At 39.8% G+C, this 144,179-nt stretch overlaps 1 protein-coding gene across 3 annotated transcripts; it reads left to right on the forward strand.

Annotated features, from left to right (window-relative positions):
* Positions 1-17,041: 17,041 nt before the first annotated feature.
* Positions 17,042-103,022, forward strand: LOC104362884 (leucyl and cystinyl aminopeptidase). Of its 3 annotated transcripts, none has more exons than XM_032985421.2 (19): positions 17,042-17,393; positions 56,653-56,759; positions 59,578-60,418; positions 64,182-64,320; positions 72,612-72,743; positions 75,032-75,152; positions 75,842-75,996; positions 76,345-76,458; positions 79,199-79,330; positions 83,980-84,111; positions 89,759-89,919; positions 92,561-92,649; positions 94,442-94,622; positions 95,336-95,492; positions 96,859-97,043; positions 97,732-97,893; positions 98,750-98,890; positions 99,680-99,761; positions 100,678-103,022. In XM_032985421.2, the coding sequence occupies exons 3-19, from the start codon at positions 59,601-59,603 to the stop codon at positions 100,807-100,809; spliced, it is 3,033 nt and encodes a 1,010-aa protein (XP_032841312.1). In that variant the 5' UTR covers positions 17,042-17,393; positions 56,653-56,759; positions 59,578-59,600; the 3' UTR covers positions 100,810-103,022. The 3 variants fall into 3 exon arrangements, with proteins under 3 accessions (XP_032841312.1, XP_032841305.1, XP_042643513.1); XM_042787579.1 differs by lacking the exon at positions 17,042-17,393 and adding an exon at positions 54,614-54,656; XM_032985414.2 differs by lacking the exon at positions 56,653-56,759.
* Positions 103,023-144,179: the final 41,157 nt, after the last annotated feature.

Consider the following 144,179-nt stretch of genomic DNA (forward strand, 5'->3'; position numbering starts at 1 on the left):
TAGCCGGCTAACCCATGGCTGCAATAGCAGCTCGCCAATGGGCTAGAACATGCTTGGCTGATGCTGTGCTGTGTGCCGTGGCCCATGTGAAACCTGAATCAGTGTCTACCGAAACGTGGACATATTTATAGTGACCGAAAGGGGAGTATTCTGTGACATCTGTTTGCCAGAAGGCATTTGGCTGCAAACCTCTAGAGTTTACCCCCTCACCCAAAGCGGGAATTCTGGCGCACCCAGGACACATGGCGATTATATTATGAGCTACCTGTAGGGGAATATGGAATTGTTTGACAAGTGATTTAGTGGGCTGGTGAAAAAATTTATGTGATGTCTCAGCTTGAGCCCTGAGGTTTACTTGAGTGGAAGAGACCAATTTATCTGCCTCTGCATTGCCGTGTGTCAGATATCCGGGGCTGTTAGTATGACTTTGAATATGCATGATATAGAAAGGTAATGATCGGGCATTAATCAAGTTCCACAGAGTGAACAATTCCTGAAACAAAATTTTGTTAGCAATATATTTTAGAACTGCACGGTGTAAACGAGGGACCAGAGATGCTATGTATTTGGAATCTGTGACAATGTTAATAGGTTGAGAGTGTAATTTTAGTGCTACTCTGACCGCTTGTAACTCCAATACTTGTACTGAACCTTGACCACATATATGGTGCGTCTTTTGCTGTTGAGTTGCTGGATCCATCCACCAGATGCCTCCCTGACCTGAACGACTGCTGGCATCTATGAAAACTGTGAGGGCTTGTAGTGGTCTAGAAGAGACAATAGGGATAGGTTCAAAAAGCACTTGTGAAGTGAACAGGTCATAAGGAGGGTAGTGGGAACTGAGTTGAGAGGCACTGTAGGTAACAGCTAGCACTAGAGTAGAATCAGTCTGTAAGGCTAGCTGTAATACGTCTTCTTACATAGGAATGTAGATGGTGTGGAAGTAATCACCAGACAGTGTAAGGAGACTCTGGGTGTCTTTACTAATGCATTCTCCTATCAAAGTGAACCGGGTAGTGATTGTTGTTTTACGGGTGTGGGGTAAAAAAACCCACTCAATTATTCGGGGAGTTTTCTGGCCTTCATTAGTTTGAAAAATAATACCATATACCTCCTGGTGAATACTGATAATGGCAAGTTGAACTGGTTGCTCAAGCAGTATGCGAGATGTGAACTTTTGTGCTATGTCATTTCCCAGCTGCTGTAGTAAGCAAGTTACCTCGCGAGAGGGAGTCCTCTCAATGGAGGTACCTTCCTTATGTTGCAGCAGTGCATAGAGAGGCTCTAGCTGAGTGTTGGAGATGCCTATTAATGGTCACACCCATTGGAGTGATCCAACTAATTGTTGAACCTTGTGGAGGGTGGTAAATGTTGCAGGTATTTTTATGGGCAAGAGTTGGATTTGAGACTCAGAGACTGCCATGCCCAAATACTTCCATGGCATAGTTTTTTGGATTTTTTCAGGGGCTATTGTCAGTCCCCACTGGCTTAATGTTTCTGCTAATAAGGGAACAAATACTGAAACATCAATGGAATTATGTGCTATCACAATGTCATCCATGTAGTGATAAATAATATAATTGGGACACTGCAGTCATATCGAGCGTAATGCTTGATTGACATACCGTTGACAAATAGTGGGAGAGTTTTTCATTCCTTGTGGCAGGACAGTCCAGTGGTACCTCTTGTAAGGTTGTCCACGATTTCTCGATGGTACAGAGAATGCAAATTTTTCCCAATCGTCTGGATGCAGTAGGATACTGAAAAAGCAATCCTTTAGATCAATAATTGCCAATTTTCTGGTAACATGGTCGGCATAGGTAATCCAGGTTGTAGAGCACCCATGCTTTCCATAACATTGTTTATAGCACATAAATCATGTAGTAATCGCCATTTTCCTGATTTTTTCTGGATAGTAAAAATAGAGGTGTTCCATGGACTAGTGGACTCTTTTATATGGCCCAGTGCCAATTGTTCTTTTACCAGGTCTTGAATCGCAGACAATTTGTCTTTTGAAAGGGGCCACCGATCCACCCACACTGGTTGGGTAGTCTTCCACACTAATTTAAACATGGGTCACTGATGATCAGTGGCCCTGATCAAAAAGACTGCAATCTTATATCCCACTGACTCAGACAGTCCCGCCCCAACAATATGATCTCACAGTTAACAACATATGGTCTGACTTTTGCGACTAACCCCTCTTCCAGATCCCATATTTCAACAAAGCTTTGACTAATTTGTGTAAGTTGATTTCCCGCTATGCCCTGGATGGCAGTGAATGCTGCTTGAACTGGCCATTGTTTTGTCCATAAACCTTGTGGGATGATTGTAACATCTACTCCTGTGTCAATAAGACAAGTCAAGCTCAGAAGAATGTCCTTAGGCCCAGAGATCTCCACTTTCTTCGTGGGCCGCTGCAGGCCTATTTGCTGAACAAAGGCAATTTGGGGATCTGTGGAACCGAATCGTCCTGGTCCCCTTTTCTTAGGACAGGCATTTCGAACCTGGTCTTGGAATGGAATTAATTGAGCGATCGGAGTTCCAGCCGTGATTGTTAGTGGTGGTGCTATGGTCCTGATCATGATGCATATGGTCCATGTGAAGTCTGCGTCAATAACTCTGGGGAGAACAATCAGTCCTTGCTTTGTAGCGGATGAGCATCCAAGCAATAGAGCGCTCATTCCGTAAACGATAGGTCCTTGTTCTGTTGATGGAATTACTTGTATTTGAGAATTTGTGAGTGTCACATCCGACGTGGTCTTTACATCCAGTCCATCACTCCCAGAAGTGGCTGCGTGGAGTCGGTCGAGAACGGTGTCACCGGCAGTGCTTGTATCATCGTGCCCTGCCAGGAGCTCACATTCCAGTTTCCCGGCAGCAGTTGACTGGTCTTGTGGAATTTAGAATAGCAATCCTTTTGCTTGTGGCCAAATTTGCCACAGCGTCCACATTTACCGGCAAATTCTGATGCCTCAGCACGTGAAGTATTTACAGGTGATGAACAAGTGGTTGCTGCATTCTGTTTTGGGCATTGTCACTTAAAGTGACCTGGCTTCCCACAATTGAAACAAGTGGCTGCTGGCATTCTTCTCGTAACTCCTATTCCTTCCACTGCTCTCGAGCCTCTATTCCCCCTTCCCTGTTGTAAGAAAGGGCGTAGTACAGCTGTCATTGCTGAAGCCTGAACTTGGGCGGCTTGTTGCAAGTGAATCTGAGCGCAACGTTCAATCATTTCCACCAGTGTGGCATTTGGTGACATAGATTGTATGGCTCTTTTGCAGTCACTCGAGCAGTTTTGCATGGCTAGATCTCTAGTGATGGCTGCTTTTGCTTCTTGTGACAAATTTGGGGCAGCTTCGATAGCCTGATGGAGATGAGATACAAAGGAGGCAAATGATTCTTCAGGGCCCTGTGTTATTTTTCCATACTCTGGCTGCGGGGAGAACACCTGTGGCATCATTTGCATGGCCTTTAAAGCAAGATTTTGTGATTGTTGAATAACCTCAGGCCGCATGGATGCTTGTCTTTGTGGATCTATGAATTGTACAATAACCAGGAGTAATGGAGCCGTTACACCCTGCAAAGAGTGTCCATCTCCTAATTAGAAATTTTCCAGCTCAGCTTGTTCTGCTAGGCGTTGCCATTTCTCCTGGAAGATGAGTGCTTGCATTGGAGGGAATATTAGTTCAGCCAAAGTGCGGGTGTCATGTGGCAGCATAAGTGTAGTTTGGTATAAATGTCGGATGGTTGCCATAGCTTGGGAATTATCCACCCCATATTGCATGATCATTCTTTGTATTTCTTTCACAATTCTCCAATCAAGTGGCTGCCATTCTGCATGTTGTTCTTGCCTGATGGGGTGATTTTTATATTCCCTTCTAGGATTCTGTTTGTAATTACAGCTTGCCACTTGTGTGAGCCATCATAGGTTGGGTTTGACGGGGGCAGTGTGGGCTTATTTTTTGGCGCTGCTGTCCTGTCCAGTTTTTCAGGGAACCGCTGTTCCATTAGTCATCTTACTTTTTGCGGATGCTTTCCCCTTTTTATGTCATCCTCATTTTCCTGTAGCCAATTTATATGTAAAGGGTGTCGATCCAATCCCCTCTCTATTACTTCTTTTTTATACTTCTCTAGGAAGACTGGCTTAGGTTCCCATTCTAATGAATTCTGCCACCAATTGAGCCATTTGACATCGTATTCTGGCGTGCGCTTTGGTGGGATCCCTGAGGGGATCAGTCACTTTCCTGACTTATTATCATCATTTAAATCAATTAAGTCAGGCATATTAGTGTCTTCGTCCTCAGAGCTATAAACGGGAACCAATTTTTTAGCCTAGTTTCTTGACAGGTTAGGACGTGCTCGGGGGTCTTGTCCATCGTCACTAAGTGGTAATGGGATATCTTGTGGTTGTAACTTAGGTTGCAGAAGTCTCAGCATATGCAGGAGTTGCTCATTTTGCTTTTTAAGTGCCTGATCGAGGACAGAGTCCTTCCCTAAGTCACTCGTTTCATCTACCTCCATTTTATCGGTGTCAATCATCAGGGGAGCCGTTGGGATAACTGGATCTAGGCTCCAAGGGATGAATCTTGTCCCCCTCTGAGCTGAAAAAGCCGTCCTTTGTGGCCCTCTTAGAGCACTGTCAGGAATGCATGGAGAATGTACCGGCAACATTGTAGCCTCTTGCATAGTTCTTTGGCTCAGGTACAGAGAGTTTTCATCTGGCCTTAGATTTTGAGCCTCTGTTTTACCCATGCCTTTAAGTCCACAGCCATCAGTAATCGGCTCATCATCTATACCTTCCTCATTTCTATCAGAATTTTCTCCAATTTCATCCTCTGTGTCCGAGTCAGGGTTGTTTTTGGTAGTTAACGTGAGTAAAGCATGCCTAGTGTCTTGATCGACAGCCAATTGTTCAAGGGCATTAGTACAAGTTTTCCGTGTTTGTGCTAATCGTCCTGCCTGTTTGTTGCCAGCCGAATAGCTTTCCCAAATGTCCTGGCCTAGTTTGTCTTAGACACTGAGAGCAAAAGCCTGATCAGTATTTTACAAAATGTTCTTGTGCTGATCCCATTGCAAAAGTTCTGCTAATGTTCTTTTATTTACTGGGGTTTTTGCACGTTTGGTGACTTCCTTTAAAGCAGAGAAAACAGCCTACTCCTGAGCTGATGCAGCTACTCCTATGCTTGCCTCCTTTTTATATTCTCCTGGGCCCAGTATTTCACATGCAATTATATCACCCACCGACCTTTTCTTTTCGCAGGACTTACCTGGTTCAGTGGCCTGAGATCAGCGAGATCCCGGACGAGCCCCCAGATGTGGTGAATTCTCGTGCCTGTGTGCAGCCTGGTCTCATGTCGGTGACGGAGCCAATCGCAGACGCCAATATGGTGTGCAGAAAGCACTTGTTTATTAAGTCTCAGTGATACATATTTATCTTATTTTGTGTTCTGTACACGCACTGAGCATGCATACTACATTACAATTATAGGCTACTAATTACGTATGTTAGTTTGTGATTGGTGCTGCAGGCTGATCACTTGCTGTTCACGCGCCTTAGCGGATTGGCTTCTCTTTTGCCCGAGTCTGTTGCCAGCTTCTTCTCTAAATGTTGAACCATCACTTCTTGTTTCCAAATGTTGAACCATCACTCTTTGTTTCCTTGTGTTGAACCATCACTTTGTTTCCTTGTGCCCTTGGTTGCCTTGGTGACTCTTATCATAGATATGGCTGCTGGGCCACATAAACCCCCACACTGGCAAATGGATAATGGTTTATGATTTATGCTACATACGAGCTTGGCTGTTGTTTTAAATTGATACATTTTGTGGTGTGAGTAAAAAGTGTGATGGGCCCTTTGTGTGACTGCGTCCCTGTGTGCCTGCAGGATGTGAGTGAGACGCAGCGCAGCTGCGAAGCGAGTGCGGAGTTCTGATCTGCGGTTCTGTGTTCTCCGCGAGGAGAGTGGCCAGAGATGAACGAAGCAAATGAGACTGATATGCTGAGTTGGATATCCTTAGCTGCTGGCAGGGTGGTAGCTGGAATAATAATTGCTGTGGTCACTTATCGCTGTTTTTGTGTTAATATATCAATTTCACATAAGATTAAAGCAAGAACAAAAATGGGAAATACCCAAGACAAATAAATCCTAAAGAAAAGCCCTTTAGGATGTATATTAGCACATTGGAAAGACATCGCTGGGTCTAGGGACAGAGAAAGTAAAAAGACCCTTACCGAGTACTGCAATCAGTGGTGGCCACTTTATAAACTGGAAAATGAAGCAAGATGGCCACTAAATGGGACCCCAGACTATAACACCCTTCTACAGTTAATGTTGTTCCTAGAAAGAACAAAGGGAAGTAGAATTTTTAATGGATACAGGAGCAACCTATGCGGTCCTTAATCAGGCCTTGATGCCCCTAGGAGAAGACTATGTTATCGTAAAGGTGTTAGCGGTTGCAATCGTGAAAGAACTTATCTACACACAGCAGATAAGCAGGCACTTCTTTATTCCAGTGCTGGGGAACACGGGGGATAACTGCCAAAGACGTGTTCAACGACAGATACAAAACACCACATATTTATACACTTTTTCAGCAGTCATGGTTACAGACTCATGGTTACAGAGTCATGGTTACAGAGTCATTTTAAATCAAGATCCATAACCAGTACCCATTGTTTTGATTCAGAGTCCATAACAATTCCTATAGTGATTAAGGCAAACACCATACTAGTTATCTGTTCCTAAGGGCCTCAGCATACCTTATATTGTCATAGCTGCTATAACTCCATTTTAAATCAAGGTCATAATTTAAACCAAAATCAAAATAATATTCTAGGATTCAAACTATTTTATTAAGGTAATTTCAACATTTCCCTCCTTTGAAAGTATTGATAATCATACTGAATACTTTCACATATTCAAATTGTAGTCTCATTGCATGCCAAATTGTCATATGATGGTGGGGCTCATTGTCTTGCTTCTGCCTGTATGATCATTCGATTAAACTCTGTTTTCCAGGTCAGTTCTCACGTCAGAAGATGGTAAGTTAAACCAAGAGCTATGAACACCAATGTCAAAATGAGTAAAGTTTCTGTTAGTGACTTTATCCATGAACTCAGATTCAATCCCAGTCCACTAATAATTTTGCCTATCCAATTTTCCGACATATCTTCTCTAATTGCATGTGTTTCCTTTTCTATCTTTTCCAACAATTCCAAATCATGCTCCACATCTTCAGTGACATTCGGAATATGTATACAGCAATGATCTACTTTGTCTTCCAGAACTCCACATACGCCATGGTCTTTTTAACAATAATATATCTAGTGCCATTCTATTCTGTATGGCCATCCTTGATGTAGCCTGCAGCTGTGTATTCATTTGTCTAAATCCTCTACTTGTCACATTTGCCAATTGTTCAGTCTGTCCAGTCAATCGGTACAACCATGCTCTATTTCTATAGGAGGCTATGGGATTTAGGAGGGATTCCAGCACCCAACCAATTTTTACTCCCATCCCTGGATCATTCCAAGCATCATCATCATCCAGCTCTGATCTTTTCACCCATGCCAAATGAAAATTTTCCTGATTTCCCCTAAAGGGAGATTTCTTCCAAATTGGGCATAATGTAGGCAGTCCTAAAGTAATCTGTTTAACTTTTCCATCTATTGGTAGATGAGATGCCCAGGTACCGTCACTCATTGCCCAGACTAAATGTCTGGGACTTGGGATCATGTACCTTTGGCAGCTCACTTTCCAAAGTCTGGTCACATTTAAGACATTTTTCAATCCCTAACATAAACAACTGAATTTTAAAGCTGCTGCCAGAGGAGGTATATGCTGGATCGCTTGGCTTGCTCTACTACAATTTTATATCTGCTCACACTTCCACCAAGGGACTACTTCCTCTTTTTCTCTGGTAGTGGTGCTTCTATCCACTACAGTTGGATCTACTGTGAATTCTAATCCCTCCCATGCAAAACACCATGAGACCTTTGCCATATATTGAAACTGTAGGAGTATACTCATAGAACATAGAGAATTCCATTCCTGTTCTTTCTTATCAAAATTTCATCTCTTACCTGTACTTGTCTGTCTGCTCCTACCCACCAGTCATTCACGTTATGGATTTGAGTCTGAGTATCATTAGTCACCTGTGCTTGGCCTGACAACGATTTTTCCTTTGTCCACGTTTCCACCATCTCAGACTGAAAGACTAACAGAAAGACAAGGTTCAGATAATTATTCATGCTTCAAGTCAGTTTCAAGGTCTCTGGATTTCCAATCACTCTCCACTTTGTAGATGGTGCTTTCTTCACTCTGTTGTAGTGGATCCAAGCATCTGATTCAGCAATCTTGACTGCGGTGAATGTGGTTAAAAGAACTTGGCAGGGTCCCTTCCACTTCTCTTGTAAGGGTTCCATTGTCCAGGTCTTTCTGTAGACATAGTCTCCAGGTTGAAAGTTGTGTACTGGATTTTCCAGAGTCAGGGGTCGATTCCACACTACTGCACTCCGGAGTTCAGCTAAATTTTTTCCAAGAGAAAGCAAATAATTATATACATCTTGTTTTCCTGTTATATGCATATTTGGATTAGGTTCAGGTGTCTCATATGGTTTTCCATACCTCAATTCGTAGGGGCTGACTAACATCCCACTTTGGGGCTTTACCCTAATGTGCAACAATGCTAATGGGAGTGCCTGAGGCCACTTCAATTTAGTCTCTTGACATAGTTTACTAATTTGTCTTTTTAAAGTCTGATTCATCTTTTCTACTTTTCCACTGGACTGTGGTCTCCAGGAAGCATACAAATCCCAGGATATCCCTAGGGCTTTGCTTATGTCCTGCACCACAGTGGCTACAAAATGTGGACCATTATCTGATGATATTCCAATAGTCACCCCAAATCTTGGAATTATCTCTTGTAAAAGCCATTTAACTGTTTCTTTAGTTTGGTTTGTGTGGCAGGGAAGGGCTTCTGGCCATCCAGAAAAGGTATCAACCCCAACCAGAACATACTGATATCCTTTACATTTTGGGTAATTCTGTAAAATCAATTTGCTAATAGTCGCCAGGTTCTACTCCTACTTTCAGTTTGCCCATTTGAACCCTTGTTTGTACCACTGGATTATTTTTTAAACATACATTGCATTTTGCAGCAACTGATTTAGCCATCTCTAACATCCTTAATGATACTATGTGCCTCTTCAGGAGTGTCACCAGGGCCTCTACACCCCAATGGCATGCCTGATGTTTACTTGTAGTAATTCCCTCATAATTAATGGGGGCACAACCACTTGGCCTTCAGAGGTTGTCCACCATCCTTCTAAATTTTTTTTTGCATTTAAAAATTGAGCTAATTTCTCATCTTCCTTCAAGTATTCTGGTCGTTCCTTTGGGACAGTTACAGTTCTAGTGGGAATTACTGCCATTTGTAACATTCGCTGTTGAGCTGCTTCCTTGGCAGCTTGATCTGCTAACCTATTCCCTCCTGCTATTTTTGTCTTTCCAGATTGATGTGCTTTACAGTGCATGATTGCTATTTGGGCCAGTTCCTGAACCGCCAATAACAACTGTAAAATTTCCTTCTGATGCTTAATATTTGCCCCCTGGGAGGACAATAGTCCTCGTTCTTTCCATAATGCTCCATGAACATGAACTGTGGTAGGATTTTTTGGGGCTCAGGGTCATGCACTGATCCTACAGGGTTTGGACAATCCAGACTGGGTCTCTGAGCAGAAAACTGCCACGTGGTAATCCTGCCCTTGAGGTCACCTGGAAGGGCAAGAATGAGGAAGTCAAGCTGTTGCTTCCTTCCTGCTTGAATGCCTGGATACACTAACCACAAAGTAGATTTAGTTTGTACACGTGTACTAATGATGCAGACCTATCACAGCACTTCCGGGGGCGTGATAAGTGCCTTTAGACAATAGATTGTAAAGCATAGAGCATGTGACCATCTGGCTCTGTATATCTTGGGGCTATTCAGGTAAATAAATGGAGTACGACTTTCATCGCATCGGTGTGAGGTCTAACTCCGGTCTCGCCCTCCGTACGAGGTCCCTCCTACAATGAACCACTCCAAAAGAATATTTTGAATCTGTCCAGGTGTTCACTTTCTTTCCCTCACTTAATTCCAATGCTCGTGTTAAGGCAATTAATTCTGCTTTCTGTGCTGATATATTGCTGGGCAGTGCATTTGCCTCTACCACAGTACCTTTAGTTGTTACTGCATATCCTGCGTAGCGAGTTCCATTCTGTACAAAGCTACTGCCATCTGTAAACAGTTCTCATTCAGGACCTTCGAGGGGGACATCCTTCAAATCTTCTCGACGAGAGTATGTATGTTCAATAGTTGTTATACAATCATGTTCAGGTTGTTCTTCCTCCTGTGAAGCACTTAGAAAAACTGCAGGATTTACAAGATTAGTTGTTTTCAGAATCACATCATCTTGCTCCATAAGGATTACCTGATATTTCATCATTCTGCTAGGGGACAGCCAATACCCCCCTTTTTGTTCCAACACTGTAGCAGCCATATGCGGAACATAGACCGTGATGGTTCTTCCCAAGGTGAGTTTTCTAGCTTCTTGTATCAATATTACTGTTGCCGGTACTGCCCAGAAGCAGGAAGGCCATCCTTTGCGAACCATGTCCAGTTGTTTAGAAAAGTACCCCACAGGTCTCTTCCAGCTTCCATCCTCTGGGTTAGGACTCCCAGGACAAGGTGCTGCCTTTCATGAACAAACAACTGGAAATCTTTAGTTAAATAAGTTAAACCTAGAGCAGGTGCTGCCATTAAAGCTCAATTAAGCTTTTGAAAGGCCTCCTGTTGTTGTTGACCCCATATGAAAGGGGTGGATTTTGTGGCCTTGTATAATGGCTTGGCCAAGAGACCATGACACCACCTGTCCATTCCCAAGAAAGCTCTTAATTCGTGTACAGACCAAAGTTCCGGAATAGCACAGATTGCTTTCTTTCGATCAGTCCCTAATCTTCTTTGCCCCTTTGAAATCTCAAAGCCTAAATATATCACAGTTTGGCTTGCTATTTGGGCTTTCTTCTTAGACACCTTATACCCACTAAGTCCCCCAAAAATATAAAAGTTCAATGGTTACCTGTATACAGGTTGTCTTTTCTTCTGTAGCTATTAAGATGTCATCCACGTATTGTAAGAGTAGATGTTCTTGTCGCGGAGTCACTGTCTTTTCGTTTGTCCATATCTCTAGTTCTTTGGCCAGTTAGCTACCAAAGATTGTTGGGCTGTTCTTAAATCCTTGGGGTAGTCGTGTCCAGGTTAATTGTACTTTACACCCTGTTTGTGGGTTTTCCCACTCAAAAGCAAACAGCTTATGACTTTCCTGTTCCAGGGGTATGCAAAAGAAAGCATCTTTCAAATCAAGCACTCTAAACCACTGATATTTTTCTTTAAGGGCTGTCAATAAGGTATATGGATCTGCCACTACCGTGTGAATGTCTTTTACAATTTGATTTACAGCTTTCAAGTCCTGTACCAATCTATGCTCACCTGTGGGCTTTCGTACTGGTAAAATAGGGGTATTACATTCTGACTCACATTCTTCTAAAATCTTGTACTTCAAGAATTTGTCAATCAGCCTTTTAATTCCCTGTTTTGTCTTAGCTTTAATTGGGTATTGTTTGATCCTAACTGGTTTCACTCCTTCCTTTAATTCAATTTTCACTGATTGTGCCAGTTTAGATTTTCCAGGGACATCAGTTTCCCACACCATGGGAACTACTGCATAACTCACTTCTGGGGGGATTTCTTGTATCTATGTTTTTTCCTGTATCATCAGAATTTCCCCTGGTTTTGATTCTGGTAATCTTAACAACAATTTTCCATTTTCAAAAACTATCTGGGCATTTAATTTGGATAGCAAATCTCTTCCCATTAAGGGTACTGGACATTCTGGAACGTACAGAAATTCATGTGTTATGATTTTGTTTCCAAATTGTAAATTCAACAGTTGTAAGAATGGCCGGTTTTCCTCCTTCCCTGTGGCTCCCACAATATTTACCGTTTTAGATCCTATCATCCCCTTCTGTTTGTTCAGAACTGAGAACGTTGCTCCAGTGCCCACTAAAAATGTAACCTCCTTCTTTCCCAGCTTAATTGTAACCAGAGGCTCAGCTGGGTTCACCTCCAGTCCCCGTCAATCTGCATACCCTCCTAGAATCATCACACTAGCTGCTGTTTGCTGACTATTTAACTTCCTTGGACAATCCTTTTTCCAGTACCCCTCCTTCTTACAAAAGGCACACTGATTTATTCCGAGAAGGGTTCTGTCAGTCAATCCTCCTCTCCCCCCTTGTATTCCCCCCCTTAAAGGACCTCTTGAGATCTGTAAAAACAATTGCAAAATTGTAGTGTGTGCCCTTCTCTTAAATCAGCACCCTGGGCTGATTGCCCAGTCAGATGCCTAGGTCCGGAGTCAGGTCCACTTTCAGGGAAAGGTAGTAGAATGGGGGGGTATATGGGAACTGCAGGAATTGTTGGGGCAGTAGGAGCAATATCTAATTCAGGACCTGTTTCTCTATGTCCCCTTCCCTTCAGTGCCAAATGTTTAAAGCACATTTTGGTGGAAGTACATGTGAGGCAATGTTCCTGAACCTTTTTATCCTTTACCATAAGAGACATCACTTGATTAATCAGCCGACATTCTTTTTGCCACTCTGGTATTTCTCACAGATAAAAGAACATCTACATATGGAACCTCATCCCATTTTTCTTCCCTTTTACAAAATGACATTAATTTCAAAATAGTATTATGAATTAAGGTCCCATTCAGGGGCCACATTTCTTCATCTTCTAATTTATACATGATTATAAAATTCAGTAAGTTGACTTTTGCTTAATTCATCATGCATCTCTTTCCAGTGAGCTAAAAGGCAACCTAAGGGAGTGTTTGTTGGTATAGAACTCTTACTCCCTCTCCCTTCTTTAAACAGGTTTGAAAATTTAAATGCCATAGCAAACCGACAGTATACCTTTTTTTTTGTTTGTTTGTTTCCTTTTTTTTTTTTTTTTTGTTCCTTTCTTTCACTTCGCTTATCTCTGGCTGCACCCCTCGCGGGATAACAGAACCGCGGATCAAAGCTCCACACTCGCTTTGTGCGTAATTACGTGTCTCATTCACTCATTCATGCATAAAACCTCAATAGTATTTCAACAGTGTTTCATTGTTTCCTGTATTACCAGAGCTACAAAGTTACAAAATTCAGAAGCATAGAAACAAATTACAGAATACGAAAAATACAATTTCCGTTATCAAGACCAGAAAGTACTGATGTGAACACCAAAGTGTTCCTGACCAGATGTATACCAGTGAGGTGCTAGCAACCCCGGTATACGCTGTTCCATGCAAGATCCCACGTCTCACGATTTATGAACAGCCCAGACCCTCTTCTAATAATCCTTGCCTTATTCCTCGCAGTGACTCAATTGAGACAATCAGTCCCTCCGGGAAAGTTCCTGGGAGCGCCCAAGAGAGTCCTATTCTCAAGGAGTCCCGTGGGCCCCGCTCCTTTAATTCCCTTCCACCTCTGACACTGATGCCAACCCCACAAAACTTTCGTATTCGCCTTACGGGCGGCGCCTAGGCTTCCACTGCTCGGGAATTCCCTAGCCCCAACCACGTGGAACTTTCGCTCTGTCTGACAGGCAGGCTTTCCACTGATTCTGAAGAAGTGCCTTACCATTCCAGGGGACGTTGCGAGGAGCTTTATGGGTTGAGAACGATGGTTCTCCCCGAGAATTCCTCGGTGCTGGCTGGAGTTCGATCAGCACCCGATCCCGTCCAGTCTCACTCACAAGGTCCCACCTGGGTCGCCAAAACTGTTAGCGGTCGCAATCGCGAAAGAACTTATCTACACACAGCAGATAAGCAGGCACTTCTTTATTCCAGCACTGGGGAACACGTGGGATAACTCTGCCAAAGATGTGTTCAATGACAGATACAAAACACCACATATTTATACACTTTTTCAGCAGACTCATGGTTAGAGTCATGGTTACAGAGTCATTTTAAATCAAGATCCATAACCAGTACCCATTGTTTTGATTCAGAGTCCATAACAATTCCTATAGTGATTAAGGCAAACACCATACTAGTTATCTGTTCCTAAGGGCCTCAACATACCTTATATTGTCATAGCTGCTATAACTCCATTTTAAATCAAGGTCATATTTTAAACTAAAATCGAAATAATATTGTAGGATTCAAACTATATTATTAAGGTATTTGCAACAAAGGGAGCTACTGGCCAAACTGAGAGAGACTATTTTTGCAAGCTGCTAAAGTATAAATTGGGAAAACAAATGGGTGTTCACAAATTCTTATATTTGCCGGATTCGCCCAAAGCCCTTTTGGGAAGAGACCTCCTAGAACAATTGCAGGCCACAATTAAGTTTAAGAATGGGGAAGTTACTCTGGATGTAAATGATCAACAATATGTACAAATAATGAGTTTACTTTTAACAGATCTTCCAATAAAAGGAGAAATCAGCAAGAAAATTACTGACCAGGTATACCCAGGAGTATGGGCAACGGGAATACCAGGATAAGCTGAAAATGCTGTACCAGTTATAGTGAAATTGAAAGAGGGACTAAAGCAGATAAGGATAAAACAATATCCTCTAAAGTGGGAGGATTGGGAAGGTATTCAGCCCACTATTGAAAACTTTTTTTTGGATCAGGGGTTGCTGAAGGAATGTGAATCTGTCTTTAACCCCCCTATCCTTCCAGTGAAGAAACCAGATGGATCTCACCAGGCTGTACAGGACCTGAGGGCAATTAACAAAATAACCGAGGACCTATATCCTTTAGTGGCTAACCCCTATACCTTGCTTACTACCAGGACCCATGAATTAACCTGTATAACTGTTCTAGATTTAAAGGATGCCTTCTTTTGCCTCCTTCTCCACGAGTCTAGCCAGAAACTATTTGCTTTTGAATGGGGAAATCCCAAAAGCGGCCGTAAAACTCAATTAACCTGGACTGTGCCGCCTCAAGGATTTAAGAATAGTCCCACAATATTTGGCAATCAACTAGCCAAAGGTCTTAAAAGCTGGGACCCACCACCTGACAAAGGCAGGGTTCTTCAATATGTAGATGACCTGCTTGTCTCCATGTAGACCAGAGAAGATTTGCTACCAATCATATTTTACCTCATGGAAAAGACTCAGTTAAGATATTGCTGAATGGAGGCTGCCAAACAAAAATGAAATTTAAGTCATTGCATATGCTTTAAGGATATATTTAGGTCTTTGAACAATTAAGTAAATGTTTTACTGTGCAACTTATTGTAAACAAACAAAAAAAAAAAGGCAAAGAAAAATAAAAAAAAAAGACATTGTGGTAATAACTGACATAAGGCCGGAGAAAGTAACCATTTTAGCATTCTTCACTTTTGTCAATCAATCATACCACTAAGCTATAACTAAAAGCTCTATTTTACATTGAAAAGGATTGGTAACTTTTGGACACAAATTTTTTTAATCATATTGTAGAAATTCTAGCCTTTTAACAACTCCAGCAAAGCTAGAAGTTCAATTCTGTCCAATTGTGTTCTAAGTGATGCTATACAAAATTACACTGAAACCCTTGTTCTTCTAATATTGGGCAGATGCAAATAGGTGCTACTTTGAAATGACCTCAATACATAACTTCATCTGTATGAATAGTTTGCACTGTATGGTCTTAAAGCTTGATTTTAATAATAAAATCCAGATATGGAAATTCATGCACATGCAGTGGAGCATGAGCTTATTTTAGTTCTTCTGCTTCACAGATATATATCATGCTAATTAAGGATTCTGGATTGGCAAAAATGAAAAATGATGAAAGCAAGTGATGAAGCACTCAAAAAATATTATTCCTACCTCCCTGCAATCTCTGCCCGACACTGTGTAGGACCCCATAACTACAGAGTCAGCTACATGGTTATTAATGTTTCTTTAATATATTTAAATATAAGCTAGGCAGTATCAGTTCTTAGAAAACAAATCTCTGAAGACAGTTTATGCCATTAGAATAAATGCTTTGTGGATTTAATCGTTTAATAATACAAGTTATTCTTTTGAGGATGGGCTGTTGTCATATGTTAAGGAGTGTCTAAGAACACGCTGGTTAAGTAAATGGTCATTAAAAGTCATATAGCTCTATGCCCAACATTAAGGCTAGTATTAAACTCCAAGGACTTCATCTGAAATGTAACTATGACCTAGTTTATATTACAGGGTTCTCAATGCAACTGTGTGAAACACACGAAGGTGTGAAAAAATGCACTTCCAGGTTTACGAAACAGTAAGAAGAGGTACAGGACTGGGAATAGGGCCTGTGCTTTTGTGGACCTCTAGCCCTTGTCCACTCCCTCCCCCAAAGAACAGTTGAACATAGATTTCTTCCTTTTTTTTTTTTTTTTTTTTTTTCAAAATAGACACAGTACCTTTAGATTTTGAGTTCTTCAGGATTAATCAATGCCTATTTTCTTCTTTTCCAACAATCAGCAGTTAAAAAATTCCCATATTAAAAAAAAAAAAAAAAAAACTGTGATAGCAGTCACGTGATAGCAGAAGTATGGTGGTGGGGAAGGAGGCGGAAGGTAAGGCAGTAATAAGGCTAAAACTACTAATTAAGGTTAATCTTGACGAATGGAGCATGTCGGTGAGACGCAGGCAAAGCCGGTCTGGCCCGGCCTGACAGCACTGCCACGGCCATCAGACGCCTGCGGAGCCTCCATGCAACGGGCCGAGGCACCCCAGAGCGACACAAAGGACTGCGGGGCAGCGCCCGGGTCCCAATTCAGCCAGGCCATTCCGCCTCTGCAGCTGCAGGGCGGCGGCCGGCATTCGGCTGACACGCCCGAAACAGCTCAGACGAACAGAGCAGGGGACCGACATCTCAACACTCCTTCCCTCATGATTCGGAGAGACGCGCAGGCTACCACAGCCTTCCAAGCGTCTGCTCCGGCCTCCCCAGGCGTGAGGCAGGAGGAGAGGCGGGTCTGTATGAGGAATAGGCGGTGCAGTGTGGCCCAGCCTTGGGGTGGGCGGGAATCAGAGCAGAAGATAGTTGGTGCGGCCTTACTGTGCTGAAAAGGCTGCTGCGCGGGGAGCCGCCGATTAAGCCTGCTGTGCTCCCGACGGCTGGAGGGGCAGTATAGGGTTGGTGGGCAGTGACAGCGGCGTGAGGAGCCACAGCCGTCCGGCTGAGCCCGAGGCAGCGCTCGTCCTGGGAGCATGCGGTGGCAGGAGGAGGAGTGAAGAGTCGTGGCTGCGTCTCCGAGTCGTCTTCTGCCCCGTCATCAGGGCTTCGCTCTCGCAGGCTGAACTCGGATTCCGGGAGGCTAATGGAGCCGTTTCCTAGCGGTGAGTACCGCGGCAGAGCCGTGCTACCAGCGAGCGCACCCCGAGCCGGCGGTGAGCCCGGGACGGAGACGCGCGGTCTGCCCCCGGCAGGCCTGCTTTGCCTCCCTGGCAGAGGCGGGCCCAAGCGCAGCTGGAGCTGCTTGGCCGCAGATGCTTGCCTAGTGGAACAGGGAAGGCTTTTTATTCGTGCCACCCCAATGGTCCACGGCTTGGAAATTACCTCGGATCTTGTTTTCTTTTGGGTTAATTAGGCACAGGTGTCTTTAACTAGGAGTGCGAGAGGAGACTCCCTCTCTTTTTCGGTACTGTTGAACTTTTTATTGCCCGGCCATAGTCTCACGGTGGCAGGTAATGGACTCTTCGAAACTGGGGCAACTTCTACACCAAGGTGTGCTTTCGCTATGTAATGTTCCCAGGAAAGAGCCTTGTATGCGTCTGGAGTGCCAAAGCCATCGCGACAGCTGGGAAGGAGGAACCCTCTGTTTATGTCATTTTCCTGATCGGGCCACTCACCAGTGTCTTCTCCCAGCGAGGGAAAGGAGAAATAAAATACATGAGGACATAGGGTGTTTGAAACATTTCAGGGTGTTCCAGAAGCCAGAAAGCTTTCAGAACTGCCCGTGCATTGCCAGAAATGCTTGAAATATGATGTGGTTGCAGCTTTGAGATAAACATACAGGAGCTTTTGTTGACATCGTGATACAGCTGTGTGTGTGCATCCTGCACTTGTGACTGAGATGAAGACATGTGAAGTCTGTGTTGCTGCTGCTTCTGTATTAGTAACACATTCTACCTATCCAGGACAGATGAGGAAATGAAGCTCAAATCAAACTGAAACTAAAGTATGTTTGGTTAGACTCAAGACCATAGCCAAATATGGAATTAGGACAAGGCACTGGGTAAACAAACAGCCTTCTTGTTGAAAATACAGCACTTTTATTACAGGGGGTATTTGGTTTGTTAAATTACAAACATGCTGGGTAGCCATAACTAAAGCGCAAGGTAGAGTTTGCTGCATTATATTTTAACTCCTCAGTGACCTGCCAAATCAGAGTACAAAACTGCCAAATTCAGAAAAACCCCATGCAGTAAAAAGTGAATTTTCTGTTTCACTTGAGAAATACATTGTCTTTGCCTTGTGCTTCCCTTTTCTCAAATACACTAAAAATTCCCTATCTTTTATATGCTGCTGTTTAGAATCTGAAGGTTATGAGCTCTGGGCATATTTTTTTGGTTTAAGTAGCAAGATGGACGTTTTCTTTCTTTTGTTTGTTTGTTTGTTTTTAAATTACACTTCTGTGGGAAGTTCTTTTTTGTCATGTTAAAATTATGCTTTGTACAAGCAATTGGTGTTTAGTAGAAGATCTTCCAACTACAGTTTATTACAATCACTGGGTTGTAATCTGCATTCCTATATGAATGGTAAAAAGACCTTGTCTTTAATAGTAATGCAGTTTTGTGAAGAATTTTTTTAAAGCCACCCTGTTAAGTCCATTCCCTTTGAGAGAGACAGCCATCATGTTGCTATTACTTTAAAAGTCTGTTTGACATAATACTGTCACTGCATTGTGCAACGAAACATTAAAAAAAATCTCTTTATTCATTCAACTGGAAGAAATGGTGGTGTGGGCCTAAGCGTAGAGCTCAAAGGTAATTTGTGCTACTACTGGGAAACAGTGTTCATGAACAGAGCTTCCTAATTTTGTTCCCCAAAGTGAAAAGCCTGGAAATGATGGTGAGACTGGAAGAAAATTTGGAGCTGAATCTGGTCAATAAATTTCCATCAGAAAGCTGGCTCTGCTGGAAGAGTCACTAAAGAGAATATGCAAGTATTAGAGCAGAGATGTTGCTCATTATTTTGATGATCTTGAGGCATGTTTAGTTCTGAATAGCAGCTGCTAAAATCTGAAGGGGATGCTTACACTACTGGCTTTTTGAATAGTGTTAATTTCCATGGCTGGTGGTCTGGAAGCTTTTGTGGGTATCAAATCTTTAAAATAAACTGTGCTCCATGGTAACTGAAAGGTTTTTGTTTTGCCTTATACAGTAGTAATGAGTTCTGTTTGTGAGTCTGTATGTTGATTTCCTGTGCAAAGTGCTGTGTAAATTCAGAGGAAAAGACTGCTATCACAGGAAGCTTACAATATTGTATTTGTAGCGCTCTCAGTTATTTGGGGCTTTTACCCTTGTAAAACGGGAACAGACCGAATCTTAAGATTTTCCAAAAGCATTTCAGTTGGATTCAGGGCTCTGATGCCTATTTGTCAAAATGGCAGGGAGACAATTTCATGTTTTACTTTATAGATGTAGAGCTGTGTCAGAAAGGATATGTATCTTAAAATAGTCTTTAAGGCAGCAAATTCACTAAAGTGGATATGGAATATCACTGTTTTTCTAATTCAGTATTTGATGGGGCTTTTTTCTTTTCTTTAAATAAAAGCAAAACCACAGCCATTTCAGAAGTCAAAGAAACTCTTATCCTTTCCTTTAAATGCTTGTGGGTATGCTGAACTATTTACTGTTTTAATACTTTCTCTAGTGGAAGTACTCAGATAACCTAAATATTTTTTTTTTTTGTTGACTTCATCCCCCACCACTGTACTGAAAACTTAGGTCTAGTCTTTCTCTAGAGATCTCTGCTATGACTTCCCTCCTGCCCAGGAATTTAGTTGGAGATAATGTGTGAGGTCTGTAGCTCTGGAAAAACAGATCTATTTTTAGGGCCTGGAATAGCTGAGTTAATCATAGAATATCTCAAGTTGGAAGGGACCCATAAGGATCATCAAGTCCAACTCCCTGCACCTTGCAAGACTACCTAAAACTAAACCTTGAACTCTGACAGGCTTGCTGCCATCACCACTTCCCTGGGCACCCTCTCAGTGAAGAACATTTTCTTAATGTCCAATCTGAACTTCCCCTGAAATGTTATAAATGTAATAAATAAGTAAATGTTTTAGAAAAGTTTACTGATAAGATTTTATTTTTTGAGACAAATTCTTCTATCTTACGTGACTGTTCTTAATTTGAGACCTTTCCAGAAATATGAATAATCAAAGTATAATTAAAAGGGCATGGAAGATTTCCTTGTTGCACTTTTTTTTTTTTTTTTTTTTTTTCACTAAGTTCTGTGATCTCAAATTCCTCTAAATTGGGAACTGCAAATTAATGAGGAGAATTTTTAAATTCTGACTAGTCATTTGTTACCTAAGCAGTTTTGCTAAAAAAACCCCCAAAAGTAGTGAAACACTGACCAAAGGAGGTATGTCATGTAATTTGGGGATATCTCTCTTTTGGACAATATTACAAAACAATTTGCAAGCCTTTTGCATTTATTCTTAGATTGTATATGTTTCTGAAAGATCATTTCACCATTTCATGTTAATACATTAAACATGGAACTTTTCAATTTGAGATGGAAGGCAAAGGTAGAAGTGAACTATTACTGTGTTTCTCACTTAAGACAGGTGATGTATATAAACAACTGCAGAAGCGATAATTTGTGATAATCTGCTGATATGCAAATAACATTCACTTTCATTATTTTTATCTTTATTTACACAGCAAATGGAGACTTTGAAATTAATCACATAACTAAACTGATGAACCAAATAAAAAGGCTCTCATGGGAAGAGGTAGAGGGTTTTGTAGGAGGTAGAAATGAACCAAGTTAGCTAATGTCATTTACAAATGAAAAATGTAATCTGAAAATCTATATTTTCAGCTAGTTCCTGTCAATTCTGAAATACTGTCTTTCTTTGTGTTAGTTTGTTTAGTGTATATAAATTCATTGGGGATTGCAGGAACATGTTACGTGTGCATAGCCTGAGTCTGTTGGGTGCAACAGGCATATCCTTAACTGGCAATATTGTGTACTGTTGTGTCATGGAGCAGAAAGGTTTCTGTTTGCTTTAAACTGTATTATTCAGTCATAAACAACAGACTGGGTAATATATTTTGATGAGTGTAGATTAAAAAAATCTAAGAAGTCTGTTTGCAGTGTCTTTCTCTGCCCGCCCCCCCCCCCCCCCGCCCCCAGTTTTGTATATCCCAGCATTTTACTTTAGTCAAATATTACTGACAGAAAAAAAAACGCTGATTGCACCTGTTTCTAAATGTGAGCTTTATGTTGTTCAAGTGCATGTTGCTGGATAGTATTTTTCCCACAAAGCAGTGCTGTAGCATCTGTATTTTGTGTTCCTGTGTCAGCTAAGCTAAACAGGAACCTGCTTTCTCAATGAATTGGATATGTATTTTCTTTTACTGCATTTCTGTGAACTCCCTGTATAGCAACGGATGCTCAGAAATTAATTCAGTAATCCAAACACAGTCTATGTAGCTGAATGATCATCCCTCTGTGGGCTGGATTCATGTATGCACACAGACTAAGACTTACATGCTTTCTTTTGCTGGCACTATACAGTACAAGCTGGGGTCTGGATGTATTAGCAACAAATATAGAACAGAGGTACTCCAGCACCTGTTATAAAGTGAAAAGCAATTTGATGATCAGAATAATGAGGGAAGTAGATGAACATGTGAAGAGAGAAGAGAGAAAAAAATCTGATTGAAACAATTTCATTTGGCAAGACCAAACACTGTGAATTAGAAAGAGGTTGAAAATCTCTTTCCCTGTTAAAACAGTGTCCACAGATCAGAATATAGATGTTCACCATGGACTGTTTGTTAGTATTTTCCCACTAAAGAGATGGTATTCCACTTGGAGAATGAATGAAGCTGCTGAGTATCTACATATCTCATGAGTCAAAAATGTTAAAAGCTTATGTTGATCTCAGTATCCACCAGTAAAAGTATTCTAGGACTGTCTTGTCATCTTTGGGAAGACAATGCAAAGCCCAGTGTTCAACATTTATGAGGCTGTGTGCTCATGTGCTAGCTAAAGCCCCATAATGACTGCCATAGAAAATGTTGAAAATTAATAAAAGCTAGGATAAAACCTCTTCTGTTTGTTTAGTTAATCCAAATATTTTTTCATACCTAATGGGCATTGGTATAATAATTACCTACAAAGAGGATGAATTTACCTTTTTTAAGGCATGTCTCTGATTTCACTAGTGATGAATTCAGCTGCATTCAGAGAATTCAAGTTTTCCTCCTTCAGTCAGTGATTTAAGTGAAAGAAGTTCAGTGAGTTTCCATCTCTGCTGGAAAATATTTTATTTTCATTAAGTACAAAAGAAAAGATTGTGTAGAAGAGCAAAAACATTAAGATTTCTTTATGAGTGAGAGCAATATTATTCCTTCGTCTATCAGAAAAATTTGTATGCATGACAGCTACCACTTAAACTTCTGTCCAACACTACCTTAAAATGCCATCAAATTAACCTTTAAAATACACGGTCATTTTTGTGAGGTGGGTTTTAATTGCCTGTGTTTTAAAGACTACATACGTACCTTCTAATAGCTGTGTTTTCGCTATTTTTAATACTGCTTTAAATAGTGGAAGTAGTAACCTTAAGTTGTAAGAATCATAAAAAGATTGTGTACCTTGTACCCAGGAAGAAGGGGAGAGAACAGATGCAGACTCTTGAAGGAAATGGGGAGGAGGGAGGGGAGGGAACTGCTCTGGAAAACCTATCCAGTTGATCAAAGAGAAAGGAATTTCAGGGTAATACGGTGTGTTGGGTTCTGCTCACTTTGCCTCTTTGAGGCACAGCTGATGTTTTATTCCATCATGAGTGTTGTCTCCCAAAAGATATTCAAAAAAGATCTCAGTGCCCACTTCTGTTGGATTATTCAGGGTGTGTAGTAACGTACTGCACCAGTGATCTGCTTTACTACCGTTACTGAAGAGTGAGAGAGAGAAATCCTGATTCCACTAAAATGTCAGACAGTTTTGATGTTTTATTTGTTCATGAGAGTATAAGGTGGGTTTTGACTTTGGTGTTTGTTTTTTCCCACCAAAGCTTCCACCAAGCTGTTTGGAGGAGTCTGTTTCATCATGCTTTAGCAAGCATATCTGAGTGTAGAGAGCTTTTCTTGGGTTGTAATCACTCTTTGACATTAAAGGAATTGACTCTGAAAACATTGGAGTTCTTACGTAACAATATTCTGTCACAGTGCCGTTGACTTTTATGGAGAACCAGTTGTGTTTAAAACTAAAGAATGTGTCTACTTTACCTACTCTTGAGGGCCTAACACTGCTTTTTATTTAAGCCTTTCTTTTATATAAAGTCTAACAATTTCTTCTGCAGTAACACATCAGTAGAATCACTTGCAACTGTTTTTCATGCATGTAAACCAATCTTTCTGGAAACAGTCAGGCTTGTATTTGAGGGAGTCCAAAAAGTTCAGAATATTTTAGAAACCTCTATTTCTGAGCTGTAAACCATTATAAGAGAAAGACAAAGAGCAGATTTTCAGAAAATAGAACTGTGAATACAGCATGTCTATGCTGTCAGTTTTGTTAGCCAAATTTGTGCTTTTTATTATTGATGGAGATGCTAATAAGGCCTCTGTGTCTCTTTTGGCACAACTAAGTATTCATAAGTGTGAATACTTGTATGTAAAGTACTATTTTACAAACACCTGAAAAGTAATTAAAGGACCCATTACAAAATATGCACTTTAGCAATTAAAAACACCAATGAAAAGAAAATAAGAACTAATAATGTTTGAAAGCATGCACTGTGTTAAACTTTGAACAAATTATAAACAAAACCCAAGGAAACAAGTTAAATCTTCCTTCATATCTATCTTCTGTGATTATAATACTGTGATGCTACTATGACAGCGGTCTGCATTGCAGTGGTAGGAATGCTGTGTTCATCCATCATTATGTACACTGATTAGGCTAGCAAGCTCCATCACAGCAGCTGACTTGTTGGCAACTCTGTTATCCCCCACTCTGTCATGTATACATAAAACAGTGAAAGTCATTCATGTGTAGTATCTAAAAGAACTGTATATAGATTTTAAATCTTGTCTTTGCCAAACTTGGGCACTTTTCACAGAAAGAACAGGCCATATTGCAGTAATTTTTAATCTGTAAAAATTACGATTGTGGGATTAAGATCAGTAAAGGCAAAAAAATCTCATGTGTGGAACAGAATGGAACTGTTATTATGAAGGGTTATATCATTGGCAGGGCTCTGATCTGCGGAAATTCTTCTAAATAAAAGTTGGTGATTAAAAATACGCTTTGTCTAGAGATGAACCAAAGGTTGTATTTTTTTCCTATAATTTTGCTGTTTTCCTTCTTTTTCTGGAAGCAGCATATGTGGTCTGAAATATCTATACATTCTCATAACAGTGATGTGGTCAAGGATATGTACATTGCTGGGCAAAGCAATCCAGAGTACTCAGAAGATCAAAATAGCTGCCTGTATGCACAGCTCATTTTTTTGAGCTCCCTCAGGGTTGGCTGTAGAGTGACCCGAAACAAAAAGGGGCCCAAACAATAGGCCTCAAACCAAAGTTTACTTCTGAGTGAATTCCCCGACCAGCAATCAGCATCTTATCAGCAGACTGAAGCAACCAGTATCTTATCAGCATGAAAATGTAACCCTGGGAACAATCCCTGGGAACTATAAGTAAACAATAGGAAGTAACTATAAATCCCAAATGTAAAGAAAACCAGAAACTCCTCAGACATGCCCGGATCCTGGCCAGATCCGGACATGCCTGAGTGAGGCATATCAATCTACCAGATATCTCCTGTGCATTTTGTTTAGACTTGTTTGTTAAACTGTATAAAAGCTGGACCCTCTCACAGCACAGACCTCACCTACGAGTGGACGCACTGCGTAGGACTTCCCAATTGCCGGGAAAGGCTCTCCGATCCTTCGCTGTGACGGGGCTCCCCAGCTGATGCACGGATCTGGATGATGGTAAAGTATGAGGACAATTGGTGATGTATCTTTCTTAATCACTATAGCTAGCTTTAAATAGTAATGTCTAGGTGCATTACCTTGCTTATTCTTTCTGCTGTTTTAAACTAAAGTAAAATAAGCCTATTTTTTTAGCTTGGTGTCTGTGTCCTTTGTGTTAACCCCATCAATTGGCAAAACATGACCCCACTGGTGTTTCTGCAGAAACCTTTCACAAACCCTGTGGGGAATATTCATCTGCTGTGTAGATCAGTCTGGCACTCTGTTCAGTCTGTAGCTCTACCACCTGCTTTTTTCATGGTGAGAATGAGTGAAAGATGTGACCCCTGGGTACCTTCTGAAAAATGAGCTGCCTCTGCCCCCATGGTAGTGGTTGTAATGAAGCTGATTTCAAAACTGATATGTGATACCTGGATAGAGTTTTGGAGCAACTTAGATCTCAGTATTTCTTGAGCAACCATGCAGGCACATTGCCTTTTCTTTCTCTGTCAAAATCCTTTGTCGTGTTATACAATGAGATTTACAGAAATTTGGGGAGATGTATTGTTCTTCTGTTAAGACCATGTAAAATTTACTGTGTTGAGAGTCATACGCAATAACCTTTAGACATTATTGGTTCTGTGAGTTGAAATACCAATTATGAAGAAGTGAATATGCAGTACTTACTTGTGACGTACAAATGGTTTTGTATACTGTTATCACTGGGGTTGTCAAGTGAGTATAAAGTAACAGTAGTAATGTGGAAGGCGCATTGGGTATTTTTTTTAAGAAACTGATCAAGATAAGAGGTTATGATAGTTTGAATTTATTGCTTAAAAAAAACCAACTAAGCACGCATCAGGTTGTATGCAGTCTCTCAGATTGTATGCCTGATAGGCTGTTAGATGTTTTGCAAAGTCCTCTAAAAATTTTTCCTCAGAACAACTGATACAGGCAGAGAAATTTTTTGTAACTTCAGCTGTGATGAGCCTGGTATTTATCAGCCATGAAACTGATGGACAGATACAGTTGAAGTGCTGAAACAAACCTTACAACTCACAAAGAGTTATCATAAAGCAGGTATTGCAGCACTGGGTGCAAGGGGGATAGCTCCTCCTAGCTTGCACACCATATCATAAAGCAAGCGCTCTTTTATGATAAAAAAAATGCCTATTCATTAGTATAGGCTGGGTTATTACAATTAGTTCTGAGGACAGGCGTAACTATTGTAATTATTTCTGGGAACTCATCATCATAAGTCTCCTCCTTCTGCTGCATGCGTACTACCTTCCGGTGGTCAGTGGTTGTGGGCCAGGGTCTTCTGGAGGAAGGCTTGTAGTCTTCTTCATCATGTACTTTTCACCTTTGTCTCAGAGTGATGAGTGAGCTGAGTCAGTAACAGTTGGTCCCACCCAGATGGCTACTCCTCACAGACAATAAGATTCCCATAATTAATATATGGGTACCCTGTTATCCATGAAGGCCTCTTGCAACAATGTTATCTTTCAAGGCTCCTCAAAACCAAATTTCCAATTATCTATTTATTAAGCTTACAGTGTTTTGCTAAGTGTTTATTTTCTCCTATCACAGTGAAGAAGTCATCAGCCCTGAATATGGGAGTTGAGTACCACAAGAAATTTGAGACAACTTCCTGTGTGTCTCTGTGAGAAATACTTAATTGCCAATGATCAACGGCTCAGACAGGATGTGTTGTGAAGCACTTTTTATTATGTTCTTTCAAGATCTGGCACCCCACCAAGTGGATGTGCGTAACAACCATCGTGCAGTGGTTTATATCGCCTTCTCCCAACTGCAAGTTCCCTCCCCTGATTCCATATTGGTTGAGTAGTACAGGATGTACAGACTTCCCGAACCGCTTAGCGACATGCCTCTTCATGTATGTGTTCCTACATCTCATGTTCATGGAAATGGACCTTGGCTCTCTCCAGGGCGGAGAAGTTAATATTCATGAGGTCATCATGCAAACATACTTAGAGGAAAAGTTAAAAAGTTCAGGTTCGCTAAGCCTTTTGGTATCTCCATCCAACTAAAACTAGTTCCAAGTACTGGGTCATCACAGTTAACAAAAGGACTGCTTATCTTCTGGCCACAGGCTAGGGACTTAAGTGGTTGTGAATTGCTCTGTTATTCTTATCAGGCTTGTGATGCAAAATCAACATTGCTTCCCTTACATCTCCAAGCCTCAGGGCTTTCCATTAGACCCCTGTGGTTAAATATCTTCTATCACTTTAATTGCGAAACATACCATTGATGAGATTGGAAACAGGGAACAAACCCTATGCTCTAAAATTAAACTTCAGAGGCCTCTTTCCCATCCAGTGTTTTGTTCAACCAATGGCTAAGGATGGAACATGGCTTAATAATGTTGGGACTCATAGAAAGTTTTCTCTCAGTAGTGCCCAAAGAGCAATGTGCCATTTAGAACAATCTCCTCTTCTTCCCTTCCTTCTACTTCTCCACCTTTTGACTGTGGAGACCTACCTTGTATCAGATTTAAATTTGAAAATATTTGTAAGATGTGAATGGACATGATATACCAGTGCTGGATATCAAAATCCAGACTAAGCTTGTATTGGTTAGCTTCAAATTCTCCAGCTATCTTCATTGACCTCCAGAGAAATATTTATGAAAAAACTAAGTTATATTTTTTGCCAGTTGAGTAGGTAGAGTGTTCAGTAAATGAACTACACTCTTTTTCCCTTTCCATGATGTTTCATTTTTGTTGATGACATGAAAGTAAAGATTTGAAAAGATGTATCAGTGAGTCTGGCTATCTACTTATAAATTTAATTGCTAAATGTTGAAATGTAATTGATCCATGTGGTTCTTCAGCCCGAGGTCCTGTTGAGGAAAATTCAGTTGTTCTTTCCTTAAAAATCAGGAAGAGACTTTCAGAAAATCTTTTAGAAGCACTAGTAAACTAATAAAGACTAATAAACGGCGATTTACCTGAGATTAAACTCTTAGCTCCTGTTTCTTATGGCAATTTAAGATGAGAGGATCTTAAAATACATAATCATGTATTGTTTTAATTTCCATGAAGCATCCTAATTGGCAGGATTTTGCTCTAGTGTATGTGCAGAATCTCACTATTGCAATATTTGATCTCATATTCGTTAAAAAAAAAACTCCCACAAATAAACAGCAAAAGTAGATCTTTCAGTACAGTTTGAGGGAGAGAAGGTAGAGAGTGACCTTGTGTGGCTTGGAATTTATATTCCCTTGCTTATTTTGGATTGGAAAGTAGCCATTGTCCTCCTTTGCAATTTAGGAAAGCTATTAATTTTCAAGTTAGGATGGTACAAAAGTTGTGGAAAAAGTTTTTTTTTTTCAAACCTGCATCTGTTTTGTGCACCTTTTGTCTGTCCATTGTGACTTAATTATGGAAGCCATGATATGTGTTTAACTAGACAGATTCTTGTAAACCTCTACCAGTTAGATTACACTTAGACTTACAGCCTTGTTTGCCTTCTGAAATCAAACCCTTGCACAGTGCCATTTGTCACTAGGATGTACTTCAAATCATGGACAGACTTAATGTAGTGCCTACCTTTTGATAAGAAGTTGCAGTAAAATTGTGCAGAGAGTCATCATATATGTTTGCGTGTAGGTAATGACACTTCAAAAAGCAACAGAGCCCATCTTGGTTTTTACTCCACACCAAATGGCCATGCTGTTATCTGTATCAGTGAAGGACAGTGATGTTTTAGCTGACATAGAAAAACTTGCACTTTAGTTCATTTATGGGTTTTTTTATATAAGGCTTTTGGGGGGTTGTTCTGTTTGGGGATTGTTCTGTCTGAGTCAGTGTGTGCCATTCTCTGTTTTTTTGGTACTTAAGTAATATTAAGAGGACTAGAAAATGCTACTTTAGGCCCTTTATCAACAGGAAGCACAAGTGACTTTAATGTTTTTGTTTCTTTTTAAAATTATTTCATTCAGCATATGGAAGTGGATATGCATATATGTCTGTGCTTTTTATCTGTTAAAAATGTGCATATATAACCTTGCAGCACCATGGGAATTACGGACATGCCTAACTATTGCATCTGTTCTGTCTCTAAAAAGCCGGCAAGACACATGGATGATACACAGATTTTTGTAGCAATGCTTCATATTTTCTAGTATTTCTTGGCTGTGCTTTATTCTACTGGATTATTCCCTTCTGTCTTCTGAATTCAATAGTTTAAGAGAGAAAGTGGAGACACCTGTCTTGTAGCAGCCTAACTTGTTTTTTTTTCAGAAATATTTTTCTCATGTAAAGGTTCTAAAAATAAAATTTAATGCATTTAAAATAAGTGTAAGCATGAAAGCTTTTATTTCTAAATTCAGATATTTGTGGTTTCTTGTAAGTGTCTCTATATTGCTCCTATACACTGGTTATACTAGTAAATAGAAATTCTGCTTAAACTTTCTTCTTGTGGATTAACCCTGTTAGGCAGCTAAACCCCATGCAGCTGCTTACTCTCACCCAGTGGAATGGATGCAGGAATTGGAAGGGTAAAAGTGAGAAATCTTGTAGATTAAGATAAAGACAGTTTAATAAGTAAAACAAAAGCTGCATGCACACAAGCAAAGCAAAACGAAGAATTTAATGACTACTTCCCATCTGCAGGCAGTTGTTTTGCCAAGAACACGAAGTCAGGGCTTCATTACACAGAATTATTACTTGGGAAGACAAACACTTCTAACTCTAAATGTCCCTCCTTCCTTCTTCTTCCCCCAACTTTCATTGTTGAGCATGACATCATATGGTATGCAATATCCCTTTGGTCAGTTGGGGTCAGCTGTCCCAGCTGTGTCCCCTCCTAACCTCTTGTGTGCACCCCCAGCCTGCTTGCTGGCTGGACAGTGTGAGAAGCAAATAAGCCCTTGACACTGTAAGCACTGCTCAGCAATAGCTAAAAACTGGGTGTATTATCAATACTTTTGTTTACAAATCCAAAACATAGCACTATAGGAGCTACTATGAAGAAAACTAACTGTATCCCATCCAAAACCAGTACAGTGCTGAAGGGTGAAACTTCCTCCAAAACAGAACAATAGGAAACAGTGGACTGTAAAAACAGACAGAATTTTGCAGTGAAAAGCAGTTGCCTTTCTGTGTAAACAAGGACTAATTATTATACAGAGATATATACACTTCATACACCTTAGCAGTGATCAGTGTACTCTCTACTGACATGGGGCTCTGAATTCATATACTCTCTGTAGGTGCATACTAACATAAGTAAAAACTTCTTAAGGGGTAGAATATGTTCTGGATATTGATTAAAACCTCCCTCTGTGGACCTCAAATTCAGATTTGATCTGACTGGAATAGTAAAGTCATCACTTTTAAGTCTGTCTGTTGGTGTTCCCTCTTTTTTTTTTTTTTTTTTTTTTTTTTGTTTAATAATAGTGATATTTATATGATGTTCAGAGTTAATGCTGAAGTGCTTTATATGTATATTGCTGCTGTATATGCTTTCATTATCACTTTATCTGTGTATGATTTTGTATTGTACCATGCTGTCTTATGAAAAAACAGTTACAAGTATATATAAAAGATGCAGCACTAGCTTTTCTGTAAGAGCTGTGTTAGTTTGGTTTAATGCAATTGATGTGTTGTCCTTAGGACTGCACTAGCCTGTTCTTTTGTGAAATTCCTAAAATGGTAAAGGAGGCATATGGTGATAATAATGGAGAGGTTTGCATTAGGTCTACAGCTATGTAATGCCACTAGAGAGAGGCAGGGAGATGGAGGAAACGTGCTTCTCAGCTCTCTCATCACTCCTGGTTACTTCCTTGTGAGAAAAAGGGAGTTTTTGCTATTCCTCACTTCTAGCTATGGTGTCTATGACTTTTTCCTTCTTTTCTTTGGTGCTAAAAGGAATATGAAGCAAATCTGCATTTCCCCCATACTGTTTTAAGAGTTTCTGTTAGGCCACTAGAAAACATAATGAGGAATAAATATAATCCTGAAACAGGACAGGAGTTTAACTGCACAGCTATCAGGGACATCAGGAGAAGTGAACCAAAATCTGTGCACTGCTTTGACAAGGTCTAAAAGTGCACAATTCTTTCCATTCAAATTAAAACACTTCAAATCCTGAATGGTAAAAACAAAACAACAACAGTTGCAATTTTGGAAGATGGAACCTGAAGTTTGTATTTCATTTGTTTTGTTTTGTTTTTTAATTTTAGGGCTCTTTTACAAAATGTCTTGAGAACTACTCGATACTCATGGTCATGTAGAAACTCATACTAAATTGGCTTTTAGGGGACTTCATTAGATATTCATAAATCAAGGGTGACATTTGCAAACTGAGTCTGCTCTTCTGATACTGGATTCCTGTGCATCTGTCTTGTATTGCTGTTTTCAGGAGGTACTCACATATCTGCTTTGTTAATTGAATGCTATCTTTGCACCATAACTGAACTAGTAATTTTTTGTTGTTTCATGAGCTGCTGTATTGTAGGTATTCATTCCTGTGGAGCCAACTAAAATACTTGTAAGAGAGTATGGAATACATGTAAGGCACTGTTGTTGCTGAGTAAGATCCCTAAGCTTTTTTGAAATCATTCAAACTCCCCCTGATGTTCAGTTCTGAATGATTCCTGTGTCTTCTGCTTCTCTGCATAGTGATTGAAAACCACATACAGCTTGAAAATTCAGAATAGTGCACCTAATGTCTCCATAGATGTTTCCATCCAAGGCAATATTTACAACTTTAAGTTGGCATGCACTTTTAATGAACCAATGCAATCTCATACACAGCTCTAATTTTGATCATATTTCTGTTTGGGTTAAAACCATAATTCTCAGAAGATTCTGCTGGTTCGTGATTTTCCTTCCGCAAATGGAAGATGTGGGCATGCCCGTGCATTCAATTGAAGCAGTAAAAGAAGAGCCACAGAGCTGGCAAATCTGTCAAGATAAAGGAACTGTGGGCTTATTTGTTGGATCCTACTTGTCTGGAGAGGGGTGCTTCAGCTACAGCCACTGAACCTTTAGTTGTACCTGTGAAAATGTCATAGAAACTGAGGACTTCAACCACCTTATTGTATGTGAGCACACTAGGAACCTCTAGATGCATCTTTTTGCATGTATAACTGATAGTGCTAGGAACTGAAGTTTGTTGGCAGATTTGATTTTCTAAGATGACATGTAACTTTTGGAGTGGTGGATTCCAAGGTTTTCCTCAGGTGTTTGGTGCTTCATTTGATTTTTGTTATGGAGACTTTAATTCCCTCTGCCATCCCTGTGCTCCAGCTCCAATGTAGTAAGTGAAATCATGGTGAAATGAAGGTAATGTTCCTTCAAGTAAGACTTCTGATTTTGCTGAAATTCCACTGGCTACTTGACTACTTGTTTTTAAGCTGATTGGAGGTTAGAAATGTATGTTTTCTTACTTACTGCCATGTGGGTAGATGCTGATTTTAAATTACATGAATGGCATTGTGTACTCCCCTTCTGTAGTAACAGCAAATATTTTTTCTGTATAGAATTGAATTATTTTCTTGCTCAGAAGGAATTTGAAATGGATGGAATGATTAGGGAGACATAGCATAAAAGAAGGAAACATCTGGTCAGAATCTTAAATCTTAGCATAACTAACAAGCTTGCTGATAAAGGCTTTATTTGCTGAACAATCTTGTTAGAAAGGATAAGATAAGCTTTTTTCTTCCTTCCCTGCCCACCACCTTCACCAACCCCCCCGCCTTCCCCAGAAAGTAATATATTTTTTATGGTCCCGTTGGAGACAGCCCAACATGTAAGAATGCAGGAAGAAATCTGCATTGTAGAAGAAAGAACTAAATTGATATGACAAGAAGTAATGAACATAAACCAAGAAGTACCTGGTTTAGAGCATTACAGCAAGCTGAAAAGATTTTAAAATTAAAAGCCTGCCTTTTCAAAAAACACTGCTTTGTTAAAATCTGTAATTTTTAATGTATGCTATACCTGTTGATACCTATCCACAAGAAGCAATAATGTAATGCTATGTGGAAGTGATGATAAAGACTGAATTTAATTACTGCTCCAGCAACACACAATTTTGCAGCAAGAGTTTTGAAAATATGGAGATTTATTTTTAACTTACACAGTGTTCCACTAGCAAAGTGTAATATCTTTCAAAAATCAGAGTTCATGAGTAAGTTTCCAGCTTCTTTTTTTTTTTTTCCTATAAATGTGTGCACTCAGAGATTTGAGCAAGTCTTGAATTTAAGAAGTTATGCTTGTCTCCTGTAGGATCCATACAGTGTATCACTGCATAGAGTTCTTCTGTAAGCTCCAAGGACAGAAATCGTTTAAAATGAGTAGTTTGCTTTGATGCAGACTCGGAATAAATGTAATTTTTTGTTTGAGGTTCCCCCTCTCACTTCCTTTCTTCTATGGGGAGGAAAACCAGAAACATTACTGCTTGCCTGACCCACCAAAGCATGAGGTTTTGGACAGGATTTTGTATAGATTTCCCAATATATTCAGGTGTTCTGCATATAATCATCAAGAGTCTATGCCAATGCCCTTCTACTCTTTCTGAGTAGCAACAGGGATTATTTACTGACTATGCTGTAAATAAATCGTCTGTGGACAAAATTGAAGAAATCCTATATAACTTCTGTTGGGTGGCATTTTAGAAGAACAACAAAGCAATTTTAAAAATTGTTTGTTATTTAAGTACTTATTTTTCCACTTTAAAGTTTTTTATTGCTTCCTCCAAAGTTTTGAGGAATTTATTTCCAAGCTATGACAAGACAAGGCATACTGTGGCAGGGAGGGATTGCTGGCAGTTGGGGGGGGGTGGGGGGGGAGGGGAATTAGAAGTTAAGTGAATCCTATGTCTTTGCTTGGAAACTGAAGTAAGGCAAAAGCTAGTCAAAAGTTTGTGACCATGCCAGGTTCCAAAGTATGGAACCACAAGTTAATTCCTGTGTTAACTGCTCCTGAAAATATGTGTAAAGTCCTTGTAGTGAATCTGTGGACAACGTGCTCAAAGGAGAAGTAGGAAGAGCCTGCTCACAGTTTTAATCATTTCATCTTCTGCTGGGCAACAGCAGTAGGAAGCCCAAGAGATGCTACTCTGAAAGAACCAGAGGATCAAAGAGGAGGATGGAAAACAAAACTGTCTTGGCATTATCTTGGACACTGGTGTCCATGAAAGGATGGCAGGATGTGGTGAGAGGATGATGTATCTTTCTCTTAGAGGTGAAAGTGGTGAGTTAGGAGAGGGAATAGGCACAATGATATTTACCATGTGTTGTTCCACCAGTTTTAATAGCTCAGAATATAGTATGCCATCAGCAGATAAATTGAGAGTCTGTACAGATTGAACAATTTAGGTGAGATTTATAAGGCTTATACCTAATGTTAAAAATCCCCATGGTAAGCAATTAATTTATAGAATTATGGAATTATAGAATCATTTATGTTGGAAAAGACGAGAAAAGATTCTCAAGTCCAACAATGAACCTAACCCTACTAAGGCCGCCATTAAACCATGTCCGTAAGCGTCGTATCTACCTTTCTTTTAAATACTTCCAGGGATCATGACTCAGCCACATCCCTGGGCAACCTGTTCCAATACTTGACAACCCTGTTGGTGAAGAAGTTTTTCCTAATAGCTGGTGTAAACCACCTCTGGTGCAACTTGAGGCTGTTACCTCTCATCTTCTCACTTGTTACTTGGGAAAAGAGACTAACACCCTATTATGACCCAGAGTGATTAGCCCAGAGAGTCGTAGAGGTTTTATAATCCCCTTGGGTTAAATTGAGGTGAAGTGACACTAAACGACCAGTTAAAATGTTTTATTTGTGGAGGAAACAATTTAAACTTTGAAAGAACACTATGCAATGTCGCCTCTTATTGAAAATCTGTAAGAATGAAAGGAAATCAAATGAAGGGAGAGAAAGAGAGTCAAAGAATGTGGATCACTGCCCTAAATTCCACCATTGTCTCAGATCTGGTAATCTTGGTGGTGGGTGCACATCCAGCAATGTTTTCTGCTGCTTTTTAAGTTCATTTTGTCAGCCGATTTGTATACTAGATAAAGAGAGGTGGGTTTTCCATTAATTCATTTTCAGGAGAGGTGAGAGAGGTGCAGAGAGGTGAGGAAAAGGTGGAGCATGGGTCCTGTGCATGCATTGAGGGGGAATGGGTTCCATTAACCCTTTTGTCAAATTGAGTCAGGGGTCGCGATCTCCTCCTGCTGCTTTTACCTTTCCCACAGTTAGCACAGATTTTCATGACTTCATGTTTCTTGGGCAATCATCCAGCCTTTGGCTTCTGGGGCAGCACGTTCCCCTCTTACCATTTTTTTTTAGCTCTTCTTCAAGGGTATAGTCATTAGCAAGGCCTCCATCATTTATACAAAGTTTCAAGCTTACACAATAGAGCTAATGTTTAGTGGTCCTCCTTAGAAGATCAGTGCAGTCTTAAAGTGTAGGCATTAACCCGAAAATATGGTTTTATTTGGTCTACGTTTCCCCCCTTTGAAACTTCTCTAGATAACTTGGCAATACCACCGCAACGGAGTGGAGCCATGCACCCTTCGATGCACTCTGAGCTTTCTTAGGCAGATAGTTTATTTCTTAGACTAACCACGAAAGTCACAATTTGTCCTTAAGGCTTTCCACATCAGTGAGTGCTTGAGGCATTAACTCCTTCAGTTGCTCACACACCCATCTTGTTACTTGCCTTTTAGGTAGTTGTAGAGAGTGATAAGGTCTCCCCTCATCCTCCTTTTCTCCAGATTAAACAACCCCAGTTCCCTCAGATGCTTCTTATAATACCTGTGCTCCAGTTCCTTCACCAGCTTTGTTGCTGTTCTTTGCATGTTCTCCAGTATCTCAATATCTTTCTTGTAGTCAGGGTCCCAAAACTGAACCCAGTATTCAAGGTCCAGTCTCCAGTGTCAAGTATGTTAGCAGTTGCAATTGCAAATAGAACTTATCTACACACAGCAGATAAGCAGGCACTTCTTTATTCCAGTGCTGGGGAACACGGGGGATAACTCCGCCAAAGACGTGTTCGCCGACAGGTACAAAGCACAACATATTTATACACTTTTTCAGCAGAGTCATAGTTACATAAGATCAATAAATTCATAACATTTAAGTTGACCTTTATGATTGGCTTTCCATTATCTCATCCTATCTATATTCCTATTCTACAGAAATCATTGGTCATCCTCACTGATTGATTTAATAGAATGGGGGGAGGGAAATGATTAGCATATTCATGTTATTTCTTGGAAATTATTATCATATGCAAATGTCTCTAACGTATGCGTGGTTATACTGGACGGGGGCTCTCTGGTGGTCGTCGATAGTCTTCATCACTGTGTCAGCTGACTGAACTCCATCCTTGCGCATGCTCACTCCATCTTTGGTTAATGTTCACCTCTCCCTTGGCCGATCTTCCCAACCAAACCAGTTTTCCTCTGGTACCTATTGTTTCAAGTTAAGATCCATAACCAGTACCTATTGTGTTAATTCAGAGTCCATAACAATTGTTATAGTGTTCAAGGCACACAGCATACTAGTTGCTTAATCTTAAGGGCCTCAGTGTACTTTATATTCTCATAGCTACTGTAGCTTCATGTTAAATCAAAATCATACTTTTAAACTAAAATCAAAATAATATTCTAGGATTCAAACTGTTTTATTAAGGTAACTGCAACAAATACAGGGGGACAATCACTCCTCTAGTCCTGCTGGCCACATTATTTCTGATACAAGGCCAGGATGATACTGGCCTTCTTGGCCAGTTGGATACAATGCCAGCTCATATTCAGCTAGCTGTCAACCAACAATGTCGGGTCCTTTTCCACTGGGCAGCTTTCCAGCCACTTTCCCAAGCCTGTGGCATTGTGTGGGGTTGTTATGACCCATGTTCAGGACCCAGCACTTATCCTTGTTGAATCTCATAGAATTGACCTTGGTCCATCAATCCAGCTTGTCTAGATCCCTCTGTAGAGCCTTCCTACCCTCAGGCAGATCAACACTCCCGCCCAACTTGGTGTCATTTGCAAACTGACTGAGAGTGCACTCTATCCCCTCATCCGCATCACTGATAAAGATACTAAGCAGAACTGGCCCCAATACTGACTTGCAACCAGCCTCCAACTGGATTTAACTCCATTCCTCACAACATTTTGGGCCCAGCCATCCAGTCAATTTTTTACCCTGCAAACAGTATACCTGTCCAAACAATGAAGAGCCAGTTTCTCCAGGAGAATGCTGTGCAAAATGGTGTCAAAGGCTTTACTGAAGTCCGGGTAAACAACATTCACCACCTTTCACTCCTCAACTAAGTAGATCATCTTGTCATACAAGGAGAGCAGGTTAGTCAAGCAGGACCTGCCTTTCATAAACCCATGCTGACTGGACCTGATCACCTGGTTGTCCTGTATGTGCCATGTGATGGCACTCCAGAAGATCTGCTCCATAGCCTCCCCTGGCACTGAGGTCAAACTGACAGGCTTGTAGTGCCCCAAATCCTTCTTCTGTCCCTGTTGTAGATGAGCATCATGTTTTCTAGCCTCCAGTCAGTGGTGATGTCCCCAGTTAGTCAGGACCGCTGATAAATGATTGAAAATGGCTTGATGAGCACTTCCACCAGCTCCCTCAGTAGTCTTGAGTGGATCCCATGTGGCCCCATAGACTTGTGTGTGTCTAAGTGGTGTAGCAGATCGCTAACCCTTTCCCCTTGGATTATGAAGCCAGCAGCAGATATGAAGTTCAGCTGAAACCAGGCTATACTTCTCCACAAGACCATTACTGCTCATGAGCAGTGCCCAGACACTGCTTTTGTGAAGGGAGGAGGCTTTATTACACTGCAACCTCTGAAGACACAGTACTGTGCAATTTGCAACTCTACAGCATGGAAGTCATTGAGAAGAATCAACCTGCTTGTCATTTGTCGCTACTACCAGATCCTGATAGTTAGCAGGACATGCTTCCAGTATCCTATATTTCAATAGTTTTCATTATCTAACAAACCAGTAGAGGGAAAATTGAAATACAATTCTGTACTCAAAATGAGATTTTATCTTAAAACTTTCTAATTTTTGTGACTTACTCTAGCATGAGATCAAAGAGAAAATAATTTAATTTAGTATTATATTTTAATAATTATATGTATATAACATCGAAATATATTTTATTTATAGAAAAATCTATATTTAATAAACACATAATTAGAAAATTATTAAACACCATCTTTTGTTCAGAAGACATTGTATTGATTTCTGTCCCTCACTGAAAAAAGGAGAATTCATTATTTCCAGGTGTCATCACCTCCAACTTCATTGCACCTCCCAGTCTTCAGTAACTAAGAAATATTTCTTTCTTACTTAACTGTTTGTTTAGTTTTGTTGTGTTTTTTTTTTTTGGGGGGGGGGTGTTTGGTTTGGTTTGTTTTTTGTTTTTTTTTTTTTTTTTTTTTTGGTTGTTTGTTCTCCAGAATGTGTAATTGAAATTTGATATCAAACTGGAAAGTCTTTATGTTGAATGTGAACTGTCACACAATTAAATAACTTGACTCACCATTTTGGCTCTGAATTTGTCTGCATTATTCAACATCCTTAGATTTAGACTAATTTAGCTGTTGATAGATCAGAAGGAAAAGAAATAACTGAAACAAGATTTAACCACATAATAATTTAATTTTTAGAAAGAACAACTGTAAAGAAAACACTATATACTGACTTGAGTTTTTTCATCTTGAACATACAATAGTGATTTTGTGAATTGATGAGGTAGTAACTTGAACCAAAGTAACTCTTTGTTGTAATTCCTATGAAGAGGAAATGCTTACTGATACTGTTTTTCCAGAAAATTTTGTGACAATAACTGAAAGTGTAAGTTACACTTGTTTGGATGTTTTGGCCCTATTCCTATACAGTAACTCAGACTCTCAGAGCTGGGGATTGACATGCAAATGACAGTTTCTTGTTAAGCCTCCAGATTGTAGCTTTTGTTTTTCAGCACTTTTTTTTTTTTTTTTTCAGGTAATTTCAGACTTCTGTTTGCTTGTTTCATATTTTTTTTTTCTTTTAAGTAAAACACTCTTTTCCCATATTTGATGTATTTGAACTGGTAGATACAGAAATCTTTACAAAAAAAGCCCTGGATATTTTCATGCAAGTTTTAAATTGAACCACTAGAATAGCTGAAGAATGGAAAAGTCAGTAACAAGTAATCTGAAGATTTTTATTGATCTGCCTTAGTTGGAATTCACATATCAGGAAATTAAAAAAAAGACACTATAGGACAGGGAAAAAAGATCAACAAACAGAAGACACTGCATTACTCTTTCAGAAGAAACTTTGAGGGCATTAAAAATACCTGCTGCGTAGAGGAGTGTGTGTAAATGAGATGCTGTTTTTATTTGGGCTGCTGAGATTTAAAATAATTAATCTCAGAAAAGATCATTGCTGATCTATCAAGTAACACTCATATCTTTTTTAAACCTCTATTTTATGGAGGAGGAGACCTGTATCTTTAACAGAGCTGCTAACATAAGACAGTTGTTGCTAATCACAGTCTTTGATTTTATTTTTTTGTTGTCTGCACCAGAAATTTCAGAAATCAGACTGTAGACACTTGAGTAGAGACAATTTGATAATACTTATTCTGCGGCCTCAATAGCTGTTTAGCCACTAGAAGCCTTTTGTGTTCTGTTAACTTCTGCTCAAACTTTAAAAAGCTGCTTCTGACTCTACAGCTGTCACTGAAGAGATCTACTCTTGCTGCAGCCTAATCTACAGGCCATAGTAAACCTTTAGGCCATGGGTTCCCTTGGAGCAATTTATATTTCTAAATTCAGTTAAAATAATACCAAATGTCTTAAACAGAATGATCTCATTCCTAAATAGATTAGAAAGTCTGTAAGCCATGTGAAAATATTTTTTTTTATTAACTGGTCAGAATTTTTTTCCAAGATTTTATATTCTTGGATGCAAATTTACAGAATGCTGCTCACCCAACACTGCTCAGAAAAGTTTATCAGCAGGCAATGAATAAAGAATTTAAAATAATGTTATTTCAAATATAAATACCTCTCAGACGGAATCATATAGCACTTATCTGAACTGTTTATAAGAACAGGTCTGATCAACTGCTCTTATTACCATTTTCTGCTAAATATATAAAATTGCCATATTTTTTTTTCCCAATTTCTACTTTTTTTTTTTTTTGTTATTTATAAAGTAATCTGCAGCAACCACTGTGTACCAGTTTTGACAATCCTAATGTGTACAGTTCATCAAGAAAAGATAAGACACTAGACCACAGCAATCAACAGTTTGATACAAATGGCAAATCTAATCCTTAAAGGTTAGTTAGTAGATAGTAGCAGGAAACCTACAGTTCTGGGAATGATTCCATGCCAAGCACGGAATATTGCTAGCAAGACAACTACAGAAACTTTCCAAGAGTGTATTTTGCATTACTGAATTTAGTTTCCACTGCACTGTTTGGTTTTTTTTTTTTGTTTGTTTGTTTGTTTGTTTGTTTGTTTGTTTGTTTTTTAAAAACTGAAGACTTTTTCCTTGACCTAGTGAGTAATCAGTGAAATAGACAGAAGGTAGTGCTAAAGTAAGATAGAAGAGTTGTAGGACTTTGCTTCAGTTTCATATTTCTGCAGTTTAGGGGTTTTTTTAGAATAGAATTGCCTGTAAAGTCTGTCTGGATTGACCATTAGTTGTTTTTGTCATCTGTAACAGCAAGAACTGGACTGTGTAGCTCCACTAGCTCCAGTCAGTACTGTATTCCTACTGTTTAGATCTCTGATTCATCAGAGATAGAAGGGAATTCTGCTTCACAAGTAACTTTGGAGGTCATATCCATTCAAATGTGTTAAAAAGTGATGAAGTTACTATGTACTCGATGTTCAGGTGGATTGAGAGGCTCCATCCCATTCTTCTGGACTGGCCATAAGCATTAGGATGACAGGCAGTTCTGCGGATGAGTGGGTCCATTTATCTGCTGGCTCTAGCTGACAGTTTAAAAGCTAAACTCTACTTCATATGTATGCTCCATGTTTAGAAAGAACAGCTTTCTTTTCATAGCTGCTGTTGCTGCATCAACAGGGAATTACAGTTGTGAGAAACAAGTTCATGTATATATATATATATAAAAAAAAAAAAAAAAGTAGTTTTTTTGGGGACAAAGTCAGTGGAGCAAAGAATACAGCACTGGGCGCAGTGGCGCAACCTGCCCCATCGGGGGCTTCTTTTCATAGTTCCAGTCCTCTTTTTTTTTTTTTTTCTTGTACCTGCGCAGTTCCTTCTTGGTTTCTTCAAGGCTGTATCTCCCTGCACTTTTCCACTGCTACACTACTTCTTACCACAAAACAGACAGCTGCTGAGCAGGGGAGGCAACCGCAATGTTATATGTAACCTTCGGTTTAAACATGAAATCAAACAAAGAACAAAGTAACACAACCAAGCCAAGCAGCAAGTCCACTGGCTTTCCTCCCCCTTCCCCCCCGCCCCCTTCTTCTCTGGCATTTACAGTTGGTCTCGGTGGTCCTCTTGGGGTGGGGGGTGGGGGGGGAAAGGGGGGAGGTTTAGTGGGGGAGATCCTCTTCATCAGGAGTTCTTTGCTTAACCATTTTTCTGGTGGCTTCCATTCCTCTTTACATGATGCCCAACCACAGACACCCCCCTCCCCCCCCCCCCCCCCATGCCCTGCTTGTCCAACTCCCCACAAGGCCTAACCCTATGCCTAACTTGTGATAAAAAAAAACTTGCTTAACAGTTATAATTCTAACAACACTATACTAGCAACACTAATAACAGCTTTAGCCTAACTCAGTAAAAGTAATTGGTTAATTACTTTTAGCGAAAGGAAAATTCTACTGTTATTTCTCACAACAGTTTAAATCAAAGTAAAGATTAACTACCAGTACAGTTGCTTTTAGCTAGTTGATTTAAGTGTCTGTTGTGTAATCCTTTGTTTAGATCATTAAGTGAAAATGATTTGCCTAAGCAAGCAATCATTTCTAAGGCTGGAGATGTGTGGAGACTTAAAAGAACTACTGCTGGTTTATCTAATGAGTTTTTTACTACTGACTACTACACAGCTGAACATTTGAGGGCACTTTTCATGTACATATTTGCTGAGATCAATAATATTATCTAAGGAGTCATGTTCTGGGATTCTTACAGAACTGGGATTATTTCTGATTTGACCAGCAGGTTCTGAAATTGCGGTAACACAGAAAGCAGCTCTGAAGCTGCATCCAAATATTCAGAAAGAGCCTAAAGGAAGCTTTAAATAGGAGGAGTTTTGTTATTCTTAAGCACTTGTAGACTGAGCAGTTACAGACATATGCAGCCAGGAAATAGTCAATGGTAGTTATTTGTATTCTTTGAGAATTTTGTGAGGAAAAACTCAGATGTCACCTAGTCATGAGGTGATGTCATCTATGTGTTCAAATCCTGTGCCAAAGATCTTAAGATAACAGTGTATAAATAGGACATAAGAGATAGATATGGATTTGAATGATGCCTGAATAAAAAGGGAAGGGGGAATATGAAAAACAAAAAAAACTAATTGCCTCAGTATCAATATCTTTCAAGGATTTTATTCTTAAAATCTATATTTATCTTTCATTAAATGATTGATATAAAATACGGTAGATTTTCTAAGTTCATACTTGTGTTTCTTGTTCTTTTTTGTCCTATTTCATTTGCTGAAGTGGTTAAGTGGGGTGGAGTGTAATAGCATTTGAGTCATTTCCTTCTCTGCTGGATTTTTGAAACTCCTTTCTGATTGATTAGATTGTGCAGTTAATAAATAGCATAAACTAGGGTTTCTAGCCATATTATATCTTCAAATTTACAAAAATGTCAAGTTTATTTCTAAGAAAATGTTAACAAAGTTTTAAGTGTGCATTTTCAAAGTCTACTAATTCAGATGTTCGATTGCCAGTTAAACCTCTACTTCTTTGCAAGCCAAGACCATTGTATTCCTCATTTGTTAAAAAAAATATTGGATAACGAGTTATATACACTGGATATTCTTATTTCTGTTGACTTAAAGTCAAATGCTTATTTGCAGTGTTAAAAATTCTAACTAGTGGTGTTTGGAACTAGTGATTTTTAATTGTCAGTCTCTACTGAAGAGGTGATTACACTTTTTGAAATACTTCTCACCTTTTGGATTTCCAGTGTAGTATTTAGAATCTCAGTTTTCTTCAAAATGCCTCTGTATGCCAGTTCCAGCATCTGTGAAAATGAATCTGTGTTTTGGAACTCCCCTTTGGGCTGCATGTCTTCCTTCTATCCCCACAGCCAAGGCAGAAATAATAACTGCAACATTAGTTTTGACTGAGAATAAGATCAAGATTTGGAGCAGTCCAACATGGTGTCCACAGATAATAGTGAATGCTCCCCTCTTTCTTCTATGAAAACTTTAATGTTTTTCAGTTTGGAATTGTGGAGATTGATTTGTTCCCTGCTAAGCAGAACTGGTAAACTAGCATTAAGAGGAGAAGAGCCCATATATATAGTTTTAATTTTTACAGTTCTGTTAAAATTCTATTGTTACTAAGTAACTCAAACTAATAGATTTATGTCTTTGAAGTATGGAAGATGATCTATGCCAAATTGAATTAACAAAAATACTTAGAAAAGTGTGTTTGAAAACCATCTACTATGTTGCTTTTTCATAATAACACTTCTGAAATTTTAGTCATGACAGTTCAGAGAGATTTGGAATATTAAGAGAACATTTCTCTCTCCCCTCCTTCTGTTTGAGGCTGAAGAAGCAGATTTGGAGACAGACAGTTCAGGATAAAAAGTGTAACCCTTTAATAGTCTTTCTAAATCCTCAGTGTCCCAAGTGTACTTATACACATTTTAGATAACTATTTAATGTGTAAAATAACATTTTTGCTTCTACAGTCAAGTCTAGCCTTTCTCACCTGCCATGCATTATGAATATTTTTTTTTCTAATGTTAGGCTTAGTGGTTTGTACATTTAAAATGTAGACTTACTTTAAATTTAAAATAAAAACTGGTATTTGTTTATATGTTGGGTTAATCTTCAAATTTCTGAAAGCTTGATGAATATTACCTATGCTGTTATCTTATAGCTTATTTTCCTCCTTGCATTCAAACTATGCAAGGCAAGTTCCTCTTTTTTTTATTGGCTCTCATATTTCACGTTGCTCTTGTCTAGCTTGGAAGGACTGATGACATGAGTAATGTGTGAGAAATTTCCCTATGTAAACCTGAAGTAGGTATATTTTTGTTTTCATATTTCATAAATACAGATGAATACTGTACTGTGAGCAACATGTTCATCCTTTTCTTAAAACAACAGATTCTATAGCAAGTACACCTATTACTCACAAAATGTCTAGTTACATGTCTGCATAGGCAACCACATAGATCATATTACCCCTTAAAGACACTGCAAGTGTAGCAGAAAAAGTTTATACGTTTGTCTTGGATATAATTTTTAAATTGTCAAGTCCTTCCATGTTTGTTTGTTTGGTTTGTTTGTTTGTTTGTTTGTTTTTGTGTTTTGTTTTTGTTTTTGGTTTTTTTTTTTTTTTTCAGATATGAAGAGAAACTTATTTCACTAAGTAAAATATGAATTTTAGATTTTAATGCAAACATTCTTCTGGTATCTAATTTTTAAACTTTTTTTTTTTCTTCTTTTATTGGGAGCATGGTTATACTGAATAGACTGCTTTGATATAAGACAGTGCAGTGACTTCACATGTTGTTATTTTTGCAGGGTTTCTTCATTGGCTCTACTATGTGACATAATGTTAATTACTGTCAAGGATTAAAAAAGAACAGTAACATTTATGCAGTCTATGTATCCATGACTATGTATCAGTGACAGGCTTTACATTTCACTATTGCATTCCTTTCCTTTATTATAGACACAAAGTCCAAATAAAGGAGAGATCACATTCCATGTACTATAACCAGTCTTGCTATTTTTATGACAACATATCTGCCCACTTGAAGTGTGCTTACCTGCCATACACAATGTATTTGCAGGTTCTTGTAAGTGCTTTAAATATTTTTTTGGAGTCCTGCAAACAAGTAGCTTTATGCTGTTTGCTAAAAGTTAAGAGTATAAAACTAATTTTCTAGTCCTTAAGGAATAGTGGAAATTTGCTTTTTTGATGTTAGACTGTGTGGCACAGTATTTGTTCCTGATGGTATCTTTTTTTCAAAGTCACCTTTTCATCATGATAGCAGGTTCATTCATGTATTAGGAATCACATATTCTGATCTTACTATCTTTTCCAGAAAAGGTGGCGTTTAGACAGGTACATGAATGTAAAATAGATCTTTAAAAGTAAAAAGCACCACAGAGCTGCTTTTCACCCCATTGGATGGTCTGAGCAAATGCAACCAGTGAACTTTAAGTGTGAACCATGCAACTTGAGTAGGAACAAATTCCATGTGGTTTGTCTCTGGAATTTGCTCTTTGGTCAGCAGCTGCTTCTGCTAAGAAAAGGCCAATGCTTTCAAAGTTGGACATGAAAGTTAGGTATGCAAAACAGTATTATGGCCTTGCATAATTAACACTATTGTTAAACACCTGAGATCATTGAACAGAATTATTCTTTGACATAATATCAATGAGTTGCTTGGTAGCAAATCAGGTAGCAAAACAAGTGCTTTGTTCATAGTTTTTCTGTATTCTTTCCTTATAGACCAGGCACCGAACACATCAACACATTAGGAGATGTCTATTTTTGGGCAGCAGTAACTCCGCACCCTTTATCCCATTATTTAAATGCAGCTGAAATAGTTTGCATTCTGTGGCAATCAACTTTCACTACAACTAGTAGGCACACTTTATACAGGGCCATTCCATCTGGCCTTGGGTTTTGCTTCATCTGCTGGTCTGTGACAATATCCTTACACAATAGTTTGGCTTCTAGGTTATTCCAGAGTAACAGAAAGTTTTCTATGCTTATCTCTGCAGTAGAGATGTGGTTGCTACAAAATGCCAGGTATTACTGTAATTCTTTTAACATTTACTGTAGTTAAAATACTGTGTGGTACCTACTTATTGTTTAAAGATGATAATGTGCTGAACTTCAGTCTCAGAAAGTGGTAACAGTCTGTCTGACTTTACCAATAGGATTTGTTTGGTTTAAATTGTGCGGGTTTTTTTGTTGTTTGTTTGTTTGTTTTTGTTTTGTTGTTTTTTTTTGTTGATTTTCTCTTTTTTAATTTTAACCTGTTAGAATATGGAAAGTTGAAAAAACAATTGTCTTCGAACATTTTTCTGCATGCATTATCAAAAGGAATTAACTTGAGGAATGGGTTGCTTTGATTCATATAAAAATTCTGAGTGCTGAGATTTCAGTTCTGAGATACAATATCCAGACATGAATCTTGGTAGCCAAGAGATTACTGATTTTGTTTTACAAGGGAAAAGTACATATTTCTAGCAATATACAGAGTTATCAGTAGCATTACAGGAAAATGCTGACTGTGAAAAAGAAAGGAAGAATGACTTTTTGTGTTCCACAGAATATTTGTAATAGATTCCAAAACCAAACATCATAAGATACTTCATTGTTGCACATACAGAGATTCATTACATAGCATTGCCTAAGACTTTTACGCTTCAGGGGAAAGCTTACGTTATCCTCATGAATGGGAATGGAGCTATTCAGACAAAATAAATACTTGGAGCAAACGCTAGACAGTTTTACTGCAGCCCCTGATTGTCCATACATGATCATGTTTTATATTGAACTTGAGTATTGTAGTAAAGTTACTTTGTAAATTGAAAGACTAATTTGTGAAAGGGTGTAGGAGTGAAAGATGTATGTCTTTGTTTTGCCAATTGACAGGATTAGCACAAAGGACACAGACAACAAGCTAAAGAAATAGGCTTATTTTACTTTAGTTTAAAGCAGCAGAAAGAATAAGCAAGGTAATGCACCTAGTTGTTACTACATAAAGCTAGCGATAGTGATTAAGAAAGATAGATCACCAATTGCCCTCATACTTTACCATCATCCAGATCTGTGCTTCATCTGGGAAGCCCCGTCACAGAAAAGGATTGGAGAGCCTTTCCCAGCAATTGGGACATCCTACACAGTGCATCTACTTGTAGGTGAGGTCTCCATCTTTTCTGTGAGAGGGTCCTGCTTTTATACAGTTTAACAAATAAATCTATATGAGAAAATGCGCGGGAGACACCTGATGGATTGACTTACCTCACTCAGGCACATCTGGATCTGTCTAGAATCCGGGCACGTCCGAAGAGTTCCTGTTTTTCTTTACATTTAAAATTTATAGCTCCTTCTTGTTGTTTACTCATTGTTTTCAAGGGTTGTTCCCATGGTTGCATTTCATGCTGATAAGATGCTGGTTGCTGGTTGGGGGGTTCACTTGGAAGTCAACTTTGGTTTGAGGACTAGGGTTAGGCCTTTTTATTTCAAGCTTGTAGGAACAAGATAAGGGACCTCCTTATGTTTAGCTTGGCCTCATTGATTAACTCACCTTTGTGTCCTTAAGTCATGACACTTTTTGCCACCTAGATATGATGTTGATATTAGCAAAATATGCAGTATATACAACAAGCTTATTGTACTGTTGGCTTGTCCTGTGGTAAACCGCATTTGAATTTCATGTCTAAGCATTCTGTCCTCTTTAGAGAAAACAAGACAGGGCTTATTGTCCCCTGAATATGAGGAGATACATTGCAATAGAGTTTTAGCCATCTGCATTGCAGGTGGCAGCTCTAAAGAAACTTTTTCAAAACAATCAGTTTTGATAAAATATCTGCCTTCCTTCAGTTTTGCAATATTAGGAGGATTGGCTTTCTGGATTAGTTTATCACATTTAGTTATAACCTCACATCTGTTCTCAGAATTGTTTCTAAACTGTGTATATTCACACTGTCCTCTGCTAGATGTGACAATAGATCACACATTGAGGAAGATGTTGAAAATACCTGATTTTCAGATTAAAAATTTGTGGAAGAATTGTGTAAAGTCACTTTTATTTGTGTGTGTTTAAACTTTTAGCTGCTTAAGCTTTTAGTGTCATTTAATTAGTTGTAATTAGGGAGCAACAAGTCTCAGCCCCATGACTTTTTTTCACCTTCTTGTTCACTCTCCCACTAATCTTATGTTTAGTAAAGATTTAGATTGAAATTGCCATGGCAGATGACAATTTCTGTAGCGCATTTTCACAGCTGAGATCTGTACTTCCTTAGTTGTGAATTAGTGTGACCACGAATGCCTCTGCTGTACTTGCAGCCTCTGGCATGGCAGTGGTAGTTCACTGGAACCATGCAGCTTCTTTACAGGTTAGAGTTCCCTAGTATTGCAGTTATACTAATTTTTCATGTGTCCTTGTGGTTTGAGCTCAGAGGGCAACTGAACACCACACAGCTGCTCACTCATCCCTTCCCCCTCAGGACTGGAAAGGAGAAAATAAAACAAAAGGCTTAGGAATCAAGATAAGGACAGGGGGGCATGACTCACCCATTACAGTCATGGGCAGAAGACAGACTCGTTAGGGGAAGAAAAAGAGCATAAATTTAATTCAGACACTAAGGACAACAATACTTAACAGAGTAGGACAGTGAGAAGCATTACCACATTTTAAAAACACCTTCCCCACCCCTCCCTTCTTCCCTGGGCTCAGCTTTGCTCCCAATTTCTCTAACTCCTGTCCTCCAGTGACACAGGGTACCGGGAATGGGGTGAGTTCAGTCAGTCCTGCCACTTCTTCCTCTTCTTCCTTGCATTCTTCCCATGTTCCATGTGGTTCCCCTCTCGCAGGGGATGGTCCTCCATGGGCTTTTTCCAGTGTGAGTCCTTCCCATGGGCTGCAGCCATTCATGTGCTGCCATGGTGTGGGTCCGCCCCTCCATGTGTTGCAATCCTCCCAGTGCCAAACTACAACAGCAGCGGCTTCTTCCCATAGAGTCTTGACCTTCTTCAGTTGCAATCACCTGCTCTGGCATGGTGTCCTCCACAAGTGGCAAGTGGGTCTCTGCTTCACTGTTGACCTCCATGGGTGGCAGGGGGCAGCCTGCTGTCTCACTATGGGCTGCAAGGAGGGTGTCTCTGCACTAATGCACGCCGCACCTCCTCCTCCTTTCTTCCACTGACCTTGGTGTTTACATAGGTGTTCTTGCAAATCCTCCTCAACTCCCACTCCTCCTCCCAGGTCCCCCTTCTTAAACAAGTTATTGTAGAGGTGCAGTCACCGTTGATAATTGGCTAGGTCTTGGCACAGAGATGGGTCTGGCTTTAATCCAGGGGAGCACTGAGAAGCTTCTCACAGGGGGCCACCACTGTAGCCCACTCACCACTACCAAAAACCCCCGCCAAATACAACAACCCAGCACAGTCATATCTGGAATTTGAATTAATCTGCTTGAATACCTGAATCAATGTGCTTTTAGTATGTTTCATAATGGGAATGTTTGCCTGTTAAGCATACTTGGTATGAAAGATGACTGAAATGTAATGGTTGCAATTATGTTCCTTAAGCTTCTGCTTATTTCTTATGTCTTGTTTCAGTTCAAGAATTCTTTTTTTTTGTCCTTCTGAGGCGTGGAACCAGTAAGGTTATAAAGTAGGTACGTTTATTCAGCACTGGGCGCATGGGGGAATCATTTCCTCCAAATGCACATGCGGCTTGGAGCCAAAAGCGGCTCCTTCTTATTACGTAGAATGTTACATATGTATCACAGTTCCAGGAATAGGGAGGGAATATTACAATTAGTTCCTAGAAATCCTTAACATATCCCCCACCCCAAGCCCCCCTGGCGCCGACCCTCCCCTAGCAACTCCCATGTTATCAGATAAATGGCATGTCTTAACAAAACACAGGGCTTGTCCCAACAAAGGGCAGGGCTTGCCCCAACAAACACTCTTAACAGACAAAGGGCATGTCTCAACCCCCAGGGTGCAACGTTTCCTGAGGGTGGGGGGCCATCTGGTTTCCTTAGATCAATTCCCCCCCTTTTTTTTCCAGTAGTAAATTCTTTTACTGTTATGACCAAGATAAAAATAATTTCCCTGGTTGGACTTGTGCGATTCTCCATTGAGACTTAGGAGCCTTCTTCACTTGAGAGTGATGGATCCAGGTATTCTGCTCCTTGGTTTTGATAGCTGTGAATGAGGTCAGCAGCGCTTGGAATGGTCCTTCCCACTGTGGTTCAAAGGTCTTATCTGCAAGAGACTTTACATATACAAAGTCACCATGTGACATCTTATATATTGGCCCATCAAGTCCCCTGCCTCTTGTACTGTATACATGTTTGCTCAACTCTATGAGGTACCCATTCAATTGTACTTCCCCTGTTTGTGATGATGTTCCCATCTTTACAGAATACGGCCTCCCATATAGAATTTCAAACGAGCTCAACCCTTCCTTGGCCCTGGGTCTTGTTCTGATCTGTAAAAGAGACAGAGGCAAGGACTGTGGCCAAGCCAAGTTTGATTCCTGCCCCAATTTCACAATCTGTTGTTTGATCAAGTGATTCATTTTGTCTACCTGACCACTTGACTGAGGCTGCTAGGGAGTATGCAGTTGCCAGTCAATCCCTAGTCGTAAGCTCACTTGCTGAACTATTGTTGATATAAAGTGTGGTCCACTATCCGAGGACATTACTTATGGAACACTAAACCTTGGGATGATATCTTGTAGCAAGACTTTGGTGACCTCCCAAGCTTTCGCTGTTCTGCAAGGAAATGCTTCTGGCCATCCTGAAAAAGTATCAGTTAATACCAACAAATATTGGTACCCACCTTTTCTTGGGAGTTCTGAAAAATCAATTTACCATTGTTGCCCAGGCAGGTTACCTCTGCCTATCTGGCCCATCTCTAGTTTTGGACCTCCTTTGGGGGTAGTCTGAAGTCAAAGATCACACTGTTGTGTCACCTGTCTTACTGTTGTATACAGGTTTCTTGCAATGATCTTCCCAATCAAATATTTATACAGCACTTCCGCTCCCCAGTGACCTTTTCAATGTTACTCTCGGACTGCTGCCCATATCATGTGTGAGGGAACTATGATTTTCTGCTGTGGAGTAACAGCCCATCCATCCTGGTTATATTCCCCATCTAAATCCCCTATAAGTTTGAGGTCTTCCTTATTATAGTGAGGTTTTCCCTCCAGTAGGACCTTACCATCTGAGATTAGCGCTCCTTAGGTTACCTGTTCCGCTCATGCCACTTGTTTTGTGTCTCTGTCTGCGAACTCATTGCCTCTTTCTATGGCTGACTGTATTTTCTGGTGTGCCTTTACATGCATGATAGCCACTTTTTCTGGCAATTGGACAGCTTCCAGAAGTTTCAGAATCTCTGTGGTATGCTTGATGGTTTTCCCTTGAGAGTTCAAGAGTCCTCTTTCCTTCCAAATAGCTCCATGAACATGCATCACTCCAAATGCATATTTAGAATCGGTCCATATATTGATTCTCAGTCCTTTAGCTTTCTCAAGGACCTTTGTCAGGGTAATTATTGAAGAAAGTAGTGGCCCAGAGTCCAGAACTCTGTTGGTTGTTGTGACAGCATATCCCGAGTATTGGGTGCTGCTTACCATAGAACTGCTTCCATCTGTGAACCAGTCATGGGCTCCCTCCAATGGAGTGTCTTTTAGGTCTGGACAGCTGGAGTACACTGCTTCAATAGTCTTTGAGAAGTCATGTTCCACAGGCTCCCCTTGGTTGCCATCTAGGAAAGAAGCTGGGTTGACAATATTAGTCACCACTATCTCTGTGTTGTCTAGTTCTACCATGATAGCCTGGTATTTCAGGAACCTCTGTGGTGACAACCAGTGGCCACCTTTAGCTTCCAAGACTGCCTACACTGTGTGAGAGACAAGCACGGTCATTTTCTGGCCCAAGGTGAATTTATGGGCCTCCTGGATGTTCAAGATAGTAGCTTCCACTGCTCTGAGACAACCCGGCCATCCTTTGCGGTCTCGTCCAATTGCTTGGAGAAATAGGCCACAGCTCTTCGATAGGGCCCGAGGTCCTGGGCTAGGAGTTCCAAAGCAATTCCCTGCTTCTCATGAGAGAATAAAAGGAAAGGTTTACTCACGTCTGGGAGTCTGAGCACGGGTGCTGACATCACGGCTCTTTTCAAGTCTGTGTAGGCCCTGGTCACTTCTGGGGTCCATGTCAGTCTGTTCTCGCATGCGCATGCCGTCCAGGCTATACAACCTTCACTGGTCTACATGGCGACAAGCAGGTCATCTACATATTGAAGCACCTTGGCTTTGTCAGGTGGCGGGTCCCAGCTTTCAAGATTTTTTGTTAGTTGATTACCAAATATCGTGGGACTGTTCTTAAATCCTTGAGGCAACACCATCCAAGTTCATTGAGTTTTCGGCTGCTTTTGGGATTTTCCCATTCAAAAGCAAATAGTTTCTGGCTAGACTCGTGGTTAGGGAGGCAAAAGAAGGCATCCTTTAAATCTAGAACAGTTATACAGGTTAATTCATGGGTCCTGGTAGTAAGCAAGGTATAGGGGTTAGCCACTAAAGGATATAGGTCCTTCGTTATTTTGTTAATTGCCCTCAGGTCCTGTACAGCCTGGTGATATCCACCTGGTTTCTTAATTGAAAGGATAGGGGTATTAAAGGCAGATTAACATTCCTTCAGCAACCCCTGGTCCAAAAAAATTTTTCAATAGGGGGCTGAATACCTTCCCAATCCTCTCACTTTAGAGGATATTATTTTATCCTTATCTGCTTTAGTCCCTCTTTCAATTTCACTATAACTGGTACAGCATTTTCAGCTTATCCTGGTATTCCCGTTGCCCATACTCCTGGGTATACCTGGTCAGTAATTTCCTTGCTGATTTCTCCTTTTATTGGAAGATCTGTTAAAAGTAAACTCATTATTTGTACATATTGTTGATCGTTTACCTCCAGAGTAACTTCCCCATTCTTAAACTTAATTGTGGCCTGCAATTGTTCCAGGAGGTCTCTTCCCAAAAGGGCTTTGGGCGAATCCGGCAAATATAAGAATTTGTGAACACCCATTTGTTTTCCCAATTTATACTTTAGCAGCTTGCAAAAATAGGCTCTCTCAGTTTGGCCAGTAGCTCCCTTTACTATAACATGTTCTCCTAGGGGCATCAAGGACTGATTAAGAACCGCATAGGTTGCTCCTGTATCCATTAAAAATTCTACTTCCCTTTGTTCTTTCTAGGAACAACATTAACTGTAGAAGGGTGTTATAGTCTGGGGTCCCATTTAGTGGCCATCTTGCTTCATTTTCCAGTTTATAAAGTGGCCACCACTGATTGCAGTACTCAGTAAGGGTCTTTTTACTTTCTCTGTCCCTAGACCCAGCGATGTCTTTCCAATGTGCTAATATACATCCTAAAGGGCTTTTCTTTAGGATTTATTTGTCTTGGGTATTTCCCATTTTTGTTCCTGCTTTAATCTTATGTGAAATTGATATGTTACCACAAAAACAGCGACAAATGACCACAGCAATTATTATTCCAGCTACCACCCCACCAACAGCTAAGGATATCCAACTCAGCATATCAGTCTCATTTGCTTCGTTCATCTCCTGGCCACTCTCCTCGCAGAGAACACAGAACCGCAGATCAGAACTCCGCACTCGCTTCGCAGCTGCGCTGCGTCTCACTCACACCCTGCAGGCACACAGGGACGCAGTCACACAAAGGGCCCATCACACTTTTCACTCACAGCACAAAATGCATCAATTTAAAACAACAGCCAAGCTCGTATGTAGCATAAATCATAAACTATTAACCATTTTCCACAAGTACAAAACTGACTAATGTGAATCAGCACACAATGCACAGTACCGGATGCAAAAACTTATTTCAATTTCCGTGGGTTACAACAGATGACAGGAATGATAGCTATCCCACTTGCATACTGCCCTTAATAAGGGGTCCTCGCCAGGACTTCACTTGCGTACTGCCCTCCTGCCCTAAGGAGAATTTTCTGCAAGTCCTATGTAATGCCCTTAATAAGAGATTCCCACAAGTCCGGGTCAGGGCAGAGTAGGAGTGCTCTGGCAGGACTTTATTACAGAAGGCAAACTATCTCTTATATGCCAATCATTGATAGTCTCCCAAAGCCTGCCCCTCACTCCTGTTACCACTCTAGACAGAGCCCTTCCCGGGGCACCTTAACCAGACTGGGTACCCCACCTTGGGACTACGCTGTGCGCCAGACGTCTCTGCGTGCCTTACCAGCAGCCCATTACCCCGTAAACATACCTTTGTCTGCAGTTTAGATGGCTCTTGTCTGCTCCTGCAGTGAACATCTGGGAGCGGAGTTCCTCCGAGAATTCTCAGGCCACAGCTAGGACGTCTGTTCCTCAGTGGTTCCGGCAGCCGAGCAGAGAGAGTGCCACCTGGGGTGCCAAAATGAGGCGCGGAATCACGACTTTAGAACCAGTAAGGTTATAAAGCAGGTATGTTTATTCAGCACTGGGCACACGGGGGAATCATTTCCTCCAAATGCACATGCGGCTTGGAGCCAAAAGCGGCTCCTTCTTATTACGTAGACTGTTACATATGTATCACAATTCCAGGAATAGGGAGGGAATATTACAATTAGTTCCTAGAAATCCTTAACATATCCCCCACCCCAAGACCCCCTGGCGCCGACCCTCCCCTAGCAACTCCCATGTTATCAGATAAATGGCATGTCTTAACAAAACACAGGGCATGTCCCAACAAAGGGCAGGGCATGTCTCAACCCCCAGGAGCAATGTTTCCTGGGGGTGGTGGGTGGGAACCATCTGGTTAATGTTTCCTTAGATCAGCTTTGTTTAACTGCGTATTTTCTTGGAATCCAGCATTTTTTTTACTCTCTTATGGCCTAGAACAAGGATTTGGCGGGATGCCAATTGCAGCATGGCATGCCCCCAACACAGGGCATGCCCCAACAAGCAATCTTAACAGAGAAAGGGCATGTCTCAACCCCCAGGTGCAACATTTCCCGGGGGGGGGGGGGGGGGGGGGGGGGGGGGGGGGCGGCATCTGGTTTACTTAGATCACTTCCTATGGGCTTTTGAGCTCATATTGAGGCACAGAATCACAAATTTACAACCAGTAAGGTTATAAAGTAGGTATGTTTATTCAGCACTGGGCACAAGGGGGATGACTACTCCACCACAGGCGTGCGCCACCTGGAGCCAAATGGGCTCCCTTTTATTGTCTAAAATGTTACATATTCATCTACTCTAATACGTATGCATCACTACTCCGAGGATAGGGAGGGAATATTACAATTATATCTGAGAAATCATTCACATATCGTCCCACCCCAAATTCCTCCCCGTCGCTCTTGCGCAGTGCTTCCTGGTGGTCATGGGCAGGGGTCTTCAGATGAAGGGTCGTAGTCTTCAAGGTTTTTGCTAGTTGACCCTTACTGCTATGCAAACTCAGTCCTGTAGTCAGGTACACCTTGTCCTTCAAGTCTGGGCTAATTTGCAGCTCCTTTGTCTTTATGGCTCAGGGGTTCCTCTCTTATCTCAAGGACAAGAGATACCAGAAAGGGCCTATCCTGTCTTCCTTCCATTCAATCACAAGGGACTTACCATCCTTTGATATGGACCATCAATGGCTCATCTTGTTATTTCTCATTCCATTGCAAAGGAGTTACCATCCTTTGATGGAGGCCATCTGGTGAGCATCCCAAGAAGGGGGGGCGGGGTGGGGTGTCAGGTTAGTGTGAGCATCCCCTGAAGGAGGGGGGCTATTGGGTTAGTGTGAGCATCCCAAGAAGGGGGAGGCTATCGGGTTAGTGTTTCCTCAGATCAATATTTTAGCAGCTTGTTGGTTAAAACTGAAAGGTCATAAGAGTTTCAGTCACATGATTGATGACTCAGTCTATCATGTTATAAATTCCAGTGAATCAGCAGGAAGCAAACAGTCCAGAGTTTATCTGCATGTAAAATCTTTAAACATGTTTGTCATGGTTTCTCTAAAAAAAATAGCCTGACTTCTATGCTTTTGTTAATGGGTAACTCCAGTAACCTTTTGATAATTTGTCTACATGCTTTCCAGTGGAGAATATTAGTCTGGCAAAGTTCTGATCTTACGGATTTCCAGCACTACAGAACAACCAAGACATTGACTGCTTCCAATTTTTGCAAATACTTACATAGAAATTGGTTTTAACTGTTGTTTTCCTATAAATTATTGTCTCCTAGGTATTCAGACTGAATTGCTTGGAAACCAACTTCTGTTTTAGGTTTTCTATCTTAGTTTCAGTTTGAGATTTTTTTGTATAAATCTTAGTGCTTGCATGCAACTTTGAAAATATGAAAGATAGTTGGCTACAGAAGAAACTTATTAGCAAATAAGCTCTTCAAAAAGCAAACTGTTCTATGAGCAGCAGAGCTGATGAAGCCTACTTTCTGCCAGATTTATGCTTTTTCTTTCTCCTCCTTCCCTCTGCAGTGCCGTCCCTGTCTTCTACCTCTTTTGCTGGCCATGGAGCAGCACATGCCCTGGCTGGTGTTGGAGCTGTGTACTGACTGGCTGCTACCTTTTGGAGTGGTTAAGATGTGAGTCTTAATACCTACCTTTTCTACATAGCAGATACTGATTTGGGTATCTTCTGCCAGCAGCTGGTTGTTTTGGGGTGGGATTGCGTTGGGACTTGAAGAAATTTGGTCTTCAGTCTGTTTTCAAATTTGATAGAAGTTAGCCAACAGATTAGAAGAACAACCAGCTGAGGGAGTAATCAACAAGAATCTCTGCTAACTGTAGTTTAGTGAATTCTTGTTAAACTGTTCTTGGGTAGGGGAATTGTAAAACAGCTTCCATTTAACAATAATTTGTCTTTCCACTTTTTTTTTTCTCCACTAGTTTGTCTATGTGTTTTCAGCTTTTTATCCTCTTTCTTTACTCTGTGAGACCTCCAATCTGATATGTGAGTGGATATGCTCCAATGTAGAGACCATAGTGCTGGACCACTGAACTGTAACCGCAGCCCAAAGGCTTGACCATAGCCACAATACTTAGAAATGCCATAAGGACAGAAACTTTTAGAAGCTGCTTTTGCCTGCAGGTTGGAGTAGATGACCTCCTTAAGTCACTTCCAACCCCAGGTAGCCTGTCATACTGTGATCCTATTCCTAGTCAGAGCAGCATGTTTACAGTAGGACAAAGGGTGAGCAGGTAGATCCAAATTCCAGCAAACTCCCTGCCTTCATCCATCTCCATATTGATTGTTCAGATTGACCACTGTACCTTCTTCCTACTGACTTTTGTGGGGTAGGATTTTTTTATTTTATTTTTTCTTATTTTAATGCCTTTGCAGAGAAATTTTCAAGGTTGATAATTTTTAAAGAAATGCAATAGTTTTTTATTGGAGATGCAAGGTGCAGATTTATGAAGCTATTATTTGTTTTGAAAGTATCTGAATAGTCTTCAGTCTAACTCTGACATAAGTGGTAAGCAAGTATCATTAGAGGTTTAATACACAGCTATCACACAAATAGAAAAGCATGGTAGGGTGTGGGCTAGAATAAGAATTCTTGCTCCATCTTTTTCAGTGTTAGGACTACTGACACTAGAATTTCCTGAGTTTGTGGCCCTGAAACAGAAAGTCTTGATAAACTTTAGAGTATCTGTTGAGGAGTTTGGTATATCTGGTTTTGCAAAGATCATTGCCATCTTTTCTTTAAGATGTTTTATTTTCACCTTTGAGAATTTCAGCCGTATAGAAACCGTTTGTTTTTTTTTTTTTTAAAAAAAAGGGAAAAAAAGACTACTACCAAACCATGAATCTTTACCCTTCCAATATCTTCCATTAGTCTGTTTCAACATTTTAAGTCCTATCAAGCAGCTATATATAGTTATATTCCTGATATTATTAATGTAATTTATTTCTGTATAATATTATCCTCAATTATTGGATGGGAACTTTGCAATATAGTTAAAATTAGTAATGTATTATAGGAACACCGATATTTTAGGCTGTATACAGATTGGCAAGATTTACATACTTGTCAGAAGTTAATAAAAGTCAACCTACTTTTCAGTACGTTTAGATCGAAAGAGAAATGTTACCTTTCTCATTCTGAAAACATAACGTGGAGGATAGAGGCATGATGTGATTATTGTTTAGTTAACAGTAGACTTCATGTCTGAAAGAGATTGGTTTAATTTCTGAAGCCTTGCAGTTGGACAAAAGTTTTGTCTAGTACCCTAGACAGAAGCTGTGACAATCAGATTAACTGTAATTTCAAGGCCATAAAAAGTTGAGAATGGGAATTCTTGGGCTTTTTTGGAGAAGAGTCTCCATATAGATGGCTTTTTTGATTTGAGTTGTCTTGTTCTCTAGACAACTCTGTGGTGTTCTAACAAAAGCCAATCAGCATCCTCTCTATGTTGTTTATAGAGCTTCGGATTAAATACAGTATGAAAAAGAATTCCTTGCTCCTAAGTTCGTTAGGTTTGGATGTCTGTGTCCCTCTCCCTGTATATACTTTTTTCTGATAGTGTTTTTATTTTTTTCCGCTTTCCACTGAGTAGGTTAGCTTTTAAATAAACAGTTACAGACAGGACCAGAAGTTTGATTAAAATATAACTGCATGTAGAATATGAAAGTATCTGATGCTTTTAAAATTTGTTATGAATTTAAATTCTTCTATGTTCAGTGATCTGTTATCTATTAAGGACAAATTTTATGGAGACAGTCTGCTTGGCGCTGATTTAACTTCTTGCCTATATGAATTGTTTTAAGGACTGTATGAGCTAGCTCTTAACTGAAGATGTCAATTGGAACTATAATTTTTATACTGTCATTTTTATGTGAGAAATATTTTTTTTTATTTCTTGGAGTGTGTGTGAAAAATGAAGTTTAAAAGTTTCAAATGGATATTTTATTTGTGTAGCTACCAGCCCCTTGGCAGATTTTGTCCCTGTTAGAGAACTTAGTACCTAGCATATTCAGAAACACCTCTAGAACTGCACTGGTTGCCTGTGCTTTACCCTGCAACATAAAGAACATACCATTTTAACTAATTTAGCTGAATACAAATGTAGTTTACAGGCATAGAGGAAATGTAGCCAACACACTGACATCAATGAACTGGGAATGATATGCAGTGATATGGCTGATCCCCAGTTATGGTGCAAGACGTGATTGAGTATGCACAACGGAAGCATCATTTTGAAGACACTGAATGAAAAATTACAGTAGGCAGAAAAGCAAAGAAATGTTTTCTGGAAACAAACCTGAGATAGAAATTTAAAGAACTCATGATTGTATGTGCTGTAAAAGTGTTTCCCATTCTGTAATTCAATAAACTATCTTTGAAGTATTATAATCATGCCTTTTGTTTATCATGTAACATATGGTCTCTTCTTTTTCAGATCAAATTCAGTTACCCAGGAATATGATTGAAAATAGTATGTTTGAAGAAGAGCCTGATGTGGTTGACTTGGCAAAAGAGCCTTGTTTACATCCCCTGGAGCCTGATGAAGTGGAATATGAACCAAGGAGCTCCCGGCTCTTGGTGCGTGGCCTTGGAGATCATGAAATGGATGATGATGAAGAGGATTACGAGTCATCAGCAAAATTGCTGGGGATGTCCTTCATGAACAGAAGCTTGACTCTCCAGAATAACATGTCTGTCTATAGACAAAATCCAAATGGATTATGTTCAGTGCCTTCTACAAGGACCATGGTGGTTTGCACAGTTGTTCTTGTGATTGCAGTTTCATTAATAATGGCAATTTATCTTCTTCCCAAATGCACCTTTACCAAAGAAGGCTGCCATAAAAAAAATCATACAATGGAGCTAATATACCCTTTGGCAACCAATGGAAAACTATTTCCATGGGCAAAAATTAGGCTTCCTCCTGATGTTGTACCACTGCATTATGATCTTCTTTTGCAGCCAAACCTAACTACTCTGAAATTTGCAGGCTCTGTAAACATAGTGGTTAATGTTATTCAGGTAACTTGGAAGATTGTACTTCACAGCTCAGGACTTAACATCACCAAGGCAACCATTACTTCATCAGAAGGGCATCAAGCAAAGCCAGTTGAATTCCTGGAATATCCACTGCATGACCAGATTGCAGTCATGGCTCCTGAGGCTCTCCTCGTAGGCCAGAATTATACTGTCAACATAGAATATTCGTCTAATTTATCAGATACCTATTATGGCTTTTACAAAATTTCTTACAAAGATGAGAATTCTAAGCAAAGGTATGCCCACAAATGCAGCTTCTCTCCTCTGTCACTTCTAGATTGTGCTTTGATAATAGAAATAACAATAGTTCCTTTTTCTGTTGGATGTTCCGTTCAACTGATTATTATTGAGCAAAATCAATCTTTAATCTCCTGATTAACCTACCTGAAAAAAGTCTTTCATGAATGAGTTCATCAAGTCAGGTCAGCCTCTCTGTCAGTTAAATGTAGTTCAGTATAGTGGTTTTAGATATCTATAGTGTGGCTTTTTGCTTGCTTCATTTTTAGTTTCTCTCTTTGGAAATTATTCCCACATCTCTCAAGTCCCTGAGTCTCAAGGCAGGGACTGGTGGAATAAAATCCCACCATTGTAGAAGATTGGGTTCAAGACCACCTGAGGAACCTGAACATACACAAGGCCGTGGGACCCAATGAGATGCATCCCACAGTCCAAAGGGAACTGGCAGATGTAGTTGCCAAGCCATTCTCAATCATATTTGAAAAGTCTTGGTATTTAAACCAAGTTCTCAATGACTGGAGAAAATGTAAACACTACACTAATTTTTAAAAAGGGTAAATCAGTGCTTTTTGCCAAGAAGATTAAAGAAATGGCCATCCACTTCAACTGGGCCTTACATTGATCATGTACTTAGATCACGTACACTGATCATGTACTTAGAGTGTTCATACCTTTGTTGGCACATAATTTTCCATGAAGGTTTTCTAGAAACAGAGCAGTGCAATAAATGAAAGATGGAAAAAGAAGCATGGGTCAGTCCAGGACCAGCTGACAGGAAAATAGTTTTGAAGGGCCCATAAAATGACTATTAAATAAAGACATGAAACACTTACCAGCTTGTGTTACTTAGCTTGTGATAAGATCTAAAGCTTAAGAAAAAAAAAAAAAAAGTTTAAATGGGATATGAAGGAAAAAGCATCTTTGCAACAACCGGGAGTTTGTATGTAAATTTCCAAAATAATAAGTAGATTTTGTTTCCTGAAAGGGGAAGGTGGAATTTACAATTAGCACCACCAACCCAACCTTTTACAGACTGACAATATAGTCTTGAAATTATTCTCTGGAAAGAGGATCACTCTGAGATTGTATTTATTTTCAGTTACTTAAGACCCTTTATTGAGCTGTTGCAAACTTTTTCAGTGAGACTCTTTGAAGAATAAAAGAGAAGTATGGCAAATATGGTAATAATTCTCTCTTCAGTGAGGCATAATAACTATATGCTGCTAATATTTGAAATTTTTAAGTCCTTCAATGATAGCTCATCTTTTAAACAAACAAACAAACAAACAAGATACTCAGTGTAAAGATGATTTCACAGTCTGTTAGGAAGCTGCATAACATAAGAAAGATGTATTTCTATTCTGTTTTATAAACAAAACCCTAGGATATTTTGTTTCAGATTCAGTAGGCCTCTTAACAATAGACATTAACATAATAGACATGTTAATAGGCCTATTAGCAATAGACATTTAAACCAAAACTTTATTTTTCTAAAAAATAAAGTAAACTTTATTTTTCTAAAGTTTACTCACAGTTTGCCATTAAAATTCCCTTTATCTAGATCCTACTGGGCCTATGACCTAGTGCTGAAGTGTACAAGAAAATAAGTTAACTGCAACAGTTGTTTTCAAATATATGCAAAACCTGGTGCATTCAGATGAAGTGTGGAACAAAAAGTGGGTTCTTGAAGTGGTCAGCACCTGAGATAAGGCATGAACTCTCCTGTTCACTCCAGTATCTCTCCCTGTTGGTCCTCATGTGAGTTAGTCTAAGGGGCTTTCTTTAACAGATTAAGAATTTTAAGAAATTTATTTGGGTTAAAGGATTGTTGATTTGTTTCAGTTTGCTTGCATCTCTGATGAAGGTGGCTGCGTTTTAATGAGGTATAAATATAGAGTTTTTTGCAAATCAGTTCAGATCCCCCAGATAAAATGCTGTTGATAAGCCTCTTATGAAAGGGCTATTCCTGGGCCTATAATAAAATCTTGCAGTGTATTCATGATCATTGGAGAGAATCTGTTGCCACTTGGGAAACTGCTGACAGGATTCAGAATTCTGTCATTATAACAAAAATGCCTCTCTGTTGTGGAATGCATTGGATAATAAAGAATCACAAAGGGTATAGATTGCATCAGAAGAACATAACCACAAGATGAAATGAAATAGAGCTAAATATTTTATCACAAACATTAAAGACATGCCATGAAGTAAATGGGAGTAAGAATACAGTAAGTGAAGAAGGCAAAAATCACTTGAATAATTATCCTCTTTTTGAATTTCTATGTTTTTCCTATTCTGATGTAGCTGAAGCCTTGTTTTCTCCTTCTATTTGCTGTAGTAGAAAGAGAATGTGTAAGTGTTCACAGAGGAAAAAGGTGATCTGTCAGTAAGTTTCTGAGTTTTTGTCCCCCTTCAGTCCAGTGCTACCTGCTTTTGGTCAGGAACAAGATATAGCACATGATTTAACTTGTATGATTTTCAGTAAATCCTTTTCAGATGACTCTTTGATGATACCTTAATTTCCGTTGCCATGCCTGCCTCTTCTATTTCCTAGGGCTTTGTCTCTGTATACTTACCGACAATAGTTTTACAAATGCAGGCTACTTTGACAACCTTTGTTGTTGCTGCATTTTCTGTATAAAGCTCAAGCTATCAAGCTGCTTTTGCAAGAAAATGTCTTTTCTTCTAGTTTAGTTTTATTTTCTTTTGAAGATTTTTTTATATTGCCACAAAAACATTTAAATTATCAAATGGCAAAATATTCATTGTTGCCAGATGCAAATTTTTTAAAAAATAAAGGTCAGGCCTTACTTATGTTTTTATGGTTCTCTATTGTTTTCTTCTGTAAAATTTTTGTGTGAAAGAATAAAAAAGAAAAATAAACTTACTGCACCAACTTTTAGATTGTTGGTGAAGGGAGGAAGAATTTGAAATCAGGCCTGGTAATTTATGAATTGTCCGCAGTGCACCTCCTCAGACAAGTTGTAGGTCCAAAAATGTTGGAGTCATGGTGCAGAAGAAAAGGAAACCCCCCCAAACTTGTGGGTGGCTTGACAGTAGGTTTAGGGAAAAAAAAAAAACAAAAACAAAAAACAAAAAAACACAAAACAACAACAACAAAAAAAAAACACAAAAAAAAAAACAACCAAACAAAAAAAATACTGGAGAAGGAGTGTAGACTTCCGAGAAGTTCTGTTGTGCTATGACTAGCTATTGGATTAGAGACAGGACAGTGCATGAATTTACACAGAATCCATCTACTGAACAGCAAAGGGAGAAGGCATACAGTTAGATGAACTATGAGAGCATCTTCAGGAGGGGGCATGACAATTAGATGAAGAAGCTTCCTTGTAGTCCCATATGCTGTTGATGTTTCAAAATTTTCATTAAGTGGGCATGCTCACTGATTTAATTTTTCAATCTCTGTTTTGTCCCCACCTACTGGAAACTGGCTGGACTACATTTTGGTGATTGTTCTATAATTGTCACTCGAGATGTTTTCTTCTTTGTTAAGAAGCAAAAAACACCCAAGCAGATTAGTCCTCAAATAAATACATTTTGAGGGGGTTAAAAAAACCCCTTTTCTTAATGAAGCATTTATTCTGACTGGACAAACCCTATCATTTACTATTCAGAAAGCTACTGCCATGACATGCTGTTACAATTTTTTTTGGGGGGGGGAAATGACTGTTCTATCATAATTAAATGGGCATTTATCCTTTTCATAATTCTTGATTTTCTTTTCTCTGCTCTTCCCATTAGGTGGTTTGCAGCAACTCAGTTTGAACCTCTGGCAGCAAGGTCTGCTTTTCCTTGCTTTGATGAACCAGCATTTAAAGCTACTTTTTTGATAAAGATCAAAAGAGATGAGAAACTTTCCACTCTTTCAAATATGCCAAAGGTACCTGCTTTTGTAGAGGAATTTTAGTAGAGCTGCTGCCTAGGTAATCTGTCTAAGTCTTTTGCATTGTGGTTTTGTTGCATTAATGTCCCGGGGAGTGACTTGAGCAGATAAGCTATAAATTGTATGACTTTGTAATAAAACAACTGTTTCTTCCTCGAAGACTTAAACTACATAACTTCATGGAGAAAACAACTGTTCAGTGCATTGCACAGTGTAGGATGTTACTGTAGGGACAATTGAATGACTATGGGAGGGATTACTGCTGAATTTAAATGCATCATTATTTTGCAGGAATATTATTGTTGGCTACATCAATCTCAACAGCCCTTAAGATTCACATTTGAGTTTTCTGTGTTTACTGATACTGCACATGTGCAGAATACTGGAATATCTTTATCAGTAGTTTGTGTAACTAGCAACAGTCTCTGTGAAAGAGATGCCTCATCTTGAATGATGTGCTTTTGAGCCTAAATAAGGGGAATACAGAGTCAAGCCCAGAATATGAATGAGGCATCTCAAATTCCTTCAGCTAGATCTCTTCAGGCAAAATCTTGTAAGAGCATATCTGAATTTTATGGTGATGCTTTATATCATTTAGCCACTGGACAAACCTTTATAGAAGCTTAATTCATTTAGGCACACCAGCAAGACTAATTTATTACCCAGTCTGTGTCTGCACTAGATAATAAGTTCAGACCTATTAGGTGAATATTACCACCATTTATCACCTAGCAGAACCTCGTTAATATTGACATTGATCTAACTAGTAATGAAAAAAATGACACCCTTGGTGTTGATGGGACACACATGTACACTGTGCAGTTTGCGTTCCAGAAGGTTGTCAAAAGCTCAGGTGATCATGCAGCTATCCTGGTTTTGCAAACCAAACTAATAACTGGAACCGTATAATATAGTATCTTTTTCACAAAGCATGAATATTTCTATTCCTGGATTTGTGGTGATTCTTAATAATTTCTTTAACAGGACTGCAACACTTTAGTTTATGTCCAGGCCTAAGTGCCCTTTATTTGCTGCTTTTTTCTTCACTGAAAGAAGAAATACACTTTGCTAGAAAACTCTCCTGTTTTATGTAAACAAGAAAGGGTGTGTCATGATTTAGCCTGGTCAGCAGCCAACGACTACACAGCCACACTCTCTCCCTTCTCTTCCGGAAATGAGAAGGGACAGAAACCCAGGCTTGGGGTTTGAGATAGGACTGGGATGGGGAAAAAATCACCCTTTATGGGCACGAGAAAAAGGCAGACTCATTATAGGAAGGAAAAAAAGAACATACATTTATTACAGACACTAACAACATGTAATGGAGTAGGACAGTGAGAAATATTGCCACATCTTGAAAACACCTTTCCCCCACCTGTCCCTTCTTCTCGGGCTCAGTTCTGCTCCCCATATCTCTACCTCCCCCCAGCCGCGCAGGGGCAGGGAATGGGGGGTGCAGTCAGTCCTGCTGCTTCTTCCATCTCTGGTGGGGGGAGCTTCTGGAACTTGTTCCCCCTGCTCCATCATGATCCCCCTCTCACAGGAGACAGTCCTCCACAAACTTTCTCCAACATGAGTTCCTCCCACAGGCTGCAGCATTCCCTTATACTGCTCCATCATGGGTCACTAACTTTCTCCGACTGGATTCCCTCCCACAGCTGCAGCCCTTCCAGAGCTGCACTGGCCTGGGCACCCCCACATGCTGCAATCCTCCCAGCACTGAATTACAGCAGCGGGTCTACCTTTTCCCACAAGACCTTGGCCTTCTTCGGGCACAGCACCTTGATCAACAAAGCAGAAACCACAGGCCATAAATCAATGTCTGCTCCACTGTAGATCTTCATAGGTGGTCGGGGGGGTGCTGCCCTGCCGTCTCACCACAGGATACAGGAGGGTCTCTGCTCTGGCACACCTCCCCTTTCCTTTCTTCCTCCATTCCTCCACTGACCTTGGTGTTCAGGCAGCTGCTGCAACTCCTGCTCACAAGTTCCACTGCATGTCACCACGCCCCTTCTTAAATATATTATCGCAGAGGTGCAGCTGATTGTCTCAGTTTTCTTGCAGAGGTGGAGCTGACTTTGAGCTGGGAGAGCTTTGAGAACCTTCTCACAGGGGGCCACCTCTATAGCCCTCTCCCCTGCCACCAAAAAAAACTCCACCACTCACTCAACCCAGGACAGAGTGCTCACTCATTCTCCTCTCCTAGGAGTTTGACAAGTGGCTAAGGCAACTTCCAATAGCTTCCATAGTTCTTCATGTATGAAAAGTAAACTATGTTTTCCATTGCTGCATGTGTGCAGCAGACATTGCTGAGCTGATTGCACACAATTGCTTAAAGTCTATCCTGTTCTTCAGTGTACCTTCCACAGAGGATGGGTACTCTGAAAGACACTGATAGGTTCTCTGAAAGACCAAGAGTATTTTTGGTTTTGGCTTTTATGCTGCACCACACAACCATAGAATGTTTACTGCCACCCTGATCCTGGTATATTCTGAATGTTCTCTTGCTTATCTCTGATGACATCATTATAAAGATGAGAAAGGATATTCTGTGACAATTTTCATCCCTATTAGTTGAGACAGAATTATTTGGTATATGTCTGGCATCTAGGGCCTTGGTTGCCAGCTTGACTGATGATTGGCAGATGAAGTGGAGGCAAAATAATGATCAACTCTTCTTCACTGTAATTTGTGGTTGGCTATTGAAGGAAATTTTCTGGGCACAATTTAAGAGCAAGGAGGGTGTTTTCTGTGGTTCCTAGGTGCTATTATTTCAGTAGCAATTACCTGCCTACTGTTCTTTAGTACATCTTATAATGCCTATTGTGATAATAGACTTCTACAGAAGAATAAGAAAGAGCCCTCACAGTAACAAGCAGGCATATCTACTTCCTTTGCTTTTTTTTCCCACTGTGATTGTGCAGCATCTCCAAGCTGTCTTCTTCAGTAAATGCTTTGTCTAGCCCCTCCATGACCTTGCTTACTTTCTCCTATGATTTCACTTGGATTTCATATTTTGTGCAAGGTGTTTATGCAACTTTGCATGGACAGGAAGAAGTCATCTGGAAAATTGTTCCATGTGTTTATCGAATTGGGCAAGTGTCCCGATCCAATATCGGGGATATCCCGATTCGATATCAGGGAGGGTTCTTAAACGATCCCAAGAGCGAGATTAAGACACAAACGAGGTCAGATGCCGGACAACCTTGTGATCTTTATTAAACAAGCGGCTGATAAGAGCGATAGGACAGGGAGAAAAAGGAAGAGAAAGTCAGAATCCCTAAGCTAGAAAACAGTAGAGATGCGGCAAGATTAATCACCACCACCACGAGCCCACGATGTCCCGTTGGCTCAGTCTCAGTGCAATCGATGATGGTCCAAGCTCCAAGCTCCGCCGAAGTCCACAAGAGGGATGTTTTGGGAGCCCACACGCGCACACACACACGCACACAACTTGCAATGATGACCACGCACACGCACACATTGCGACGATGCACACGCACGCACACACGCGCCAGTACAGAGTACACAGTCCTTTTATCGCCTTAGTCCCCACGATTTCCTGGAAAAGTCCGCCCATTTCCACGGAGCTCGTTGTAATGTGTGCTGCCCCATGGACTTCCATGCGCGCATGCCCAGGTGTTCATGGTGGTCTCACTGGCGAGGGTCAGCCCACGGTGCCTTCAGCCTCTGCACATCTTCCTCACCTCAATTTCCTCCCGACCCGGCTCACGCGCAGGTGCAGTCTGTCTGGTGTTGCCAGGGACGTTGTTATTTGCGCTTCGGGCAGACGTCGTGGTTTCTTCGGGGACTACACGTCTCCTTCAAGGCGTACTCTGTCGCATCAACAGGATGCGGGGGCCAGGAAGTGGTAGTGGTGCAGCAGCGATGTTGAGACAAACAAAGTCCTACACAGTCTCCTACAGCAAGTCTGTGAGATTTCAGATTGTGTCTTCTTACAAAGTGTGCAAGTGGGTCACTTGATGTAGTAAACCATGAGCATCAGTAGATCTGAGCAGGCTTTTCAGTTTTCCTGATAGGATCTGCAGACAAGCCACATAGAACTTAAGCTCTGTGTTGCCAAGAATTATGACTTAACTGGTCCAACCAACATGTCTTAAAGGGCAACTCTGTGTTCCTTGTTTAGTGAGTTATTATTTGTTACCAGAGAATATTCCTCTATATTGTCATTTGAGGCTGTTCAGCAGCTAAATGCCACGCAGTTGCTCACCCACACCCCCCCTCACTTGGGAATGGGGGAGGGAATTGGAGAGGCAAAGGGAGACTCACGGGTTGAGATAAAAACAGTTTAATAACAGTAACAGAATAATACGATGACAGCAATATCAACAGGTAATGTACAATACAGCTGCTCACCACCTGCTGACCAACACCCGCCTGCTCCTGGCTAGTGATCCCGAACACAAAGGCTCCACGGCAACACTCCCGGAAGTGAGAGCCCCTCCTGGCTCACTCCTTCCTTTATATAGTGAGCATAACGTCACATGACATGGAATATCGGCCAAGCCGGGCCCAGCACTCCAGCTGTGCTCCCCCCAACCCCACACGCAGGCAAGGGCTCTCAGACCTGGAGAGCCTCTGGAATCTCAGTGTGCTTCAGCACTCCTCCAGCTACCAAAATGAACATGAACTCTATTCCAGCCCGAAAAAGGACACTCTACTGAGTCTGGAAATAGCTGATTCTCACACCTCAGGACATGGAAACTATGTCTGGAAAAGTCATATTGGTACTTGCCTTAGTCTTGCATGCTCCCATAATTTCTGCCTTGTATTGGCAGTCCTGCAGAGCATGTGCCTGTGGGGTTCTGTGCTTAGGAAGGAGCTGCTCCCCATCACATCTGCCCCTGCTCAACTCCAAGTGCATGCAGGGGTAGCTCTTTTGGTGCTTTCTGTGGATAGTAATGTGTACTTGACGTGTGTACACAATGAGTAATCATACACATGGACAAAACATACTGATGAGCTGCAATTACTGTAAGGTCATCAGTACTTCATCTCTTTCTTCCTCCTTACTTTAGGACTCATTTCCATTTAAGTTTCTAGCCTTTCTTTCTGCAGAGTAGAATTCATTGCATTGTTCAGTTTTCAAGGAGATAGGAAGCCATTTGACGAATGAATATTTGGGAAATGTGACCTTGTACCCATTCTACTTGAAGTGAAAAATGAGTTGGTATTGCACATTTGTATGATCGTAAACATTGGTGTTACGAATTTTCCCTCCTGGTCACATTAAATATACAGCCAAACAGTATGTTCATGTTGTTGTGGATAAGTCTTTTTCCTATTCATCTTTCTCTACATAGAATTCTTCACCGAATGACTTGTGCCACTCCTGCATCATGAAGTCCCTTTTAAATTATGTGATGCATCTTTTGCATATCTTCTTGGTGCTTTGCTTCCTGCTACTGTTTGTCATACCACTTGAATTACCTTCAGATAGAGATGCTTCTTTCTCTTCTGCCTTGCATACTACATGTCTTCTGCTCAGCTACCTATATATGCCATAGGCAAAAAGTCCTGTGCTTCCTTCAAGAGGAGAATTCTCCTTATTATTATTATTGTCATAATTTTCCATCATCTGGCTGTCTGCTTTTTAACCCACCTATTCTGTCTTGCTACATTTGTTCCTGGTATGAGACTCTTCACTGAACTTCCTGTTTGTCCACTCTTTTTCTCTTTGTAACATTTACTGATCTTTTATAGTGAGAAAATGTTTAAGAGCATATTACAAATTTCATCTGCATTTTCTTCTGTTGCTTTCATCTCTGTTTTAAAACTTGGCTGTTACATCATGTGTATGATTGATAAAAATTTGAGAAAGCATCCAGGTGTGGAATAAAAATAATATTAAAAAAAAGACTTTAAAAGCAATCAAGTTATATGTTTAGTGCTGGGGATCAAATGAGACTTCTTGTGTCAAAAGCACAGGTCAGGTTTAATTAGAATTTATCAAGAAGGTATAAGAACATACAGAGCAAGTGAATTCATAGTTTTGCTAACAGCCAGTATTTCCATGATAATTACTTATTTGTATTTATACTGCAAACAATATTATTTTCTTTTGTTTTGTCCCCCAACTTTATGCCCAGGTAATTTGATGCTGTGTAATTCCTTTTTTGTTGTTGTATGAGACCCAAACATGCCATCTGTTAATGGGTTCAGAAGTAGTTCCTTTACGTTTTATAATTTGTTAAGATAACTTGCACATGTGAATTACAATAAAATCCTTAGTCTTGTGGCTGTACAAATAAAGAAATGAGACACAAGAGTTTCTGTGACACAGTATTCTACCTCAACAGCATTTCACGTATCAGTGAGCTGTCTTCTAATGGTAACCATTTTTATATGTAAAGCTTCTTTTAATTGTCATGTTTTTATGATTTATTTCATGTCTTTTGTCTCTGATCTCGCAAGTGCTTTAGCACATGCTAATTCTTACATTTTAGATTTAGCCTGGATTATGTATTCTGTTAGGTAGTGTGGACTCCCAATGCAGTAAGTACAGGCTAGTGAGTTGATTCTTGTACACATAAAGAAAGAATTATGAAAATTGAAGAGGAACATGTATAGAAGTATATTACATTGGTAAGATCATTACTAGGATAGGCTCACTTCTGAAAATACTTAAAACACTGTCATGAAAGAAGTGGTACAGATTCTTCTGTAATATCTGCAAGTCTTGATAACAAACTGTGCTAAGAAGATTGACTGTGAACTTCATCATTTTCTATAAATACCTACATGAGCAAGAAATCTCAGAAGTAGACCTCAACTAGCATGTACGTTGCTAATATGGCAATATATAGTGGCTGACACACATAAAGGCTAGAAATAAACTCTGTGTGTTTTGAACTTATGGTGTTTTCTTCTGTGGTTTTGTTTGAGTGTTTTTAAAAATTAGGATAACTGATTTTTGAAACAGTTTATCTACAGCTACAGTAGGGTACAGTAAATAGGGTGTCATGTCTTTATGAAGATGAGACTGTAGTAAAGGCAGAAATTTATGAATTTGCTGAAGGAATTCAACAATGGCATTGTGTTCATATGCAGTAGTCAGACTACATGTTTATATTGATTTATGTCTTCAGGCTTAAAAATCTATTCCTCTTTAAGGCTGACAGTTAAATTTTCAGTGGCAGTTAAATGTTAAATCATTGTTTGGTTTGAAATGATCATGTCTAAAACTAAGGTTATTTTTGTTTTTAAAATGTTTGTGGTTTCTGGAAACAAACTTATTTATGAAGTTTCAGAAGGCACATGAACTGTCATCCCTGTCTCCAGACCTTTACTGTCCTGCATTATAGTGGTTTTAAACATCTTGGTTTATTCTTTATGTAATTTATGTTTGTGACTGACTATATAGAAAAGTACTTTTAAACATATAGCATGACTTTCCAGGCTAATATTAAATATAATTAAAACTATATAATTAATATAATTAAAATAATTAACTATAATTATAAATGACTATAATTATAATATAGCATTATAATTAGAACATATAAGATATGATTATAAGAATATATAATTAAATAATTAATTATGTAACTAATATAATTTAAAATATTAAATATTATTTCCACTAATATTAAAGAAAAACCTGCACTAGAAGACACCATGGTGTCTTACTTCTTGCTTCAGAAGATTGAGCAGACAGTTAATTTTGGCAGTGTGTAAGCTGGGCATGTTTTTGCTTTGAACTAACCTTAGCTTTTCTTCACTTTTTAAAATGCAATCTCTTTTGATTTGTAAGGGGGTGTGTGAGGGGGTTTTTTGTTCTTTTGTTTTAAAATAATGAGGATAACCAGTTACCTGGCTTTGAAGAGGATTCTGGGAAGAAATAAATGCTTAATTCATGCAATGTCAGTGTTTTTAGCAGAGCTGTGTCTTTGATCTAGCCTAAAGTTTGCTTGAATTAATGATAATCTTTATGTTGACTTTGGATTATACTGAGGGTTTAAGTGTGAACTAAATTAGATTGATGGTTTCTCCAACAATGCAGTTGTCTCGTAATACTGCATAATAAAGCTTGCCAAATAATTTTGGGGTATATAGGCTTAAATGTTCCATCTCTCCTTAAGTTTTGTTACGCCAATGAGTAGGTTGTGAGTATCATCTATCCCTCTGAAACATAACCAAAATATAAAGACGTTCTGGAAGTTTGCTTATAACTGTTCCTAGCATGAAGTAATTCTTTGATTTAATATTGATTCCTTGCCTGTCTTAATGTTCTTTTGTGTGCATTAATGTTTTCCTTTCACCTGCAGAAAGCCACTACTCCTGTGACAAATGGAATTGTTCAAGATGAGTTTTTTGTGAGTTTGAAGATGAGCACCTACCTCGTAGCCTTTGTTGTTGCAGACTTGAAAAACATCACTAGGGAAACTAATGGGAGCCTGGTATGTTTGTTCCACCTTAAATTCTCCTTCAACCCTCCCAAGCCAACCAGACAACCAAACCAGAACAAAAAAATCCCCAAACCAACAAGCAAATTCTGCCTCTTTTAAATTTATTTATTTTATTGGCTTTATTATACTCATCATAGGTAGGGGACAAAAGCCACATGCTATAAGTTGGACTAACTTCAGGGCTTATACCAATATTGAGAAGACTTTTACATCAAGGGACTCAGCATCCAGTCTTGTTAACAGTGGAAATTTACAAAATCTAAAATTCCTAAGAGCTTTCAGAGCTGGAAACTTTAAACTTTTAGTTTTAATGCTTCATATGTGAGACAGTAATGTCATGCAAACCAAGAGTTGTTCAGATGATGTATAGAAACATTACAGTTCCCAGGGACGCCTACATACTATTTCAAGCAGTGCTGCAAATGTGTTCTATACCTGCGAAGATACCCTACCTAAAAAAATCATGCCCTGCAGTAAATCAAATTTAAACTAACTTGAAGCCTACATTTAGTCACTTGAATACAATTATTTCATTGCAGGGTTTTTGTTTTTCCAAAGGTTCCAAAAATCAGTTGGTCCTGTTTGATCTTTGTCCTTTGCAGGGATATGGCCTGCAGGGTCAGTGAGCAGTTCCTACAATTAAATTAACCAAAAAAAAAAAAAGTGCTAATATTAGGACATGTTCCTTAATTGCTCCTTTATCTTATTTTAGGACGTGCAGGAGTTTTGCATGAGCAATGATTTTCATGACTCCCTTGCAGGGACTGCCCCTTTGTGGTGAAATGTCAAAAGTACCAGTACTTACCTATAAAGAGACAGAGGGAATAGTGCTAGTAGCACTGCAGAAGGAGATGCAGGCCTCTCTTTAATCCAATACACACAAGTAAAGATACTGGTCAATGGGCTTTGATTCTGACTTGGACAGGTATTCCTAATTATAGCTGAATAGTACAGACTGTTTGGTCTAACCTGAAAAGTTAAGTCACTATTTTTTTTTCCTTGTGGCTACTATTTGGGTCTGTATTTGAACTGTATTCCTGTATTCTGGTAAAACCATCTAGCCAGTTCTTTACCAGGCAGAAAACTGATCAGTATACTAAATGTTTTGTGTTTGCAGAGAGCCTAAAATAACTATCTATGTGGTATGCTTTGTTTATTTTGTAATAGCGAGACTAACTTGCAGGGATTGTCAGTACTTTAGAAGTATTTTGTGGCAGTGTTATGTAGGAGGAGGAGAGAAGGAAGCATATGATGTTTTTCACAAAATACATTCGCAGAGTGCTTTCAGCAGGCTTGAGAACTTGAGCTAACCAGTTCACACAGGATAAGTTTATTGTCATGAATGTTATGCTAGCTTAGAGTTGAAGTAAAGTTGCTTTGTGTTCATAATGCAGTGACATTTTTCTCAACTCCAGAAGATCCTAGGGGGCCTTTATGTTTTGGTTTTGAGCTTAAAATTTGCAGCTAATAATACTTTTGTACTTCCAGGAACACTAGATTAGACCCTTACATGCTCAATTCAAACTCAAAACTTGAAAGGTCACCCTATCCATCTATTGGAGATGTTGTTTGTTTGCTGATTCGTAGCAAGTAAGAGGGACTTATTAAAAAAACAAAACAACAACCAAAAAAAAAAAAAACCACCCACAAAAAAAGAGGAAAATAAGTCTCCATGTATTTTGTGTATGAAAGGGTATCCTAAACCTGGATCAACATGATCAAAGTTATTTTCCTGATATAGCCACTTCAACGTAAACAGAGCGAGACTGTAACCTCTCATTTTTATTAATGATTTTTACATCATGTCTAATCTGGTCCTACCTTAGATAGGGGAATGGTTGAACTTTGTTCCAATTATTATTTCTTGAGAAATTTTCTTGCAGATAATACCTATGTTATCATACTGATAGTCTAAATATAGATTAATTGAGGTATTCAGGGAGAGTCACTTATTAACTCATGAGGGCGTAGAAAAGGAAATGAATGAGTTTCTGTTCACGCAGACTATTCTTGAACACCTTCCTTAAAAGTGCCAACCTTGAGTTGTTCTGGCATACACATTGGTCAATTGGATAGTCTGTATTTTGACTAGTGAATAAGGTCTAGCAAAAAAAATTTAACTCTTTATTGACAGCTTCCTAACTAGTGTTTGTAACTTACATGTGTACTCCCAAAACCATGTCCTATCTGTTTCAGGAACTTCCGCCAGCTTCTCTCTCACTTCTAAAGCTTTTGCAGCTATATGTTTCAAAATCTTCTCTCTTCTCTGTTTGGACTAGGTATCTGTCTATGCCATACCACAGCATTTAAACCAAGTTGTATATGCCCTAAACACAGCAGTGAAACTTCTGGAATTTTATCAGAAATACTTTTTAATAAACTACCCTCTTGAAAAATTAGGTAAGTTCTTTTGAACTTTTTTTAAACAGAAAAAGAAGCCCTAATCAATTCTGAGGAATTCAGGGGAACTTTTGTTCTGGATAGTTGTGCTTAAAAAAAAAAAAAGATAACATCAAACATCTGTAAAGTAAGCTTCTTTCAAAATTATTTTTAAAATTAATTAAATGTTTGACTGAGTACAATTATTAAATGATTCCCAAGCTAGAAAATTTTTGTGAGCTTTTGAGACCAGATTGCTTATACTTGTATATAACATCAAAGAAATAATTCAGTGTAAATTTAACATCATGTGCCTTGGCAGGGAGATACAGAATTACCAATCTGTGAACCATGTTCACCAGTTCAAAATCTGAAGCCTGACTTCTCTGCATGTGTTAGTTTGAATGGAAAGATAATGAAATGCAATCTTTTAAGACATTACTTTCAGTAGGGGTGGCCACATTTCCTTGTTACTTGTGTGCATGCAAGATCTACAGGCAGTTTCTGTGTAAATTTGTGTAAAGTTGCTTGTATAAGAGTACTGCTAGAGAAACATGGCTATAAATCTATGGCGCTTCTATGCTTGAGATGTGAGCACCTGTCTACACCACAGGATTTAAATAATGAGGTTTTTAGGGATTATGTCATAGAATAGATACAGAATTGCTCTAACTAGCAGTTTTCAAAAGCTTCTTTCAAATCTTTTCCAGATCTGGTAGCAATTCCTGATTTTCAGTCTGGTGCAATGGAAAACTGGGGCTTGATCACCTTCCGAGAAACAACACTCTTGTTTGACAGTAATACTTCTTCAGCAAGGGATAAAAAGTTAATAACTGCAGTGATAGCACATGAGCTTGCCCATCAGGTACTGGATTGGGGAGGTCATTGTTTAAATGTATTGGGCTCTTTTTTAAAAAAAAAAAAAAAAAACAAACAAAAAAAGCAATTCTGTCCTTAAATTGACCTCTGCCCTTACTGTGACTAGGCTGTGTGTTGTATCTGTTCAGAATACCTGCAGGTGTATTTTCTCCAGTACAACAGGCAGAGTGCAAGCTCTGTCATAATTTACTTAGGAAGTTGTTCATGCAAAAGCGTTACCATGGTTTTGACTGAACTTCATTTTGCCACAAGCTAAAGCTGAGGATGAATGAAGTATTACTGTAATAATTGGATTTTTTATCTGAAAAAGAATTATGGTTTTGGTCTTCCATAGTGGTTTGGCAATCTAGTAACTATGGAATGGTGGAACGATCTCTGGCTGAATGAGGGATTTGCCACTTTCATGGAGTACTTTGCCATGGAGGAGATTTTTCCAGAATTCCATTCAGTAAGTACTTTCTGTAACTACTAATATTGACCCTTCACTAAGATCCACTTTTGAATGCTGCTTGTAAAGGACTGATACTTACAAACTTATACTGAAATTTGCTTTGGGTATCGCTGAGATTATACTCAGGGAGATTATACTCCTCTGCTTTGTCACTCATATTGGAAGTGATTTTGGGGGGCCTTTGGGAAGGGTACATTGGGTTTGTGGGGTTTTTTATTTTTTTTTTATTTTGGTAGCAGTCTTCATGCAGCCTTCATGTTTTGCATAGGTTAAACCATTGTGTGCAAAATAGTAGGTTTTAAAAGGTGGAGGTGTCTATATATCAAATTGTAACTTAAAACCTTTATACAGGAAGTCCGGGCTTTGTTGACGAAATTCGTCTGCCTCTACTTTTCCTAGTAGACCTAGGAAGCTTTAGGTTACTAAGTATGCCTGCAGTAACTCCTGTCTTTCCATCATTGTGGTACTTGCTTGTGTCTGGATCAGTTTGGGATTCACAAATCAGGAGACCTTGTATCAAAGTATCATATCCCACTGAAACAGAAAAGGCCCAAACAATAGGCCTCAAACCAAAGTTGACTTCTGAGTGAATTCCCCGACCAGCAATCAGCATCTTATCAGCAGAATGAAGCAACCAGCATCTTATCAGCAAACTGAAGGAACTAGCATCTTAGCATGAAAATGCAACCCTGGGAACAATCCCTGGGAACTATAAGTAAACAATAGGAAGTAACTATAAATCCCAAATGTAAAGAAAAACAGAAACTCCTCAGACATGCCCGGATCCTGGCCAGATCCAGACATGCCTGTGTGAGGCATATCAATCTACCAGATATCTCCTGTGCATTTTGTATAGACTTGGTTGTTAAACTGTATAAAAGCCGGGCCCTCTCACAGCACAGACGGAGACCACACCTACGAGTGGACGCACTGTGTAGGACTTCCCAATTGCCGGGAAAGGCTCTCTGACCCTTCGCTGTGACGGGGCTTCCCAGCTGATGCACAGATCTGGATGATGGTAAAGTATGAGGGCAATTGGTGATGTATCTTTCTTAATCACTATATCTAGCTTTATATAGTAATGACTAGGTGCATTACCTTGCTTATTCTTTCTGCTGCTTTAAACTGAAGTAAAATAAGCCTATTTCTTTAGCTTGGTGTCTGTGTCCTTTGTGTTAACCACCCAATGGATTCTAATAGCATTGAGTTACACTAATAGTACAAAGCACTACTTCCACAGGCACTTCTGTTTACACATATGGCTGAAGGATAAAATCTTTTTGATATAATAACTTAGTCATCATTTAAAAGCTCACTCAGGTACTAAGTGATCTAGCATTTCAGACTCTGGAAAACACAAAGGTTTCAAATTTGATCTTTCTTCTCCAAAGAAGAGATAGCAGCTACAGCTATAAAGCATCCCTGTCACTGAATACAGGCAGAGAAACAAAAATTAGTGGAACTACATGGAGGGAGCATTGGGGAAACAAATTTTGAGTCCCATGTAAAGGTATCTCCTAGGAGAGGAGATATTTGGGCTCTGGAACCAGCTTCCAGGAGTGCTTGCATGATTTGCATTAGTCACGGGACTAAAAACCTGACGTGTACTGTTTCCTGCTTGCTGGATTGTGTTCCTCTCAGAATTCTGAGTGTGAGTTTTGAGTTCTTAATTCACCCTTTCTACTGCATTAAGAAACTTGACTCAGTGGACTTCTTTCTTGGAGCTAGGTGTTTAAAAAGTTTTTAATTTGGCCTGGCCTGTTTTTTGAGTTTGATGGCCACTGAAAGTATGTTCGTGTAGCAATTCTGTTTGTTGGTGTATAGTCATTCTGCATATGTGGTATGGAGAGGACAAAAAACTAGTCAGTTTTAACAAGGACACATCTAACACTTGTGTACTTCATTCTGAAAGGTGCCTAACAAGGTGCCTTCACCAGTATCATTTCATCACTTGGTAGTGCCAAAATATATTGTGGTAAAAATAAAAAAAAATCACTCAGGACTTCTGTAGTCAAGAAGAATAGCTTTAAAATTGTCAACTTTAATGGGTATCTTTATTGTATCGTACACAGGTCCTACTTTTTTTTTTTTTTTTTTTTTTAAATTGGTAGCTCTCTACTGTATAGAGGAAACTATAGAGAATTGTTTGTTCAAGTCTCAAATGAGATGGTCAAATACCAGTACAATCAGCTTCTTCTCAGTGTTTGGGATCGTCTTGTTCTGGTAACAATGTATTAAATTCAATCTGTAAGAAGAGAAGGAAGTGTCTTTGGTACTAGTATCACTAGATAAGGTGGTTATTTACATTCGCACAAACATCACTGTAGTGAGTAATTTTCCTAGACTTCATGCTTTAATATTAAAATATACTAAAGAATTTATGCTTTTGTATTCCCTGCTTCCTGTAACCTAAATGAAAACATTGGTGAGCCAAATCTGTAACTTGGCAGATATTTAGTAGGTACATATATTTTCTCTAGTGCCAATGATGCATTTACCTGAGACAGGATCTTAAGGGTCTGGATAATGATGCAAACCCACGAGTGAGATACCACTGCTAAAATGCTAAAAGTGTAGATTTTACAATTGCTACCCTGACAATTCTTTTGCTGCCTCCATTGGCAGGAAGGTGAGCAGTAGCATGTTAAACCAATGGAAGAGCAAAGCAGAGACAACTTTTACTGTTTTGCTTACCATGCATGTTCTAGCTTCTCACTTATAAATGTTTCTGTTCTAGGATGAAGATTTCCTTAATTTAATTTTCAAGGCTATGATGAAGGATTCCTTGAATTCTTCACATCCAGTATCTTCTGCTGTTCAGTCTTCAGAACAAATTGAAGAAATGTTTGATGCACTTTCTTATATTAAGGTAGCTTTAAAAATATTTGGAAAGTGGTGCAGTAGTTATTGAAAACATGAATGTGGAATCATAAGTAGTCATGTACTCACAATTGTTTGGGGGGTAACTTACACCTAGCACAAACAACACAGGATCTCTCAGTAGTGTTTCTTAGTGTTTTCATAGCTTTTAATTAGGAAAAAAAATGTATGAGTATTTGTGTCCTTACTTAACATCCTTCTCCTTGGTGTATTCTTCAGCACAAAGTATGCACTCATGAAGAAGTAAGAGGGAAGCCAGTAGGTGAGACAAAATATCTAGTGAGACATGCAATCTTTTTCTCACAGCAGACTGTAACAGGTTCTTAAGAAAAGAGTAACAACAAGGCACTTACTGAAGCAATCACTCATTTTTATACACTCTCTGCTTTTAAAAATCAGTATTTTAGAGACTTCCTGAGCTGGAGGCTTACATCTGAAATGTAAAATTATTTCACTGCATATCCTGGTTGTCTGGAACTTGATTATTTCCAATGTCTAGTGACAGTTGTGTGCGAGATTTATGTTTTTAAAGCTTCACAGTGCCACACTTGAAAATGTATGAGAGAGCAAATATCTGTATTTGCCAAATTTTTACTCATGTTGGCTCAGGTTTTAGATGCCGAGTCCCATGATTTTGGTAGTATTAGAGGAAAGCCTTTTATATCTGTCATGGTTTGAGCCCAGAGGGCAACCGAGCACTAGGCAGCTTGCTTGCTCACTCCTTTCCTCCCCATGGATGGGGAGAATAAAATAAAACAAAAGGCTCAGGAATCAAGATAAGGTCAGGGAGGGATGACTCACCCGTTATGGGTCACAGGCGAAAGACAGACTCCTTAGGGGAAGGAAAATAACATTGATTTATTTTAAACAAGGATAACAATTTAACAGTCAAACAGAGTAGGACAATGAGAAATACAACCACATCTTAAAAACACCTCACCCCACCCCTCCCTTCTTCCTGGGCTCAGCTTTGTTCCTGATTTTCTCTACCTCATCCCCTGCAGCAGCATAGTGGGACAGGGAATGGGGTTTGCAGTCAGTTCATCACCCGTTATCTCTGCCACTCCTTCCTCCTCATGGGGAGAACTCACACTCTTCCCCTGCTCCAGCATGGGGACCTTCTCACAGGAGATAGTCCTCCACAAACTTTTTCCAATGTGAGTTCTTCCCATAGACTGCAGCTCTTCATGAACTGCTCCAGCATGAGTCCCTCCCGCAGGTCACAGTCCTCCCAGTGACAAACTGCTCCAGCACAGGCTTCCCTCAGTGTCACGGCCTTCTTTGGGCTCAGCCACCTGCCCTGGCATGGGGTCCTGCAGAGGCTGCATGTGGACATCTGCTCTACTGTGGACCTCTGTAGGCTGCAGGGGGACAGCCTGCCCTCTCACCATGGGCTGCAAGGGAGTCTCTGCTCTGTGCACCTCCCCCCACCCTCCTCCTCCTTTCCTCAGCTGACCTTGGTGTTTGCATAGGTATCTCCCTCATAACTCCAACTCCTTCTCTCAGGTTCCCTTTCTTAAATATGTTATTGTTGCAGTTACCTTAATAAAATAGCTCGAATCCTCGAATATTACTTTGATTTTAGTTTAGAATATTACTTTGATTTTAAAATGGAGTTATAGCAGCTATGAGAATATAAAGCACACTAAGGCCCTTAGGAATAGGAATGGTGTGTGCCTTGAACACTGTACGAATAGTTATGGACTCTGAATTAAAACAGTGGGTACTGGTTATGGATCCTGAGTCAAAACAATAGGTACCAGAAGAGACTGGGTTTGGTTTGGAAGATCAGTCAAAGATGAAATGAACATTGACCAAAGATGAAATGAGCATGCTCAAGGATGGAGTTCAATCAGCAGACACTGTGATGAGGACTATTGACGACCACCAGAGGACCCCCGTCCAACATAACCATGCATGCGTTAGATACATTTGCATATGATAATGATTTCCAGGAAATAACATGAATATGCTGATCATTATCCTCCCCTCATTCTATTCAAATCAATCAGTAAAGATGATCAATGATTTCTGTAGAATAGGAATATAGGTAAGGTGAGGTAACTGAAAGCCAATCATTATTAAGGTCAAACTAAACTTTATGAATTTTGTTGATCTTATGTAACCATGACTCTACTGAAAAAGTGTATAAATATGTTGTGCTTTGTACCTGTTGGTGAACACGTCTTTGGTGGAGCTATCAGGGGGGATAGCTGATAGCTGGATAGTTCCCCAGTGCTGGAATAAAGAAGTGCCTGCTTATCTGCTTTGTGTAGATAACTTCTATTCATGATTGCGACCACTAACGTTACCACAGAGGCACAGCCACCATCACTAATTGGCTCAGCCTTGGCCAGTGGCGCGTCCTACCTGGAGCTGGGAGAGCTTCAAGAAGCTTCTCACAGGGGCCACCCCTGTAGCCCCTCCTCCCACTACCAAAACCCCCACCACACACAAACCCAACACATATCTTTTGGATTAGCTGTCATATTTTTCCCCCACTATCTTTGCTTGCTTGTACTTTCATCTAATAAGAAATCATGGGGACAGATAGTACTTACTTGAAAATAGTCAAATACTGCATCTCCCTGTGCTCAGTGGAATATGGCTCCCACAGCTGTCTTGGTTCTTCTCCTCTGATTTCTTTTTTGGAAGTCTCAGCTGATTAACACATGTTGTCTGGCATCCTTGAACAGTCTGAGATGCCACATGGACTTACAATAGTGATATATTTCTGTTTACTTTGGTCTCTATTCTCTGGACTACAAGAATGTGTGATTATCAGTTTCCCTTGGTTATGAAGTGTATTTGGTTTCTCTCCCTAAGCTGTATATCAAAAGACATGGCTATTGTTTCATGCTTCAGAGTTGCTGTCTCGAGTAATTCCCTTTTTGGTGAGCTTCAAGAAGCTATGCATCATGCATGAATATGTCATAGTTAACTTCAGAGATAACAATTCTGTTGCTCTTTGCCTGATCAAAACTCCTCCATATAATTTTAATGGAAATATTCTATAAATGATTGGTTGGGACTTTCAGTCAATTAGTAAAGCATTGTATTTAGAGAATTACTTTATTACTTTATTACTACTAAGTATGTGCACCTTCTGAATAGAAATGTAGCAATCTACACGTTTGAGTTTAGGAGCTAACCAAAAGAAGTTTTGCCCTTGCATTGTTAGAAATGCGGTTTTTGTGGCTGCTTTCTATGTTTCAGAGACCTTTGTTGCATAGCTTTCCATTCACGCATGCAGTCTTTCTATTCCACTATTCTCAGCCTTATATCTTAGCTAGTGCTCTTGGCAATTTGAGTGGGAAGACACTTGCATCAGGGTCCCTAAATAGCTAAGGATGGTCTGTTATTGAATTGTGCAACTTGCTTTGTTTTACTATAGTACCAACTGTACCTACCAATAAGTAGGTGGCGTCTACATTTTATTGTCTGGAATAGGAATTATTGCACAAAATTATTTTTAGCCTTGTTTTGCAGACTATCAGTAAACCTAACAGTCAAGGGTGCAACAGCAATCCACCTACAACAACAGAGTGTTTTGGAGGATATGATAGTAAGAAAAAGAAAGTGGTAGAGCTATATCTTAAATATAGATTCATGCAAGAGAGGAAATTATGACTATATTATTAAAAAATATAGTAAGGCGTATTACTGTAGTTTCATGAATAATTAGAATAGTCAGGCAGACTTCAGTTTCAGGCAAGATGTTACTTAAATTACAAAACTTGAGTTTGGAATGTGCAAAAACCACACATGCTTTCATTAAAATTCTCCTTTTAATTTTTTCTCGATCCTTTCTCAGAAATAGTATCAAAAATATAAAATGCACCTTTAAACTTTTCATGATCTGTGGCTGCTCATCTGCATTCAGCTGTACAGTGTGCAAGTGCTCAGGCAATTTATTGATTATTGGCTGTGACATAGAAGCATTTACTTGGAAAGAAAATGGCTTTCAGCTATTGTTAAAAAAAAGCAAAAATACTTTTCTATCTACCTGTTCGTGACCACTTTGATACTAAAATTACTCAGTTACTGCTTTTTTTAATAAAATATGGCTGTATTTAAACACTGTCAAAATGCATTTGTCTTTCTACACTCAATTCCAGCCTACTAAGTGTATCTCATATTTTTCCTGTATTTTTAGTATTTTGATATAACTGCAAATCATATGACTGTTAAACACTGTCTCACAAGTACAGTTCTGTACCATACAGTGGAGTATGGGTAATGAAATAGGGCAGCCATCAGAGACTTATCAGTAAGAAGGCAATATTTTTGAGATTATGTTAATTGGAAAATATGTCAAGCTCTATTAGCCTGTTTTGTAACTGTATTTTGAGCCTTTGAAATATTAAAAATTATTTTTTTTTCCAAAGCAGCTGGGAAAAAAATTCAAGCTGTAATAGTCTTTTCTGTAACTGTATTTGGAGTTTATCAAATATTTAAAAAATACTTCTTCAAGGCAGCTGAGTTAAAGGTAATTTTTCAAATGATATCATTTGGGATAAAATCTGCCAGTTTCTGAGTTATTCTTGTAATGTTTAAGATCTATAATACACATATGCTTCAAGAAGTTCTGTAACTTTAATTTACCAATTCTTTTTCTTTTTTTCTTTCTTCCTAAAGGGGGCTTCACTTCTTTTGATGCTGAAGCACTATCTCACTAAGGATGTTTTCCAAGCTGGCATTGAGGTATACTTGCATAGTCACAGCTATGGATCTGCTCAGAGTGATGACTTGTGGGACAGCATGAATGAGGTATCCGTCTTTGATACACTGTTCATGTTTTTTCACTTCTTTAAATGTGTTGTATATTTTGATTTATTTCCTTGTTTATGAAAGAAATAAAATAATAGACTGCAGGTAAATACCTGAAGTTCCTGCTGATCATAGTCCAAAGTTCTGTCATATAGATAGGGATATTCGTGTACCTTCTAGGACTCCACTGAGTATCATCCCCAAAAAGCACTGGAAGTGGGTATGTCCCACCATGCATATCCACACATGTGGGCACATCAGTATGTACATATCCTCTCTAGAGTTGCATTGTTAGTGTGTTAGGACCAGAATAAAAATAGTCCTCTTAAATGCAGGACCAAGCTTTACTTTCAAGGAATAACTGTAGTCCTCTGTAGAGGTCTTGGGATACTCTTTACTAGTGTAACTTGTTTCAGTGATAGCTTCTGTTTCAACAAATGATGCTGGAATTGTAGGAAAACAGATTTTAGGGGACACTTCATTTCAGCAGCTCACAAGTGGTAAGGCAGACAGAAGACTGTGTCTGTTTAAAGTTGGTATAAGGGGAGAGAGAGAGGGCAGAAGAAAGCAAGGGCATGGGCCGAAGAGAGCAAGGATGAGAGTCAGCAAGCCTGTGGGTGCTGGAGAGATCCGGGATGAGAAGGCACACCTGAAGGAGTGGAGAGAGACAGCAGGAAGGAGAGATGATGAAGGAGGGAGAGAGAGCAAGGAAGGGCTGGAGGAAGAAGAGTGCAAGGGAAGAGCACATGAAGGGGAGAGAGTAGGAGGGAGAGTGCAAGGAGGGGAGCATTCGACAAGGAGAGACTGTGTGTGAGACAGTGAGAGTGCAAGATTGAGAGTGATCCCAACAAAGAGCTGCTGAGTATCCCCAGGGAGTGTCAGTGTAGTATAAGGGAAAGAAACAGATTTCCCTGTGAGTGTGTGTACTGCATGGTATGTATTAAAGTCTCTGAAATATGTGTGAGGTTCCCTCACAGAATGTGAGTGCTAGGCAGGATACTAACTTAATGTTTAGGTTTGCTTCTTGTCATTTACCTTACAATATTTGAACTTCTGCGGTAGAGAAATGGACTGGAGCTGCTGTTAGTTATTGTCAGCTGTCACAAGTGGCTATAAATATGTGTGTTTAGTCATACGTAGTCACTTGTTTGCCAGATAGTGATGGATTATTACTGATACTGGACTGTGACTGTAATGACAGAGAAATCTTCTGGTTTGTATAGTGATTTTTATAGTGCAAAACAGACTTTCCTCAACCTCTGCAAAATGGAGCCTCCTGACCAACCATCTTCAGTCATGCACACTATTGTGGTTTGAGCCTGGTCAGCAGCCAAACACCACGCAGCCACTCACTCCCCCTTTTCTTCTGGTAATGAGAAGGGACAAATGAGCCAGGGTTGGGATTCAGGATAGGACCGGGAGGGGAAAATAACCCGTTATGGTCATGAGCAAAAGGAAGACTCATTAGGGGAAGGAAAAAAAGAACATACATTTATTACAGACACTAACAACATTTGACAGAATAGGACAGTGAGAATCATTGCCACATCTTGAAAACACCTTCCCCCCACCCCTCCCTCCTTCTCGGGCTCAGTTCTGCTCCCAATATCTCTACCTCCTCCCCCCAGCCACGCAGGGGTAGGGAACGGGGGGTGCAGTCAGTCCTGCCGCTTCTTCCATCTCTGGTGGGGGAAGCTTCTGGAACTTCTTCCCCCTGCTCCATCATGGTTCCCTTCTCACAGGAGACAGTCCTCCACAAACTTTCTCCAACATGAGTCCCTCCCACAGGCCGCAGCGTTTCCTTACACTGCTCCGGTGTGGGACACCAATTTTCTCTGACTGGATTCCCTCCCACAGCTGCAGCCCTTCCCAAGCTGCTCAGCGTGGGACACTCCCACATGCTGCACTCCTCCCAGCGCTGAACTATAACAGCAGTGGGTCTACCTTTTCCCACAAGACCCCGGCCTTCTTCGGGTGCAGACACCTTGATCAGCCATGAGAAATGAAACACAGGCCGTAAATCAGTGTCTGCTCCACCACAGATCTTCATGGGTGGCAGCGGGGGGCCGCCCTGCCGTCTCACCACAGGATACAGGGGGGTCTCTGCTCTGGCACACCTCCCCACTCCTTTTCTTCCTCCGTTCCTCCACTGACCTTGGTGTTCACGCAGCTGCTGCAACTCCTACTGACAAGTCCGACTCCTCCTCACCACGTCCCTTCTTAAATATGTTATCACATAGGCACAGCTGATTGGCTCAGTTTTGGTGTAGAGGTGGAGCTGGCTTGGAGCTGGGGGAGCTTTGAGAACCTTCTCACAGGAGGCCACCCCTATAGCCCCCCTCCCCTGCTACCAAAAAACCCCACCACTCACTCAAACCCAGGACTTTCATGTAGAAAATATACCACAGGGAGATGGTAGTATCCACATAAAGTGGCTAGGGAGACCACACAGATGCCTCACATTTAATTAGTGTGAGTGTCTTACTGTTACTAGATGCCGGGTTTAACTGCTACTATGGCATGGGAAAAGAATCGTTCTCAAAACTAGATTACTTACTTCGTATGTCTTCCTGGCTCAGAAAATAACTTTTTTATTATTATTACCCAGTTTGTCCATTGGAAAAGTTCAGCTTTTCTGCCAACTCAGCAGGCCTCTTTCTCCAGTCTTCTGGAACCTCAGTCATCATCTTTTAATAGTCAAAAATCATTCTTACCAATTCTGGGATTGCTTCACCCATCTTTAATAGTATTGTTAAGTGAATCACATCTAACCAACTTAGTAACATCTAATGTCAGCACTTAGTGTGTATTTCCTATTTTAATAAGAAACAATCTTTGTATTTGATGCTAAATTAGTAGTTACCAAATTCCTGCTGGCACCAGGTATTTAACAGCATTATCTTCCAGAAGTTGCCCTTCTATGTGGAGGAGCCCACCGATTGGTTCTTTAGATATTTTCTGATGCAGCTTACAATGCTTGCCTTTTCCCCTGTGTCCATTTCTGGTCGCACCTAATTTTGTGCCTGAGTCTTTGGGTTGCTTTGTGGGTTTTTTTTTCCATGTAAGTGTTAATGATGTTAATTTTGTGTTTTCACTTTCCTACACTTTCATATTCCCTTTTTGCAAAGACCCTTTTAGCTGGACTACTTTAATACTGCAGTGAGTTAGTTTACATTTGGGCTTTTATTATTTTGCTTCCCTGGGAAAGCAATGCTTGGGAAAACACTACTGTGTTACCACTGATTTTCACCTATTGCCTCTCTGAATTTACTGAAATACATGTACTGATCTTATGTACATTTTCATTTGTTTTGGTATTCTCTATGTCTTAATATCTTTCTTTTTGTATCCTGAATGCTTAGTTTCTCTTGCTTTCTAATAGTCTTTCACCTTCAGATTCTCAGCCAGACTCCATTGGTTAACAGTCCAATCTAGACAGGCATCATCTCTGACTGCCTTCTCTGCCTTTGGTATCAAAAGTTCATCTATTCTACGAACTTGATGGAAGGTCTTTGCTCAGTAACATTTTCCCCCAATAGGTATTTTAAGAAGAATGTGAGTAGCTCACACAAATATTGTGTAACTTTCTGATATTTGAGTTGACTGATACCTTTTTTAGTGCTCCTGGACTCTATCCAGTGCCCAGATCTACTGAAAGTTTATTTCAGAGTTTTATTTTCATAATATAAGAGGCCATATCTCTGTCAGGACTTCTTGATTCCTCTCTATCTTAGATGGGAACTAGTGTCTCACTTTTGACAATTAAATCATTAGTATTACCATGTAGTGAGATCTTTTGTTATCATTTTTGGTTGTTTCCCATATTTATGGTAATGGTAAAACCAAAGCTATCAAATTCAGCAAATTGATTGTCTCTATTTCCTCTTGCTCTTGTTAACTATGCCTGGGCCGAATGTGTGTGAAAATTCCAACCATAAAAGTGGCCTTTTCTTTGATCATAATTTTTTGCTGTCTACACAACAAAATGCACAATCATTTCTTAAGTCATAGCTTTCTCTGTGGAAATTGACAATCATAGTTGGAGTGAAGATGAGAAAATTGCATGTGAAATAAAATCTGTAACACAGAAAGCAAACTTTCTGTATACTTTGCATGGAAGGAAGAAGGATGAAGTAATTTTCATGTGTTGCTTTCATTGGAGCTGTTCAAAGAAGATATGTAAATAAAAACAATGTTATAAGATCTTTAATATGCTGAAACCATGAACTTATAATTTCTAATGAATTAGTTTAATTTCAGGTGATTGGGAAGGATTCTGTTTTGGGATAAAACTATTTCAGCAGTGCAAATTTCAAATGTACTCATGTCTCTGTACAGATTAGACACAGATCTTTCTGCCAGTCTTTAGGTGGTTCACAGTGTTAGCAGAGAAAAACTTGAGATGTGAAACAGGCAAGGTGACAAGGTGCAAATATTAGACTTAATTAGTTTCCTGATCTCATAACATTCCTCTCATCTTGGGCTGGGGAATTTCTTGGTGGCTTCAAAATGTAACAGGAAGGAAAGGAAAAGACAGTGGCAAAAGAAAGTGAAAGCATGCATTCAGCACATCTTGGGCAATTTATTAAGGGATTGCGTAATGTATCATTGTAGTAACCATGATGTTTTGTGATAACAACACAGAGAAAGAAGATTTAGCCAAGAGTGGATTTTGGGAGTATGTAAAAAGTATGTTTTTTCATGTAGACTTCAAATTCTATAAATTTTAAACTTCTGAAAGAGAATTGCTTCTCTGGAATTGAAACTCCTATTGAAATTTCTATGGTCATTTTCCCAGGATGGTAAATTGTACATGTTATTGTTGGCTTAAACAGGGAACAGTAGGCAGTAAGATGCTGATGAGGAAACCAGAGAAAGACACTGTATAGGCTGGTAAAAGTTAAATGTAACTTGAATAATGATATTTTAATTTCCTTATAGCTCAACTTAAAACATTCTTTTGTAAGTTAGAGGACATATTGTCTTCTTCATTTTGGATGATCATCTCTGCTAATGAAGAGGCTGTGATATGTAGACATGATAAAGTACTTGTCCCTCATTGGGGATATTGTAGTACAAACCATTCCTGAAAGATTAGAAGAGGTTGGAGATTAAGCTATGCAAAGGATGGTAAATGGGAAAAAAAAAAAAAAAAAAAAAAAAAAAAAGGAGATGAAGGATAAAGGAAAAGGATAAACTGATGTTTGCTATTTTTGTTGTACAAACACCATCACTTTAATGCAATTTATAATATTAATTTCAGAATTAAAAGAACATATTTAACTTGAAATGAAACATCCACTTAATATCGGAATACCAATAAGGAAAGGTAAAGGGTAGGGGGGAGCTTGGGAACATACCATAACTTTCTTTTCTGTAACATTCTCTTTTCTACTTTCATGACAAGCCAGTGCAGCATACCTGATATTTTCAATTTTTCTTTCCACTGCTTCGCTAGGTTTCCCTCAACTTAAGAAAATAAAAGCCACTTGCTCCCCTAAGTTGTTGGTTACAAAATTTACAAGCTCAATGACAAAGTGATTGTTTACAGATGCAGAATCTTACCCCTACTTACTTGGTAAGTTAAGGAGGAAGGTTTAAAAGTGTTCTCCATTTTCTGTTTTCTTGTTATCATTGTTTTTTACAGATTACCAATGGAACACTAGATGTAAAAAAGTTGATGAAAACTTGGATTCTTCATAAAGGATTTCCTTTAGTCACTGTTGTCCGAAAGGGAAAGATTATTTCTATACAACAAGAGAAATTTTTGTGTCATGTGGAACCAGAAAATTGGACATCAGATACAAGGTTATTACCTTCTTAATACTTTTTATCCATTAAAATCTACCTGCAGATATCTTTTCTGTATCTTGTGCATCTTTCTCATTTGTATTCAGGGATTCTAGTATTTTCTTTGAAGGTAGGTAGTAATAGAGAATTTCACACAGAAATTCACATGTTTAGTGTCTGCCTGAAGATCCATATCTATTGCCACCAAAGCACTGGTAAAAATCTGTAGCATCCTTTGTAAACTGAGTTTCTTATTTGCATCTTCTCCTGAAGCTTTTAAGCTTGAGATGATAAATTATGGTTAGTAGTACAATGAATTCTTAAATTTTTTAATACCAAAAAACAGATCTCACAGATAAAGTCTTCTTTTAATTTCATAAAGTTTTGTGTGTTTAATGAGAAACTGAAGAAAGGCAGGTTGCAGAAGTTACAGATTCATATGTCTTACTTCAGAGCCTCTGCTTCTTCCTGCCAAAACTCAGTGTACATCTTGGGCTTTGTTAGAGGAAAGTAGAAAAGCTAGAATCAAAGCCTACTTGGCTTAAAAATTTTCAGATGGCACTAATGCATGACACTAAATGTCTGAATATATGAGAGGAAGTACATATGCAAATACCGAAGAAGCCAAAATGTGGCAGTTGCTAATTGTAAAAATTAATTTGCTGCAAATATGTCTGATATTATGAAGCTTACTACATTTTGTAACAAAACAAAATATGTAAGCTTGAACCCTTTTGAGATTTTGTTGCATTCAGTTGTTTGAAGTCTTAACAGGAACTGAGCCCTTTGCATCATCTTGCAGAATCAGGCCTGTGGAATTTGTCTCTTGAAATGTTGGAAGTTACAAGGCTTTTTTTTATTTTTGTTATGTGGAGGAAGGAAAGAGATGTGTGGTTGAAAGGTAAGAGAAGAAAGGAAGGATTGTTAGGCTTAATTATTCCTTTATTTCTAGTTGATGTAAATTTGGGGAGTGCATCTGAAGCTTTTGAAGAATGTTCCGTGTGAGCCATACACAGAAGGTGTTCCTGTCAAAATTGGAATGAATATGTGCAACTTGTTTCATCTCACTCAAAGTTGTGTTTTCTCTAAATAGTCAAGTCCTTATCATCATTGTGAGCCAACTTATTATTTATTCTTCCAGCTTGCAATTCACTTGAGACAGTTTTTGTGGTATGCAATCAATTATGGTTTCTACTACCATGATTTGGAATTAGAGTCTTGTACCTGAATCAACATAAATTGTTTTGTTTTGTCTTGTTTGATATAAAACATGTAAAATTTCAGGAAGACAGAACATTAGACTGGGGTGAAAATAATACTGGCTGGATTTTTGATGCAGTCAGAGATTTCCTGTCCATTTGACTTTGAACAAGCTACTTAGCATGCTGGAACTGAGGAAGAAGTACTAGGAAATGTGGTGTCCCTTAGGGTTCTGTACTGGGACCAGTACTGTTTACATGTCTTCATCAGTGACATAGGCAGTGGGATCGAGTACATGCTCAGCAAATTTGCAGATGATACCAAGCTGAATGGTGCAGTTGACATGCCTGAGGGACAGGATGCGTGAGGCACAGGATGCATTTCAGAGGGTCCTGGACAAGCTTGAGAAGTAGACCTATGTGAACCTCATGAGGTTCAACAAGTTCAAGTGCAAGGTCCTGCACCTGGGTCAGGGCAACCCTCAGTATTAATACAATCTGCAGGATGAAGGAATAGACATCAGTCCTGCAGATAAGGGCTTGGGGGTACTGGTGGGATTAAAAATTGGACATGAAAAACTGGAATTGTGTACTTGCAGCCCAGACAGCCAACCATATCCTGTGCTGCATCAAAAGAAGCGTGGACAGAAGGTTGAGGGAGGTGACTCTGTCCCTCTACTCTGCTCTGGTGAGACTCCATGTGGAGTACTGAGTCCAGCTCTGGAGTCCTCAATATCACATGGACCTGTTGGAGCAGGTGCAGAGGAGGGCCACAAAAGTGATCAGAGGGATGGAACACCTCTCCTGTGCGGATAGACTGAGAGAGTTGGGATTGTTTAGCCTGGAAAAGAAAATGTCTGAGGGGGATGTTATTGCAGCCTTTCAGTACTTAAAGGAAAGATGGGGATAGACTTTTTAGTAAGGTCTGTAGTGATAGGAGAGGGACTAATGGTTTTCAACTAAAAGAGAGTAGTTTCAGACTAGGTATAAGGAGGAATTTTTTTATGATGAGGGTGGTGGAACACTGAAACAGGTTGCCCAGAGAGATTGTGGATGCTCCATCCCTGGAAATGTTCAAGGTCAGGTTTGACAGGGCTCTGAGCAACCTGATGTAGTTGAAGACGTCCCTGCTCATGGCAGAGAGAGTTGGACTAGATGACCTTTAAAGTTCCCTTCCAACCCAAACCATTCTATGATTCTATGAAATTTTCCCACTTCTCAACATGTCAGGAATAAAAAAATAATTGCTCTACATGCTGTACATGTATTCTTTTATCATATTCTGATTATACGAATGAGATTTATACTTTATAATTTTACATAGCATGCGGTGATTCTAGTATTATTAATATATTAAAATGCTTAAATGACAAAAAAAAAAAAAAACAACCACAAAACAAACCCTTCAAGACAAATAATGTGTGTATGATATATCAGTAAACATTTGTTTTCCTTTTCAGTTATCTGTGGCATATTCCTCTCACCTATGTAACTAATAACTGCAACTTTACCCACTGTATTAATGCATATTTACTGGACCAGAAGTCAGGTATGTGACTCAAAACTCCGGTAGCAAATTACTTAAGTGTTACAGATTACTCATCTTTCTGAGTGCACACTTGTGTAAGATGTGAAGTTGAAGGCATACGTAGTACAAAATAATTACAGAGATCTGGAGCCAAGCACTACTGATGGTGTCATCATTAGTTAGCTGGTTTCCTATAGCATTACATATTTGTACAAGTAAATGTCAGCAAGTGGGCCACAAACACAGGTTTGGAATTTGTAAAAGCCAGTCCTCTTTTCATCCCAGTGCATGCACAAAATCTCTCAAACTGCATGTCCTTTAGAGAGTGAGTAATGGGAAAGTTGTTCTGCCAGTGTATTGAAATATGAGGAAGTCACTTTCCATTGAAATAATATTTTATTTAATAGTATAAGAAAATATTGCATCTGCAACAGATTAAGTTTTTGAGAATGCTATAGAACTTGAAACCTCTAGATCTTTTCACATAAACTCTACTTTTGCTGCAGTGGCTAGTTTGAATCCTAAATTGCTAATCTGAGGAGAGTTTTTATTCAGCACTGTTTTTTTTTTTCCTTGACAAGTGAATGCTTACTATACACTTTTATAATACTGTGATAAAATCACTTTGTCTGTCTTTCTTCACTGACATTAATAGGTTTTGGATTTTATTGAAGCTGGTCTGATTCATTGTCTTACTTCTGCTGATGTATTTTCTTCTCATTCATTAAAGTTACTATTCAGTGCATTTAACTAGCAATTATTTTTAATTCATAAACCTATCTTTCACCTCCACTTTTTGAAATAAAACTATACCTATTTAAGATCAAATTATTTGAGCTGATCTTGACATCTTTACTGTTTACTCACTTTTATGAACTGCCACCCCTCTAAAATTACTTTAGAAGTACTATAAATAAATGTTTTTGGTTTGTCATTCTGATACTGGTTTTATAAATTCTGCAAGTTATTCATGGCCTTTTTCATTTGAGATGGAGTTTTAGAAAAAAATACTATGAATTATCAGAATGGAAAAACAAAGCTGTTTAATTGAATGTGTTCTTGATCTTACTAGAACTAATAGGTAAGTAACCTGATTCCATTATTTTTGTTTCACCTTCAGTGGCTCTGTTGGTGGTCTCATGTTCATCATACTAGTTCTTTACTCACTGTAGAAACTTGAATGTGGAGGATATGAGAGTAGGAGAGATGTATAAAAGAGTTTGGAGTAGAGTATTTATTTAATTTCAAAGGCATTGTAGGTGCTATTCAAATTGACGTTTTTGGGAATAGTTACATAATCAACTGAAATGAAGAACTTTTTCCCAAAGGCTTTCTTTTTGTATCCAGTTGACTTTGAAACTAGACTATGGTCTTTAAACTACTTGACGCCATCTTCATTTCTCTATTTCTTTATATGATGTGTGTAACTGTTCTTCATATATGTATCTATATACATATAGATAAATACATATATGAAAGTGGGCAGAGAGGAGACAGAGTTGTTTGAAAGGACGACTGGACAGAAGGAGAAAAATTACTGCACTAAGTAATTAACTTCATAGATACAGACCGGGGCAGACTGCTATACTGTTTATTTGATTATGTATAGGAAGAATGAGAAAGAAGTACAACCTGGAATTTTGGGGCCTTCTCATAGAACCTTTGCACTGGGTATTCCTTCTTCATAGCAGGGGGAACTAGTGGATGGAAAAGAATTTATTGATTCTGTGGAACCAGTCTGCTTCATAGATTTGGATATGAACGAATAGTTGCTAAGTGTTTGTTTCTGCTGCTAACATTATCTGTCCATTAGGTGTCATTGAACTTCCAGAAGAGGTGGAATGGATAAAATTCAACGTGGACATGAACGGCTATTACATAGTACACTATGCTGAAGACTGGAAAACGCTGATTGATCTCTTGAAAAAAAACCACACTGCTTTGAGTTCTAAAGACAGAGCTAATTTGATCAACAATATCTTCAACCTTGCAGGGTAAGACTTTTATTTGGGAAAACACAGTTAATATGTGTATGAAGTTTTTTCCATGTCAGAGAAGATCAGGCTTAGATTCTAGAGAAGGCTGATTCAGAGAAGTTTTAATTCAGTCTTTATTAGCCTATTGAAGCTGTTTACCATTCACTAATACCTTTTTTAAAGTTACTTCACAGATGCTTCCATATTGTTCATTTTTCTGCATCACAAAAAGCCACATGATAACTTCCATTTCTGAAAGACACTTTTCTTTACTGTCTGATAATCTGCCTCGAGGACTGTTTTCTTCTACTCTGTCAAAGAGTGCTCTACTTTAGAGAAGTAAGCTATTTGCTTATAAAATCATTATTGGCTCCCTCTCTTGTCTTTCACCACTGCCATCAGAGCAGATGAGGCTGAGCATTCTGGATGGCCTTTCTGACAGTGCTTTCTTCTGAGTGCCCTGATTTATGATAAATATTTTCAGTTATTGTTGTCACACTTCCTTACCTATTTTAATTTTTGTTAATTGAAGGCATGTTAGTGGCCATTGTTGCTTTGCTGATATCCTACTAATGTTATAATATAAAAATTTCTACATCTAAAGTGTTTCTTATGTTACTCCCTCTATTCATCTATCCCTCTGTTAATGTAATGGAGAGCATCACTTCTGGATTCAGGGAGTGCTTTTGTTTTGGAAATCATTTTAATGTTTGTATTCATTGACCTTATAGTCTAGGAAAAGAGTCTCTGGAAAAGGCCTTTGAGCTGATTGATTACCTTAATAAAGAGAGCAGCACTGCACCACTCACTCAAGCTTTGTTTCAGCTGAGTCGTATATACAGCCTTTTAGAGAAAAAGGGTGAACAACAACTGGCAGCACGAGTCATGGTATGTCTTAGTTTTCTGTTAATTATGATTTGAAATAATTAGCTGTAATGTTCCTTATAATTACATTATCTTTTTAAGTGTTGACTGTTGAATATACTCAATAATCTCACTAAATTGGATGGAGATTCTAGATACTTGCCAGTCTTGCTTGCTTTTGTTAAATAGTAATGACATCTTACTGAAATGCTAAATTTTTTGGATCTACTTCTTCCTTCTCTACCCACCAGTGTTTTGTAGGGAGAGTCTGGAGATTTGCTGTAGTCACTATAAAGGTCAGTGTAGTACAGATATGTAATTAAAAAGAGTCCTTGACAATTTTCTACTACAGAAAAGTTATTTCCAAGATTATTAGAGTGGCTGGAAATCACAAATATAATTGCTTTATATAGAGACAGTGGAAAGAAACAAAACTATTTGCTGTAAAAATAGAAACATGAGTGGTTGTCGTTGTCCCATTCCAGCTGTGTGATAGATTAACATGATACACTGCTACAGATTTAGCAATGAAATCAACATCATAGCTTCAGTTCTTGATGCAAAAATGTCCTTAATGTCTCTATGTACCTTCTTATTATGAAGCCTCCTCTCTGTATTCATCTACAGGTTTAAAATTATCTTTGCTGCTTTACAATGTAGAAAGTCAGCAAAGGGATTTAATCTAGAAGGAAAATTATTAAATGATTAGATAAAATAGCAGATTTTTTTTTTTATACTAGGTAAGGGTAATTAGTGAGTACTTAAGGAAACTTATAAGAAACGAAAGCCCACTACTATAATAATTTTCCTTATTTAGTATTTATTCAAAGGTTTTACAGATCTGATGTGACAAACAGCCCAAGATATGGTTTGCAATGCAGCATCTATGAGGTTATATTTAAGTTTAAGGGTTTCAGCTAAGATGAAGTATCTGGTCAGGCACCTAGCTGTGGTTTTGGCAAGCTACAAAACTACAAATGTGAAGGGTGTTCAGCCTCTAGATAAAGGTTTATTTGTTTGTGCTAAACTCAGGTGTATTAACTGTTACTTGATTGAGTTAAAAGTAGTTAAACATACAGAAGTTGTAGGTAGTTGAGCCAGTAAACTGAATACATACAAGTCTGATCTGTAGCTCGAAGAGTAGTCTTTGGTTTCCATGTGCAATTTAAGATGTAGACCTGGCCCATCTTTCAGATCTATGTGTTATCTGATATTTATTCATATAGATAAGAAATGGTATATGTAAACTGGAACAGGGAGATGAAAAACTACTGTGTTTAACTTCTGCAGTTCTAAAACTTAACTTTTTTTTCTTTATTTAAACTAATTTTGTATACAGAAAACACTCTTGGGATGAATTAACTATTGCTAATGTTTTTTCCTCCTTTAGCATAGAATAGAGCACCTGCTTGGTGATAAAATTGATCAACAGAGTTGGACAGATGATGGGACGCTGTCTGAACGAGAGCTCCGGTCAACGCTGCTAGCTTTTGCCTGCACCCATGGTATGAGAAACTGTAGAACAACTGCCACTGAGATGTTTGAGAAGTGGATGAAGTCTAATGGAACAATGAGGTACCACAAACACTGGGCTTCCACTTCTTTTATCTACCTGCTTTCCTGTTACATTGCCACCATTGTTTAAAACAAAACAAAACAAAACAAAACAAAACAAAACAAAACAAACAAAAAAAAAAAGCCCCACACCATCACCACCAACACTGATAGAGTACTTCATTCTCTCTTTGACTTGTTCCTCATGTAGAAGTAATTGCTGTTTCAAGATGAGAGAGAACTCTGCTAGCATTTAAGACTTTGTCTGCAGTCTCATTAAGACTGCAAAACCAGACACAAATTGCTTCCATCTGCATTTCCTAAGCTGCATGCTCAAGGAGGATTATTTAGTAGTAATGTCAAAGCATGCCTTTTTATCTTACAGAATTAATTCTGCTCTGGATTCATGTCCATTTTTAGCCACAGGAAATTACTCAGATTTTTGTACAGTTTATTGTGCTTTTGTGTGACTAATATGATCTGCTTTTTCCCAGTAACTTAAAGAATCAGACTGGAATGAATTTAGTCCAGCAAATTTACAACTGCTACAGAATTAAATTGCTCAAAAGAGAGGAATCTCTTTCAAGCTAATATTTTAATTTTGTAACTTTTCTTCCTTCTTTTCTCAGATGAGCATTTATATGCCACCTCTTTTGTTTGTTTGGTTGTTGTTGTTTTGTTTTGTTGTTGGTTTTGTTTTTCCCTGTAGTCTGCCTAGTGATGTTATGAAAGCCATATTTACAGCTGGAGCCAAATCTAGTGATGGCTGGGAATTCCTCCTAAAGATGTACTCTTCTTCAGTTTCTGAAGCAGAGAAGAGCAAAATGATTGAAGCCTTGGCCACCACAGAAGATGTCAGAAAGCTGATCTGGTATGAAGGAGCCAAAAAGTTGTATGCTGTGTAAATTAAAGGCGTTAAAATCTTTTCAGAAAAAAAATACATTGCCTTTTTTGAATTGTTGAAGTTCTGATTGCTAGTCTTTCCACATGTCTTATACAGGCTTCCATAAACATGAAGAACCTGATACTTTTCACTTAAAAATAATTTATATTACACAGTAGCTAAAAAGTCCAAATTCTGAATATGCATAAAGATAAAACAATTGAACAATTGGCTCTGCACTACTGGTAACACAAAATTGCAGACTTTGTGATAAAGGTAACAAAGTTGAAGATTGTTCTATGGAGTCTTAAAAGACTGGTGTATCTTCATAACCAAGATAATATCTAGTTGGGGGTTGGGGTTTTTTTGTTGTTGTTTTTTTTTTTTCTTCTTTTTTTTTCTTTCTTTCTTTCTTTGGGTGATATTTTGACCTTACATTATGCTCTAACAACTCTCTATAGACCAAATCTCAGTACTGCATGGAGGACACCAAGGTTGTGCTGCTAGGTGATTCTTGTTACAGCTTTCCTCTCTTAACTTTTCAATGTATTGTGCTTTTTTAACAAGTTGCTAGAATTTACTTCATCTTTTCCAACAGCAATGAAAATTCAGGTATTTTGTTCAGAGCTAAGGTCACTCTGATACTTGGTAACTAAAGCTAAATAAGTACAGTGGTAATAAAATGGAGCATTGGTGTGTTCCATATACCAGAAGTCTATTATATAGTCCTCATATTATATCTGTTACATATTTTTTTCCATCTGTTTTAGGATTATCAGAAGAATCATATGAAGATAACAATAGATGTTTTTTCCTGTCCTTTTTCATGTACTTTGTCTTTTAGGTTAATGCAGAACAGCCTTGAAGGAGAAGTCATCAAGGCACAAGAGCTTTCACATATCATAGCAACTGTTAGCCAGAGTTTGTCTGGATATTTGCTGGCCTGGGACTTTGTCAAAGAGAACTGGGAAAAGCTTACACAGAAGTAAGGCTTTTGATGTATCTGAAACTTCACACTCATTGTGGCAAAAGCACCTGTTTCTTTCAAGTGCAAGATAATAAATAGTTGGATTCATACAAGAGGATTTCTATTAAAATTGTAAAGCCTGATTTGAAATCTGATTTTACTAAAATAACTTGGAATATCAACTTTGAAGTCTCACCAATAGTTGATGGGACTTTGCTTTAGACTCGCTTTAGAAATACCTGTTATCCTTAACTGGTCTTGCAGGGTACCCACCAGGAGAGCTGGCCTGCCAGGCTTTCAAAATCTAACAGTGCATGGAAAACTGTATTTCTAAATCCTAGTTTTGATTTGGAATAGTTTCACATTGCTATAAAAACTTCTCTTGGATTAAAATTTCTGCTTTAGCAAGCTTTCAGTAGGCAATATTACAAAATTACTTTGCTTGAAATGAAATCTGGTTACAAATTCAGTTACTGTAGAGTTTTGGAATACATACCACAAATATAGGTCTTGGTATTCAGTGTGTGGTGTCCTCAGTTCGTAACAATTTGAGCTGTGTTAGAAGTTTGAAATTTTTCCATGTCTTTTGCTCTGAAGTTCAATTTTTAGAGGGATTAAGGAACTACGGGCTTGGAAATCTAAGACCTTTTATCTCTTTTGAAAAATGAGTTCATGAACTTGAATTTAAGTTCTTGTAATGATTTTCAACTACTAAACGAAAAAAGTAGAAATAAGAATGTGTACATATACTTAACCTGCATCTTAAAATGGCACCTAGTTAAAATAAATTATTTGTTTCTATTTCAGATTTCACCTAGGCTCATATACTATCCAGAATATCATTAGTTGGTCAACTTCTCAGTTTGCAACAAAAGCACATCTACTTGAGGTTGGTGACTTAACCTACTAGAAAAGGATAATATCTACTGCCAATGCTGTTTCAATTTAATTGAGGGATGAAGAAACCACATGTTACTCCTGTCCTTAATGCCCTTTTGCAAGGATATACATATACTGCTTTCCCTGCTTCACACACAGCAAATATATGCATAAATATGTTGAATATTACATACCAAGTCTGTGACAGAGATGTGTATAGAATTTAACAGTTATCTGTTTATTCTGATTTGTTTTTCTGGAATGGAATACATTGTCTCCCAAAAATAATTTTTTGGTCTAGATGTTGTAAACAGGCTATGCTTTCTGCCTCTCTGGAAGGTGATGGACTGCTATAAAAATTGCTTAGTTATTTTTGCTCTTAACAGTCCCAATGAGCTGTTGTGGAGGTTGAGTATCAGTTAAGAGCCAGTTAATAGCCATTAGAAATCTCTGTTGTCTTCCCTAACAAGGCCTTGAAGGTAACGTGTAAAGAATGGTTTATAGTTTACTCTAATGTTTTCATTCAATATATTGATAGAAATAGCACTGACAGTTATGAGTGGGTGTGGGGGTCATTCCAGAGTGGTGAAGAGGGTTGCTTGCAACAGTCAATTTGTTGTCACAGAATGAGACTCGTTTTCCAGAACTTTAATTGCTCTGTGATTGCTCTGTGATAAATATGATAAGTGAATGTCTGTTTATTGGTGAAATAATTTATTGAAACCAAATGAGTTATTGCTGAAGTTACCTTGAAAAATGCTTTTGTTGAATTGTGGGAACTCCTCTGAGAGGTTTGTTTATTGCATAGATACAAATGATTCTCAAGAATGGATTTCCTGCAATATATGTGTAGCCTTTGCTTTGGAACCTATTTGTGTGACCAGTGTTGATTTTAATTAAAGTTTTCTTTTTCTTTTGCTATGCAGGTGAAGTCATTTTTTGAGTCAAAATCAGAGGAGAGTTCTCAACTGCGTTGTGTAAAAGAGGCAATTGACACAATTCAGTTCAATATCCGGTGGATGGAGAGGAACTTAGCAAAGCTACAAGAACTGCTGTAGTGCACATAATGCTGTGATGTGTCAGCCATTTAGGAGCTCTGTGGGCAGTTGCTGTGTTTCTTTTGCAAAAGCCAGGGTGAATTCAGTCATCACTGCAGCATTGTTTGTACTATTAAGGAAGGAAGGAAGGAAGGAGTTATTACGAACTGTTATTTCTTTGCAGGCTGCTCACTGAACAGTAGATTTTTTTGATGCAAAACTGTAGGTGGTTTCCACATTTGTAGATACAGAAGGTGTTGTGAAACAAAATCATACTTTCTATACATAACTAGTAGTTGATCTTATAAAGTACATCATTTTTAGGCAAAAGAAATAAGTTTCTGATTTAATTTAGGTATGGATTCTTTATTTTCTCATTATTCTTTAGGAATTACACACAAAAAAGTATTAATATCTCATGCTAATAGTATACACTTTGATATATAAAGTGGTAGCAGTATGAAAAAGAAAACCCAGATAGCAAAACCAAGTGTGCTAGAGATGGGATTCCCAGAAACACTGATGTGACCTTGGAACTCTAAATTTATTAGGCACTTTTGAGAATCTCATCATTAATCACTGAATTTTCACTGATTTTTCACTGATTATATCTGAGAGACTGCACAAAATTGCATTTTTCCAGGTTGATTCATCTGTTAGACTGACTACTGATTTGTGCCCATTTGACTACTGATTTTTAATTTCACCACTTGTTGTAGAGGGTCTGCAATTAATTGATATGTCAGCCACTTCATTTGGGTAAGCTTCTGTTTTTTCCTTACCTGCTAACTCCCATATCACAGCGTAATTTGTGAAATCACTCACCTTTTATGACATTAGCTTTAGGAAAGCTTCTCATTTAGTTTTTAATGATTTGTCCTTGTACTGCTGTGAAAAACCTTGTGAGACAAATCTTTCTTTTAAAGAAAAGGATCTAAACCACTAATGTGCTACATTAGAGCAACAAAATACCTACTGTGCAATCTCCACCTCTTTCAAAAGAAGTGAAAAAGGCCATTTTTGAGGTGCAGCATATATATACAACACATACAACAGTAAACATACCTTTTTATATGGACATCTGTTCTATTAATTTCATTACTAATGAAATTTTTCTGGATTCATGCTAGCAGATTCAGACCTGTTGTTTTATCATCATCCAATTATGTGATCCGTTATAAACTATGATGAAAGCACTAACAATTAAAAGTTGTGATATTTTAATTAGAATATTTTAATTTCAACTGCAGTAAATGCTGAAGAAGGTAATAGTTTGAATTAGAGTAAAATTAATGGACTTAAAAATTTGTCACAAGGTAATTCAAACAATGCTTTAATTTATGAAACTGTAGCACTGGCTGTTTAGTTGGTTAGCAAAAATTGTAAGCTATGATTTCTTAAGCCATATCATACTTTTCCCATCTTTTCAGACTATCTGTCAATACTCCTGGAAAAGAAACTCCTCATTTTCCTGTTCACGTTAGAATTTCAGATGTCATTTTTAACCTTGAAATTATCAGAAAGAATGTTAGACCTTAAGAGTGTGCAAAAGCTTGTTTGCCCAAAAGACCCAGAAATTAATAAGTTTTGCATGCACTGAAGAAGAACCTGACAGTATGAGCACTGAAAATAAATCATACTTCCTTATAAGTTATGGAATTAGAATTGTAATTAAGTATGTTCTTGGAAATTTTGTACTGCAATATATTATGGCTTCATTTCCTCCTTTATTTTAAACCTTTGGAATTGCTACAGAAATATTAGTTCTGCCTTTGCACATTTGTGTCTGTATATATATGTCATCTCTTTTTCTTTCTAGTCACTTCTTCATATTAAATGAGACGTCAGTAGAAACTTTTCACTCTTATATCCCACCTATCCCTTCACATGTGTTTTACCTCATCCCTGACTGCAGTATTAAGGCAGATAAAATTTAAAATGGAAACTGTGGAAGAAGATCTCATCTTCCTCCTGATTTCTGCTGTGGAATTTAAAAAATTTATGATTTTATTCAAATGTTTTAATGACAGTTATGAGGTAATAGCTTGAAGCTGGGCTATACCAAGAAAATCTGTAAAGCTGGGGTGGTTGTGGAGTGATTATTGAGTAATTTTTAATTTTATTACGTGTTACATATGCATACTTTTGGTATGTCAGTTGTAGACGTTTTTAAATTATTTTTCTGTCATGGAGTCTCTGACCCTATTAAAAATTGTGCTGGAGTCCTTCCTTGAGAAATGTTTAAATGTGCTCGTCCCTTTTTGAATATATTGGGAACTGGTGAAAATTTGAAGGGCTAAGACCTGGTGGAGGACAGACAGACATTGCTGACAAGCTTCCGTTTTGGTCATGGGCTTACAGTAGGATGAGAGTTGGGAAAAGGGCTAGGCTTTGGTGCAAGACAAAGTGTATAGTCCCAGCGATAGGGGAGCCTTGAAAAGGCTGCCAAGGGAAGGTGAGGGCTGCCAAAAGCTTTCAGTCTTGGGCACTTTTTCTTGGGAGCCATAGCTGACAGCGTCCCTGTTGGACCTGCAGTCTGCCTAGGGTTAAGGTTAGGATGAGTCTTAGACATAGGTGCAAGACAAAGAACAGAGCGCCATTGTTTGTGGGGCTTCGAAGGGGCTGCAAAAGGTAGAGGGGGGCTGCCAAAGCTTTCAGTCCTGGCCACCATTCCTGGGAGCCATTGCTGACAGGGCTCTGTTTTGGACATGGACTTAGGGTAGGATGAGGGTCAGGAAAGGGGTTAGGGTTAGGTGGAAGACAGAGAGCAGAGTCCCAGTGTTAGGGGAGCTTCAAAAAAAGCCACCAAGGTAAGGTGAGGGCTGCCAAAAACATTCAGTCCTGACCATTTTTGCCTAAGAACCATAGAGAATACGTTGTCCTATTAGACCTAGGTTCTGGTTAGGGTTAGTGTGAGGGTAAATCTTAACCATAGGTGTAGGACAAAGAGCAGAGCCCCAGTGTTTGTAGGGCTACAAAGGAACAGCCCAGGGAGCATAAGGACAGACAAAACCTTTCAGTCCATGGCAATCTTCATGGGAGCCATTAGCTAGCAGCATCCCTGTTGGAGCTGGAGTCTGTTAAGGGTTAGGAATTAGACATAGGTTCAAGAGAGAGAGCATAGCCCCAGTATTTATGGGGCTGCAAAGAAGCTGCCAAAGGAATTCAAGGGCTGCCAAAGCTTTCAGACCCAGACACTTTTTCTAGGGAGACATCGCAGGCGATGTTTGTGATGGACCTGTACTCTGCCTAGGGTTGTGATCATGATGTAGGTGATGGTTATGTGCAAGAGCAAACACAGAGCCCCAGTGTTTGACTGTGAAGGGACTGCCAAGGGAAGGTGGGGGCTACCAACACCTTTCATGCCTAGCTACTTCTGTTCAGAGCCCTAGGTGGTTGGAGTCTGTTTTGCAGCTGGGCTCTGGGCAAAGACTGAGGCGTTAGGTGACAGTTAACTGGTAGAGCAACTGCAGAGCCCCAGTGTTAGTGGGTTGGTGAAGGGGCTGCAAAGGGAATGTGAGGGCTGCCAAAAGCTTTCAGTCCTGGCCATTTCTGTGTGAGAGCCCTAGCTAGCAGATGTCGATTTTGAGGCTGATCTCTGAATAGGTTTATGGTTATGGTGTGGGATAGGATTAAGTGCTAGAGCAAGCACAGAGCCCCCAGCATTGGTGGGACTGTGAACAGGCTGCCAAGGGAAGCTCAGAGCTGCCAAAAGGTTTAGTTCTTGGCCACTGCTGTAGCCTACCATACCCAACTTTACCATAAGCCCGTGTCCAAAATGGAGCCTTGCCAAACAATGACTCCCAAGAAAAAGTCCCCAAGAATAAAAACATTTGGCAGCCCTCACCATCCATTGGCAGTCTCTTAAAATAATCTCAAAGAGTATGGATCTATTATTTGTCCTGCACCTAACCCTAACATTAATTCTTTTAATCCTCTCCCTTGTCAGATCACAGGTCAAACGTGGTTATGATAGCTGTGCCTCCCAGGCAAAACTGAGGATTTCTGAATCCATCACCTTTCTGTGGTCTTCCTCTCACAGCTTCGAAACACTTGGGCTCTGTACCATCTCAAGCACCAGACCCCTCACCCTAGGTGGGAGCCCAAATCCAGAATGGACACTCACCATCTAGGGGTCCCATAGAGAGGTGTCCAGGATTGAAAGCTTGTGGTAGCCCTCGCCTTATCTTAGCAGCTTTTTCATGTTCCCTGCTAACAAGCTCTGCACATTGCATTTAACCCTAACAGTAATCCTTTTCCTCATCCTCCTTAAGCTCATGTCCAAAACAGAGCCTTGCCAGCAATGGCCAGCCCAGAGCTGTTAAGACCCAGACTGGGAGCCCAGGAAGTCATAAAGGTTCTGTGATTCCCTCGGGTTATATTAAGGTGAAATGACAGCAAATGACCTGTTAAAATGTTTTATTTGCAGTAGAAACAACTTAAACTTGAAAAGGATAGTAAGCAACTGTATCTCTTACTGATAAATCTATAAGAAAGGAAAGGAAGGAGAGAGGAGGGGAAGGGGCGGGGAGAGGGAGGAGAGAGGAAAGGGGAGAAGAGGGGAGGGGGAAGGGGAGGGGGAGGGGGAGGAGGAGAGGGAGGGGGAGGGAAATGAAAGAAGGAGAGGGAGAGGAAGAGAGGGAGAGAGAGGAGTCCAGGCACCACCCCTCATTCCAGTGTTGTCTCAGGTCCAGAAATCTTGGGTGGTGGATGCACACATAGCAAAGTTTTCTGTCACCTTTTAAGTTCATCTTTATCAGCTGATTAGCCTAGTAGACAAAGGGAAGCAAGTATTCCACAAACTTATTTCCATGGAAGACAAGGAAAGGGTAGAACATGGGTTCTGCATATGCATTGAGGGTGAATGGGGTGCACCAATCCCCTTGTCCAACTGAGTCAGTAGTCATGCTCCCCCCTACCACCTTTCTTCTTCCTCAGTTTTTGCTTCTTGGGTAATTATCTAGCATTTAGCTTATCAGTCTTTTTAGCCTTTCTTGAAGGGTGTAGTCATAAATTAAAGTGTAGGCATTAACCCAGCATCTGCTTTCACTCAGTCTATGTCCCCCCTACTTTGGGGCTTATCTAAGGAATTTGGCAATACAACCAGAAGGGAGTGAAGCTGTGCACGCTTTGATACACTGCACTTCCTTGGGCAGCGTTCCGTAGGCTAATCATGAAGGCCACAGCTCATCCTTGAGGCTTTCTGTGTCAATAAATGTTTGAGGCAACAATTCCTTCAGTTCCTTACACAGGCAAAAATGGGCAAGAAGAGAAAACTGCTGCAGCTCTCACCTTCCCTTGGAAGCCCCTTTGCATCCCCATGAACAATGGGTATTTATACTTCCTCTGCAACCAAACCCTCATCTAAACTCTCACAATAGGCAGAGGACAAATTCAAAACAGACACAGACCAACTATGACTCCCAAAGAGAAGTGGCCTGGGCTGAAAGCTTTTGATAGCCCTCACCTTCCCTTGGCAGCCATTCAAAGCCTCAGAAACATGGCTTTATACTTGTTCTACCACATGAATCTCACCTACACCTTCTACTCAAGCCTGAGACCAGGTCCCTAACATGCACCCAGCAGTCATGTCTCCCAGGCATATGTGGCCCAGACATAAAGCTGTTTCAACCCTCACATTCATGCCACAGCCCCTTTGCATCCTACAAACACTGCAGCTCTGAACATGCTCCACCACCTTACCCTCACCCTCACCTACACCCTCACTGTAGCAAGAACTAAGGAAAACTGAGTCACCAGCGATGTCTCCCACATAGAAAAGGCCATACTGAAAGATTCTGGCAGCCCTCACCTTCCTCTGGCAGCCCCATCCCAGTCCCACAGCCAGAGTCCAGGTTCAAAACACAGACTTGCCAGGTGCCACAGGTGTGGCCACGTTTCACAGTTTAACCCCAGCCAGCAACTAAGCACCACCAGTTACTCCCCCCTCAGTGGAATGGGGGGGAGAAGATGAAGGATAAAAGTGAGAAAGAAACTCATGGGCTAAGATAAAAACAGTTTAATAATAAATAAATAAATTGTAAGGAGAAGAGAAGAAAAAATAACAGAGAGGAAAACTAGAATCCAAGAAAGACAAGTGATGCAAATGAAAAAACTTGTTTACCACTGACCAACAGATGCCCACAGTCCCTGAACAACAGCTCCCCCTGCCAACATCCCCCCCTCCCAGGTTTATTGCTGAGCATGATGTCATATGATATGGAATATCCCTCTGGCCAGTTGGTGTCAGCTGTCCCAACGGAGTCCCTCCCAACTTCTTTTGCACCTCCAACCTACTCATTGTTGGAACAGTATGAGGAGTAGAAGAACTGCTTAGCAGTAACTAAAACATCAGAGTATCAACACTATTTTTAGCACAAATCTAAAATATAGCCCAGTGGAAGCTACTATGAAGAAATTTAACTCTATCCCAGTCAAAACCAGTGCATTCTCCACCCTTTATTCCATACCATTTACACCATGTTGAGGTCCCACACTATCGCAATACATCCTTGTTAACCACCCCTTCTCCTGTAAAATGTTTGTAAAATGTCCATACATATTCATAAAATGTTCATTGCATTCATTTGATCTATGACTTCAGGCTTCATCTGTTTTGGTATTCACTCAGGAGAGAAGAGGTGTTGCGTTTCATGGAGTTACTGGGTACCAAAACCAGTTCAAGCTGTGTCACTGCTGCACTTGCACTGCTTCTTGTGACATTCGTTCCTCATTGGTTCAGGTGTTTTCTGCTGTAATACTTCCTATAACATTCAACTCAAATCATGAGTTACAACAATTTAAAGGTCTCTACCCCTAGTCCTTTTGGACTAGGCCATAATGTTTAATATTACGATGAAGTCCTCCTCTTGCCTCTAGCCTGCCTAGCAGTGAGAGGTTCCTGCTATATATAAGACCTTTGACATACAGCTACCACAGCAGTGGTGACATACAGTATCGTGTAATAGTACCATCTGTGGAATAATTACTAAAATGACCAAAATACAGCACTGTTCCTTGTGGGGGACCTCAGCTGGACTGAGGCCCTGGAAAGGAATAACTTCAACCTTGAAAGGATTCCAAACTACCACTGAGAGAGCAAACAAGAACAAGAGGAGCTGCAAGATGAGCAAGCTTATCGACCACAGTAAGAGAGCATATGAACCAATAAGAAAAGAGACACATCAGAAGAACTGATAACGCTGTACCTGGAAATAGTTTTAGGTGGATAGAGATACTAGAAAGCTTGGGAGCCTGAACTTTTGAACTTTTCATCTTACTATGCTTGCATGATGAGCTTATGCATATTAACTTCTCCACCCTGGGAAGGGCCAGGGTTCATTACCATGAACATGCGATGTATGAACACATACATGAACGGGCGTATTGGTAGGCGGTCCAGAAAATCTGTACACCCTGTAGAAAAAGCATAAAGGAACAAAGGAGGAGAAAATAAAAGCTTTTTGTTTGTGGCTTTGCTGTTAACTTGCTGTAACGAAGAATCTGTCCATCTTGACTGTAGTTTTGTCCGTGTTGACTGTGACAGTTCCCACATTAAGGAAAGGTATAAAATCAAAAAAGCAGCTAGGGTAAAATGCAGCTGCAGCTGGTATGCGAAGAATCCACCACGTCTTCTACGATTCCCAGAAAACACTGCTTGCAAAGCAACACGGGGAGTGAAGCGGGCTGGAGAGCTCATGGTCTCTCCCTGTGATGGTACAGCAGGTATGGGAACGAGGTGGATCTCTCCCTGTGATGGTACAGCAGATCCAGAGAGGAGGTGGTACTACTGAACTGATAAGCTGCATACTGGCCACCCTGAGCCAATGTCCTGTCGGATTTTGATGAAATGCTGTCCTTTGTGTGAACTTTGCTCATTATAATGTCATTATAATACCAAAACACACATCCATCCCAAAGGCTACCTGCCTCTAAGGTGCAACCACTCCTCTTTGAGTCTGCGCCGTGAGTTTTTGTAATCTATACCTTTAAATGTGAGGCAAGAGAATTTTACACCAATCATAATAAAGGTATTTATGACTAGAGTCACTCAAACTCCACCTTGAAGGTAAAAAATAGTATAAAAATAGCCTGTAAAGAGGGGAAGGTGGTGGGAAGACACCATCATATGAACTTCTGGACCAGTCGACGGGCTGAGCCTCTCTTTCCCTCCCCCATAAGGACACCTTTGGGTAAGACTTAAGAACTTAGAAATCTTTCTAGAAAGACTCTTTTCCATTTTTATAGTCTGGCTGTATTGTTTTAACTTTGTTGTGGGCTTTACATATACTCCTATTTGCTTTGCAAACAGTGTATTTATCACCGGCAATCATGAGAACCTCTATATCTGTCATTTAAATAAACTGTACCATTTAAGTAGCTAATCGTTTCGGTTTCTCACTGAATGTGACCAAAGAGTGGCCATGCTAGTTCGTTACCATGACTAGACTGAAGGTGCAGTCCACTATTAGTGTATCTGAATCATAACAGTTTAATATATTGAACTCAGTCGGACTGATAGTGGTGAATTGGTTATCACTCAGATTTCCTGCCTTAATCATTTCACGTGACACCATCATACAAGTCAAATAATGGATTATTTTCACCCAGGATTGAATCATCTTGAGGTATACTTTGGACTTGCCCATCCTTCCACATTACCCACTAAGTGCACCCAGGTCCTTGAGCAAAAGCAATCTCATGAACAGGTTTGCCTTTTCCTGAGGAAGGAATAACCCAGACTGTTTCCCCAGCCAGTTTTTAAAATGTACTGCAGGGATCTTATCTCCTTCCATAGTGTCCAAGGATTTTGATTGAACAGAGCCAGGTTGACAGCAGATCCCCTACTATTAACTAGTGAATTGGCTTCTGCTAAAGTTGTATCCCAATGCTTGAATGTCCCAGCACTCACTGCTCTCAGTGTAGTTTTTAACTACATTGTATCATTCAGTTTTCCCAGGGGCTGTACATGATAAGGGATGTGATACATTCGGTCAAAGTCATGTTCCTTGGACCAGGTGTTTATGATGTTTTGGAAAAAAGTCGACTTATCTAAATCAATTCTTTCAGGGGTGCTGTGTCATCATAAAACTTGCTTTCCGAGGCACATGATGGTATTCTATGCAGTGCATGGGTCACATGGTTTCCACTGCCGGGGCAGTCAGTTCCAGGTGTACTGGATACCCCTCTACATGAAAGCAAACTGTTCCCTGCACTCTGCTGCCAAAGAGATTGAGAAAAATGTGTTAGTGATATCAGTTGTTGCACACCATGTGGCTATCTTTGACTCCAGTTTATACTGGAATTCTAGCATGTCTGGTGTGGTAGCATTCAGCGGCAGCATGATCACTCAGGCTATGACAGTCCACCGTTAGCCTCCACTGTTACACTTTTGCACTGGCAATATGGGACTATGTTGTGGTTTAACCCCAGCAGGCAATTAAGCATCGCACAGCTGCTTGCTCATTCCTACCCCCCACCCCCACAGTGGCACAGGAGAAAGAATCTGGAAAAAAAGAGCAAAACTTGTGGGTTGAGGTAAAAACAGTTTAACAGGACAGAAAAGGAAGGAAAAATGGTAGTAGTAGTAGTAATAATAACATTAATAATAACAACAGCAATAATAATAGAATATATAAAACAAGTGATGCACAATACAATTGTTCACCATCCGCCAACCGATGCCCAGCCAATCCCTGAGCCACAGTGGACTGCAGCCAGCTCCCCTGGTTTATATACTGAGCATGGTGTCATATGGTGTGGAATATCCCTTTGTCTCATTTGGGTCAGCTCTCCTTGCTATTTCCCATCTCATCTTCTTGTGCCCCCCCAGCTTCCACTGGCAGAGCAGTATGAAAAGCTGAAAAGCCCTTGACTTGGCATAAATACAGCTTAGCAACAACTAAAGCATCACTGTGTTGTCAACATAATTCTAATTCTAAATCCAAAACACAACACTATACCAACTACTACGAAGAACATTAACTTTATTCCAAACAAAATCAGGACAGACTATTAAAGAGTGAATGAGTCTTACTGATCAGTGTTGAGTCTCCAATCACTGAATCAGCTTATGGATAGGAATCAGGGAGTGTTGATTTTCAGATATTGTCTCCAGTGCACTGTCATGGCAGCAACTTGTACGTGCTGTTCTTTAATGTGAAGTAATCCTACAACAGAAGAATCCTTTGAGAGCTCAGGGAAGCTAGACATCTGTTTATGCTTCTCCGTACTCAAGGCAGCTATACCAAAAGCCCACCCCTTTTGATTGCTGTTAGTCTCACGGTGAGAACTTCTCACAGAAAGGACAAGCACTTAAGATTGTTGCTATACAGCAGTCTCCCCTCCAAACTACCACAGTACACTAAGCAATCTGCGTCTCTCTTACTTTGCATGGGAATGCATCGACACCAGCCAGAGCCAGTACAAGCACTGCAAGGCTCATGACGAGAACTTCTCACAGAAAGGACAAGCACATACAATCGTTGCTGTACAGCCATCTCTCCAACATACTACCACGATACACTAAGCAATCCATGTCTCTCTGCTTGCTTTGCCTGGGAACGCAGAGACATCAGCCAGAGCCAGTACAAGAATTGTTACGCTCAAGGGGAGAGCTTCTCACAGAAAGGGCAAGCACATACGATCATTGCTGTACAGCAGTCTCTCCAACATACTACCATGGTATACTAAGCAATCCATGTCTCTGCTTACTTTGCATGGGAACGCACCGACACCAGCCAGAGCCAGTACAAGCGCTGTAAGGCTCATGACGAGAACTTCTCATAGAAAGGACAAGCATGTACGGTTGTTGCTGTACAGCACTCTCCCTTCCAAACTACCACAGTACACTACACAATCTGCGTCTCTCTGCTTACTTTGGCTGGGAACGCACCAACACCAGCCAGAGCCAGTAGAAGGGCTGTTACGCTCATACTGAGAACTTCTCAAAGGACAACCACATATGAACGCTACTGTACAGCAGACTCCCCTTCCAAACTACCACGGTACAATATGCAATCCGCACCCTTTTGTTTGCTTTGCCTGGAAACGCAGAGACACCAGCCAGAGCCAGTAGAAGTGCTGTTACGCTCACAGCGAGAACTTCCCACAGAAAGGGGAAGCACGTACGATTGTTGCTGTACAGCACTCTCCCCTCTAAACTACCACAGTACACTAAGCAATCTGCTTACTTTGGCTGGGAATGCAAAGACTTTAGCCAGAGCCAGTACAAGTGCTGTAAGGTTCACAGAAAGAACTTCTCACAGAAAGGACAAGCATGTAGGACCGTTGCTGTACAGTACTCTCCCCTATAAACTACCACAGCACACTAAGCAATCTGCATCTCTCTGCTTACTTCACCTGGGAACGCACTGACACCAGCCAGAGCCAGAACAACCATTGTAATGCTCATGGTGAAAACTTCTCACAGAAAGGAGAAGGAAGTATGATCACTGCTGTACAGCAGTCTCCCCTCCAAACTGCCACGGTACACTAAGCAATCCGTGTCTATCTGCTTGCTTTGCCTGGGACCGCACAGACACCAGCCACAGGCACTACAAGCCCTGTCCTGTTCACAACGAGAACTTCTCACAGAAATGACAAGCACATATGATCGTAGCTGTACAGCAGTCTCCCCAACAAACTACCATTGTACACTAAGCAATCTGTGTCTCTCTGCTTGCTTTGCCTGGGAACGCAGAGACACTAGTCAGAGGCAGTACAAGCTCTTTTACACTCACAGAGAGAACTTCTCACAGAAAGGACAAGCACGTACGATTATTGCTGTACAGCAGTCTCCTCAACAAACTACCATGGTAAAATAAGCAATCCACATCTTTCTGCTTGCTTTGACTGGGATATTAGGTTAACTGTGGTATACTGAAGGCATGGACCCCAGCACTTGAGAGTACCGAAATCGTTTATTGAAACAAACAGTGTGATTATATGCTTTTGTAAGAAACTATGAACTAAGGGTATTGTTTATTGAAATTTATGTTAAGCTCAATGTAAAGGTTAGGTGGCAAAAGACAGAAAAACTGCTTATGAAAACAGCTGCCAGACACCGCTTGTGTGAGACAAGATAACCTATGAGACAAGATAACCTGTGAGACAAGATAACCGCAATTGCTTACACAAACCAGATACCGCTTGTGCAAGCAGAAGAGGTACTGCTCAAAGACAACCACGGATGTAAAAATGTATAAAAAGGAACTGTTTGAACTGATCAGTACGGCAGTTGGCGGAGCGCAGACTCCCCTGCCGTCCAGCGCTGTCTTTGCTCATATTCTACTTGCTATAATTAATAAAATTATAATTGGATTATGATCCATTGTGGTCTCAATTTATAACAATTTCATGGTGCCGTGACTCGGATAAGGAACGGTGGGCTTCTGTCCTCCGGGGAGACGCCCCGCGGCAATCCGCGGCCCCGCGACTGATAGCCCACCCCATCCTTACTGACGAACCTAAATTCTAGAATAATGAGCAAAGGAGAAAACGGTAAAATCCCATAAAAATTCTGTGCACGGGAGTCCGGACGAAGACGCAGGACGCGTAAGTATATTGCGAATTTGTTCGCGGGTTTACCGTTCGGGCGGGATTGGGTTTCCTGGATTATAACGAATGAGAGGTTCGATATACTGAACCAAGCGAGTGTGGACCCTTAAGTACTGCGTTTTCCATCTCCCGCGAGGGACTGGGCCAGGAACAAGGGGAGTGAGTGAGTGTGTGTTTGTGGATAATCCAGAAGATGGGGGCGAAGGGCAGCAAGCCTTCGACTCCCATGGGAATGGTACCCACTGTACCTAAGAATACCCCTCTGGCATATATCTTAGACAATTGGAGATATTTCCCTGGAACACTAGGGAAAGATAAGCAGAAAATGATAGAATATTGTACTAAGATATGGGGAGGGAAGAAGATTTCTAAAAATGTCTTTTGGCCAGTCTATGGGTCAGAAGAAGATTGGATAAGGCAACAATTAAATCTCTGGGTTAATAATAAAAAAACCCTTAACCCAGAAGAAAGTCAGTATGCGGAAGTGTGGCTAAAAAGACCGGGAGCTAGACTTTACCCGCTGAATGAAATAAAAACTAAACAAAAGAAAAAGAAGGAAGAGTTAGACGAAACCCTTCTAACCCCCCCTCCTTACATTTCCCCTCCTGCTCCCACAGCCCCTCCAGAGGTCCCCAGAGCGCCCACTCCCCCACCGGAGTCAGAACAAGAGTCTCCCCCTCCTCCTAGACGTGTAACTAGAAGCCAAAAAGGGGCAGCTCAGATGTACCCCCTAAGGGAAATACCCATGGGGGGACCTCAACCCGTGATCGGATATATTTCCGTACCCCTAAACTCGGCTGACCTACGAGATTTTAAAAGAACCGAGATGGGAAACTTAATTGAGGACCCACTCAGAGTGGCAGAAAGATTAAATCAATTTTTGGGACCAAACCTTTATACTTGGGATGAGATGCAATCTATCCTTGGTCAATTATTTACTACCGAGGAAAGAGATATGATTAGACGAGCAGGAATGAGACTGTGGGATGCTCAACATGCCCAGGGACCTCAAGCGGATATTAAATGGCCACTCCAAAGACCTAATTGGGATAATCAGGATCCGGTGCATAGAACTCATATGCAGGACCTGAGAACTATAGTAATTCAGGGAATTAGAGAGGCAGTACCCCGTGGCCAGAATATTAATAAAGCATTTAATGAAATGCAAAAGAAAGATGAGAGCCCTACTGAGTGGCTGGAACGACTGAGGAAAGCCCTTCAGCTGTATTCTGGGGTAAATCCAGACGACCCTTTAGGGCAAGCACTCCTCAAAACTCAGTTTGTGGCAAAATCATGGGAAGATATCAGAAAGAAGATTGAAAAATTAGAAGACTGGCAGAATAGAGGGTTGGATGAATTATTGAGAGAAGCTCAGAAAGTCTATGTAAGGCGAGAGGAAGAGAGTAGCAAGCGACAAGTAAAAATGATGGTAGCAGCGGTCAGAGAGGATCGTAAAGGACGAACTGGTGAACACAGATCTGCTAGAACGAAACAAGGGAACGTAGTAGTAAAGGAGGAACAGAGATGTTGTTTTTACTGTGGAAAGAAGGGACATATAAAGAAGAATTGCAGAGAAAGGATCAGGGATGAGGAAATATTGAAAACGGAATAGGAGAGTCAGGGGCTCTATATCTTAGGGGACCGGAGTCATCAGGAGCCCTTGATAAAATTAAAAATAGGTCCCCATAAACAAGAGTTCACCTTTTTAGTAGACACTGGGGCTGAAAAATCGACTATTAAACAAATACCTGAGGGATGTAAAATTTCCCTGGAAAAAGTACAAGTAATTGGGGCAAAAGGAGAACCATTTAAAGTAAACAAAATCAAAAATGTGGTATTCGAAACTGAAAATAAATTTGGAATGGGTGAACTCTTGCTCGTCCCTGAAGCAGAATTTAATCTGCTAGGACGAGATTTAATTGTTGAATTACAATTAGAAATTAAAGTGAAAAATCAAGAGCTAACAGTGTCTACTTATCCTTTGACCGTGGATGAGCAAAAACAAATTAACCCCGATGTCTGGTACTCTCCGGACACAATTAGTAGACTGGAAATCCCACCGATTAAAATCCAAGTTTCTGAACCCCACATACCTGTGAGGGTAAAGCAATATCCCAAATCCCTAGAAGGACGGAGAGGATTGAAACCAGAAATTGATCGATTATTAGCACAAGGAATCTTAGAGCCTTGTATGTCACCCTTTAACACCCCCATTCTGCCTGTAAAGAAACCAAATGGGAAATATCGGCTCGTGCATGATTTAAGGGAAATAAACAAAAGAACTATCACCCGGTTCCCTGTAGTGGCAAATCCATACACACTGCTAAGCAAGCTAGGACCCCATAATTCCTGGTATACTGTGGTTGATTTAAAGGATGCCTTTTGGGCCTGTCCACTGGCAGAAGAATGCCGTGATTATTTTGCCTTTGAATGGGAAGATATAGAGACAGGCCGTAGACAGCAATTGAGATAGACCGTGCTCCCCCAAGGGTTCACTGAGTCCCCTAATCTGTTTGGCCAGGCCTTGGAAGAGCTCTTGAAGGAATACCAGGTACAAACAGGAAATGTGCTTTTACAATATGTAGATGATCTGCTCATAGCAGGGAATAATCAGGAGAATGTAAGAAAAGAAAGCATTCGACTCCTAAACTTCCTTGCACAAAAGGGACTAAGGGTATCACAAGAAAAGTTACAATTTGTGGAGGAAAAAGTGAAATATTTGGGGCATTATTTGTTTAATGGCAAAAAGATATTGGATCCAGAGAGCATTAAAGGAATTCTGGAATTACCTATGCCTGTCACTAAGAGGCAAATTCGGCAGGCATTAGGGCTATTTGGGTATTGTAGGCAATGGATAGAGAACTATAGCTTTAAAGTTAAATTCTTATATGAACAACTGTCTAAAGACAAAACACCCAAGTGGACCCCTCAGGATCAAGGGCAGTTTGCCAGTCTCAAAAGGGAGCTAAGTCAAGCACCGGTTTTAAGCCTACCAGATTTAAAGCGGCCATTCCATTTATTTGTTAACATACATGAAGGAACGGCATTCGGAGTATTAACTCAGGAATGGGCTGGACAAAAGAAACCGGTGGCATACCTATCAAAGCTGTTAGACCCTGTGAGCAGGGGTTGGCCAAGCTGCTTACAAATCATTGTTGCTGCTGCCTTATTACTTGAAGAAACAAATCGCATTACCTTTAATGGAGAAGTTGTCTTATATGCGCCTCATAACATCAGGGGAGTGTTACAACAAAAAGCAGAAAAATGGCTTACAGATAGCCGATTATTAAAGTATGAGGGAATACTTATAGAATCCCCTAAACTATCTTTGAAAACTATTGGAGCAGTTAACCCTGCTGAATTTTTGTACCCAGGAGAAGGTAATGAACTATTGCACAATTGTTTTCAAACAATTGAACAGCAGACACGCATTAGGCCAGACTTAGAAGAAGAAGAACTACAATATGGAGAAGTATTATTTATAGATGGGTCATCACGAATAGTGGAAGGTAAACGATTGTCCGGATATGCCATCGTTAAGTTGGAAAAAGGAGAATTTAAGACAATAGAATCAGGCCCCTTGAGTGTCAGCTGGTCGGCTCAAGCCTGTGAGCTGTATGCATTGTGGAAAGCATTAGTGTCACTGAAGGGAAAGGACGGAACTATATATACAGACTCACGCTATGCGTTCGGAGTAGTACACACTTTTGGAAAAATGTGGGAGGAAAGAGGATTTGTTAACTCACAGGGAAAAGAACTGATACACCCAGAATTGATTTGGCGAGTTCTGGGAGCATTGAAAATGCCGAATAAAATAGCAGTTGTACATATAAAGGGACACCAGCGAGGTACAAGTTATCAAGGTAGGAGAAATAATGCAGCTGATATAGAAGCAAAACGAGTGGCAGGCAATTATAATATGATTTTGACTATGCAACAAGTACCTGTTAGTAAAAATTTGAGCTTTGAGCCTGTAGAAAAGGAGAAACTAGAACAAATGGGAGCTAAGGAACAGGATGGTAAGTATATATTGCCAGATGGGAGAGAAGTTTTGCCGAAGGTCATAGCACTCGAAATATTTTCAAAAATACACAGTAAAACACACGGGGGAACCCAGGCGTTAGTTGATCATTTCAATCAACAGTTTGCCTGTATAGGCGTATATAACATAGCAAAGACAGTCACGGCAGCCTGCGAGACCTGTCAAAAGGTTAATCGAAACAACATGAGACAAAAACCTCTTGGAGGACGTTCCCCAGCATACAGACCCTTCTCACGCATACAAGTGGATTTTACTGAACTACCTAGGGTAGGGCGTTACAAATATTTATTAGTAATGGTGGATCATTTAACACATTATGTTGAGGCTTTTCCTACCTCCAAGGCAACTGCTAACCAAGTGACTAAGATATTACTTGAACACATTATACCTCGATATGGAGTACCTGATGTAATCGACTCGGACAGAGGAACACACTTTGTGTCAAAAATTGTTAGAGATCTAACAGAAAACTTGGGTATTAAGTGGGAATACCATACGCCATGGCATCCACAAAGTTCGGGAAAGGTTGAAAGGATGAATGGAGAAATCAAAACTACTTTGACTAAATTAATGATAGAAACCAAATTATCATGGATTAAGTGCCTACCCATGGCACTATTAATTCTCAGAACCAGGCCCCGAGCAGATGTGGGAATATCAGCGTTTGAAATGGTGTATGGAATGTCCTATAGAATTGAAAGTCCACAAACAAATGTTTTAATTCGGGATCGTGTGATTAATGAATATGTTTCGCAATTAGCAGAACATCGTAACAAGCTTTGGGAACATGGACTGATTGTGCAACGACCCCCGTTGGACTTAAAAATTCACAATGTTAAACCTGGGGATTGGATATTGATTAAAGTGTGGAAGGAAGAAACCCTAAAACCCAATTGGGAGGGACCTTATCTTGTTTTGCTTACAACAGAAACAGCTGTCCGGACTGCTGAGCGTGGATGGACTCATGCCAGTCGCATTAAAGGCCCAGTGATGAGACCCCACTGGAAAGTAATCAGTACTCCAGGTGACACCAAGATAACCCTGAAAAGATAATGTAATGATAGAGACTTTATTTGATTATTTTGCTGCGTTACCTTTTGGTATAAAGTGTGTATTGTTGTTTATATTCGCAATAATTATTTCTTTGTTTATCATTATTTCTTTGTTTATCTATTACTTATGAAAGCGTACAAAGTGTGTTGAAGGAAATTGCTAAACTTATGCAACCACACAATATTGAATATAGAAGATATGCTGATGTAAACAATATATGCACTCTAGATATACGGATTAGGTGTAATGATTTGAACTACAATTGTTATCAATTTGCTTGTTTTAGGTGTAAGGTATGCCAGGATAAATGGTGGACACACTGTGAATGTGGATACCCTCCAATAGGAGTTTGCGCACGGTGTTGGAGAATCCAAAGAACCCTCACTGAGTGGAAATTAAAACAATTAGAGTCTAAACACCAAAGACATAAACCCTCAATATTATTGTTACCATTCCAACGAACCAGTCCCCGTTGTAGCTGAAATCCTGGGTATAAAGTGCAGGAGGGAAGTGCTAACTGTGTCTTGCTTTGTCCCATTAGTTAAAGCTACAAAGTGGGAAGCCTATGTAAACAGGCAGAAAGCCCGGAGCAGCTGTTCTCCTGAAGAATTCCCTTGCTGCCGAGAAGATGGTACACCCCGTGGCTCGAAGCAACCGAGTCGACGGGCAAGGCAGAGGAGGAATAAACTGTGGAGAAAAGAACCAGAACAATGGGACGCAAAAGCAGCAATGGTCGAACTTCCCCAGGACTGGTAAAAATATACTTAAATTGGCAAAATTGACAGACACCCTTTTTCCTGGTATACCGTTAGTCTTGTTACTGATAATAGCCCAGGCAAGAGGAGGAAACCCTCATGAACCTATGAATTGGACAATAACAAACATACAACATCCAAATAATCCAATTCAAGCACGGGCTACACCGGGTACATTTAGTTTTAATGTGAGTTTGCGCGATCTAATTACTGGACACCGTAAAGACAAAGCTGATCTGTGCAAACCAATCTACATATGTCCCGCGTCCAATCCTGGAAGAGGTTATTGTAACCTTCCAGGTCACTATTACTGTGGCTATTGGGGATGCGAAACATGGGCCTCTGAGTGGTCCACATCTGGAGACGAATATCTAGAAATAAAGTGGTCACCAGAAAAGTGTAAGAGACCTCACATAGGAAGCGATGGACGTATATTTGGACACTGTAACAATGATGGATATTGTAAAAGTATTAACATAACAATTAAAAACCCAGACAACGATCAGTGGTTAGCAGGAAAATATTGGGGAATTAGATATTGGGAACCGGGTGGAGACAGAGGAGGAATCTTTCAAATAATAAAAAGACCGATGCCTCACGATCCCTTACCAGTAGGACCAAACTCAGTCCTAAATTCACCCACTTTTCCTAAGAGGAAAATGGTTCCCACAAGTGTTACAACCATTCGTCCAAACTTCCCATCAGTAACAGATAGAACAACTAATGACACGGTGACTGAGTACTCTTTAGGTAGGGATTCAGGAGTGTCAGAATCTAAAGACCCCTTATGGGATCTAATGCAAGCCTCTTATCGTACCCTTAATGAAAGTAAACCAAATTTAACTAAGGAATGCTGGTTATGTTACAATGTTAGACCACCATATTTTGAGGCAATCGGAATACCAGATAGGATTCAATGGTCTAATGGTTCAAACCCACAAGAATGCCAATGGCATGACCAGAGGAACCATACACAAGAAATTACTATTCAATTAGTAACAGGTCAAGGAAAATGTATAGGTACAGTTCCCCAAAAATATCAGCCCTTGTGCAACCAAACAATCACTAACACCAATATGAAAAGACACAAGGATCTAAATGACAAATGGGTTATCCCGACACCAGGAGCTAAGTGGGTTTGTTCAGATATTGGAGTAACGCCTTGCCTATCCTTAAACGTGTTTAATAAATCTCAGTTTTGCATACAGGTGATTATTGTTCCTCATCTGATCTATCACACCTCTGAGGAGGTGTTACGCCACTTTGAAGGAGACCTGGATAGACAAAAACGAGAGCCAATTACAGTGGTAACCCTAGCCACTCTGCTGATAGCGGGCGGAGTTGGAGCAGGTACAGGCATAGCCTCCCTAGTAAAAGGTCAGGAATTACAAAGTTTGCAGAATACTGTAGATGAAGATTTAGCAAAAATGCAACAATCTATTCAAAGGTTAGCCACTTCAGTAAAGTCTTTATCAGAAGTAGTGTTGCAAAATAGAAGAGGATTAGACCTATTGTTCTTGAAGGAAGGAGGGTTATGTGTAGCTCTCAATGAAGAATGTTGTTCTTTTGCTGACTATACGGGAGTAGTCCAAGACACCATGTCTGAACTTCGGGAAAGGTTAGATCAACGTAAAAAAGATCGTGAGGTGGGCAGATCATGGTATGAAAACTGGTTTAACATTTCGCCTTGGCTAACCACTTTGTTGTCTGCTTTAGCAGGACCGCTTATTATGTTGATTCTGGGGCTTATATTTGGACCATGCATATTACTCTATATTTTACATTTTATTAAGGAGCGGTTTGACATAGCTAAACTGCTTATTCTAACTACGAGGTCTGAGACAGATTATAAAAGTGTATCTACTAATGAAGATGAAGATGATGAAGATTGTTGTGAATGCGTTATGCCACGTGAAAACTATGATTGTAATTGCAAGGTATTATCTTGTGAATGTTATGATAAATGTTGGAATTGTGGAAAAAGGTTTGCTTGCAGTGCAGAAAATGAAAGTAGCATCTAATAAACAATAATAGGATAAAAGAAAAAGGGGGGATTGTAAGAAACTATGAACTAAGGGTATTGTTTATTGAAATTTATGTTAAGCTCAATGTAAAGGTTAGGTGGCAAAAGACAGAAAAACTGCTTATGCAAACAGCTGCCAGACACCGCTTGTGTGAGACAAGATAACCTGTGAGACAAGATAACCTGTGAGACAAGATAACCGCAATTGCTTACACAAACCAGATACCGCTTGTGCAAGCAGAAGAGGTACTGCTCAAAGACAACCACGGATGTAAAAATGTATAAAAAGGAACTGTTTGAACTGATCAGTACGGCAGTTGGCGGAGCGCAGACTCCCCTGCCGTCCAGCGCTGTCTTTGCTCATATTCTACTTGCTATAATTAATAAAATTATAATTGGATTATGATCCATTGTGGTCTCAATTTATAACACTTTCCAGAGAAGAGGAGGCCCCTTCTTTCCCCTAGTGATGTCCTGTTCCCATAGAAAAATAGAATTAAGAGTCCTTTGCAGCTGGCATCCAAAACCCTGAGCCAAGTCCTTATGTTCTGAATGAGGTGGTTTTTGTTCCCAGGACTTGCTCAATCGGTTCTGTTTCACAGGTGCTAATCTGTGCACATCGCTTTAACCTGTAGTTGTCCTTTGTTTTTCTTGGTTTTGTTTTTGTTTTTGTTTTTGTTTTTGTTTTACTGCAAAGTCTCATGCCACCAATTCCTCTGCAGTCAACATGTTTTTCATCTTGCACAATTAACCTAATGCATCACAAGTTTAATTTTGCTTTCTTTTTCAGTTTTCACTTGTCATTAATATCAAAGTTGTGTTCCTGTTATATAATTGAAAGAGAAGCATACTTTCTAGTTAATTCACTATTTAAATAGGAGTCCACGTGCTACTTCCATGGTAATGAGTTTGGAACAGCTTTACATCTTTTTTTCCTTATATTTTCAGTCTCCCCTAGAATTTGAGAGTCTTGGAGCAAGGGAGTCTCTTTGTTCATTTGGCAGAAACCAGAATGATCTTTGCTTCAGCACATCATCAATATCCTGATGAAACAGCTCTTTCCCTGTAGGTGGCTGTGTGTAACAGGAGGAAGCAATAGGAATGAGCCTGTCCTTCTGCCTTTACAGCTAGCTAGCTCCGTATATAGCAAAGTATTATTTCAGGAAGGTGGACCCTCTGAAGGATCTTGGCAAATTGAGTGGCAGACATGGGGAGATACGATCATGCAGTGAAGCAATCAACTGCAAAAATTCAGTGCAGGACAGTTCCTGGATGCTTTCTGGAAAAGCAAACCCAAGATAAACAGAACATTGGAGTCTTTCTTCTTTATAGAGGCCATGCCCTAGTATTTAAAGACAGTAAGTACCGCGGATAGCTATCTGACTTCCCTAACACTTCAGTTGTTTTATTTAATTCAAATGTCTGCTCCAGGCAAGATACTAAGACACAGTAGTAATTAATCAGCTTGTATTTGCATGCATGTCACAAATTGTAATACTATTTTAACTCCATATCACCTACTCAGCTCGTGTTGCTGGTTGTTTCATAAGCTTGCATTTCAGAGGATTGATTTAGAGCTTTTTCTTCAGATACTTAATCACGTTTTTAGTAACTTTCATCTTGTGGTAAAAGCTTGGAAAATTGTATGGCACTTCCCTTTCTTTTCCTGATAGTTTGTCCTGTCCACTTTTTAACCAGTGTTTCTGTAAACTCCAGAGTATCAAAATCTTAATGCTTATGTTTACACAGGTGCAACGTAATATGCTGCTGATCAAGCATAAGATGTTTTCCTACTAGTTATAGACTTGGGGGGGGCGGGGGGAGGATTCTATCAGACTTCAGCATAAATGCACTTTTTTAAAAAAAAACATGCCTAGACTGTTCACTAGTTATTCTATCTAGTTTTTTCATCTTACAAGCTGCATGTACTTGTCCCTTACAAAACATTAGTTCTGAAGTACTTTTCAGTAAGTGCTGCATAATAAACTGGTTTGATGCATCCCTTGAAACAAATGGAGATGTATGTGACCTGCATATCATGGTGCCAGGGTTTTGGCCCAGCTGGCAACAGAGCACCACACAGTTGCTCACTCACTCCTCCCCCATCTTTGGTGGGATGGGGATGAGAATCAGAAGAAAAAAAAAAAAGTAAAACCTCATGAGTTGAAATAAGGACAGTTTAATGGAACAACACAAGAAGGTAAGAAAATGATAACAACTATGCTAATAATATATATATAGAATATATAAAGGATATAGAATATGGAATATATTTAAGCTAATGCTGTACAATGCAATTGTTCACCAGCCTATACCCCACACTCGGCCCGTTTCCAAGCCACAATCATCCCCTGTATCCCATCCAGCTCCTCCAGTTATATACTGAGCATGATGTTGGCATGGTGCTGAATGTCCCCTTGGCTAGTACAGGTCACCTGTCCTGGCTGTGCCCCTTCCCAGCCTCTTGTGAAAATTAACCCTAGCCTAGCCAAACCCAGGACATGGGAAAGACGAGTATTGAAATTTGACTTTATGATTTAAGTAGTGCCATAGGTCAAGTGCTATTTCATTAGTAAAGTTTTACAAAATTTACAGATTTCACATGCTGGTGGCTAGATGTGTTGGGCTGTGTGTCGCAGGGTTTTGGTACCAGGAGAGAGGACTAGAGAGGTAACTCCTGTGAAAAGCTTCTCAAAGCTCCCCCAGGCTCCAAATCAGACCAGCCTCTGGCCAAGGCTGAACTAATTAACAATGGTTAGCTACGCCTCTGTGATAATATGTTTAAGATGTGTAACCTGTGAAGAGGAGTAGTTGTGGGGGAAATACCTATGCAAACACTGAGGTCTGTTGAAAAAAGGGGTGGGGGGAGGTGGGAGGTATGCTGGAGCAGAGATTTCTCTCAGTCTGTGGTGAGAATGCAGGTTATCCTCCTGCAGCCCATGGATGGCTCCAGTGGAGCAGATGCCCACCCGCAGCCTGTGGAGGATTCCACGCTGGAGCAGGTGGCTGTTCCCGAAGAAGGCCAGGACTGAGGGAAGCCCATGCTGGAGGAATTTATCACTGGGAGGATTGCAACATACAGGAGGGACCAGTAGTGGAGCAGTTCATCAAGAGCTGTAGCCCTTGGGAGGGACCCACACTGGAGCAGCTTGGGAAGAACTGCAGCCAGTGGGAATGACTTATGTCAGAGAAAGGTTGTGGAGCTCTGTCGCCTGTGTGAGGAAAGGTCGTGCTGGAGCAGGGGAAGAATGAGAGGAGTCCTCCCCTTAGGAGGAAGGAGTAGCAGAAACAACAAGTGAACTGACTGCAACACCTATCTCCTGCCCTCCTGCAGAAGGAGAGGAGGTAGAGAGGAGGGGAGCAAAGTTGAGACCAGGAAGAAGGGATGGGTTGGGGGGAAGGTGTTTTTAAGATGTATTTCTCACTGTCCTACTCCGTTTTGATTGGTAAACTACATAGAGGTGATAGTGGTGTTCAAATGAAATTGTTCTTTTTTTCTTTTTCAATTGAGTCTGTCAATCAGGACATTAGTCTGCATGAAGAAGGGCTTTCCCTTTCATAAATTATCACAGGTAACTGGTTTCTGTAGATCTACTGACAAGATTTTTATTGAAAGCCTCTGGACAAGCTTCCTGGACAATGTTGTGTGTCCATCCACAGATTTAAAAGGAAAGATGATTAAACTGAAACAAAAGTGTGGCTTGGAGTACTGTTTTTCTTTAGTTTTTCTGAGGTATGAAAAGAATTTTAAAGACATTCTAATATAGGTTTAACCTACATAGGCTTGAAATTACTGTGAGCGTATGCCATTAATTCTGACTGGTGGAAAATGTTCATAGTGCTTTGTCTGAAAAGTCAGATTGGAATTTACATACATTATCTTCAGAAAAAATCAAGTCTAAAAAGACTTAGGTAGACTTGTTCATCTCATCCGATTTGTTTGTTTGTTTGTTTGTTTGTTTGTTTGGGGTTTTTTTGTTTGTTTGGTTTGGTTTGTTTTTTTTTTTTTTTTTGATGGGATTTGAACAATGTGAGCAGGTATTAGTCTGGAAAGAATATAATCATGATTCCCTGAGAGAGCATGTCCACAGCTCTTAAAAACACTAGTTTCAGCCTTTGCCAATAATAACCAGAGAAGAATAAAAAGCCATCCATCATCCACTTTGCTGTACTAACAGCTACCTTTTTTCACAATGTGAGCTGAATCAGGTTAGTATGTAGATTAGACTGAAGTTTGCTAAAAGAGAAAGAACAAACATCTCAGACTGAATAGTCTGCTTGCTACCACTCAGCACCACATACAAGTTTAGTTCCCATTGCAACTAATGGACCCCTGCTTACTCTGACCCAGAGGCATGCTCTGCTGGGAATACCTTCATAGAGGGCTTTCCCCAGCAGCAGGCAGAGACAGGAATCTGAAAAGTTCTTGCCTTCATGGGTGCAGCTGTCAGGAGCAAAAGGTTTTGAAATATAATCCAGAGACATGAGTAGGCAGTAACCTTGCCTACTAAGACTTTTGTTCTTACTATCTGTGCTAAACCTATGTATTTGAACCATATGTTTCATATTAAAACTTCCAACAGGTATGAGGTAAAAAACAATTTTTGCCTGAATTAACAGATTATGGAATTATTTTACCCTGAAAAAACTGTAATCCATTATTTTTGACAAGGACTTTGTGTTTACCAGTAGAAGTAGCCTTCTGTATAAAGGATGCAAATTCTGCGGTTAGCTTAGCCACAATTCTGGTTTTGTAAAAATCTTAATTTACACATGCTGAATGTGAAATTCCTTTTCCCTAATAATTGTGTGTGTGCTGAGAAGAACTGGGCCTTGATTAGTATCTCTGGGCTGCTGTGAAGCATGTCTAGAGTTGCAGTGGCCCTCACATACTGGCATGGCCACACCTACTGACCCAGAAACATGGGGCAAGATTGCAGTATTCTTGACACAGAGCACACAAGCCAGCTCTTAGTCTTACGGAGGAGGCATGTCAGTCTGCCTACTAACTGGTGGGATGGAAAATATCAGACTGAGACAACTAATCAGAAAGGCTGTAGCAGACAAACCCAGGGAGAAAGGAATTGGCAAAGACCTGTAGGTTGGAGGATGTGACAGTCTGACCAAAATCACAGTTAATGCCTCAAACATCCGTTGGGGAACTTTGGCAAAGGGGTTGGTCTCTATGGAAATGACAGAGTCATGCAGGTAACAAAAGGGAGATGCGGCAAGAGGAGGGGTGGGGTCCGGCGGGGGTGGAACCGTACCTTTCTGAGGCTGGACTTCTCTATCTTGAGCAACTCCATGACGAGCCAATTAAGTGGCCATTTTCACAACATGTGTGCTGAGAGGAAAGGTCAGATGGCAGTCATGCCTTCAGGGAGCGGGGAGTAGCTCCCCAACAACTCCCAAGTCCACTGACCCATTTCCAAAGAGTTCTGAGGGTATGAACTGCACATGTGCCAGGGCCCAGAGGGTTCTAGAAGCATAAACTGCACATGGCACCTAAATATCTTAATGAATCCAAGTACCCACCCAGAAGAGGAGCAAGGGATTATAAAAGTAAGTGAATCAAAGCCCCACGTGGCACTCCTCCAGTACTGGACCTCTAATCTAGCTGGACCAACACTGGAACCAGGACCGGTGAAATATCTCTCCCTTCTACTTTATTCTCCCCCTCTTCTCCCTTCTCCCTTCCCCCCTTCTCTTTCTCTCTCTCTCTCTCTCCCTCCTTCTCCTCTTCTCCTCTCCTACTCTCCATTTTCTGCATACATGGCTTGTTGGTACATGTTATAAGCTTTAAAGATTGTTGGTATATGTTACATGTTGTATGGTTTGTTGGTGTATTCATGGTTTGTTGGTGTGTGCTCTAAGTTTTGCCTAAGCCACTGTTTCCATTGCATTCGCAAATTTTGGTCATTATTTGAGTTTTTTGCCTAGCTGCTCTACTACCCATTGTGCCACTGTCAAATTTCAAGTAAAAACTTGCTATTTGAAGACACCTTTTGGGTGATCGCTGTCACTCCTCATACCACACAGAGAATTAGAAACAACCTCACCCTAGTCCACAGAGTGGGACAGGACAGAGGATACTAAGGCTAGAACAAGGAGTTGATCATCCAGTTCTTGCAACTGCAAGAGTTGTTTACTTTTTTGCATTTCTGTGATCTGTGTTTATTATTTAGCTTCTGTCTCAGATGATGCAGGGGTCATAATGATGCACCTTCTACCACACAGCGCACTGCTAGAAAAAGAAATGTCCCCATCGCAGGGAGGGAAAGAAAAGTGTCAGTATGTAATTAATTACTACGTAATCAAATTGTCTTTTTTGTGCAAATTAAATTTGTATGCCTTCTCCATTCATACTATGATGCATTGGTGTTTTCTAACTTCAGTAACTTCAGTTCTTTATTTTTCTTAATATTCTTTGAGGAAGAATGTGGATACCCAAGCAAGGAAGGAAGCTGAACTCATGAATTCCATAAAGAGACCAATTAAAGGCTGAAGTACAAAGGGTTGTTTTTCTTTTCATATTTCTGTTAGATCTCAGAGAATGTAAGGCATCACTTGACATGCTACCTTGTTTTTATATCTCATAATATTTTCTGTTACCTAAGAAGTAGATTTCTCTTGCATTTCCTAACTGTAGATTAGTTGCATAGGTTGAAGAAATAGAAAAAAGCCTAATGTGCAACTGTCTGAGTACAGCCACTGTGGAATGTACTACAGAAAAGGTTTAAAATATGAAGACTGATCTGATGTGATACACAAGGAAGTCTGTAGGACACCTGAATATAAGTCAGAACCCAATTCTGTTAAACACTGTGCAATCAAAATAGATAATCTGCTTGAAAATAGTATAGTATATGTACTAGGCTATCCTTACCCCAAATTTTCGGAATGATGTATTGCAACAGACTTTTTTTTTTTTTTTCAAATATATGCTAATTTTATAGGTTATCCCTTCTCTTAGATATTTCTTGTTCATCCAAAGATGAGATAGTGATAAAAAACCCTACAAGAAATAAATAGCATCCCATTTTATAAGTTGGAGAGGCAGAAATAATAACCAGTTATATTCCTAATCCAACAACACAGAAGTTGGTGGAGAGATTATTAACCCAGAGATTTTGAATCAGGCACTTTATGATCCTAGGAAATAGTAGCAAGACTACCAAGGTTTCTTTTAGGGTTTATTGTTACTTCTGTTGGGTTGGGGGAGAGAGGGGGTGGGGTGGTGTTGGTGTTGCTGCTGGTGGGTTTTTTGTATGCTTTTTTATGTTTTAGTATGTTTTTAAGAAATAGCCTGCTTGCAGGTGTTAGGAGATATGAAAGTCTTAGGAAAAATTTATTCACTACAAATGGAGAGGGGTTTAGTACTCATTTTGGTCCTCATCAATACCACATGTAGAAGGTAAGGGAGAGTGAAACTCAAGATGCAGGGTAGAGATTTACATGATATGGTGAGTTGACCTTGGATGGTTGCCAGTGACCACCAAGCTGCTCTCTTACTCCACCTCCTCAACAGGACAGGGGGAGACAATACAATTAAAAGCTTGTGGGTAGAGGTAAGGACAGGGAAATCACTCACCAGTTACCATCATGGGCAAAACAGACTCATCTTGGGAAATTAATATAACTTACTGCAATTAATAATACAGTAAGTTGGTGAGAAATTGAAACAAAACTAAAAACACCCCTCTTCTTCCAGGCTCTGTTTCACTCTTGACATCATTACCCTGTCCCCTTCCAGCAGCACAGGGGGATGGGGAATGGGGGTTGTGGTCAGTCCATAATGCTCTGTTTCTCCTTCCTCCTCACACTCTTCTCTTGCTTCAGCAAGGGGTCCTATGCTCTTCTCCACCGGCCAGAGGGGATTGTCTGCTCCAGCACCTGGACCACCTCTTCCCCTCCTTCTTCACAGACCTTGATGTCTGCAAGGCTTTCTCTCACATTTTCTTGTTCTTCTCTCACAGCTGATGCACAGGATTTTTTACCCTTTTGTAAATATGATATCCTGGAGGCACCAGCATTGTTGATGGGCTCAGCTTTGGTCAGCAGTGGGTCTGTCTTGGAGCTGACTGGAACCAACTCTGTCCAACATGGGTGTAGTTTCTGGTGTCTTCTCACAAAAGCCACTCCTGCAGCCCCATCTGCCTGCTACTAAAATCTTGCCAGGTAAACCCAATATACATGGAAAGTGTCTTGATGTTTCTATATGAAAAACATCCTGCTGAGGAGCTCAGGTTTCCTGCTGGCTGGAGACCATCAAGGAGGTCAGGAGTCAACTGACTCTAAGCAGGTTACATCCATGTAAGTCATAGAGTCATTTAGGGTGGAAAAGACCCTTAAGATCACCAAGTCCAACCATAAGCCTAACATTATCAAGTCAGCCATTAAACTATGTCCCTAAGTGCCATGTCTACATGTCTTTTAAATACCTCCAGGGATGGTGACTCAACCACTTCTCTGGGCAGCCTGTTCAAATGCTTGACAACCCTTCTGGTGAAGAAATTTTTCCTAATACACAATCTAAACCTTGCTGGCACAACTTGAGGCCATATCCTCTCTTTCTTATCACTTGTTACTTAGGAGAAGAGATGGACACCCATCTTATTACAACCTCCTTTCAGGTAGTTGTAGAGAGTGATAAGGTCTCCCCTCAGCCTCCTTTTCTTCAGACTAAACAACTCCAGTTCCCTCAGCTACTCCTTATAAGACTTGTTCTCTAGACCTTTACCAGCTTGGTTGCTCTTCTTTGGATTCATTCCAGTACCTCAATGTCTTTCTTGTAGTGAGGGGCCCAAAACTGAACACAGTATTTGAGTTGTGGTCTCACCAGTGCCGAAGACAAATGGATGATCACTTCCCTAGTCTTGCTGGCCACACTATTTCTGATACAAGCCAGGATGCTATCGGCCTTCTTGGACACCTGGGCACACTACCAGCTCGTATTCAGGTGACTGTCAACCAACACCCCCAGACCCTTTTCTGCTGGGCACCTTTACAGCCACTCCATGCCTATAGTGTTACATGGGCTTGTTGTGACCCAGCTGCAGGACCCAGCACTTAGCTTTGTTGAAGCTAATACAATTGGCCTTGTCCCATCAATCCAACCTGTTCATATCCCTCTGTAAAGGCTGTCTACCCTCAAACAGATGAACACTCCTGCCCAGCTTGGTGCCATCTGCAATCTGATTGAGGATGCACTTGATCCTCTCATCCAGGTCATTGATAAAGCTATTAAACAAAAATGGCCCCAATACTGTGCAATGGAGAAGACTACTTATGTCTGGTCACCAACTGGATTTAAATCCATTTACCACAAGTCTTTGGGCCATGTTTTTAACCAGCAAACAGTATACTCATCCAAGCCACAAGCAGCCAGCTTCTCCAGGAGAACGCTGTGGGAAATGGCCTCAAAGGCTTTACTAAAGTCCAGGTAAAAACATACGCAACCTTTCCCTCATCCATTAAGCAGGCCATCTTGTCACAGAAGGAGATCAGGTTAGTCAAGCAGGACCTGCCATTCATAAACCCATGCTGACTGGGCCTGATCACCTGGTTGTCCTGTACGTACCACATGACAACACTCAAGGTGATCTGCTCTGTAATTGTCTCTGGCACCAAGGTCAGACTGACAGGCCTGTAGTTCCCAAGTTCCTTCTTCCAGATATTGTGCTGTAACTCATCACTGGTCCCCTCTCTCCTGTGCTGTTTTCAGCTAGTCCCACTAGCTTTACTACACTTTTGAGATTAATGCAGGCCACTGAAAGACACAAGCAGAACAATCAGAAAGAGCAACTCATTTTACCTTTTCCTACACAGCCTAAAGAATTCATCAGAAAACTAAGTCTCAAATGTAATGTAACATCACTGTGGAACTTGAATTCCTATATTTGGTAAAGTGTTCCAAAGTTTAATTACCTCAGTTGGAGTATATCAACTTGTTTCACTCCTGCTTTTGCTGAGCAAATTTTTTTAATCACTGTATCTTATTATGCTCTTGCTTCAACATTAAAAAAAATGCTCTGGTATCCAGTAGAAGTTACTATATATCTTGGAAAAAGCCAAGTACTTGCACAAACATTTTTTTATCCCCTAACTTGAACTCATGGCTCCCGGCTGAATTGCACTGTAGTCGGTTTGTGAACATTTTGCCAAGTGATTTCAGTTCATTGTGGAGAAGGAAATAGGCCCCTGAAGGCCCCTCAACATATTCTTTGTGCCCCAGTACTTGCTACATGGTATTCTCTTAATGACTTGTTTCATTTTGGTTTAGTGGAGGTTTGGGCCTTATTGTTATTTGTACTACATCAAATACAATATTATGCATGGAGAATAGAAGATATAACATGGGGATCAGTATATCCTAATGAAATAATTACTAACATGCTAATAGATAACAGCTTATAAACACATAGAAGATCATGGAAAAATTAATTGATATTGCCTACTCATATATGCAACACTTTTTTTTCCTAAATCTATCTGGTTGTTAATTTAAAATTATGCAAAATTTATTGCAAGACATGATGTGAAACATTCCATTAAAAAAATGCTAACCTCAGTTGCTGACCTTTTCTCTACAGATTTAAATAATATCTGTTTGTTAGTCTGAAACCAATTTAACAGCTTTCCTAAGATGCATGAAGCTGAGAAGGATCCGCTTGGAACTTACAAACTTTGTTTGAATGTTATAGTTTTACTGATTATGTGCCACAGATTGATTTAAGTCATGTAAGACAACTTCACTAAACTCTCACTAAAGAATCTTCTTTAATAAATTTCATATTACAAATTTATTTAATTCAAAAAGCTTGTGTTTTTGTTTTTGTTTTTTTTTTTTTTTTCTCTGAATTAAGGTACTAAATTAAATCTACAAAGACAGCAAAATGTTGTTAAGTATATGACTCCATTCTACTTCACTGCATAGCCCTTCTACTCTTAGCCAAAACACCTCCCTTTTAGTTGGACATTCTCCTGTTCTTGGTCTTGTTTGTTTGAAAGAATTAATGGAACCTAGCGTTCTCTTTCCCACTCAACTTGACTTGAACCACAGACTTACAGGAGCAGAGGCAAGACATTTCATATTCAAAGGTGAGGTGTTACGACCAAAATAAAACAGACTATTGTGAAACCCTTCATATTCACAGATGGGAGAGTCATAAAGAAGAATATATGAAATTCTTGCCTTTTAACTCAGTAATAGTTCTACTACTATTAACCTCCAACTGAGAAAGACCTGGGTAGGTAGGTAGGATTTATCCATAGATTTATGGATAAAATACTGTCTGTTTGAACAGGAGACTTGGCACTGATTTTCAATAAAATCAATACAGTTAATCAGCTCCGTGATCCACAGCATACAAAGAATTTATAAAGCACAGATAATTTAATCCTGAAAAAAAGCAGTTCTCAAGACATATGAATAGTATAACCATTAATTTAAGAACTCACCCATTTCAAAGGCATCATTCAACATAGAAAAAGCAATTACAAGAATGAGAATGGCTTTTCAAAATTAGATATAGATTGCAGCTTTCTGTTTCACTAAAACTCTCAAGTAAAAGAAAACCTTGCTGTTTCGTCTATGTATTGCTACAGTTTATGACAATCCTTATGGTTAATACATGGCATTGTTAGACTAGTTGGATACAAAGTACTGAAACACACCATATGATCAACCAACATTCTGCCTGCAGTGTTTAAAAATTAAACCAAAGAATGCATGTTCATACAGGAGGAATGAATATTGGGAGATTTTTATAAACATTAGTAATCATGGTACCGTTTCAGAACAGTACTGGAGCAAAATTAATTGTACACCTGAACAAATATATACATTTTTCATGCCTTCTTAAATTACTACAAATCTACATGATATGTAATAAAAATATACAAATTAATGGTTAGCAGGAATACAGTGTTATAAAATCAAAAAGATTTTTAGTAGACAACTTTTAGAAATGGATAGCATGTTTATGAATAATTTAGGATGAAGCATTTAGATATAAATATATAAATATATATACACACACACACACACACACATACACATAATTTCTACTAATTTAGCTAAAACTGGCTAAGTTACCTATTTGGAATTGCTGTGCTGTTTTAACCTTACAATAAACTTACTAGTTCAAATCATAAAGCAGTCTCACAAAAAACTGTTTTTAATTAAAAATTGTATTGTGGTCACATCCTACAGTTAACCTGATACAGCTTTGTGTACATCAGTGTTTTGATGTGCTGACTTTAACTGGGGTTGAAAAATCATAGAGAAAACTGCAGTGATAATTTGAGATGTTACTACCACATACACATCATCAAGTACTTCACAGGCAGATACTGCCATCCCCACAGCTAAAGCAAGTTTTATGACTGGTCCTTACGTCTGTGTTCCAGGCACTTAATTACAGAGATATCCAACTGCAGTAGATTGCTGCATAGCTTGTTATGTATATGAACTTCATTCGATAGATAACAATTCCAATTAGAACAGAAGGACTGCTGCTCAGCTACTGTTTAAGTGTTAGTCATATTAGTTTCACCTGTAATAGCTACTCACTACTTATTAGTCCCCTGGAAAAAAAATATTTCTTTATCTGTAGAGGTTGTGACAGCCAAAAGCATGTTTCAGGATTTCAATAAAAATCGGCACACTACCTCATTTTTGTTGGTGGATGACAGTAAAAGAGGTACTTCTTTAGCATGCTTTAAAGGTCTTATGACTATTAGTTTGCAGAAAACTGAAACATGAGTGGAAACTTTCAGTCAAGGGAGAAAGGCAGGCAGTCCAAATGATGACTTACCTTCAAAAGGACTCATGAATAAGAAAGGAAATAAAACCAGAAATTTTACATTCTGAACTCTTTTAATTGCTATAAAACTGACAATAAAAGAGAAACAAAGATCATGCACAAACACACCCCCTCCCTCCATCACAATTCAGAGTGCTACCTATTGCTATTTTTTGTATTAAGGAGTTTAAATACCTGTTTTTTTCTTGTATGAACCACTATAATTTTCTTTAAATAAGCAAAAGCATGGTGTTTATGGGCAGTTTCCCCCTCCATCAAGGATGCCTAGAGGCATTGGCCATTAAAATTCTGGGACTTGGTTTGTTCAAAAACGGGTCAAAAATTCTTGGAACTGCCCTGTGCTGCTTTACCAATTGTGGCTTACATGTTGTTAATGGCTTGACAGATAAGTCAGACCACAAAACTCTGGCACAGATGTATTTAGCAGCTATGGAATATTCAATCTGATGATGATATGGCTGATTTTTTTTGTTTGTTTGTTTGTTTTTTAAACGGAAGTCATAATATACAGGTTAAATGATGAGACCAGCAAAAGTACTGTAGATTATCTATACCACTGTATTTGGTACTCCTGTAGATTCTGGATGATAGTTTTAATGATTAAACTCTTGGAGTCAAACATTTGTTTGAAAAGCCAAAGTGCTTTATGGCAGCATCATAAACATAGTGTTCTTGATGTTGGCAGTTTTTATTGTAATCTATTTCAATACCAATACAGGATGGAGTACCATCAATACCATTTCTTTACTGAAGTGGCAAATTCTATTAAATTGTCAAGTTTAAAGCTTGGAAATTTGACATTTATGGATTTTATGGTTAAATATGAGCTTTCACTTAATGAGTTTTGAACTAGATTGTTACCCAATATATATGTGAATGCTTTGTGGAACAGAAGGTCTCAAAAAAGAGGCCCAGACTTTTACATCGGTGAGAGACACTCTAGGCAGAGAGGTAAGTTTCTGAAGCATTCTTGATCAAAGTGGATTATCTTTTGGTATGGGTTCTGCTAGCAGTTTACCTGGGTAAAAGTCTAATTTTTCTCTCCTCATGTTACTTATAGCTTATAACTGAGTATGAAAACAGTCAGCAATTCTAGAACATTACTTGATTTCTCTGAATTACCAAGTATTGAATTTCAGAAATCAGCAGTGGTTAGAAAAAAACCCCTTCACAATATAATCTCTGTAGATATTATTGTCAAGAGGGGATTAGTTTAGAAAAGTAGAAGACAACTTCTTTAGCTTCTCTGTACTTCAGTTTTCTGTAAAGTTACACTGCACCTTGACAGATGGTTATCCCGTGGTGGTTCTTGTTACAAATATTTTTATTGAGGTAACTGTCTTCTTTATGGTGACACAATATTCAGATGCCATGACAGTTCTGCAGATTTAAACACTCAAAATGACAGAATTAGTAGGCACCAATACTACTGCTGCATCTGTGATTACCATTCCAGTAGTATGTCCAACTCTCCCTCAGTTCCCAAGAGCTCAGACTATGTTGCTTGCATGTCCTTGTGTTTTGAACACACAAAAGAGAACGAGGGTGGTGATGGTCACACTCTCTGCTCCTGCCCTCATCCTGACTCAATGCCTAAGAAATTCTGTTGCATATGAGACTAGCAGAGTTAGGAAAGAGAAGACACTATTGGAGATCACATGCCTCACATTGCAGGAAATAATGTCCCGTTCTTAGGCTTCATGTAAGCTACCACCTGGGTGACACTATCTCAAAATGGATCCATTGTCCTGACTATTGTCTCCCCCGACTAACAAGCTCAGTCTGAATGAAGAAAGGGGAAAGCTAAGGAGAGAAACTATCTCTGCCCTCACTTATCCTCAGAATCCCACTAATTCCTGTACAAATAGTTAATGCCTTATAGCATTATGATACCAAACTCAGAACGGTTCATGCTATTGACTAGAATTAATCCATACACCACTGGAAGGCCCAGAGTAAGAAATTTAGTTCTTACCTTCTAATTTAAACTTTTAATTTTTGAGGAGTTACTACTGACAGCAGCATGTATTTTTAAGGCAAACTTCCTACACAACTGTTCTTTTAGGTAGACTGGCTTTTCTGGCAAGGTCTAAAGCAAATACTGGCAGGAGCTTTGACAAAGCTAAACAGAAACTCTATATGATGCTCTTCCTTCTGTAGTCATTGCCTAGAAAATTAACTTAGTTACAGCACAGCTGACTTTGTAAAAGGTGTGATAATGCCAAAGTAATACAGTTTTGACATTGTAGTCTTTGAAAATACAAGGCAAGAAAGAAAAACAACAAATTTTTAAAACTTTTGTTTTGTTTTGTTTTGTTTTGTTTTTCCAAAATTCTTACACTGCATTGCATGCTATTAGTTTTACATAATGTTTTGTATTTTGCCAACACTTTACCCACTCGTGATGTCTCTTGTTTTCATTGTTTTGAGCAATACCTTTCAAGTAATTGAACATCTTCCCTGTGTATTAGAAAGTGCTAGATTGTACATTTATCTTACATAACTACATTGCTGCAGTTAGTCAAGAATATAATTCAGGATCACCTCAGCTGATGCAGAAACAGAAGAAAGTCAGCTAGGCGGCCTGCTGCCCATGTCAAGATGACTTACTTCTGCTTCTGCATCAATTGCTGCCCACACCAAGCTGCTGCAGACATTGACAGATTGGTACATGATTTTGGGACAAAGCCTTAGGAGTATGCGCATGAGTCTAATTGAAAATGGCTCATCAAAGACATGCACTTTAAGCATTAGAACAATTTAGTAATGAATTGCCAATATCTTAATTTGTAGACATCAGAGCTCTCAGTGTCCAGGTTGCTTAAAACCTAATGTAGTTATGACATATGTAAGCAATGCAGTACAAACTACAAATGGCCTTACTCAAGTCTTGGTATAAATAATCCTTGTAATAATGTTCTGTATCCTTATTCTGAATTACATTATATAGTTCATGGTATTTCACAGTCCAAAAATCTATTAATTTTCCTGTGTTATAAAGATCTTCCTTCCATTTTTGTTCTGGACACTTAACACCAGAATTACATACCATGACTAACTATAAAATGTGCAATAATTTTCACTTATGTCAGAGTGACCAGCATAAGACCCACCTGCTCAGCTCCTGGCTCTGCTCTTGCTGAATTAGGCTATCAAGCTGTTCATGTTTTTAGCAAGTGTTTTTGCTTTTAATACCAAAGGGAAATATGCCAAATATCTTGACTTCATAAATGCAGTGCAATGCATTCGCAAGTCAAGGCTAGTTTTCATCTATGCAAAAGCAATGATCTATATCAGTGAATTCTTTTGACCTATGGATTTCTGACTCATTAATGTTAGAAGCACTGAAAATTACCTGAGCTTATGATGCAGATATCAAATTATTATTTGCTTATGTACTTGCTGGCATTTCCCTGCTACTGTTAATCTAAGCGTGCTTTATAAAGATGGGTAATTTATTAGTCTAGGCAATATATCTGAGGACAAAAAAAAAATAAACCAGATTTTGAGTCCATTAGCACTTCTTTGAATCAGTAGGTTTTGAATGCATGCAGCTTCGTGCAACTAAAAATTCATCTGTTTTTCCCAGTCTAATGAAAGTTTGATTGATTTAATAGAAGGTCACTACCCAGTGAATATTCCCTCAGTTACATCCATAGACTGTTGTGATCACAACAATATAAATACTGTAAAAAGTGTAAATACACAAGTATCAAAGTGCATGTAAGCAAAATGCTCATTGGTAGCATATAGTTAATGCTTTCGGTCCTTCCTCAATCCCTTGTGATGTGAAGAAACCCTTCATAACTATACACAGTGTAGAAGATGGAAGAAATAGTTTTAGTCATGCAGCCTGTGTTATGTCACTGGCTTAAGGACTCAGTTAATTTCTTCTTGATCATTTTCATATAAAATGCCCAGAAATTAGCTCTTTAAAATCAACAGACACTCTCACCCTTTCACTTCAAGATTTCCATGGTCTTACAGGTTTGAGTAATTTCATAGATGTTTCCAGATTTTATCATGTGTGTGTATAAGGCAGCAAATATGGGTGTGCTGAGTTTCTGTGGCATGATGGGGTTTTTTGGTAGCAGGGGAGGAGGCTACAGAAGTGGCACCTATGAGAAGCTTCTTGAAAGTTCCCACAGCTCCAAGTCAGACCCACCTCTGGCCAGGGCCAAGCCAATTAGCGATGGTGGTTGCACCTCTACGATAATGTATTTAAGAAGGAGAACCTGAGAAGGGCTTGGGGACTTGTGAGGAGAAGCTGTGAGAAGGATGACCACCCGGGTGAGTGGAAGGAAGGAGAAGGAAGTGGGGGAGGTGTGCCAGAGCAAAGAACTCTGTATCTCATGGGGAGATGGCAGGGCCACCCACCCAGTCACACATGGAGGTCCACAGTAGAGTAGAGGCTGACTTGAAAACTGTGGAGAAACCAGCTCCAGGAGAGGCAGCTGAGCTTAAAGTAAGTCAGGATCCTGAGAGATCAGCCCCTGCTGTTGTAGTTCAGCACTAGGAGGTTTGCAACACGCCAGGGTGACCCACACCGGGCATGCATGGGAACAGCTGCACCTCATGGGGAGGACTCACTGCAGAGAAGGTTCATGGAGGACAGCATGCAGTGAGAGGGAAGCCACATGGAGCAGGGGAAGAATGTGTAGTGTTTACCCCACCTCCCAAGAAGGAAGTAGTGGCGAGCTGACTATAACTCCCATCCCCTGCCCCCTGCGCTGCAGGGAGAAGAGGCTGAGATATTGGGAGCCAAGGTGAGCCCAGAAAGAAGGGAAGGGTAGGAGGAGGTGGGTTTTTTTGGATGTGGTCATGCTTCTCACTGTTTCACCTTGTCTGTTAAGTGTTGGTTTTGTTAGCGTTTGAATTAAAGTGATACCTTCTTTTCTTCCCCTGAAGAGTCTGTCTTATGCCTGTGACCATAATGGGTGAGCTACCCCTCCCTGTCCTTAGGTGGATACTTTGATCCAATTCTGCTTCATATTGTCCTTCCCATTCCTGATGGGGGGAAGGGGTGAGTGAACAGCTGCATAGTCCTCACTTGCCCTCTGGGCTCAAACCACGTCAATGGGGCATGGGGAAACAGATGATATAAATATTACAGTGTTTGTTATCAGTATTGCTTTCAGTTATCGCCACTGAAAATCTTGTAAATCAAATAAAAGTTGTCCATGATAGTTAGAGACCTGAGTGCTACAGTTACAACTTAATTGATGGGCATCTCACCATTTAAATTTTCTCTTGTTTTGCCTACAATGCATTATCTTCCCCGTCACATATATGTGGGGTGCTAAAATGTTGCATTTAGTGCTGTGCCTTCTTCAGCATTTTAGTTATAAATATGATCTATCTGCCAAAACCACTAAGAAATGCGAAGGAACAGATACTGAAACTACTTCTTTTGTTGGAGAATGGCTCAGAGACAGGGGTCATGAGCCCACCGAGCAATTGTACGATCAGAGCCTGTTCTAGCCGCTGATGCTGGGCCTCACTAGGGTTTGCCTGCAGCTGCTCGCAGCTGCTGATACATGAAGAATGTCAGGGATGCTTCGGCCTTGTGTACCGTGGTGTGTCGAAAACAGGTTAAGAGGAATTAGGAATAGTGGTCTGAGAAACCTAGTGTTATGGTCACGGTGGTCTGAGAAACATTGTGTTATGGTACCGTTGTGTATCGAAAACAAGTTAAGAGGAATTAGAAATAGTAGCATGAGAAACTTAGTGTTATGAGAAGCTTGTGCTGTTAGCTAACTGCAAGTAGGTGGACCGTGCGAATATGACCTTTAGAGCTTAAGCCAATCAGCTAGTGACTAGTAGGCATAATAATTAGCGTTGTCTGTATAAATATATTACCCTGACCAATAAAGTTGGTTGATGCTCTATCACCCACATTGAACTCATCTCAGCGTCTCGTTCTTCCGTGGCTCCGCATTCTTTTACTTCACTATTTAGATTTTCAGGTAGAGTAAGGAGAAAGCCTGTAGCTTCAAAATGAGTACTCAGCAGAACCAGAGACACTTTCTTCTTTTTAACTCATGATTTCTGCAAAATGCACTGTGCTATGCTTGCCTTTCCTTTACCCCAAGTTAATACAGTCGTATTCCATTCTACTCATCAACACAGGAAAAAAAAAAAAAACAAACAAACAAAAAAAAAAACAAACACCTCTCAAATGTAACAGAAGGCAACTGGTTCCTTAGTCAGCAATACATTGTTGCAACAAAATTTCTATTTGTATTAGGCAAGGACTGTGTTTAGTTAAAGATACATGCCAGTGGTGATGAAAAGTGCTGACTATTTTTTTACTTACATCTGTTCATAAGCCTTAGTTCTTCTAGTCTTACAAGATTTTTTTTTATTTTTTTTTATTTTTTTTTTATTTTTTTTTTTATTTTTTTTTTATATTTTTAACCCAGCACTTGAACTGAAGTAAGGCTGACCCTGTTTGCTGTCAGGGATCCAGCAACACCTGAATTTGTAGGTCATGTTGCAGATTTAGTCTCTTACAAGTTTCTTCACAATGGTACAGAGATCATAGCCTTGAAATGATTGTTGTCAAATTGGGATGGGAAAGGTATTTAGTGTGTCATGAAGGTCACCTGAAGTACCTTTTTAAAAGCACAAAAAAACATTTTTTGACTGCAGCACCAAGTTTGATCAGAATGAGTACATATGTGAAGAATGGAAAGACATTCATGAAATGCTATCTTCTGGCTCTCAAAACGTGTTTAACTTCTTATCCCAATATCCAGAAACCTCTTATTAAACTTGTGAACTTTGCTATCCACAGAAAGCTGCTGCTTCTTTTCCCCTGAGCATCCTGGTCTTCATAAAGATTTTCAGTATACTCACTGTGCAACAATATACATTTGAAGTTTTTATAACTTTTTGTCCAAAGGAATTACCCAGAGCACAAAGACGCTGGGTTCTGTGTGTGGCAGCGTATTTTGGTAGGAGGTTTTTTGGGGGAGGGGGCTACAGCAACGGCCCCTTTGACAAGATTCTTGAATTTCCCCCAACTCCAAGTCAGACTTGCCTCTGAGCCAAGCCCAAGCCAATTAGCAACAGTGGCTGTGCTTCTGTAGTAGCATATTTAAGAAGGGAAACCTGGGAGAAGGAGTGGGAGTTTTGAGTAGGAGTTGCAAGGAAGACACCTACCTGTTAGTGGTCGCAATTGCGGATAGAACTTATCTACACACAGCAGATAAGCAGGCACTTCTTTATTCCAGCGCTGGGGAACATGGGGGATAACTCCGCCAAAGACGTGTTCCACGACAGATACAAAGCACGACATATTTATACACTTTTTCAGCAGAGTCATGGTTACAGACTCATGGTTACAGAGTCGTTTTAACTCAAGATCCGTAACCAGTACCCATTGTTTTGATTCAGAGTCCATAACGATTCTTAGAGTGATTAAGGCAAACACCATACTAGTTACCTGTTCCTAAGGGCCTCAACATACCTTATATTGTCATAGCTGCTATAACTCCATTTTAAATCAAGGTCATAATTTAAACCAAAATCAAAATAATATTCTAGGATTCAAACTATTTTATTAAGGTAATTTCAACATTTCCCTCCTTTGAAAGTATTGATAATCATACTGAATACTTTCACATATTCAAATTGTAGTCTCATTGCATGCCAAATTGTCATATGATGGTGGGGCTCATTGTCTTGCTTCTGCCTGTATGATCATTCGATTAAACTCTGTTTTCCAGGTCAGTTCTCACGTCAGAAGATGGTAAGTTAAACCAAGAGCTATGAACACCAATGTCAAAATGAGTAAAGTTTCTGTTAGTGACTTTATCCATGAACTCAGATTCAATCCCAGTCCACTAATAATTTTGCCTATCCAATTTTCCGACATATCTTCTCTAATTGCATGTGTTTCCTTTTCTATCTTTCCCAACAATTCCAAATCATGCTCCACATCTTCAGTGACATTCGGAATATGTGTACAGCAATGATCTATTTTGCCTTTCAGAAATCCACATACACCATGATCTTTTAACAATAACATATCTAGTGCCGTTCTATTCTGTATGGCCATCCTTGACGTAGCCTGCAGCTGTATATTCATTTGTCTAAATCCTCTACGTGTCACATTTGCCAGTCAGTCAATCTGTCCTGCCAATCGGTACAACCATGCTCTATTTCTATAGGATGTTATGGGATTTAGGAGGGATTCCAGCACCCAACCAATTTTTACTCCCATCCCTGGATCATTCCAAGCATCATCATCATCCAGCTCTGATCTTTTCACCCATGCCAAATGAAAATTTTCCTGATTTCCCCTAAAGGGAGATTTCTTCCAAATTGGGCATAATGTAGGCAGTCCTAAAGTAATCTGTTTAACTTTTCCATCTATTGGTAGATGAGATGCCCAGGTACCGTCACTCATTGCCCAGACTAAATGCCCAGGACTTGGGATCATGTACCTTTGGCTGCTCACTTTCCAAAATCTTGTCACATTTAAGGTATTTTTCAATCCCTGACATAAACAACCGAATTTTAAGGCTGCTGCCAAAGGCGGTATACGCTGGATCGCTTGGCTTACTGTACTACGATTGTATATCCGTTCACACTGCCACCAAGAGACTACTTTCCCTTTTTCTCTTGTGGTGGTACTTCTGTCCACCACAGTTGGATCTACTGAAAATTCCAATCCCTCCCATGCAAAACACCATGAAGTCTTTGCCATATATCAAAACTGTAAGTGTATCAAATAGAATCCCATTCCTGTTCTTTCTCTGATAGCTCTTTAGCCCGCTCACATTCCCATTTCATGGTCATTCTTGATACATTCCGCTTTACAGGCTCATCATAGCTGCACCACCCAACACTTTTGAATCTTCCTATAGGAATATAGTGATAATTCAACAGTATTGCACAATCTGCTTTGCTCCCAGGGGATTTCCACTCTTTCTTAATGGTCTCTACCTTCTCCTGCCATCCAACTACAGGCTTCTGCCTACAATAGGTAGTTTCATTCCTCTTTTCTACAGTAGTCATGTTCGGTGTCAAAATGCCCCATAGGATAGACTCTCCAACTGCTCGTGGTATTGGTAGACAGGCAGCAATTTGTGATACATTTTGTAAATTTGTAAATTCCTTAATCAAACCTATCATCAAATTTTCTTCCTGAGTTTTACCTGGTACCGATATTACTTGTTCCATGTCCCTTTCTTCTTCTGCATCCTGTTCTTTTCTTATTAAAATTTCATCTTTTACCTGTACTTGTCCATCTACTCCTACCCACCAGTCATTCACGCTATGGATTTGAATCTGAGTATCACTGGTCACCTGTGCTTGGCTTGTGACAACGGTTTTTCCTTTATCCACGTTTCCGCCATCATAGACTGTAAGACTAACAGAAAGACAAAGTTCAGATAATTATTCATGCTTCAGAGTCAATTTTAATGTCTCTGGATTTCCAACCACTCTCCACTTTGTAGATGGTGCTTTCTTCACTCTGGTATAGTGGATCCAGGCATCTGATTCAGCAATCTTAATTGCGGTGAATGTGGTTAGGAGAACTTGATAGGGTCCCTTCCACTTCTCTTGTAAGAGTTCCATTGTCCAGGTCTTTATGTAGACATAGTCTCCAGGTTGAAAGCTGTGTACTGGATTTTCCAGAGTCAGGGGTCGATTCCACACTACTGCACTCCGGAGTTCAGCTAAATTTTTTCCAAGAGAAAGCAAATAATTATATGCATCTTGTTTTCCTGTTACATGCATATTTGGATTAGGTTCAGGTGTCTCATATGGTTTTCCATACATTAATTCATAGGGGCTGACTAACATCCCACTTCGGGGCTTTACCCTAATGTACAACAATTCTAATGGGAGTGCCTGAGGCCACTTCAATTTAGCCACTTAACATATTTTACTAATTTGTCTTTTTAAAGTCTGATTCATCTTTTTTACTTTTCCACTGGACTGTGGTCTCCAGGAGGCGTGCAAATCCCAGGATATCCTTAGGGTTTTGCTTATGTCCTGTACCACAGTGGCTACAAAATGCGGACCTCTATCTGATGATATTCCAATAGGCACCCCAAATCTTGGAATTATCTCTTGTAAAAGCCATTTAACTGTTTCTTTAGTTTGGTTTGTGTGGCAGG

The sequence above is a fragment of the Tyto alba genome, unplaced genomic scaffold, assembly GCF_018691265.1.
Source record: "Tyto alba isolate M040663 unplaced genomic scaffold, T.alba_DEE_v4.0 Super-Scaffold_13, whole genome shotgun sequence".
NCBI lineage: Eukaryota > Metazoa > Chordata > Aves > Strigiformes > Tytonidae > Tyto > Tyto alba.

What these genes read in the sequence shown, in the direction of transcription:
- LOC104362884 (XM_032985414.2), top strand. An exon ending in AATTGGACATCAGATACAAG is followed by an intron (nt 89,920 to 92,560) that starts GTTATTACCTTC and finishes TTTCCTTTTCAG; the next exon opens with TTATCTGTGGCATATTCCTC. An exon ending in GATGTCAGAAAGCTGATCTG is followed by an intron (nt 97,894 to 98,749) that starts GTATGAAGGAGC and finishes TTTGTCTTTTAG; the next exon opens with GTTAATGCAGAACAGCCTTG.